General features: G+C 35.4%; 2 protein-coding genes across 2 annotated transcripts; one reads left to right on the top strand and one right to left on the bottom strand.

Moving 5' to 3' along the window:
* Window positions 1-39,677: 39,677 nt before the first annotated feature.
* On the bottom strand, window positions 39,678-119,619 carry LOC150090947 (succinyl-CoA:glutarate CoA-transferase). The gene is made up of 12 exons (XM_090380784.1): window positions 119,513-119,619; window positions 112,590-112,653; window positions 103,629-103,702; window positions 99,955-100,040; window positions 87,437-87,487; window positions 85,364-85,484; window positions 80,749-80,984; window positions 73,556-73,723; window positions 67,607-67,704; window positions 56,410-56,512; window positions 46,006-46,069; window positions 39,678-40,301 (listed from the first exon to the last, which is right to left on the bottom strand). Exons 1-12 carry the CDS (start codon window positions 119,598-119,600, stop codon window positions 40,153-40,155), a joined length of 1,302 nt encoding a protein of 433 aa, XP_090236910.1. The 5' UTR covers window positions 119,601-119,619; the 3' UTR covers window positions 39,678-40,152.
* A 3,902-nt stretch (window positions 119,620-123,521) lies between these two features.
* Sbat (LSMD1 domain-containing protein Sbat) lies at window positions 123,522-124,061 on the top strand. The gene has a single exon (XM_090380776.1). The coding sequence runs from the start codon at window positions 123,605-123,607 to the stop codon at window positions 123,971-123,973; it is 369 nt and encodes a 122-aa protein (XP_090236902.1). The 5' UTR covers window positions 123,522-123,604; the 3' UTR covers window positions 123,974-124,061.
* The last annotated feature ends 14,786 nt before the right edge of the window (window positions 124,062-138,847 follow it).

Below are 138,847 nucleotides of genomic sequence, written 5' to 3'. Positions count from 1 at the left end.
AGCTGCCATAAGCAAAATTTCATTTTGCGAACATACCACTGTCCTTAATGTTTCATCTTCAAGTTCTTAATAAAAAAAGTAAATTGTTATTAAATTTATACTGCCTTTCTTGGAGTCATGCTTTCTTTCAGGATTAAAATTTAGGGCTCCTTTAAATTATAAAACTACACTCACTCTTAAGTTAAGAAGCTTAGCCTCTGATTAGTGGATACTGAACATGAGCAAAGGGGCAGGTACTATGGCACAGAGAAACCAACAAACTTAATTGTTTAGGTTAACTTACCTTTTGTTTAAGTTATTCATAGTAAAACCATACTTTATTGTGTGTACTTAAGGTAGTGATGATTTTATAAACACAAATGAAAAGTACAAATGTTGTGTGATGTATTATTCTGTATTATGCCTAGAGATGCGAATTTCTGTTCTTTGCTATGTTTTAGTTTATTGGGACACTAGGAGAAACAATTAGGATAATACATTTAGTCACTTTATAATTAATTTAATATTCACAGAGTTTACTCATAATTATAAACAGGCCATCCATCATATCAGGAGGTTGATTTGACCAGCTGCTGTGTGGAGCTGACATTATTTGCTAACAGACAAGATAAACACCAATATTTCTACCTCATCACATGACTCAAGTTTACTGTATAATGTCTGTTCTAGAAGCCTTTTTGATTATAACCTTATAGCACATCTTAGACAGTTGGTATATGTGTCATAAGAAGGTCATCAAATTCATCTAACAGTTTAGTGACACCAAAAAAAGTTTTCAATTTGATTAGAGCCAATTATTTCATTTGCACTCAAAAAAGACCCTTCCACAAGTAGCCCAGAATTTCACAGCTACAACAATGTGTTTTAGAACACCTTTCCAATATTGCTTTTTCTCTTCCATATGCTGAACAATAGAATGATCACATTGGTCATATAATGTATTTCAGTCGAAAAAAGAAATTGTGCACTGTGTCACCAGAGGATTTATAATGGCTGCAAACTTGCATTTTTACAGTTGCTAAATCCTTTTGTATTCCAAGATGTGGGAGTGAAATTTCCAACAAGAAATGCAGTGTAGACATCTAGCCACTGGGGAATATAAGAAATATACCAAATCTAAGGAAGTGCATTTAGTTGACATGGGTGGACAGTGCAGTGTTAAATCAGTTTGGTGTGGTATAGGCCTAATGATTCTGATGAATACAACAAACAGCTGTACAGAGAAATGGAGTAGGCCAGTAAATCAGATTGTCTTATAATGAGGGATTTTAACTTCCCACATATTGACTGGAACTTGTAGTTGGTCACTTGCACACTAGCCAAAACTTTTGTGGATTTATTGGATGATAGTTTTCTACAGCAGCATGTTCAAGAGGCAACCAGAGGGAGTAATACTTTTGATCTGATTATCAGCAGTGATTATTCATGCATTAAGAATCTGCAGATAAAGGAGCCACTAGGTAGCAGTGATCACACCTAGTGGTTCCTTTATCTGATGTGGGATTTACTAAAGGGAAGGGTAAAGGGAAAGATATATGTTTTTTTTTCCTTCATGACTACAGTGGTCTGAGGCAGTTTTTAAATTCTATACACTGGAACCGACTGATGTTACCAACAGCAAAATCTAAATTGGCAGCATTTGAGGAATTAAGCTTGGAAAGCTTGGTTTTTCATGCCAACTAAGAAATATTGTTCAAAGTGCATGGGATACATTTAAATTATCAGGAGACATAGAAGCCTATGGTAGATATAAGCTACTCTGTAATCAAGTCACAAAGGAGGTCAGGAAAGCAAAAGCAGATTATGAGAAATCTTTGGCAAAAGATGGAAAGGGAAACAGCAAATTCTTTACTTATGTAAACTCTAGAAGGAAGGGGATGAATCAGATTGGCCCACTTGATACCGATGGTTCGACTGTTGATGCTCCTGCTCAAGTAGCTGGCAAACTGAATGAGTATTTTGCATCTATATTCACACATGAGGGGTTATTAAGGGAGGAGAATGCCAGACTTTTATCAAACAGTAACAGGGAGCTAAAGAATTTTGTAATAACTGAGAGCAAAGTGGAGGAGAAATTGTTTAAATTAAAACGTAAGACAGACACCTGGGGTGGATGGGATCTATCCAGTTATATTAAAGGAGGCAGCAAAGAAAGTAAGCAAACCCTTAGCCATGATTATGAGAGCATCCTTTGTACTCAGGAGAGGTCCCCACAGGCTGGAGATGTGCTAATGTATCCCAAATTCACAAAGGGGAAAACAATTAATTACAGACCTGTTAGTTTAACTTCTTGTCATTGTCCCAACCCACTAACAGTGAAACATATCCTTCTTGAATGTCCACACAATCATGCTGCTTGATTAACAAATTTTAAATCTTTTCTAACCCAAAGTAATTCATTAGAGATGAACCATATTCTCAGTGATGTTGCAAATCTGTTCAGCCTATTCAATTTTTAAAGCAAATTTATTTATATGAACTCATCTGACATCTGACTGGAGAAAAAGGTGTGGGGGGGGAAATGATTTCATTTGCATGCATAACTACTGTGACAGACACAATTTGGCCTTTGTTGCCTTTGTGCCAATAAACCCCAATTTAAACCATCCGACCAGTTTAACTTTTGTTCTGGGGAAAATAATGCCATCACTGGTTAAAGAAGCAGTGTAGAATCATCTAGACAATACTGCAGTTATAGTTCAGCCAGCATGGATTTGTTAAGAGGAAGTCTTGTCTGGCCAGTTTGATTGGATACTACAATATGGTCACAAAGGAACTAGATGCAAAAAATAATTTGATATACTTGGATTTTAGGAAAGACTACTATACAAATTGGAGCAGTATGGCATTAAGGGAAAGTTGCTGCTATAGATAAAGAGATGGTTGGGTGGGAGAAGACAAAGAGTGGTAATCAATGGGCACTACTCTTCGTGGACTAATGTTATTAGTTCGCCAAACCCCAGGGTTCGGTGTTGGACCCATCGTCGTTTTCTGTATTTATCAATGATATTGATGAAGTTATATCAGGCTTAATGTCCAGGTTTGCAGACGATACAAAGGTTGGCAGGGTTGTTAATTACAGTATGCTACTGAAACATGATCTAGAAAAGTTGGGCAGATGGGCTGAGAGGTGGCAACTGAAGTTTAACATTGACAAATGCAAAGTACTGTATATGGGTAGCAGTGACCCCCAGAGTGATGTACCAACTGTGCAGTCAGATATAAAGTTTTCTGAGTAGTGCAGACAGACTGCAAGAGTAACTCATTGGGTCTTGTCAATGATATACAAGAATTTTGCTAGCAGGGATAAGGAGGTGATTATCCCCTTGTATAAGGCAGTGGTCAGGCCACACCTTGAGTACTGTATACAGTTCTGGAGGCCTCATTTTAAGAAGGGTGTAGAGCTGCTGGAACGAGTATAGAGGAGGGCAACAAGATTTGTGAGTGGAACAAAGGGCTTCTCTTACCAAGAAAGTCTTAAGTTCTGCAAATAGCAGTGTCTGGAGACTAGTCACCTGCGAGGTGATCTGATTGAGTTGTATAAGGCCTTGAATGGTTTGAGCAAGCTCAGTGCCAATGGGATTCTTCCTCTTGCTCAGACTGCACACTTGAGGGGGCATAAAAAATTCAAATTGAAGAAAGACGGTTTTAGAATAGCTGTGTCAAAATTTGCCTTTAGCCAGTGGGTGGTTGATTGCTGGAACAAGCTTCCATCTGCTGTGGAATTTGACAGCTTAAATAAATTCAAGGCAGAACTAGACAAACTTTTGGAGTGAATGGGTGGGTGAAATGGGAAGGGGTTTATTTATTTATATATATATATATATTTTTTTTTTTTATTTATTTATTTATTTATTAATATATTTTTTTTTGACTGATACTGTATAAGCTTGCTTCCTTCCATCATATACCTCTACTAATGCTAAAATGTACAAGCAGCCACAAGAACCTGAATGCATGTATCACTCCTTTACAAAAAATTTATAAAATGTTCTGGGCTTTTCTCAAAGTGACCTTTGCATGCAACTTAGTTGACATCAAAATCAAATAGTCATTAACATATCCCAGCACAAGATTCAGGTGGCATATGTAACCATAAGATTACTTAACCTTCTAGATTAGGGGTGTTTTGGCAGTTAGCTATCACACATACATTGATAACTAGGGTTTATTGAAATAAATTATATAATTTATATTTAAATTTCTTCCACGCTGAAAAAAATTTAATAAAATTTTGTCAGACTGGTTTAGTCAACCTAGTGGAAAAAATTGCATTGTATGGACTGTAGCCAATACAGTACAGTAAAACAGGCTTTGTGTCCTTAAAGTATATGGAGCTAGGAGTGAAATATATCCAAGTATCTCAACAGTTTAAAATGATACTTTTTAGTATTTTATAAGTGAAACAAAGACAAATTATTGACTATCTGCTTTCCAGCTTATGGTTTAACCATAAGCTGGAAAGCAGATAGTCAATAGATCAAGATAACTGTAGAACTCTTTTATTTGATATAGAAAAACTCTGAAATTATCTTGATGAGAAATTATTGTTTTGCCCTTCCCTTTATGCATTTCAGGGATTCATTCTGCATTAATTCAGTTTTTTCATTATGTCTTGTGTGGCAGCCATACTGAAGAGCAGATTACAATATGGGAACTATTTTGTGTAGTCATTTTATTAAAGAATTAAATAAAAACTATTTTTGGATTAATGGTAGTAATTTTAAAATACAGTAAAATTGCTTTAAGTAGGTTTAATATTAGAAACGACATCCCATATTTATATTTGTATTATTTTTGAATCTGCAGTTGGAAAAAATGATCACTCCAAAATGTTTTGCATTGTTTTTCTAAGTATAAATTTTTCTATTACTGTATTGTTTTTCTAAGTAGGATAAAGGGACTAATTATATAATTATAATTTAAAATAATTTTATGGCTACCTCTCTAACAGTTTAACATTTTTTGCTTGCTTTTTTTTTTTTTTTTTTTTTTATTGGTATTGAATTAATGGAGAGTAGATATAACTATTGTATAACTTCAGATCATTTTCATACCCCCAAGAATATGAAAAGATATGAATTTCCCAAATAAAACATCTCATATCCAAGGATATGAGACTTCTTATTTGGGAAACTATTTCTCTGCTTATGATGAATGCATACCATAGTCATTTATTAAAGAGCTAAATTTTATTTATATACCATGATGCAAATTAAGTGATTGGCATAAACCAGTACTACAAGTGCTATAAAACATTGTAAGTGGTGGCCAAAGCCATTTGTCATTTGTAGCACATTGAGCAAAATAAATCTATTGCTTAATGCACTGATCTCGTATTGTGACGGGAGGGGGGCACCTTCACCGTGAGTTTCCTTGGTATTGCACTACTCTAAATAAAATGCACTGTTGCAGTGGAAAAAGTATATTGCTGTTTTATTTAAAGTGTTTGCAACTGCCCTGACTCTGTTTGAAATCTCATCAGTGAGCAGGTAGTCAGTGTGAAGACTTGGCAACCTAGTGATGAGAAGTATTCGCAATATACGAGATGCAAGAGAGAGTGCACAAAGATAAAATCAAGTGACTGTCGAAAGCCAGTGCTACAAGTGCTGTAAAACATTATTGTAAGGTCTGATCAAAACTGTTTTCTTATGTAATATTGAGCAAAGTAAGTTTGGTACAATACCAAGGCAACTTGTGGCAAAGGTGCCTTCACAATATGAGCTGCACTAAGCAACAAACTTAGTTTGCTCAACGCTATGAAAGAAAAATGGCTTTTGCCACCACTAATACAATACCATGATATTCAGTAGGTGAAAGAAAGTCTTTCAGTAATGAGCATTAAATAAATTTCCTTGAAGTTGAATAAAAAGATATCCCAATCACTACTGTTATAATTCAGGTGTGTTTGCATTGAAATCAATCCAAAACCATTATTAGTTTTGGCAATTTTAGCGACATCAGTCTTATTGAAATTGATATTTATATAATGTAAAAATTTATTTCTTTTTTTTTCACAATTATACCCAGTCTTTGCTACCTGCAGAAATGGTAGCTTGTCAAACAACTCAGGGGAATTAGTTCATTAAAAATAAATTTACAAAATGATTTTGCCTTAATATCATTTAATGACCTCCTTAATTAACTTGTCATTTCAGTTAACATATCTAATTTTATAATTATTTATAATTATTATAAATATATTTACATTTATTTAATATTATGTATTTTATAATATATTTACATTTATTTGAGTTATTTTAGTCAATAAATCCAAATCACCCAGTGCTTTGTCGAATTCCATCTCTAGTCATAGATTAGTGACAGTGGGATTACTTGCTAGCTGACCACGAACTTATAATGCATTACCATTAGTTTCGATTAGTTCTCATAATCTGTGTTAAACTTCTGTCCTCTGCCCTTGATTATAAGCAGTATTGGATCTCACCATGATGCTTGCTATAACCTCAAAAGTAGACGAGCTAGGACTTATCTGTAGAATCTAAGTGTTGGTTGGTCACTAAAGGCCACCAACCAGCAAAGCAGTGTAGTGTTGTATGTGATGAGAATTGTCTGCCACTTTACATACAATGGATTACACCCTGATAGTCACGTCACCTCCAATATGCCAGGCATTTATAGTACCATGATACCTTTCACATGATGTGGGGAAGAGAGAATATACTCAGTGCTGTTTACAGTCCCATCAATGTGAAGAAGTATAAAGAAGATTTAATTTCCACTGAATGACTAGACTTTACCAAAATTTTGCACACACAATTCATATATATGACCTGAATATCAGCATTTTGAATTCTTTGTGGCAGCCTAATTTGGTATTGCAATGTGCTGAAACCTGTTATCATTCAGAGTATATGTGACCACTTATGGACATTCTTAGAGTGATGATCACTCAAATATCACTGTAAATATTCTGTAGTCATCAGTTTTTATTGTCTAATATTGTCTGTCAGCTTTTGTCCTTGCAGAAGAAAGTGAAATTCTGCATAAAAATTTACATTCTCCTTACATCTCAGAAATTATTTAAACTTGTAGAAAAGCACTCTGTTACCATGGCTAATTAAATGTATGATGTTCATTATTACTTCATTTTATTTAATATACATTCATTTAGATTAATTTAACTTGGAGTTCCCTTATAGCTCTTCTGGTAATAGATGAGGTAGTGAAAATATATTAAAATACTGTTACACCACATCAGTTACAATAGCTGTTATCTTTTCAAACCATCCATCTTCATCCACAGCTTTCTCAGCTCTTCCAGCAATACCATGCAAGAAAAATAGTTGGCATATTTTCAATAAATAATTCTGACAAATAGCATTAGTTGATGAGTGTGAATATTTTGAAACAGCATTCTGTGACTTAGTATATAATTATCAGTGCCTGCCTCTCTCCATGTCACATTATCTAAAAAATGACTAATTTCTCAGCATGTTATGGTCACTTTCATGGTACAGTATTTAATATTCATTATTACTGAGCCACTTTTTTTTTTTTTTTTTTTGTCCATGGCATTCTCTTTACTAATGAAGTGTATTATCAGAACAGCATATTAATTTTAATTTCTACGTTACATGAAACTATTTTATTTTGTATAAATTTAAGATCTATACTAAGTCTTTTGGGAATCACTGGGATGCTTTCCATGCTGTGACATATTATTCATCAAAAATGTTTCAGATTATGCACTTTAGTGCTTAAACCAGTTGAAGATCCCCGAACATTATATGTAATTATATTTGTTAAAAAAATAATAATAATAAATACTCCCATTATTTATGCAAGTTCTTTAGGATCAACCTTACATTTAATTTTTGTAATTCATTGTTAATATACAAAATTTCCCAGTACATGAAGAAAATGCAAGTAAATATCTGTTCCATGATGATGTAATTAGGTATTTTAGTACTGAGGCAGACAATGTATTTTAGCACTAAAGCAAAAAATTTGTAGGAAGGACACAGTCTGTCTTCCACAAACTGTCCTCCCCATACATTTTAGCAGTACTGCTTGAATAATAAAGGTGCTTGCATACATATGCAGGACTATGGTTCAAAATTTTTTACATTGATGCATGGATATAAAATGCCACCTAAGATAATTATGTAACCCCTATAGAAGTGCTGTCTTAGGTTCTTAAGTGCTTCTTTAAATCACAGCATTGCACCTCCTTATCAAAAGCTATGGTTTTATATGGTAAAACCATAGCTGAGTAATTTTATAGTACTGGCAAGTTATCAGTTGGATAGCTGGATACCATTTATTATTTGTGAGTCACTGTGGTATAGACTGCAACTCACAAATACATGTTACATTATGGAAATATTTCCTTTCCCCCGCCCCTCACTCACATTTTTTAATATCATTGCATCAGAAATAATTTGAAATTCACCAGTTTGTTTTTTCAGTACTGTGACCTGTGATTTGTCAAATAAGACTGTAAAATTTTAATCTTTTTAGTGCTGGTAATGCCCATAGATGTCACTAGACAAAGCACTGAACTTTGGCTGCCATGCACATCTGCAAGTGAATAGATTTCATAATACTGACATTTAGCTAATGCACAAAGGATATTATTGGGTTTATTTTTCATGACCCTTGACTATATGCATGTTGAAGTGGGGTTATATGAAAACTAATATATCAATAAAAATTGTGTACTGCTATTTATTACTTTTTTTTTTTAACTGTAGCTAATTTTATTATAAGCTTTTCATGTTTAATTTCTTGAAATCATTAGTAGATTGGCCAGAATCCTTCCATAGGTCATCTCTTATACAGAGTGCAAAATGTATTGTTTTGCTTTTGGTGGAGTTTTTTGCTTCCAGCAGATCAGTAATATAATTTTTCTATGCCTTTTTTTTTTTTTAATTCTGTTTTGTTAACAAAAGATTATGCAAGAATACATCTTATAACTCAGTATTGAAAAGTGCCACACTCATTAAAGGCCCATTTAGATTTTGTTCTATCATAGCATTCATGCAAAGAACTGATGCATTAATTTTTTGATTTTCACCTATGAAATTAAAAATTTTAGGCATGGATCATTCAGCTATTGAACAAAGATCTCCTCTCATTGAGTTATTTTTAGTGAAGAATTTTCAAAATGAACTCAAACTGTAAGCTTGTACCTCATAATGCAATTTTATTATATGAAAATTAGAATAATTCGTATTATCTTTGTTATGTAAACTAAAGTTAACAGAGTTCAATTGCACTACAAAAAAAAAATTACATTAATTCCAGTGGGTTGGTATTCAAACATTCCAACAAAAAATGTTGATAGTATCCAATAGTATAAACCAGAGCTATGATGCTCAATACATTCTATGTTGATTTCGATATTTGTAAAAGAATAAGAGAAGTTTACATCAGTATGATACTCTCCAGAAATTAAAACAAATAAAACATAACACAAAATGATTACAGTAAAAAAAATAAATTGAACACAATTAAAAAATAATTAAAAAACAATTTTCCTTCCTGAAGCTGACAACGCTTTTTGACCATATGTCGTGATCACAGGGATGATCACGACATTTAGATGAAAATTATTGAGTATGTGGGAGCATGAATCTGAAATTAGATATGGCAGATGAACATTAATAGGATTTTCATGTAATTTAATCTCGACAGTTTCTGCAATTAATAGTCTAGTATAATTATGTTGGACACTTAAATATTTCGGCCTCGTTGAATAAAAATGTGTTTTTCGTTAACGGCATGAAATGCTAATTCTGACAATGCTGAACGAGAAGCACGAACTGAGGATGCATGCTGTTTAACCAGAAAATTCAGAGAAAACCGCTTATATCTTGGTAAGATGAGTCACAATCACTACAAGAAATGTTGTATACCAAGTCATTTATTTGTGTTGCGAAAGAGAAAATGACTGAGCAGTTGTTCAGCATAGCTTGTAATTTCCTTATTGGTCTGGCCACAATCTTAAATTCGGTATCTTTATGATACTGATACGATTCGATAGCTGTTTGATAGTTGTTGTAACACAGAAGAGTGAAATTTAGAAATTTAATGACTTAGTATCCGTATTTTCCCTTTCCAATGTAAAATTGAATCTGGGATGAATATTATTAAACAAATGTAAAATGTCTTGGATAGTTGCTACTATCAGTAATAACAAGAACATCGTCTAAATATCTCCCATAGTATGTGATACAGGGTAGAAAAGGCATCAAATGTATACTCTCAATCGTTGAAACATAGACCTCCAATATTAAGCTGCTTAGACTTAATCCCATTGGCAAACCAAAAATTTGGTTGTATACTTTCTCTCGAAAGGTAATATAGTTGGCTTTAACTAAGAGTTTAATCAAGTAAAAAATTTCTTTAATAGGAAGCTTCGTATAGAGTTATTATTTAACATATCCCAAAGAATATCTAACGTGTATTCAATGTTTACATTCGTATATAATGATGTAACATCCAGCGAGAATAAAATGGATCAGAAATAAAATACTTTATTTCGGTCCCATACATGAACAGTGGCACAAACAGCTTAACAATTCTTTAAAGATACTATATTTAAGATTGTGGCCCGACCAATATGGAAATTACATGCTATACTGAACAATTGCTGAGTTCTTTCCTCTTTCGAAACACAAATAAATGACCTGGTATACAACATTTCTTGTGGCAATTGACTCATCTTACCAAGGATATACACTGTTGACTCTGAATTTTCAGGTCAAACAGCATGCATCCTCAGCTCATGGTTCTCGTTCAGCAGCTTCAGAATTAGCATTTCGTGCACTTCAGAATTAGCATTTCGTATTGTGTGTTGTGACACATTATTCCCATCGCCAGCATTCCAATTACCAGCGAGTTGTGCCACAGTCTTCTGTTACCGTGTGCCATCCGGGAGAGCCTTCGCTCACCTTGAGCATCGATGAGCCGTGGTCATCCAACACCTCACAGGCGGTTCATGGGTTTTCCCCTCCTCGAACCACTTTCGGTAGATACTTAACCACGGCTGACTGTGAACATCCCACCAGCCATGCCGTTTTGGATATGCTCTGACCCAGTTGTCTGTCCATTACAATTTGGCCTTTGTCAAACCCGCTTAAGTCCGCTGCCTTTCCCATCTGAAGAACAAGAGTAATGCTCATTAACAGAGCTCAGTATCAGGTGTTTTTTATACTGTGTCCCCGACCCGTGTACATGCCATAGTTAACCTGCAGTTGCTTCAATTTGCATAACGATGCGCTGGTTATAATGTTTTGACTCATCAGTGTATATACAAACACATTCATGAGTCAAATTATGACAACCCCTATCTTCACAAATGGATGCATCCCACAGAATCTAGGAATGATGGCACAGATAGTGCCTAATGGTTCTTCAGTATGATTGCCATGCAATTGGGAAAGGGAAGGACCTGGTGGAGTTTGAATAGAGAATTATTTGCAGTGCTAGGAAGGTGGGTCTAACATCTCATCAGCCTTAGGCATTGTCATCTGTTTGAAAGCCACTGCAGTGGTGGGAATAGTCCAAAGAGGGATATGCAACCACCCAAAGACTACACTGGTTGCCAGTCAAGGCAAACAGCAGTTGTCTGTGCTGTCCGAGACACAGGGCACACAGAGGAACATTTCCAAGACACCATACAACAGACGTTCTTGCAGATAGACCTACAAAGTAGGTCTATCTGCAAGTGACCTGTTCTTGTGCCCATGTTAACAAACCATGATCAACACCTCTGCCTGCAGTAGACATGGGAGCACTGTTCCTGGATATTGGACGACTCAAAAAGGCCTCCTGGCTTGCTGAATCAATGTTCCAGCTCCATCATGCCCATGGACAGGTGCGTGTTTAACATTGAGCAGGTGAACGGCTGCAGCCAGACTGCATGGTTAGACAGTGGTGATGTTGTGGTTTTGAGTGTTTTTATGGACATCATGGTCCCCTCATCCCCCCTGTACACACCCTCACCCCCAAATCCTACCTCAGCATTGTTTCAGACCAAGTTTTGCCCTAAATAGTGAGAGTGTATCCAGATGGCACAGGACTCTTTCAACAAGACAACATCCCTTGTTACAAGGCCTGCATTGTGCAGGAATGGTTCAAGCAAGGATCATGTACAAACATTTCATTTGCTCTCCTGGCTGTCATATTTCGCCAACATCAATCCCATCAAAAATTTCAGGAATGTGGTGGAACACAGTATATGATAAAAGTTTGAGTCAGCAGTTCGGCTTACTAACCTTCAAAGTACTGCAAACTTCGCACACACACACACACAACACATCCCTAAAATCGTTCTGAGCTTACAGACATCCAACTTCATGAGCAATAACAATAGTCAATCGCCTATCATTTTTTTCACTTTCATGACATTTTCTTCATTTCATGAGGTCAAAGGGTGTCCACTGCAAGGTTCATCTTCCAGTGTTTCCTGTCCATTTTTAAACTGATTAAACTACTTGCAAACTGCAGTTTTCTTCAAAGCATCATCTCCATAAACTTTGTAATGCTTGCAGCATCTCCATACCACCTTTCCCAAGTTTAAAGAACTTCATTTTAGCATGCTGTTCAAACTGTGACATTCTGCAATCACTGAGCCATGACATGATTGAATTAGTGAAGCCAGTTCCCACTTGGCATGTGTGTGTGCACCAAGGTCAACAAAACCTTATGGCCATAGCGCAAACCATATAAATACCAGCATGCGATTTCAGGAACTATCTGGATGTACTACATATATATCTTTTCATGTGAGTAGTACAAACACATATATATGATGCTTCTAAAACTTAGTGACAAACACAGGGCCAGTTCCATGTGCCAAAACAAGTAACAGTTCATGTAAACAGGTTTCCAATTCTGAATGACTACAGAGTTATGACAGCTTGAATTTTAAAAAAATAGCTATGTAATTTTGAATAGTCAAAAATGTTCTAGTAGATATGTAGATAAGTAGTAGTAGATAAGTAGATATGTTCTAGTAAAATTTTAACTCATACTATATAGTGTGTGCTGATTCTTATTTATTTTTTACCATTAAAAACTCCATAGCCAATATTTAAAATTCAGGCAGCCATAGTTCTACAACTGCTGAGAATCAGCATGAACTTTTTTATTTGTTTTACTACTCAGAATTCCGTCAGTAATTTAGAAACATGTTTTGAAGGTCCTTTCAATACATTATTAACAAATGACATCTATATTCTTACAGATATCTTGAAACTACAGAAGAATGCTTCCATCCTTCACATTTACAAATAATGGTGTTTGTTTTTATATTTACAATGGTTTCAAAATCACTGTAGAAGAGTGCACTCGTTCAATGAGATTCAAGACAATGAGTGCATAAACTATCTGAAATTGAAGAAATTCTCTAGAATCAGATACAAATATTACTGCAATTAAAACACACACACACACACACACAGTAATGATGTTTTTATTTTATTAATAAAATAAAAGTCAATTTTTGAGATTTTGACTATTTTTTCAATAATTATACTCTGTTTTGCATTAAAATCAGAATATAAAAAAATTATATTTATTTTTTATATTAATAAAAACATTATATACATAATTTTTAAATTTATACAAATTCCTTAAAAAAAAACTCTCTCACTAAAGGCTTCATTAACTTTTTTACTTTCCCTTGCACAACATTCATTTGCCTTATCTAGTGCAATATCATTTGCTCTCTACAGATTAATTTTTAGGCAATTCCATTATATTTCCCAAACCAATTGATTAAATGAACACTGTCTTGAAACATATCACATCCATATATGATACAAAACAAGGTGATGACATGGATAAAACCAATATCTTCATCAGGTGCAGTATGCATCCTCTTTTCCTGTATATGGTTCCATAGATAATTTCCTTATTTTCTCTTCAATTAGGAATTTAGGAATGTGGATAATGGTGGAGGAATGTGTGATATTGAATTTTTTTGCAATGTCCTTTTTATCACCATAATTTATATCTTTTTAGGTCTTCCTTTTCTTGAAAATAAAAATTGTCTGTGTTTCTTCAATCCTCATTGCGGATGATGAATTTTGGCCACCACTGACAAAACTGCCTTAAAGAAAATAACAATATAAACAAATCTACATTTAATAATCCACGTGTTCAGAATCAAAGTAAAACATTCATTGGCCGCTTAGTTTTGCGTTTCATTCTCGCCAATTGATATGTCATTTTATATAATGAACATATACACTCTTAATAATAAAAAAAAAATTTATAATAAGCTGACACATTTTATACTCAGATGGACCTTAAAAAATTTATTGCTAGATTTTTTCTTAATAACCAATTGTGTTAAAAAAAATGCTTTTGCTGCAGCATAAATCTTTGTTAAAATGGTATTTGTTATAACAGGATTTTACTGTAGCACAAGAACTAGTATACTGTGACCGTTGTAGTTAGAGCACCAGGAAGCCTCTTAACTAACCAACCATATGAAATTCTTCACACAGTCAAAGGGAAGATGCCATACTGTTTACATAGTAATGTATAGTTATCACCGTGGAGTTTAGTTTTTGGTCTGTAGCGGTTAGTAGATTTTATAATCAATTTTAGGTGGCCTTATATATTAAATATTTCTGATTAACTGATTACAGGGAGTATTAATTGTTTATATAATTTCAGTAGAACTGCATAGACACAAAAAGGAAAATGCTGACTCATACTTGTTATTTTGAAGAATGAAAAACAATTATATCATGTGCTCAAGCACTGTAGCCAATAAAGAACATAGAAAAGGATAAGGCCGACCGGGCTAGCCGAGTGGGTAAAGTACCTGCCCGGCAACCCAAAGGTCGCGGGTTCGATTCCCGCCTCGGGCTTGGATCAAAGTACTGCAAAAAACCTTGGGAGGTGCAATATGGCCACAGAAGCCGATGCGCCAACAACTACCAAATCAAAAAAAAAAAAAAAAAGAAAAGGATAAGATGATACATAATCTGAATTTCTGCAACCTTTGAGAACTCGCTGTGCTACATCTGTCTCTCTCTCTACCCACCCACCCACATTAAGTATATTGGCACTATTGTTGCGGTAGAATTAGGAGCTCCCAGCATCAGTTCTTTTAATGAATGCAAAAATAAAACCATTTGCACTGCAGGAAAAGAAGAAGAGTGTAAATTGTGGGTAATGTTCAATTTTTTTTTTTTTTTCAATTGCAAGCCTCAGTACAGTTATGGCATTCCTTAACAGCATTTTTTTAGATAATCAAGGGTTACTTGTAAGACCTTGTTCAATTTTCTTTTCTGCTAAACTGCCTTTAATTCTGCTTTATAGAGTAATTTGGTCAGAAAAAATTATATGTGAAAATGATTAAGGCAATTACCTTTTTTCTGGTTTCATCCTCTGTAATGCAACAGTGATGTATACATACAAGTGAGTTATTCTCAGTAGCCTTTTCTTCGTTCTCTAATATTTCTGATATACTATAATTGAGGTTGTATAATTAATGCAAACCTGCTTCCTTCTTTTACATCTAGCTCTACTCTTATGATTTTGTAGATCTGCAGTTTAATTCAAGGTTACTCTATCCATGACTAATATTCTTTCTTAAATATGGTATTTGTCCAAATTTCCTATGTTTTTTATTTGTGGTTGCCGATCACCATTAGGAGATGACACATGGAGAAGAGAAGATTTGTGGTACTATTACTACACAGACAACTCTAATAAGAAATGAAGCTACCAAAGTGACAAAAAATAATTAAACTTTGAATTTTGTTAACTTTTAAAGTGTTATATGCATCTACAGCTAGTAGTTGTTTGCCATTTACTTTTTTTAAAACAGTAATTGTGATTATAAATTGCAGATGATGTGTCCTCTTTTTTTTTTTTTTTTTATTTTATTACACTACATTGAAATTATTTTAATTTCCACAAAAATATTTGGAATACAATTTAAGTTATTCACAGAGATTCTGAATGCTTTCTTATTCTTTCAGTTTTATGTGATATTTATGCTAGTTTTACCTTAAGACCAAATCATTTTTTAGTGACAGTTTCCAGTTATTGTTGCCATTATTATCAGAGATTCTTGTCCTTTGCTACTTCAATGTATTTAATGACCAAAACTTTTTCCCCTTTTTAATGATGTAAATTTCATTTACAGCACTTGACTGAATGAGTTGTCACATTTAACTATTGCAAGTAGCTCAAATACTTAATTATTATGAATCAGCCATAGCATGGCATGTTTGAATTGTTTTGATTCTAGGATAGCTCACTTGGATCAGAAAATTTTCACTTACAGCTGATATTTAAGTGTACTTAAAGAAAATCACTATGAGCTTTTTGAAAATAAATTTTTGTAACTACTTATGAAACTAAACTGCATTTCCTTAAAAAAAAGTTGTAAATTTCAAATTAATGTATTCAGGAGATTTATTATTTTATTTCTTTCTGAGAAGTGCATTGTTTTTATATTTCGAGAGTACCTGTTCATTGGAAGATAATTCTAAATTAATTATATTCATGTTATTGAAAATCTTGATGTAACTTTGCTCATATTGTATATATTTCAAAAAAAAAAAAAAAGAAAAGAAAAAAAAAGGGTGGCCAACATATTAATGCCAGGTCTTTCAATTTCTCTGTGATATATTTTTGTTATTCTAGTTCCTATAAAGAATTTTGTGAAAATGTTATTATTGAAGTTGCATTACTGATGTCAAAGATGTAATTTTATATAGAGAATATATTTTTACAATAAAGTGCCAAATTTCAATATGTCTTTACTTAAAGCATAACATTTTTATTTAAATTAAATATCTGAATCACCTGTCAATGGGAGTTTTTCCGGTAACTTCACTTATAGCTGATATTTAGGTGTACTTAAAGAAAATTGCTATGAGCTTTTTGATTTTTTTTAGGACAGATCTTGTTCATGTGCTTTGGTACTGGTACATGTACCAGTAGCATTACTTGAGACATCCCAGCTACAGTGGAAACTTATATGTATGCAGATGATTTTACTATTTCCTGTCAATCATCAAACCTGGCTACCATTGAAAGACAACTATGGTTAGCAATAACCAAAATTGAAACTTGAACAAATTGTAACAGCTATCAATTAACCAAGGGGAAAGCAGCAGCAGTACACTTCTGTAAATTACGATCACTTCATCTGTAACCTGTATTAAAACTGAAAGGCAGAGAAATACCGATGACAGACTCCATAAGACTATTGGGTTTGATTTTAGACACAAAACTTAATTTTCCTACCTGCAAACTACTTGCCTTCAGAAATTAAACACAATTAGATTAATCGTGTTTAATTCCAGTCACGATTAGATTACAGAGCTATAGTATATGCTTCAGCTAAAAACAGCATCTTACGGTCTCTGAACACCGTCCAACACAGTGCTGTTCGATCCGCACTAGGTGCCTACAGAATCTCGCCAGTACAGAGCTTGTATGTAGAAGCACATGACCCTCTGCGTTATCTTAGAAGACAATGCCTGCGCTGCCAAAATAAGAAGCTTTCCATCTCACCCCTGTTGGGTATACTTCAAGAAAATACTCGATTCAGAAATTCCAGATTCCTTTGTTTTCAGAGTTTATGCAGTAACCAGAATCCACTTGCCCTTCAACAGATCTTAGGTAATTCTGTGAATCTAGATGAACTGTTTAATTTTATTCTACAAATCCAATTTGATAAACAAATCTAAAAAAAATGTTCAATTTACATTAAAAACTTGGAAAGACACATCTTGGCCATTGATGCCCTTGTCTTAAATCCCTTAAACAACAGCATGGACAATCAGCAAAGGGGATAGGAGGAGGTCTTGACTGGTGCAGAAATGCACTTCATGCGCAGAACCGCCAGCTATACCAGATTTGACATGAAAAGAAATCAAGTCATCCTGTCAGAACTGCAGACAACTTCAGTACTGAATTTTATTGACTCATACAGAAAGACATGGATCCACAACTTAAAGAGAATGGAGGACGGATGCAATCTGAAAGGGATTCTAAACTGCAAACCCCAGTGAAGGAGAGACAGAGGCAGACCCCTGCAAAGATGGAGAGAGAGAGAGAGAGACTGTAACAGGCCATTAGGCCTAATATTGGACAGGATGAAGAAGAAGAAGAAGATTATTATTATTATATTATTATTTCATTTTGCAGATATTGAAAAGTGAGTGACTATACACCACAATAGAAGATAGAACTGGTGCTCTTACATGTAACGGGCAAGAGCTAGAAGGAAGCGTGCAAAATATTGCCAAAGCATCCAGATAAAAACAAACCATGCCAATCGATTTGTTAGAACTACTTGATAATTTAAAGACTGGTAGCATATTCGATGAGCCATAGTGGTTGTCCTTGGACAAAAAAAAGGTGATGAAACCTCTGCTGTTATTCTTGACGTGAGTCTCCAAAAATTTTTGAGGACACTTGGCCAGGAAGTCGTTATTAGCTGTCTGCTAAAAGGATTTTGAAATGAAACAAATTCCATCCTTACAAAGTAAGTACAATTGCTTCAGGAATTACATAGTAATAACACTGACAGATGTGTGGAATTCTGAATGGGTGTTACACACCTTACATGTGCACCCCACTTTTCTATCAGACGTTATGTTCAGTGAGGATGCCTGCCTTTACTTGAATGGTTCTGTTAATCGGCATAATCGTTAATATTGGAATGATACCAACCCCAATTGGACGGTCGAAGGCCACTCACAAATTAATCCTAAAGTTGTAGTTTGGTGCACCATCCATGATTGGAAATTGGGTGGGACCTTAGTTTTTTGAGGGAAATATTACAGGTGAAAATTGCAGGCACAGACAATATACGTGTATTGCACTAAACAATCACCAGTCTACAAAAACAGATAAATAATGTACAAGGAACTCATTTTGAGCATCTCATTAATTAATGTGGTTAAAATATATTTTATTTTTGCCTATGAGTATAGACAAAAGTCTATACTCATAGGTAAAGAAATATATATATATACACTGTCCTGCCACTTTATTAGGTACACCCCCCCCCTGCTGTGCACACAAATGGTTTGTCCCACGATGTTGCAAGTCACATGACCACAGTTGTGGATATAAATGCAGCAGAACAACCTTTCTAGTATCAGTTAAGCGTACAAACCATAGCAAGAATGGGGAAAAGGAGTGATCTAATGGATTTTAAATGTGGCATGGTTAGTAGGTGCAAGACGTACTGGACAAAATATCTCTGAAATGGCAGTTCTCCTGAACTTTTCACACACCACAGTTTTAAGGGTGTATTGAGAATGGTGCAACGAACAGAAAACATCCTCTCAACAGCACTCCTGTGGAAGAAAATCGCTTGTTGATGAGAGAGGTCAGAGGAGGATGGCAGGAATTGTGCAAGCAAACAGACGGGCCGCAATGGTGCACATCACATCAGAATACAACCTTGGTGCGCAGAACAAAATATCACAATGGACCACTAGTCACATTTTGTCGTGAATGGGCTGCAACAGCCGACAGCCACATCGTGTACCTTTGTTATCAATGAAGGACAAGAGAGCACACCTCCTGTGGGCACAGCAACACCAGCACTGGTGGACTATCAAGGATTGGAAAACAGTTGCTAGGTCTGACGAGTCAAAGTTCTTGGTGCATCATGTTGATGGATGGCTCAGAATTTGGCGAAAACAACATGAATCCATGGACCCATCATGTGACAACTGTGCAAGGTGGTGGGGGAAGTGTTATGGTGTGAAGAATGTTTTCTTGACACACGTAGAGTCCATTGATACCCATAGATTCACATCTGAATGCCACATTGTTGCTGACCAAGTGCATCCATTCATGTTGACAGTTTATCCTCAGTCAGATGGTTAATTCCAGCAGAATAATGCGCCGGTGCACAAAGCCTGAATCACTTTGGAATGGTTCCAGGAACATGACAATGACTTTTCCTTGCTGCAGTGGCCCACTTAGTCCACGGATCTCAATCCTATTGAACATCTTTGGGATGAGCTGGAAAGGGCTGTTCGCTGCAGGCCTACACCTCCGTCGAATCTCAAGGAACTGCGTAACACACTCATGTCTGCATGGTACTCCATTCCTGCACATTTTCAGCATCTTGTTTAATCCATGCCTAGATAAATTCAGGCTGTTTTGAAGGCTAAAGGAGGCTCAACATGCTACTAGTTGTATCTAATAAAGGGGCAGCACTGTGTGTGTGTGTGTGTGTGTATTTTTATTTATTTATGAAAATCCCAAACACGAAAGGTATCAAAACCTATAGTACTTAGTACCGTGCATGGGTTGAAGGAGAAGTATGGGGAGAGGGGGGTGCCGGAAACTTTGCTCTAGAGACTAAACATGGGTTTCACCACTTCAGGCCTCCAATAAGCAAAGTGGTGGTATTTCACCGGTTGATGAAAGTCATCTACCACCTACGTATATATATTTTATTTTTTTATTTTTTTTTTAACTCATAGATAAAAAAAAATCTATTTTTTTTTTGCGCATGTAAAATCATTTGAGAATATCATTTAACCAATAGAAAACACCAATTCATTGCTAACAAATTATGACAAGTAGTCCAAAGGACCTGCACACTCAATGAAAAGACTTGATTTCTTTGTGTATTGAACTTCCCACATCACCTGTCCATCCCCTCCAATAGTTTGTCTTGTTCTCCCTTGAGGGCTCACATCTGGTGAGTATGGGCTTGGCAAACCCAGGGTCCTGAGCTGGATATCATCATTCTTCTCTTTCTTGGTGATTCCTTTCTCTCTCTCTCTCTCAGGAAGTAACTTGGGAATTTTTTTTTTTTTTTTTGGCTGGTGCAGCATAAGCCTCAGGCTTCCTTGTACCATATGGCCATTAATAATAATAATAATAATAATAATTTATTCAAACTATCCAGTTCCACAACAACAGGTGGAAATTGAGCTTCACGCCTTAATAAGGATTTGGCTGCCATACTCTATTACAGAGAGGACAGTCAGCACAATGTGTACTACATCCATAAATTGTGTATTTTTTGAATGAAAAACTCAAGTTCAGGGACCTTGCTATCCATTGAGACCAACTAATTCAGCTATGGAGTGAAAAAAAAGCCTCTCACATCATTGATGGGATTTGAATGAGTACAGTGATTTTAACCACAGTTCTACATGTGTGGACTGGCCTGTTGGAAAGCTGTGTTATACAGTAACATTGGTCCCTATAGTATGCTAGACAAGTTCACATCTCGTTCTCATGCAGGATGAGAACAAGACCATTAGGTGAGCATTAGCCACAATAGGTTATGGGAGCCCCTGACACAGGACTCTGTGCCTCAACTCGGCGAAAGAACATCAGCACTGGACCTAGGATTACTGGAGACTGGTCTGATGAGTCCTGTTTCAGTTTGAGTTGATGGGAGGGTGCATATCTGGCAAAAACCACACAAAGCTATGCACCTATCATGTCAACAAGGAACTGTTCATGCAGGTAGATGGTTGGTAATGGTCTAGGGCAGGTTCAACCTGCATACGGGACCTTTGATATGTCTAGACGCATCTCTGAATGGTCCAGGTTACATGCCCATCCTTGCAGCCATCTGCATCCCTTGATGGTTATGGTGCACCCACAGGGCAATGGACTCTAGCAGGACAATAATAAATACATTTTCCGTTTATACTCCAGGATGACCACGTGGTCAGAGGAGTCACAAAGTAGAATACAAGAACAGCACCATATTCTGCAGTCAGTGTCACTCAAGTCTTGTGTGCCTGACCACATGCCTCCCCACAAGTGGTGGTGACTAGAACATAGTTTGAAAAGCATTCCGCAGATTTTACCACCATGGAATGACCTCCCCATTTACCATATGTGAACCATCTTTGGGATGCTGTAGATTGCCTTTATCCGGGCGAAAGGTGGGCCTACCCATTACTAGGTAAATATCCCATGATTTCTGTACAGCGTGTAATTAAGGATGAAGGTATGCCGATATGTTGTTAAAGATTGTATCAATGATGTATTTGCTGAACCAGTAAGATTGTCGGGGTGACATTGGAAGAAGTGCTCATAGAACCTGATTTATTGAGTTTTCTTGAGCAGTAGTAAAAGGTATGCAATACACAATATTCTGAATACATCATGGTTCTGTAAGTGGAAAGCCCTGTAATTAAACACGTTAACAATTTTAGCCAAGGAAGTCGTGGGCTTTTTCTGCACTAGCCAAAAAAAAAAAAAAAAAATGTAAGCTACCTATTTCCATCCTCGAGGAGGTAACTTATTCCGGTAATTAACAAACTCATTGGCCAAAAGAAAACATCCCAAAATCTCTTTACCAGCATTTGAATTTGACACCAAGTTTTTAAATTTTCGCCTTGATTCATTCGACTACCTTCCTGTGGTTGTCTTCCATTGGATCCTTTCAAGAAATGTGGGGTTTTGACCTCTAAAAGAAAATGTTTGATAAATCATCCTGGCCGCCTGTACCAGTACAACACCAAGTGTACGACGGACTTTGCATTTTTGATCTTTAAAATATGAAAAGCAGCAGCTATCCTGTAGGGATATGCACCGATGATTAACCATCCCCCACCCCCTCTAGTTTTCACAATGTGCCACCGGGCGCGTGCCCTGGGCCCCGACTTCTGAAGGGCCCACGCAAAACCCCAACAAATTAGTTGAACATATTAGTTCAAAACTTTGTGATTATTATTATGCTATTATTAATTATATTATACATAGATTATATTCAAATTTTATTGGAAATAAAACATTAATAGTACATAATATTTTTTATTTATTTAAAAAAATGGTTAACATGTATTTTTATTATCCCTGTCTCCCTCTTTTTTTTAAGGGGCCCAATATTTTCTTCTGTGCCCGGGGCCCCAATCGACCTTAATCCGCTCCTGGTGCCACTTATCCCTTCGCCAATGTCATTCAGAAAAATAACAGTCCAAGAACCAATCCTTTGGAGGGGGGGGGTGTAGAATTGGTATCTAACTGTTTTTTCTTTTGTTGCCAGACATTGCCTTTAAGTACTGGCAGTACATGAAATTGGAGAATAGCCAAACGAATCCAAATCAATGCCCTCATAATTCATGGTTCGATCCACTTTCTCGCGTTCCTCAAAATTACTGAATTAATACCATAAACTTCGATAACCTCTCTGCTCGAAAGTTTTTCTAATAAACAATGTGCTGTGATATAAATGCTCAATTTTAGTAAAGCACATGCCTTGTGTAAGATGGATGATACATAGCCTGTCGCTTAGCTTTTTTTTTTTTTTTTTTCCTGAAAGTGTTCTCCTTCCACCTGACGTTCGTAACTACAGCCTCTAGTGAAGAGATGTTAAAATTTTCTGCAGTCGGCGAGGTATTGTGCAAACTAAGATGCCACAGAACGCTGTAATAAGTGATGCTGGGCCCACTTCTCAATTTTTTTAAATTACTTTGCCAAAAGGATACGGAGCATGTCAGAGAGAGCAACTATGTTAAAAGGAAGTAACGAGATTATTCTCTGTTGTATCTATATTAATTTTCCTTTAAGAACAATTACATTGATAAAGCATGTATATTATTGTTATAAAGTTTCGTTTTCCCACCGGTGATGTGAGTGCATTCAACGTCTAAACTATGATACTGGAAAAACTGGACCACAGAGTAAAAGTACCAATTTATTTAATGATAATATTTGTTTTCACTCTGAAGGAAAAAGTCCTGCTTCCCATGTTAAACCTTTTTTCTCCGATGGGAAATATTATAAATCCTTTATTTAATTGAAATTAGAGTTGCATGACTATAGCGTTCAAGAAAAGATCATTTTACTATGTATAAAAGGATTACTTTACAGATATTCATCGTTTGGAATTAAATGGAGAAAATTTTTCTTCTCTAATTTGTATCCATGAGAGTAAAAGTAAGAATGTGACATATGATTATAATTTTTACACTCTTCCCATATGTCTTGTGATTTTATTTCAGGAGAAGAGATCCAGCAATTGGTAAGGGTTTAAATTTGGTTGATCATAAAGTACATATAGACAGGCTATGCTGAGAGGAGACTGGCCCGTGTTGCCTTATCAATGATTTATCGAACACTTAGAGATTTGGAATTAATGGTCAGAGGAAACTTTGAAAATGCGGGCTACAGATCCTAGTAAGTAGATGTATATACAATGATTCCTAAGGATTTTCTCAAACCTACCTCATGGCTCTGATAGCCAGTTCCCGTCATTGCCCCAGTAATGTGGAAATGGACAGGCATACTAAAAAATAAATAATTGCATTTAATGCTGTTAGAGTACGCATCACAGCATCACCTGTTACTCAGGTATTAAGTAGGGTATGAAACCGTTTCAAGAAACCGGCAGTGTGCCGGAGCAGGAAAGCAGATAAAATTTCAGAAATCGAGGGAGTGTTTACCTGAAGTGAACAAAATCTATTCATACATACAGCACAGAATGGTTTGCAAGAGATTGAAACTATATGCTTACTTTGTCGGGAACGATAAACTACATTCCTCGACCGTGTTTTTTTTTTTTTTTTTTTTTTTCCTCTCTTTGTAATACCACATGTTTGCTGAGTATTCTAAACCCAGCACACGGCTGGTTTTCCTTCGGTTCTTCTTATGAAGCTTCGATTTAAGGTAAATTTATCAAGTAAGAAACCACCTTGAAAATATTTTCGGTTTGCACCTTTTATATGACAGATAAGGAAATAAATTCTTTAACTTTAAATATATATATTTCGGACTGAGTTCTAGTTTTCGCTAATTATATTTTTATATAGAGATAAATGAATCAACTATTTTTCGTGTATGTTCTGTAGGGCCAGAAGAGTTCACTTGTATCTCCAGTCGCTTACAGGTGACTGGAAGAAACAGATACCATTGCTCTGCTACCCATCTTTGGTAAGGTCCTAGAAAAATTAATTGTTTCTCGTTTTCTAAATTACTATTTAGATATAAATTGAAGTTCCCCACTTTAATTCGGCTTTACCAGTGGAAGGTCATCTGTTGATGCTATTTGTCAGGTTCTGAATACTGTTCAAAATTCCACTTCTAAATTATGTCCTGGGTCTTTTTGTTGACTGCAAAGGCCTGTTTTGAAGGACCCTTCAAAAGGACTATTTGGCCGGGGTCTCTGCTCACATTTACTGCCTCCTTTAGAATTATTTTGATTCTAAAGGAGGCGGTAAATTCTATTTTGATTATTTTGATTCACGCCTTATGCGCTTCTGACGCCGGAATTCTCTGACAACCGCAGCTGGATTGTTGCTATTCTGATAGTACAGCTTCACTAATAGCGCCTTTTCCTGCTGTTTGATTTTGAAGAGACTGTTTTGCTTTTATACAGTACAGTAGAGCTTAGTGGCGCTGTGGCAATAACTTACGTTATTTGCATAATCGTAACTAAGATAGTTACGCGCCATACTGTATCTAATTTTTTTCCGATAAATAGCGAGTGCATTCTTTATTATTATTAGCCTGAGGCTTTTGCTGCACCAGCCAAAAAAATTTCTGACTTACTCTATGTAGAGGGCTCCAGAGCCCTCTACATAGGGATATTTTAACAACCCTGCAGAACTGGTTATTCTCTTGTTCAAAAATATCTTACTCAAGCACAAAGATTTTTTCTTCTCTCTGTGAGTAGAGCTTGTCGAACTGTCTCTACAGTGCTTCCAGTTCCTCAGTCATCGATTTCCAATCCAATATGAAGTAATGTTACACTATCTTTTATATTGTAGAAGAAAAAATGTTCCTGAGATTGTAAATGATTGTACTTATAATACTGACTTACAAGAAAATGTAGACATTAAAAGAATGAGAAATGAATGTTGAGAGCGTGGCAATATACTTGAGTAGGGAGACCTTTAGATTTTTTTTCACAAGGTTGCTGATTATAAGAAAATGGACTGGTTCTATCCTGGCTTATATGTTACGTTTCAATATACCGGTCATGGCAGTCTTAACTCTAAATTGTTCTCATCAGGATTAAGTATCACTCCTCTCTGAAGTTGTGGTGCTCAAGAAACTGTTGAGCACCTCGTCTTTCATTGTCCTCTGTATGGTTCTCACAAATGCATTCAATTGCTCTGAACTGCCAAGATTAGTTACCTGCCCTGAGGTGACTAATCTGCCTTCTCCACCTATGAGGAGAAAATGTTTAAACGGAGTAAAAGAATTCTTATTCCTGCGGTTCAGTAAAATACTAACTTAATGTTAATTGATAGTAAAAGACCGCCGTCTGTCGGTCGGTTGGAAAGACTTTACTTGGTTTACGGCCCTTTCTATTGTTTTGGAAACCAGAAATTGTAACTATTCTTTTGAAGTATAAATATTTTTAACGCTCAGCTGGTTGTTCGGGACTGATCACTTTGGCTTGTTTGTAGACTCTTTTCGTTCTTGGATTCTCTTACTTGATGTATTGATCAGTCTACTGCACTCCGAAGCCCAGTGTTTCTTTTGTATCATTGTTTATAGTTGCTTTAGATTGCACACAATGTATATTGTTACCTTATAGCGCCGGATAGGTAAAACCCTGGAGCCCGCAAAAATTTAATAAAATACTCTACTTTGAACTTGTTTCCTTCCAGTCGAAAACCAGCGTAACGGTTTGTTAACAAATTGGTCGTGTTTTTTTTTTTTTTTTTTTTGTAGTTTGCGAGCTAGATGCGTACTTTATCGACCTGGAAGCCGGCCCCAAGATATAACAACGATTCAGGGTTTTAAGATCTTTCAGTCATGGTGCAAAAACAGTGACAGATTAGTTGAAAATTGTGTTATTTTCAAGCTAAAAACAAAATTTGGTTTTCATCCAGACTTTGAATATCTAAAAATGCCAGAATGATGCAAGGAAGCAAAGCTTATGTGGCATCTTCGATCAAAGTAAATAAAAATGTGATAAATACCTTTCTAGTTAACTTTTTACATATGACCGGTATTTGGCGCATTATAGCCTCAGTTTCTAATGCGCCAATAAAACCCAAACCAAACCTTTCTAGTTGTAGGGATGAGGCTGCAATAACGAGATATCTTCTACATGTTATAAGCACTTCAGTAGATGGTAGCGACTGTTTCTGCTACCATCATTCTGAATCCAAGAGGGTTAAGTAGTGTGAGAACGTTGTAGGCCTTCGATTTTTTTTATTCCTTCAAATGTCGTGTAAATTTTCTCCTAATTTTAAAAATAGTGGCTTTGTTATTGTTAATTAGATTTCAGTCAATAACAACTTTAGGGCCATACTTTCTTAAATAAATACACTTGAGCATTCAACGATGAAATTTTTAATATATTTTACGGGAAGAATATTTTGTGCGATGACTGGGTAGACGCAAATGATGTAGTAATGCCACCCATACTTCCCAAGTTAAAATGTGCATCATGCATGCCATCACTTTAACAAATTTTAAAGATTATAGATTCACAAAACTATTATGTTACACATATATCAGATAGCAAATGAATTTATTTTCATCACTTTTAGCGCTGGCCGATAGAAAATCGTGGTTTCAGCGATAAAGAATAATAAATTTTATGTTTATACTCCGGTATAAACAGAGGAATCCACAAGATCATCATCATCATCAGCCATTTTCAATCCACTGCAGGCCTCTCCAGCAACTTTCCAGTTCCTTCTGTTTTGAGCACTGGCCATCCATTTACTACTCAAAACCTCATGAATTTCATCTATCCATCTCCGCCTTTGTCTTCCAGGTTTTCTTCTAGCTCAATCCACAAGTACTGATATCTTGTATCCATAAGATACAAGACTCAATTCCTAAATACATCATTGTATTTAGGAATTGAGCCATGATAACCTCTGACGCATATATTACTATACCTTTGCGTTTCGAAAAAAGAGATATACAACTTTCGGGGGTGAGGTGGTAGCCAATAGCCACAGAACAATGTGTGACCATCTGCTGAGGGACACTTCCAACGAAAAAAAAAACAGGATTTCGTGGTGAGGAACAACAAGAATTCAGCGACGAATATTAGAAGAAAGATATGGCATTATTCAGCGGATACAAAAACCTAATTTTCTTATCTGCATATTCGAATCATCCTTTTTAATCGGATCTATTTGTTTTATTAACGCCAAAAATATACGGAAATCAATCAGTATTTTAACTTTATTAATTCATTCTCAGCATGTCCTGATTTTCAGTGCAGTATTTTTCTCCTGTTAGATTGCAATTCGTAAAGAGAAAAGCATCGGTTTTAATTTCGGGAAATACGTTTATGATGCTATCCCCTCTACCAACTGAGCAGTTAGCACAGAGAGAAAGAATACATTAGAATTATGGAATATTTTTAAAGCAGTAGTCACAGAAGCCATGAATGCGTGTATAGCACGAGGAGGAGTCCAACATTCATGAAAGCATAGCCGTTCAATTTAATTAGAGGGGAAAGTTGCAGAGCGATGAAGTTTATAACAGATATAAGTTGATCAGTAAAAGTACTGCAGACATGGTTAGGCTAGCAAAGGCACAGTTTTGGCAAATTATTGTCCACGAGAATTCTAGTTGTAACACAACTCAAATATAATTACGATGACTATCAATCAGCTATAGAAAAAATAGGTCACGAATTTAAATCTTCTGCAAAAAAGAAAACTAATGAATTTAAATTTGATCAAGATTGAACTGGATGATTCAAAATTCGCACAACCCGACTATCAGTAATTAAAATACGTTAATTCTTTTACTATGATTGTAATGTTCTAAACATCCACTATATTATCATATCAGATGAATCAAGAATAAACTAGTTAAACATTCTCTGGTGGGAGCAAGGAACTACCCTCTCCCGGGCGGGGGTAGCTCCCATAAGAGAACCTTGAAAGTTCAATACCCCTAAAACGGGGTATTGAAATTTCAAGAAACGCGAAGTGTAGTGGTCTGTACCTGCGTGTGTGTGTTCTACGGTCGATTTTAGGTCTGTGAGGGGAAACCGGAGTACCCGGAGAAAACCTCACTCCACGGCCTGAGATCGACTAACTCAGCACCAAGTAGGCAGGAAAACTTCCTGAATACCTTCTGCTGGATTCGAACCCAGGCCCTTCCACTCGGCGAACAAGAACGCTACAATTGTGCTACCGTGGACCGCACAAACAGGGAGTGAAGTTATATGATTTACAGTTCCCCTGTATTAGTGTGGTCGTTAAAGCTAACCAAAACTCAAATATCAAACTTCTTGAATACATGCACGGAATCTTTTCATCTTATGCAATGATATCTTTTGTATGTGTCACGAAAACGGGTTAATAATCATGAAAATGTTCATTTGTTTGGTTCTAGTGAATTTTGGATTAGTTTTTCTAAGTGTAACCTTGCACTCTCTGCTCTGCATGTGGAGAATAGTGTTGCTAAAGATGTGGTTTTGTACGAATTGCGTATGATGAGGCAAACAGATCATTTACGAATGTCCTGTCCTTCTTACTTTTATATTAATTGTTGCAGGATTGCACACCCGACTTCAAGTACCGTATACAGGCTCAGCTGAAATCTTTACTTATATATTTCCGGGAGAGATGATAATCCTAAAACTGATTATTATAAGTAATTGGAGGGGGGGAGGGAACAGGCGGAACAAAATATCATCAAACCTTTTGTGGGGGTAGGGGATGTATTCCCAATATATGTACTTGTTTAAAAATTGGAAAAGTTAATAAATCGTTATTTCAAAATATTTGTGGTATTAGTAGTGGCAACTGATGCAGAGACAAGCTTACACTCATGAGCCAAAATATTGACTACCGGCCTAAACGTGGTAGTCCAACCTTAGCCGTGATAACCACTTGCAGAAGATGTTCTTGGATCAGCTGGACAGAAGGATGTCCAGAAGTTGGGCAATGGCGAATGCTCCGTTCCACCACATTCCACAAATGTTCGATGGTGAAATTTGGCAGCCAAGAGAGCACGCAAAATGCTTGGACATGATTCTAGAACCATTCCTGTACAATATGGATCTTGTGATACTTTGTGTTGTTTAAAGCGTCCAGTGCCATCTCGATAAACGGTCATCATGCAGGGAAAAACTTGGGCCGACACAATGCGGAGGTAGGATGAGGGGGGTTCAGTGCATCCATGATACCATCCAACTTTGCAGTCTGGTTGCACAGTTTGATGATATTCAAGTATTATTATTAAAGAAAGCTATTGACTACATTTCAGAATAGCCTAACAAGATTCCTGTATGAATATTAACTATGAAATATTTGTAATTCCAAGAGAAAACTTCAGTAAGTTTTCATGCAAGGAACAGTTTACGCTTTATCATCCACTCCGAGAACTACACGTTTAGAAAATTATATATATATATATATATATATATATATGCAGTGACTATTATTAATATAAAATAACACTAATAATACAAGATGTCAGATGAGTCTCATCACCCGGTGCAATACCACCATTTTGCTTATTGGAGGCTTGAAGTGGTGAACCAAAAATTAGTCTCTACTGGAATCCCCCCCCCCTACACATGCACGGTACGACTAGCTGTTGTTATTATTATTTGGTTTTTAGGAGCATTAGCAACTAAGGCCATATTGCTCCGAGAATATGCGGTGGTCATTCCCTGACCTTTCCGCATCTTCCGTATTTGGTGGTGACGGGCTCGAACGTTGGTCTAATCAAGAAGCAATGCTACACACTGCTGCTCCTTCCCACCTGGCTATGGAGGCGCATTGGTACGACTAGTACAGTACTAATACTAGGTGATAGATGACTCATCAATCGGTGCAATACCACCACTTTGTTTATTGGACACAAAAATTTCCGGCATCCCCAACCCATGCACGGTACTAAGTACTATAGGTTTTGATGCCTTTCGTGTTTGGGTTTTTTTCACCAAAAAAAAAAAAAAAGTGCTCGCTGAACTCGGTCCAGAATAGGCTGTAACTAACCCCATCAAAGCTTAGATGGGGTATGTGCCCAACTTCAAATATGGAAGCTATAGCAGGAAGATATGGTCACGTTGCACGCATGTATAAGATGATTCATTTTGAATAATATGTGATGTGAATAATAAGGGCGCGCAACTCTACTGACACAAAATCCTGTGAAATGGCCAGAAATGCAAGCATTCATTTTTTTTCCTAAAGCGTCTAATCCGCACTTCCAACCTAGAGCATAAATATTACGTTAAAACAGGAGGGACTTGATTTAGCACGAAGTAAACTTGTTCTTTTAAACGTTTTCTGGAGCATACATAGTAGAATGTTCAATGGATGGATGGTGGAAGTCATCCTCCACCCTGCCACAAAAACACGTAACAGAATTGAAAAAACGTTTTGCAGTAAAAGATCAGCGTCCTGTAGTTAAATATGATTTGTATAAACTGGTAAGAAATCATTTCCTGTTAGCTTTGAGAGAAGGAAAAGTGACCTCTGAAATAAATCATGCCATTTTGCAAACAATTTTTCAATTTTAGAGTCAGCGATGATATCATCTCAAGTAGTAGTAAAACGGAGAGAGATAAAATTTTTACTTTCCATCTCGAACTTGTATGGGTTTTGCAGTATTTTACTTCGCACTCCTAACGAAGACTTCCCGACCACTACTATACAAAAAATTACAAGATCAATTTTTAAAAAATTGTGATTTTAATGCTAACAAGTGTTAGGTGTCAGGCTTCCGCAATATTGTTCATATTGCTTGAATTTTATGTCCAGAAAGAAAGTTTACTTCTTTGGAAGCAAATGAATGCGCATTGTCTATATTGATTCGTTTCCTCACAGATAATGAAATAAATTTTTACGCAATTCATAAACGTGACGAATGATAAATACGGTCGATCTGCCAACCCGCACTGGACCAGCGTGCCAATTTATGGTCCATTTGACTCCAAATGAATAATTGAGGAAGCGTCCGTCCTGCAGTGGATTGATAATAGTTCCAGTTTACTTTACTTTTTTTTTTTTTTTACCGAATTGATCACAGGGGCAAAGAAACGTTGCAATTACTGAATTATAATGCCATGCTCGCTTAAGTTCAGAAAACTTTACCATTGAGTGATAATGACAACAGCCTCACCACATTATTATTACTAGCCATAGAGTTCAAGGAAGCCTGAGGTTTATGCTGCACTAGCTAAAAAGAAATTTCGACTTACCCTGAGACAGAGAGTCTGAAGTAGAAGGAAATCACCAAGAAAGAGAAGAATGATGATATCCAGCTCAGAATCCCGAGTGTGTCAAGCCCATACTCACCAGATGTGAGCTCATGGATGGAATTATAAAAAAAATTTTAATTTCCAGGTGGCTTTCAATGTGGTTTTTGAATACGATAAAGAAAATCTACTAGTTTGCTTAAACTAATAATTTTATTCAGTACTTTCTTTTTCTAAATGATGTTCAGCATTGGCTTACAAAAATCTATTTTAACAGGCACTACACATGATACAAAGAAGCTATGGTTTTGCTTATTCGTCACACACAGGAAAGCGGTTAACAACATGCTACCCAATGTAAACTTCCTCAGGTCCAATTTTGGTTCTTCTCCTCTCTCCTGAGATGGCTAAACTGCACATGTGACTATTTTTACATATGCTTACCGTAATGCAGTAGTGCTTTGCTACTAATAAACAGTGATGCCTAGGTCAACTCAACTTGATTTTCACATCTGTTTGATGACCATTCCGAAAAATATATATAGTCCATTGCTTTGATTTGATTTTAAATGTGCATGTTCCCCCCCCCCATATCTTATGGGGGGTTAATGAAAACCCCAAACACAAAAGGTATCAAAACCTATGGTAGTTAGTACCGTTGGTCGAAGATGCCGGAAACTTTGCTCTTGTGACTAAAATGGGTTTCACCACTTCAAGTGTCCAATAGGCAACGTGGTGGTATTGCATCGGCTGATGAGAGTCATCTACCACCTAGTATTAGTGCTATTTTATATTAGTATCGTGCATGGGGACTCAGGAAACTCTGCTATAGAGACTAAACATGGGTTTCACCGCTTCAAGCCTCCAATAAGCAAAGTAGTGGTATTGCACCAGTTGATGAGAATCATCAGCCACCTGTTATTAGTATTATTTTATATTAGTAATAGTCATAGCATATATACATAAAATATTCTAAATATGTAGTTCTCGGAGTTGATAAAGCATCAACTGTTCCTTTCAGAAAAACTGGTAAAACTTACTCTCTTGGAATTATAATATTTCATTTAATGCTACAGTATTTATGTCTTTTACTGTTTAAGTTTTCAGGCTTTCACAGTTAATTTAAATACATGAATGTTATTTTTCTAGGCTGGTCTGAAATGTAGGCTTCTTTAATAATACTTGAATATCATCCAGCTGTGCAACCAGACTGCACTGGTGGATGGTATCATGGCCATCACTGAACCCCCTCATCCTACTTCCCCATTGTTGGACCAAGCTTTGCCCTACGTGGTGACCGAGTATCGAGATGACACTGGACGCTTTAAACAAGACAACGTATCACAAGGCCCCGCATTGTGCAGAAATTAATTAATGGTTATAGGATCATGTCCAAGCATTTTGTGTGCTCCCTTGACCGCCAAATTCGCTCAACATCAACCCTACCTCTCGAACATTTGTGGGGCGGTGGAACGCAGCATTCGCCAGTGCCTTGCTCCGTTGCTCTTTTTCGGGACGTCTTTCTTCTGTCCAGCTAGCTGAGAGCACCTTATCACAGCCTAACACTTTTAGGCAGATAGTCATATTTTGTCTCCTGAGTGCAAACTTGCTTCCCTGCATCATTTGCCACTGCTAATACTACCCCGAAAAGGGAAGTAATAACACAAATATTTTTATATTTTAGAAAAATGTTTTGCATTAACGATTCATCCTTTATCCCACAAAATGTGTGATGATATTTTTTTTCCACAATTACTTACAGTATTATTATCTCTCCCCAAAATATTTCAGCTGAACCTGTATATGGTACTCGAAGGCAGGTGATATCACAGATTTCTGCAATCTTGCAGAAATCTGTGATAGTCCAACATTTCAATATAAAAGAAAGTACTAAGGACATTCATTAACTGTTTGATAATCATACGCAATTCACGGAAAACTATTTCTTTGGCAACAGTGTATATCGCCACATGCAGAGCAGTGATTGCAAGGTTACACCAAAACCAGTAGTTCCCAACCTTTTTGACTCGCGAATTACTAAGCCTATATTCTCTGAAATCGTATAATAGATTATCCATGTGATGCAAGGAAGCCAAAAAAAAAAAAAAAAAAAAAAAATTCCCGCGTTACCCTGAGAGAGAAGTAGAAGGGAATCACCAAGAAAGAGAATGATGATACGCAGCTCAGGACCCTGGGTTTGCAAGCCCATACTCACCATATATGAGCCCCCGGGTTATAAAATATTTGCAGTACTACATTTTAAGCGATATAGCGTAATAACATGAAATTAAGTACCTGTACATAACAAGGGTCTTTGAGAATGAAAATTAATATTGAAAACATATTTAACACTATATACTGTAAGATAGTAAACTAATTATAAGAAATTGTGGGAGATGTGGTTTCTTTCGTTGACAATTGTTTACTATTATTATTAATTTTAATAACCCTTTTACCACAGCCCAACGGTGCGATACATATTGGCAATTTTGCTATGTAATATTAAACTGTTTTATAGTTTACAAAAATATACCTGCGTAAATCTGACAAGACGCCATTACGTAATTTTTAGTGCGAACCACCAGTTGGGAACTGCTGATAAGACAAGCTCATCCAAAATAGCATAAATAAAAATGCAAATATCAATATTCATTAGAACAAAAGAAATCAACAATTTCATGATTATTAACCTGTTTTCATGACACACACTAAAGAAAAGAAAAAAAAAAAACAAAAGATATCATCGAATAGATTTTGGGCATGTATTCAAGAAATTTGACATTTTCAGTTCGGTGTTTATTATAAATTTTTATAATTACATAATCTAAAAGTAAAAGAATTAAACACATTTCAATAATGATATTTGAGTTTTGTGATTTTAAATTGCTTGTAGCATTGCATGAAGAATGATTCGCTTACCCATAACGATCCCACTAATACGGGGGAACTATAAAGAATTAACTTCACTTATGCTTGCTGTTCATACGGTCCACCGTAGCACAGTTGCCAAGTGGAAGAGCCTGGGTTTGAATCCAGCAGAAGGTATTCAGGAAGTTTTCCTGCCTTCTTCCACTCGTTGCTGAGTTGGTCGATCTCGGGCCGTGGAGTGAGGTTTCTCCGGGTACCCCTCACAGACCTAAAATCGACCGTAGAACACACACGAGGGTACAGACCACCACACTTTGCGTTTCTTGAAATTTCAATGCCCCGTTTTTGGGGTATTGAACTTTCAAGGTTCTCCTGCGGGAGAGGGTAGTTCCATGCTCTCACCAGAGAATGTTTAACTAGTTTATTTTTGATTCACCTAATATGATAAGATAGTGGATGTTTACATTTATTATCATAGTAAAAGAATTAATGTATTTTAATTACTGATAGTCGGGTTGTGCGAATTTTGAATCATCCAGTTCAACCTTGATCAAATTTAAATTCAGTAGTCTTGTTTTTGCAGGTTTAAATTCGTGACATTTTTTCTATAGCTTATTGATAATTATATTTGAGTTGTGTTACAACTAGAATTCTCATGGAGAATATTTTGCCAAAACTGTTTCTGAGGAGTAAAGATTATTGTCAGTCTCTGCAATATTGACATCTGTTATAATCTTTAATACTTTTCATCACTCTAAATTTCTTCATCCATCTTGGAATCCTCCTGTTATACTTTTCTTAATGGCTTCTGTGACCACTGCTTTAAAAATATTCCATAATTCTAATGTATTCTTTCTTTGTGTGCTAACTGCTCAGTTTAGAGGGCATGTATAGTCATAACCGCCTTTTTGGAAATTAAAACCGCTGCTTTTATTATTAGCCATATGTTGCACCAGCAAAAAAAAAAAAAAAATTCAGAATTACCCTGGGAGAGAGATGATGATGATGTCCAGCTCAGGATCCTGTGTATCTTATAGGATAAAAATATAGTGCCGAAAACAGAACATGCTGAGAATGAATTAAAAAGGGTAAGATTGACAGTAACCTACACGCTGATTGGTTGATCGATTTCTATATATTTTTGGTGTCATTAAGTTATATAAACAAATAGATTCCATTAAAAAGGATGATGCGGATAAGAAAATTAGTTTTTGTATCCATTTAACAATGCCATATCTTTCTTCTAATATTCTTGTTGTTCCTCACCGAGAAATCCTGTTTTGTTGAAAATTTCCTCAGCAGATGGTCACAAAGTGTTCTGTGGCTACCTTTCCTCCTGAAAGTCTGTCACAGTTGATTATTGGCTTTATCAGAAAACAGTAAAGAAGATTTCCTAGCAGAACGGCAGCTTGATGTATTCAAAAAGACTGGATATAAAATTTTATAAAAATCCGGTCATTCAAAGTAGCTTAATTATGCCCATATATCTACAGGGTGTCTCAAAAATATTGGTACAAATGTTTAGGGGAGGTAGGTAACATCTAAAGGAATGTGAATCGCATAGGAACCTATAACCGGAAACGTCATGGGAAAGTAGTAGCAGAGGCACAAGAAGCAGAAATTACACAAGACAGTAATTAGTGGCAAACATTTATTTGACATAATATTAACAATGGAGTACAAGATGGATGCATTTCATGATGTTACAACAGATGCTCGAAGATTGCAGCATGGATTGGCAGACACGGTCGACACGCCTGGAGTTTCTTTGACAGCAGAACAGACGAGTCTCCCCAAAGGCAATTCACACGATAGATTTGAGGCCCCCCCCACAGAAAGAAATCAAGGCTCGATAAATCCAGAGTGAAATAAGCCTCATCCGTGAACGAAACATAGGCTGGAAAATTTGTCTTGTTTAAAGCTATTTGTGCTCTGTCAGTTCATGATTTCCAATCTATAAGAGTTGAAGTTGCCCATAACAAGGCAGTGACACTTGCTTACCAATTCAAGTTACCTGAAGAGATTTTTGTCAGACTCCTCGGAACTATTTTGCCTATAATGTCTCTCCCCCCCAACTATGATCATCTCTTTACTGCAAGTCATCTCACAAATGTCTGTCTAACTTTATATGACTTTGGGAGCAGTGGGCCCAATGTCCAATCAAGGAAATAGAGAATGTTTCAAATATATAAGAAAATACTAACAGTATATGTACTGCTTTTACCTTTAATTCGGCATCACTGATTGTGTCAAAACTTGAGAAACACGGCTACAATTTTGTCAAATAACAAAGTCTGTGCTTGTTTGTTGGTAACATACTCCATGCACTGCTTGACTGGTCCCATGAATTTTATCATTCTATTTTCTTAGGTTCAATTTATCTTTACAAATTTCATAGGAGGATTATGATTTTAGTCAGATTCTATTTTCAAGAGAATATATTACATAAATTTTAGTTTTTGGGAAACATAACCAAAAAGGGCAACTTTCAGTGTTCTTCCTGAATCATCTGAGGGAGAGGAGTGCAGCTCTAATAACGAAGGGAATTTGTTACTCTCAGTGACAAAAAATAGTTTCTATTGTTGCCATTGTAATATTAAAATTAAGAATAATATTTATATGATGCACAGTTTTAAACATTTTCTTGCTTTTCATACAAAATGGTTGTAAGGCATATGATGTGTGATATATGCCCACCTGCATAAAGTTTTTGGATGCGCATGCTTGAAGGCCAAATTTAATGGTTATGCCTAAATGGTTATTAATTAAGATTGATTCTTTTTAGTATCCCCAACTTTTTTTGGACAGTTTATCTTATTGGTTTCTGTGTAATCATTTTATCAGGGCCTTTTTTTGTAAAATATTAACTTCTGGAATGTTCATGAATTCCCCTAGGAAATGGGGGATTCCACAAGCCCCCCCCCCCTCAAGAAAATTTTTACAAAACCATGCATAAAATGCACCAAATTTTAGAATTTGGGTGTTTTTACAATATCTTAAGCAGTTTTGAATGTTCTTTTTTCTTAGATCTCAAGAAAAAGATAATTTTATCATTTTGGCTGCTTGCCCTGCACCCACACTTCTTTGTTGTAGTGTATTTAATAGTCACATTTTCCTTTATACAATACTTCAATAATATCACACTTTCACAATACTCAGTATGTGTTCTCATTCCCCAGTGATGCTTTTAAATAATGGTGTCATAAGCACAATTTTACATGTAAAATTACAGAAGTATAGTTAATAAGACAAAACTGATTAATAAAGCTAATTCAATAAGTATTATTTATTTATTATTCAAAATGTTTTCATAAAGATTTCCACAGTAAAAGCATGTTTTCATCATATTTTTTATTATGATTTCTTTTCAAGCTGTGCATCTAGCTTAACTCTCTGCTGACACACAAAGCACTGACAGCATTAGTAATAATAAATATTTTTTGTTTAAAATATATGATTTTTTATTTGTCTTTTTAACTTCCAGAATGCTGTTCTGGCAGAGAAAAAGCCCTCAATTTTATCTTTCCAAATCTGTGGAAAGTTCAAATGTTTCCCCAGGCAACCTTAATTTAATGTAATCAGTCTTTAATAATTGTCTAAAACTTCTGAAAAGAATTACTTTTATTCCTTATAGATATACAATATGTAAAATATGACACCCCACTCTGGAATCTGCTGTTAAACAGTTTGATCAATATGAACAAATTTTACATACATTACAAATAACTTTGTACAAATTTTTCCCACCCACACACATATCACACTGGTATAAAATTAAGGTTGTGATTCTCACCTGCAATTTATCAAGTAAATACCATCCACATTTGGAATTACTCTGGCTCAAGATTCACTGACATAAATTATAGCAAAGGCAGTTTGGCAGTTGGCACTTCAGTAGAAATTATCTGAAACTAGAATACACCTGTTTCACTTCCACTATTACACTACACATACACACACACACAGCAAAATTCCATTATAATGAATCTCATTTTAATGAAAATACTTCCAGATTTCCAAGTTTTCTAGGCTGTCTGTAGTTCTGGGGTAACATACATTGATGCAAATTCACCCATTATGAGATTGAGTCCATGAACTGTTGTGCTAGTAAATCAGCTATAATCAAAAGTTGCAAAGAAGCTGTAAACTTTTCTGGATTGGTCATTTTAAGTATAAACAGAAATTTATTCATTTTCATTAAAAGAAAAAAACGTAAGAAAGGGGCACATGGGACTATAACAAAAGTGGCCTTTATTGTTTTCCTGATTTAGTCATTCACTATAAATGGTCCACTCATTTAAAGTTAAGATTGGGGGAAAAACACATTAGAAACAGCAATCTTATTGAACTTGAGAGCAATTTTGATATTATACATTTTAGATTGTAAAAATTGAATTTTCATATTAATACATGAAAAATAAAGGTAAATAATATTAAAAACAAAAAACTGATGTATTGACAACCAAAAATTAATAATACATTGTGCTGTAGTTGTAAAATTAGCAGAAGGTATACTCTATGAATGTTGTGAAAGGCAGAGAGTATACTATACATATCAGACTTATCAGTCGAATTCCAGAGGGTATATGGCATATACCCATATACATACACACGGCATATATATTAAAAATAATTAAACTATAAGTATTGCCTAAGAATCAAATTCTAATAAAGTTATTTTTTAATTTTCAGTAAATATTTTAATAATATTTATTTTTTCAAGTCTTAAAAACAAAAGAGAGGGTATAAGGTGTATACCAGAGCATGTCCTCCACTACAGCCCTGGCTGTTCTATAGATAAAGTTAATAATTAAAGTAAAAAAAAATTATAATAAATAAATTACACTACTTCTGCGTGTTATTGCAGCATATCGAAAATTACTGCAGAAGTTATTTGAACTGATAATAGATTTTTTTAAATAGTTTTGTGATGTCATTAAAACCAAATATTCATACAATGAAATTATTCGTGTCCACCTCAAGAAGTTCATTGTAACAGAATTTTACCATATATACAAGTGTGTGTGTATATTTCTCCCTCCCATCAAAGTGTTAAGGCCAATTTAATTCTCCTAGTACAACTATGAAAACTTTTCCATGATAAATTTCAATTAAAAATGGAATTTACAATTCCTTTTCCTGTGATTTAAAGCCCCTGAAAGTAATTTTGTTTTTTCTGTTCTTTCCAAGAAAGCATTTCAAGCTATTACACCCTGGGTTTTAAGTTCCTTTATCTCTGAATCAGATATTCCTAACACATCTGAGAGAATATAGTTGGTATGTTCTCCAAGAACTGGAGGAGGCAGTCTTACTCTGTTGTTACTTGCACTGTAACGGACTGGTGGACCTTGGAGAAATAAAAAAAAAATAATAATAAATAAATTTTTTAAAAAAATGTAAGATTACTTTAGGTTTATAAGTTATGACTTGGAATTTTAATCTGCATTACATCAATCTTAATTTAATTTCATTTAATAACAAGGCTTAATGGATAATTTTACACACCTTTCAATCCATTAACAGCCATGCATACATGTATGTTTAACCCCAAAACTTACAGAAAAGGCTCATTTTGATACTTCCATTATTAGAAGATTGCTAATGACTCTACAGCTCAGTACTCAGAAAGTCTGGACCTTCTTCATTTTTTTTTTTCCAAAACATCTTCACAAACTTGGAGTCTTCACATTCTTTGATCTTCATTCAAAATTTTTGGAACCATCTTAGCGCGCACACACACTTTTCCTCATGCCTAAATTTTCAGTTAAAATTTGTCTAACCATTTCTTTGTCCATATTGAGTTCCGATGCAACCATTCTAATTCTTAAACAAAATTACTTCTAAACTTGGCAGATAATTAGGGAAAGGTTAGTGGTCAACTGCTGTGCCTTTGTTTTTCACTGGTGGCACTTGAAGTTTAGTGGTGGTGTATGCAGTCTGCATATTTAATAGCTATGCCTAGTATATTGGATGGTTTGAATGGGACTCTTATCTGCCATGTTCTGGATGGCTTTGTAGATCTAGTCATGCAATATTTGTTGGCAATTAAAGTTTACTTAGCATCATCTAAAATGGATGATGCCAGCCTTGATGTGTAAGAGTGATTGAACTAGTTGTGGAGCATTCTGCCTAAGGTCCCAAGTATCAGTAATATTTCTAAAGAAGCTGCAAAGGAATGTATCAAACCATTAGGATTAATTGTGAGGTCAACTGTAGACCCAGGAATAATCTCTTCAGAGTGAAGAAGGGTATTGCTAATTAACAAAGCTAAGGATGAATTGACTGGTCAGTCTGACCCCAGTATTACAGAGTTTATGTGTCAAGAATGTATTAAAAGAGCACCTTAAGATGTAAAATAACCTAAATTGTTCACAACACAACTCTGTAAAGGAAAAACCTTGCTTAACAAACCATTTAACCTATAATGACATAGTCATGCAGGAATAGTATGAAAGATACAATTCTGATGATTGCACTTAAATTCTAGCAAAGTTTTTGACAAAATCCACATTAGAGGATGCTTTACAATTAAGAACACATTTGGAAATACGGGCAAGATTGTGAGATGGATGGTTGAAGGATATTAAGCAGAGTGTTGTTGTAAATTATCACTCTTCAAAATGGGCCAAGATTATAAGTAGGTTTTCCTGAGGTTCAGTGCTAGGATCATTTTTGTTTCTAACTTTCTTGAATGATATCAACAAGGAAATAAAGGGTATGATTTTGAAACTTATAGATGATATGAAAGTTTGGAGGATGGCCAGTGATGCAAGTCAAGCCAAGCTCCAGAATGATTTTGACAAATTCACGGGCATTCAGAGAAATGGCAGTTTCATTTTAATTCTAACAAATTTAAGGTTCTGCATTTGGGAAATAATCCAAATACAGGTGAAACCTGTTACAACACAATTCTCGGGATCAAAAGAATTACATCACTTCAGAAAATTCTAACCATTTTTCGGTATTAAACTTCATATGTACTATCAATTTTGCTCATCTCTTTTTTGAGCAATAATTGCCATACTATATCTAAGAAAAATCATGCAAAGAATAATAATAATGGAAATAATATACAGTTGCATTGTTTCAATCTTTTATTGATGCACTATACAATAAAGTATTTAGAAAATCAATATTCATGTCGTTAAATATACATAAACACACATCTTTTGTCATAAAAACAAATCAATACTTGAAAAAACTGCTTTTCCACATTGTTGTATTGACTGTTACGAAATTAAATGTTTTGAAATTAAAAGGTCGAAAATTCAGGCAAAAAAGGAAAACATAATGCATTCCACGTTCTTTCAACTACTAAGCAGACATTAGCGAACAAACTAGTCTTTTTTTTTTTTTTTTTTTTAACAATTTAATAAGGCATTTTAATTGTAAAACTGAAAGGGAATCTACCTTTCTGTTTCAAAAAATTAAAAAAAAAACTTCCTTTAAGTTCAGCTTCTTTAAAAATGAGGTAACAGAATCCTCACTAGTGATTATTCACTATATCAAAGTTTTGCAGACGTTAATTTTAAATGTTGATATAATCCCTTGATCCAGAGGTTGTATCTTTGATGTGGTGTTTTTTGGTAAGTAGCTCACTCAGATTTTACCATCTCTGCTTATTAGGTTATCAGCAAGGTGATGGTTAGGGCAGTTAGTCAGTAGCAAGAGAGTTTTGGTATTCAACCCCTGTTGCTGTGTTTACATACATCAGGTACAAACTGCTTATTGAAAACCAGTTTTCAAAAATACTGGAAGTAATCCATGCATTTTTGCTGAAGTCATAGGCAAATAGCAAAGAGACCATGTTCACATGATGGAAGCACCATGGTGATTTAAACTTTCCTATGCAAAGTGGTTTCGGTTTGTGATTTTCTGTTTGGTTTATAATTAGCAGTGGTCACTGTCTTTCATTTGCTTGAAGCCTTGTGGTTCTTTGAGCATTATTCTTAAAAGCCAGAGTGGAATTGGGTAACGATTTATAACAAAGTCCAGTTTCATCACAGTTATATACTTGTTCTGTGGTATGGCCACCATCTTCAATTATTTTCTAAAGCTGGGCAGGGTAAGAGCATGCAGCTTCATCATCGGCTCAACATATCTCACCTGATATAGCCATTTTGGTTATTCCATGCCACATTTTAAAATGTGTTAGCCATCCATTACTTGCAGTGAATGTTGTGAACTCATTTACATGAAGATTATTGTGGAAGTTTTTAGCTTGGGCTTGTGGATGGGGTCTAGACAGAAGTGTGCCTTCAAATCATTCTTGAACAAACCACTGAAACACAGCTTTATCCAATTGTTTGTCTTGAGGTTGCTGCAACTTCATCACTTGTTTCCATAGACTTAACAGCAGCATCAGCATCATGAAGTTTCTCCTCTTCTTTCTTCCATCCATGCACTGTAGATTCATTCACTCCAAGGTATCTAGCCACTTGAGTTTGCTGGACTTGGTTCTATCAAGAGCAGCAATTTTTTCTTCTATGGTAAACTTCTGTTTTATTTGAAGTTTTAAACATTTCTTTAAATTTATACTGTATTTTAAAAATACAACTTACAATTTGAGAAACAAGAAAATTGATAGTTGGCAATTGAACTTGTGGGAGAGGTGTTTTTCTGCACGAAAACTCTACTTATATCCCTCTTATTTGCATATCTCCACCTAACTAATTTGTACAGACCCAATCACTATGTTATTTCTTAAACCTATTCTCATACGTTACTAACACACAACTTCGTTTGCCCTCACCACAGAACCCTTTAATCTTCTACTGTTAGACCCCTACTGACTATACTACTTTTTAATTACACCAAGCCAATTTTTCCAAAAATGACTAAATGCTGCATCTTACGTGAGAATATGATAGAGGGATTAAATTGATGTTGACTCCCTCCCTGAACACCCTTTAAATTCACAGCTTTCTACTTTATGTAAATCCTTTGCTTTGTCTATTGTTCCAACAGGCCCACTCCCACTAACTGAAATGTTGTTCTTTGTTTGTAAAATTGTTTTATTTTCACATACTATTCTTGTCCAGAGAAATAGGTATTTGTAAGACTTTGTGTATCTTACAAACTTTTTAAACAAATATACTGTATGTTCAAACACTTTGCAGTAAAGTTACAAGTCATTTATTGTTCTTACGGAAATCAAAGGATAATGCATATCGCAGATTCGTGTTAAACTGAAAATATAGCCACATGTTCACAAGGAATCCAAAATGTTGATCTTCAGTGACTAAACACGATTCAACTGATGAAAAATGGGAGCATGCTTGAATTGCATTTTAATGAGTTTCAGCTGTACTTATATACTAGGTGGGGGAGGGGGGAGCTGAAGGACAAAAACAAGTAGCCAAGAATACACATGTTATGGCATCAATGATTCACTGTACTATTGCATCACATTATAAAATGTGAATGGCAAGACTGCATCCATAGAAAGACATGGAGTCTTCTTGAAAACATCTAAACATGGTGGCTTGGCTGGTGAGAACAGTAAAGGGCCTTCCTTAATGGTTCAGGAAATTGCTTCACCATTATAATAAGTAAATAGGAATGAAGAGTCTGAAAATTTATTTGTTTTTTATATGATTGAAGATTTCACTGAAGGGGACCTCATTTCACCATAATACTGTAACATAAAAACCCACAGAATTCCAGTTATTGATATTATCGCAAATGCAATAAGATCGAGTTTACCACCCATTTATAATAGATTGCACTAACAAAAAAGCCCAATAAACCAGAAAGTGCAACTTGTTTTATGGTAGTGACCTCCAGAAAAATATCACAAAGGCGTTTAAAATTGATTCTTATAACAGAACATATGATAACAATGAAAGGGTAGTTCAATTTCCATTATAAAAATGACTTTGAGAGATAAATAGCTTAGTTATATAGCGAAAATTTCAGCTTCCAAGGTCTTGGTGGTTGTTGTTATTTGGTTTTTAGGAGCATTATCAACTAAGGCCATATTGCTCCGGGGATTCTCCGGGATTCCGCATTCTCCGTATTTGGTGGTCACAGGCTCGAACCCTGGTCTAATCAAGAAGCATGTACTACGCACTTCTGCTCCTGGCTACGGAGGCGCCCCAAGGTCTTGGAACGAATTAGCAAAAAAAAAAACAATGTGTTATCGGATTCACATTATAATATTTTCATGATACCCCCATTTATTCCACGATTTTTAAGTTTGCACTGGCCAGCAAAAACTTATGTGAAGTCGAATTTCCGTAAGTTGAGTATTACATTAGCCAGGAAGTGGCTGTATTTACTACAAATTTATAAAACACTACAATATTAATCATATGTCCATAGAACATAAAGAAAATAAAATATTCAAGAATTATACTAATCCTCTGGTTGTGTTTATGAATTTGTCTGTACTGCTTAAATTTAAATTCACATTGATATTGTGATTACATTGCTTTCAGGTAAGTTCTGGTATAAAAATAATTTTATACTGTATTATTCATTTAAGTGCAAATTTGAAATTTTAAAAGTATAATGCCTAGGTTTCTTCTGGGAACTTCATTTTTATTTTTCAAATTGATTTCTTGTTATTTCTTTTGTTTGGAACAATATTTTTCTCATTCAGAGTAATAAAATACAAAAATAATTTGATAAAGAGTCAAAGCATTAGACATTTTTGCATTTGCACAAATTGCAACATCAAGTCTGTGCACAGCCCATTGTTAGCTGTTATGCTGGTAAATTGGCTCCGATAAAACAGTTACAAAAAATTTGTAAACTCCTCTGGCTTCAGCTGTCCCAGTATATATATATGGAAATTTATTAGGAAGTTGGCTTTGGTGGACTGTTGCACACATTTCAAAGATTGAGTCAGCTGCCATTAAAAATGCACTAGCCCAATGTTAGCTGTTGTGTTGGTAAATCAGCTACAACAAAACAGTTACAAAGTTGCAAATTCTTCTTTGCCTTGGTTGTCCAGAGTAATAAATGGAAATTTATTATATTAAAATAGAATTGTACATGAGTATCCACAAATAATCAGCATTATTACAGAAAAAAAAAAAAAAACTTACCTGGGAGAATTACAGAGCCAACTGTGGAATGGTCCATCTTTACAACCATCTTATTGTGATAAACCTGGAGGACAGAAAAGCTGTTTACTACATATTACATAGTATCACTAATCCTTAAGAGATACTGTAGTTAGAAAATTGTCTCCAGAAGAGGTTACATAAAAATAAAAGAATTAATCTGGTAAATTGAGAAAAAAAATTAAATGCAAACTTAAGGGCTGTCTAATTTTGGCATGCATTTCTTAAACCAGACATTTCATTTGATTGTATTTTCATGAAATTTTCAGGATTTTTTCAATGTAGTCTTACAAGTAAAGTAAACAACTGTTTTTCTCAGTGGCACATTCATGCATAGGGTCCACTATTTGGACCTCAAAGCTGAAATTTTTTTAGAAATTTTATTTAATTTATTAAAATTTATTTCTACAGTAAAAAAGTAAAAATAAATTTATATATTATAACATGTTATATTATTTGTAATAATTAAAATGGCATTAAAATCTCAACCAGTTGCAATCTCTTGATGCAATCTTAGTAAAGCCCTTTAGCAGAATGTCACTTTTTTGTAATTGTCTGACTTTTAAAATTTAAATACAGCAGAAGTCCTCTTAACCAACTTCCACTTAGCTGACTCACCAAGTTAACCAATGCTATCTCCTTAAAAATAAAGAGTGGTTTCTATAGCTGATGCATCAACATGTCAGCTTTTGTACTGGTTCTTTTTCAGTAGTATATTGTTTACATTACACTGAAACCAAAACTAGCATGTTGAAGCAAAAGGCACAAAATAGTAAATTCTCAAATGAAACCTGAAATGTTCTTTGAAACGTATAGTTCTAATACATAACTGAAGTGTTTAAAGCTTTAAATGGATCAAGTAAACTAAATGTTCATGGCATCCTTACTCTTTCTCAGATGACACATAAATTGAAAATAAAGGGACATTGAAAAAGAATGGTTGCAGGATAGATATGCAAAAATTTGCTTTCAGCCAAAGCCTGATTGATTATTGGAATAAACTTTCATCTGGTGTTGTGGAAGTAGATAATTTGAATAAATTTAAGGAAGTATCAGACAAATAATTAGAGATGAATAAACAATGTAGTTTTTTTTTTTTGTCTGATACTATATAAGTTTGCTTCTTTGCATCGTTATTTGCCATTACTAATATTAAATTAGAGAAAAAAATTTGGGTGTCACCTTAATTCATACATTATGAAAAAGGGGGAAAAAGGTTAAAATTTTTATGAATTAAGGCAACAGCTGAATCTTTAAATCTAAATTCCAAATTTTTTTAAAGCATTCTTTTTAATTATGCTTTTGCAATTTGTGTATAATTTGGATTTAGGTAAAGCAATAATGGAACCTTAACTGTAATCCAAGAACAAGGACAGTGGCACACATGTGAGAATATCACAATCTTTTGTGGGGTGGATTTTACAGAACAAAGGACATCCATGTCATATTCATAAAATCCATGAGCCTATGAACTTTCCACCATGAACAGCCTACTTTATGTGACTACTACAGAAGTGTGCAAAAGACCATATGTTGTTAAGGTCCTGTGGATGGAAAAAGTGCGCTTTACAAGAAATGAATTCATAACAGCCATCATACACATCAGATACCACCAATGGTTACTCCCATCAACATCTGGGCAAGAATAGCAGGAGACATAATTATCAGTCTGTACATGTTATCAGATTGTCTTTGTAGCAGTGATTTGCATTTACTGCCCCTAGTTCTGGAATTCTTTATAACAGTGAAAATTCCACCTTCATTCATTTTATTAATCCCCCTCAGAGGTGCTTAGTTGGCAAGCTCTGTAACCTACATAATAGGAGTCTTTCCTCATACGGTACTCCTTTTGCTGATCTCAACTTTCAAGTTACCTGTCTTTGAACCATTTAAAAATCATGAAAGAGAACATTAAAGCTAAATGTCCTCTTTCTTTGAGACCAATGTCCTCAATTGGTCTAACAATTGCTTTATACAGTGGGATTATTACATCCATATCTACAGGATAACATTCAATGAATCATTGATAGAATACTATGGGCTTTCCTGGCTGCCTGTTTACACTGTTCAGAAAACTTCACATCTACCCATATCATAACTCCCAGATCCCTTTCTTCCTCCACTGTTTTTAATTCAACCCCAGAAAGTGTATAATTTATTTTGGGGTTGGTATTCCCAAAGTGTAAGACCTTGCAATTTAGCTGCATTAAAACATAGCTGCCACTTCTCTGACCATCTTTGAAGTCTGTTCAAGTCATCCTGAAGGAGCACTGCTTGGCACTGATCATTAACTACTCTGCCAATCTTTACATTGTCTGCAAATTTTGACATCACACCTTCTATCCGATTGTCAATGTCATTTATGAAAATGAGAAGCAACGGTGGTCTAAGAACCTATCCTTGGGGACTCCACTCCTGACACTACACCAATCTGAAGAATATCCATTAATCAGAACACTCTGCCTGCTGCCCTGAAGTCACCAGCAATCCATCTGCTTAGAATCTTTCCATCCGTTTTTTGACAATGAGGGCATAGTGCATATGAATTTATTTGTGACTAGAGGGAGATGCATTACTGCTGCTTACTATATTGAGGTTTTGGGATGTTTGCATAAGAATGTGAAGTGAAGATGACCTCAAAAATGGAAGGATGGCTGGATCCTGCACCATGACAATGCATCTAATCACACAGTGATGACAGTTCAGCAGTTCTTGGGTGCAAAAAAAAAAAAAATCACAGTCAGGCAGCAGCCTATCTATTCCCCTGACCTTGCACCGCCTGACTTCACACTGTTTCCTAAATGAAATGGTGGCTTTGGGGTTCATTTTGCTACAGTGGGTGACATCAAAGAAATGGTGAAGTGATCCTACAAACACTAAAAAAAAACACCATTTTAAAGAATGCTTCAAAGCTTGGAAGATCAGTGGAACAAGTGTATGCGTGTAGAAGGAAGGTACTTCAAAGGTGATTAGGTTAGTAAGACAAACTATTCACTCAATAAACTTTTATAGCAAAATTCCAGGGATTTTTTGAATGTACAGCATATCTTAAATTTGTACATAGACAATCAAATCAGTATTATTCAGATAGGTCTTAAATAATAAATACTGTTAATTCACTTAAAATAAAAATACTTCACTGTTTGTTAGTCACTGATTTTTAACTTAGCCTTTAATCAATAAACAAAATAAATATATATATACATCTCAGAAAAAAACTTTTAAGCTATTTAACACTAGTGTTAAAAACTTCAAATCTGATATATTCACAAACATGTATCAGCATGCATTGGCCAATCATGCACTTGAGATGCATCTCCCATTTGACAGTATCAGCAAATTAGTAGCGAGGAAAGACTGAAAGAAAAGGTCCCCTAAGAAAATAAAGTGTTTTTGTTTAAGTCTGTGAAAAAGTAAATCAGTGCCCCAAGCTCTTCAAAGATTTTCTTTCCTCAATAGCTGCAAAAACTTCAGTAGACTTTCATCAGTATCTGCCTTCGGTTTGTTTCCCCTCCATCAATCTGAAGATTGTTTATTTTTGTTTTGGCTTGATAACAGAATATCAAAGTGGATTCAGAAATATTTATAGATAAACAATTAGTTTAGTATGGTGAATGATCTGCTTGTATGGTTTCCTCAACATTATTATCAATAAACAAATTGCTATTAATGAAATCTGTATTAAAGGACAAAAATAGCACCATTTTGACAGGGCAGTTATGTAGAGAATTTTAATTTCATGAACACTGACCAAAGTTCTATTTAGGATTGCTGCTATAACTGATAAATGATTATGCAGCCTAACGGTTGGTATTAAAAAGGTAACCCTATTACATTTTATTAGCAAATTAAATAGATTAATATAGTTCTTGATTATGTTTAGCATTGGTATCAAGGTGGTAGATGACTTTCATCAACCAGTGAAATACCACCACTTTGCTTATTGGAGGCTTGAAGTGGTGAAACCCAAGTTTAGTCTCTAGAGCAAAGTTTCTGGTATCCCACTTCTCCTTCAACCCATGCACGGTACTAAGTACTATAGATTTTGATACCTTTCGTGTTTGGGGTTTTCATAAAAAAAAAAAAAATTTAACCTAGAATATTTCTACTCAAAACACATTGGTGGTTTTTTTTTTTTTTTTTTTTTAAGAAGCATTAGCAACTAAGGCCATATTGCTCCAGGGATATGCGGTGGTCATTCCCTGACCTTTCCACATCCTCCGTATCTGGTGGTCATGGACTCTACCCTGGTCTAATCAAGAAGCGTGTGCTTCGCACTGCTGCTCCTGCCCACCTGGCTAGGGAGGCACCCTCAAAACACAACACTCTCTGGTACCAGGTTGTCTAAAAGTTTTATTAGGTAGCTAGAATTTTTTGCAGTATTGGTCAAAATGCAGTTTCATTGTACATAAAAAAATTTTGAAATTCACAATTTACCTGATATCTTGTCAAATGTCTGATGCACATTAATTGCTGATCATTATCACAGCAGTTAATCAATAGCAGCCCTACTTTTTCATCTCACAGATCCTATTGGTTGAGGATACTTTAACATATGATCTTAAATTGAAGTCCTATTTTGAACCATTCCCACCAGGTCCAGAGCCTTTTTAACTGTACTGCACATTACCTATGCAGACCGGATAGAAGCTAGTGTATGTCTAACTGCAGTTTAAACTTCATCTAGTAAGTTCTCTAAGGAACTGAGATGTGGAAATTTGTGTGTGGGGGTGGGAAGATAGAGGGAGAGTCTTCAGGCTCCTGAAACTCATCTGCATGACACAGGCAATATGGAAAAACGTTATCCAGCTAGAAATAGTCATTACTTGGTTGAGAGTCATAATGGTGTAATACAGGAAGTCTGCAATAATTTTAAGGAAGCTTTACTTATCCAGACATTCCAAGTCTGATCTAGTTAGCATATCTACTTCAGATTCCCTGTCCTCTGCAGGCATATCTACAGGGGTTCTCAAGAAAGACAATTTATTTAGGATTTAAGTAAAGAAGACATCGTTGAGGATTTATACAATAAAAATCTTAGTGACAATGGATTCTCACTAGAGGAAGTCAGAAAGGAAACTACTTTCAGATTTACGATAAGATTGAGATTTTCATCAAATGTTCATTGGGTAATCAGTTTTACCCCTTGACTTTATAAATGTATCTCAACTATGCACAGAATTTTCTTGGACTGTAGCTCGCATAGACATCAGCCATTTATGATTGTTACCAAGTGTTTTTATGCTTGGGATATGAATATATGGCTCAGTACTGTACCCACACATCTCCATCTTGTGGGCATTGTGCCCAGAGTGGTCATGTCTATGCAGAATGCCCAAATAAAGAGGAATCCCCCTTGTTGTATAAATTGTAAAAGGCATAAAAGAAACTTCCAGCATTCTATTAAAGATCCAAACTGCTGTGAATATAAAAGAGCTTCAGAACTGGCATGACAAAGGATTTCTGATGATTGAGTCTGAAGCTGCGAATACAATGAAAACTGAATTTAAGCCGATTAAAGTTATGTCATTAAGATTAGTTCATAAGGAGGGAGTTTTACTAGAACCAGTATCAAAAGCTTATTTAATAAATAATTCAACGTCAGATTCTTTAGCTATAGTAGGAATTGCTACGGTAGTTCCTAGAAAAGATAATCCATCCATAATCATTTATGATGTTCCCAAAGACTTGAGCCAGGATGAGATACTAGAATCCCTTTCTAAATTATATTGTAAAAATTTAGAAAAGTTTGGTATTACATGGGATGAAGTCAAAAGGGAGATAACCTTCAGCTCTACGACTAAGTACAGAAGCACTATAACAGGGCATGGGTAGTTCTACATTGGATAGAATTTACTTGACTGTTACTTCCAGCAGGTACAGGTTGTTTACAATAGTCTCTAGGTGCTGCCTATGCCTTGGGTATGGACTTATGAAACAATATTGCTCTCAAACCTCCCTATCTTGTGGCCATTTCGCAAGAGATGGTCATGTACTGGCAGAGTGTTCCAATAAGGACAAAGAACCGTATTTTGTGAACTTCACCACTTGATCAGGGATTCTTGTTATCTGGAATATTTAGGGGCTATGGAACTGATACGAATAAGGATGGCCAGTGAATAATTGAAATAATCACCAATCAAATGGAGTTAATAAACTCACAAGAGGATCTGCACATGATTCTGTGGTGGATAGAGTTCTTGTCTTCAGGAATTAAAATCATGCAGATAAACGGCCAACATTCTAGGCTGGTGGCTGATGAAATTATGAAGTCAATGGATTAGAACTTGATTGATATAGTATCCGTACAAGAACTGTTGGGCCAGCATTCAATTGAAGCAAAGCTTTAAGATACTGGGATATCCTCTAAGTGCACGAGTTGTGCAGCCTGTACAAGAAGAGGCCAAATCAGGAATCATGGTAACCAATAGCGATTTAGATGTTGTGGTGATACACGGGTTGTGTAATCAATGTGCCACATGCATGATGAGTGCAACAACAACAACATTGCAATTTTATCTTATTTCATTATATTGTCTTCCATCAATGGATTTTAATAGCTCTTTGGATTACCTGGAACATGCACTATTTATGTTAAAGCCTAATCACATAATAATCACTACTGATGCAAATGCTAAATCAAGTCTATATCATAGTGCTACAACAGATGGGAGAGGTCGTCTGCTTCAAGAATTTATATTTAATCACAATTTATATGTGATGAATACATCCAATCAGCCGGCCACATTCTCTGGACCTATGGGGCAGTCCAACATTGATATAACTACAGTAACGTCTGGCCTACGACACTACATCTATGATTGGTGGGACATTTCTGACTGGACATCTAATGACCATAGAGTTATCTCCTTTTATGTAAAATATGTTATACCTTCAGCTAGTCAATATCGAGTACCAGTGTTGGTTTGGTTCTCATTGAAAACAATTGATTGGTCTGCGTTCGATGCATCAATTCTTATGGACTTCTCTTGCTGTATTTATACAGGATTCAATTATAAGAACAGCATACAAGGCTGGTAAGAAGAAAGTTGCTAGATCAAAATCCTGTCCTTGATGGACTTCAGAGTTAACAGTATTAAGGTGAGCAGTAAACAGGGCTAGAAGACAATATCAACACAACAGACATTGATCCCCTTCTGAGGTTGCAAGGTTGCATGAGGACTATATGTCCTTAAAAAACAATTATAGTAGGAAGATAGCTGATCAAAAATGGGCGACATGGACACTTTTTGTGAAAGAATCGGGAAATTCTAACCCGTGGGGTTTACTATATAAAGTATCATGTGACAAATTCAGGTATGTGGAAGTGTTTAATACTGTAACCACGGATATCAGTGAGACTATTGGTTGGAAGGACTCCGTTGAGATAATTTTAAGTAAGCTATTTCCAACTGATGATCCTCAGGAAGATACTGAATATCAAGCTGGTATAGATAGAGATAATCGGCTCTATGTAGCTAGAGAATATACTGTGGAGTTTACAATGGATGAACTTACAGGAGTTTTGAAGAAGCTTAATCTCACAAAATGTCCTGGAATTGATTTAGTTGAGAATATATTTTTAACAAGGTTCTATAAGTCGTTACCTAATATCCTTTTATTAATGTATAACAAATGTCTAACAGAAGGACTGTTTCCAACACAGTGGAAGATTGGACTACTGAAGTTAGTTAGAAAACCTACCTGGGAAGCCACTGTCTGAACCTAAATCATATCGCCCGATCGCTCTTTGGAAAATCTTGGTAAAATCCTTGAAAAGTTAATGGCATTACGGGTAACCGACCTGCTAGTGCAGTTGGATATGATATTGCCTCAACAATATGGGTTTATTCCTGGGAAATCCTGTGAAGATTGTCTAGTGGTGTTTCAAACGCATATTGAGAATTCTACATTAAAATATAAATTAGCAATCTACATTGATTTCGAAGGGGCATTTGATACAGTTTGGTGGGAGGCAGCGATGGCTCAGTTAAGAAACGCTGATTGTTCCAAGGAATTATATATGCTTATCAACAGTTACTTTTCAAATAGATATGTGCTAGTGAAGTCCAAGCACTTTGAGCTACGAAAATAGGTTGTGAGAGGATGTCCTCAAGGCTCCGGTCTTGGGAGCCTCGAGGAACCTAGGAACTTATTTGGAACCTAGTCTTACAGAATTTGTTGGTTCGCACGTTCCCTAATTGTAAGGTGCTGGCATTTGCAGATGATCTGACAGTTATAATTGCTGGACGATCTCACTCATTTTAGAATTGAGAGCTAGTAGTGTGCTGACAGATTTAAGTTCTTGGGCTCAGAGCTATAAGCTTGCCATTAGTCCTTACAAAACTAAAATAATGTTATTTAAAACAGCTTTGGATATAAATCGACCTCCTCAGATCAAGTTGAATGGTGTACGGTTACCTATGGTCATTGTTACCAAACTGGTAATTATTGTGGACAGTAAGTTATCATTTCACTAGTACTTATATTTAAGCAATAAAATCGGGAAATTTTCTGGTGCTATCATTAGAATTTCAAAGTCTGACTGGGGCCTATCACATAAAATACTGTTTCTGTATTGTAAGGCAGTATTCCTTCCTATAACTATACAGTATACGCTGCAGGAGCCTGGTTCCATAGAGTTAAAATAGCTAGGTTTCAGGCTAAACTAAATTCCATACAGCACATCATGCTTCTTAGTATTCTTCGAGTGTGCAGAACGGTGTCCACTGCCGTGCTGCAAGTGTTGGCTGGAGCGCTACCCTTGGATCTGTATTTGTTGTATTGTGGTTTTGCTACCATATTAAGAGGGGAAATTCCTACAGAATTTTTTAGGTGTGGACGAGTACCCGGAATCATCTGTCCAGGTGGCTGATGCTTCTGGGTAGCCAAGCGGCCAGAAAATTACAACAGAACACACACACACAAACCTACATCATTCACATATCTAGCCCATTTGTAGTAATACTGTTCTTCACAGAGATACGAGGTGAAGTTGAACTGACGTTCTAGGAGCTGCCCCTTACATAAACACATGTCCGCATATCCAGACATTGATCTATAAGCAACAATGGTCTAGTCTACCAGTGAAGCTTTCAATATTTCTATAGCACACAACAGTTATCTGGCTTTACGATGTTTCTCCATATTTGGTCCTGCCTCCTTATAATGCAACTGGAACCAGGATTTGTCAAACTCAAAACCTGTTCTCCATTTCCTTAGCAGGAACTGTTTTCTGCTACATACACACAATAATGGCAGGTGTCAGGTTTTCTGCTGCTGAACCAGACAATTGCTAGCATTAGAATAACTATGGCCATAATCCATAGCTGTAGTGTAATGTTACATGGATCATCCAGACCCATCTATATGCACATATAATAGTGGTAAGCCTCCAGGCTTACCACAGTTATATGTGCTTACCTCAGATGCTCACTTGTAATGACACATTTTGTGCAAGCTGCTTGTTTTCTTAAACATAAGCTACTTTTGGCACGCCTCTTCATATTTTAGTGCATAAACTCAGCACCAGAGCCACTATCATAACACCTGGCTGCAGCACATCTACCATTCTGCATTAAAAGTCAGTTAGGTAACTTTGCTACAAGCAACCTGTGTATACAGCTATATAACTTTACCACACAGCAAGTACACTGAATATTCTAGAAAACTGAGTGATAGTTCAAATAAATTGCTTAATTTGAAACTTCAATCTCACTAATAAGAAAAATCATAGAAAGCCCTTTTATTTTCTTTAAAGTGCTGAAAGATAAACAGTCTAAAGATTGTTGAGACCACAACTGTCCGAAGATTATATAATTAATCAGAAAAATTATCTTATTTGAATATTAGTACACTGAAAGAAAACTATGCTTTGAAGAATTTTATATTTCTTGAGTTCAAATGAGAAACAAAAGAGTTGCCTCAAATATTTAACCTTGTAACTGGCTTGCAAAAAAACAATAACAGTTGTCTTTACTTTAATAATTAATTTTTTTGAGGGAGGGGGGAAAAAAGGCAGGAAAAAGTGTAATAGGGGAAACTTTAAAAATTTACTCTTAATTCTGATATCAGATTATATAATAAGATCAAAAAACATCATTAGAAACAACAGTCTTCTTATCCACAAAAATATTTCCCAACTAACTGCATTGCCAAAACTTTGGGATGTAAACATCCAAAAAAAAAAAAGGAACCAAAATTCTGTGTAACGTTACCACAGCAACAGTGCTTTGATACCCACAATGCCATAAAGAATTTTTTTATGGACTAAAAGCTTTTCCAATTAAAAAATACTGATGGAGGCCGAAAGCAAATATCATACCGGATGTCTACACTGCAAAGTTATGGGGTGTAGACATCCACATTTGAATTATATAAACATACCTGTGGATCACTAAAAACTTCAGCCATGCTATTAATTGGTCCATGAGGGATACCTGACATTTCAAGGATTTGCAACCAATAACCAGTTGGCTCTTCTGAAAACCTAAAATGACACCAATATTAAAACTCATATTTAAAGGGAAGCAAGAAGAAAACTATGTTGAGTAACATAAACATTTCATTATATTTCAGGCATATTCAATTTTTTTCTTAAATTAATTGAATTTATCCATTTTATGTGATTAACAGAAGTGAAGAGTAATTGACTTTTAACCAATTAATTGATTAACAGTTAATATAATATGCACTAATTTTTGTAGTGTGCCTATTTCCTCTTGGATTTCAATTTTTATTGAAATCCAAGAGGAAATACAGCTTTTATTACACAAATCATCTGCGATTAACAGAATAAAGAAAACTAGTAATAATTCATTACTAGTTGTCTTTTTCATTATTTTTATATAGTGAGGATATTTTTATATAGGGCCTCCACAATATGGATCTCATATTGTGGAGGCCCTTCACAAGGAATTTCCTTGAAATTGCATTACTCTAAATAAAAGGCACTGCATAAAGTGTGTGCCATTACTGAGGCTTTGGTTCTGACTCTAAATGGAGTTATAATTGCAGTTATCAACAGATAAGAAGGCACTATAAAAGCTGGTTGATTTTGTGTTTAATGGCATATTGGCAGCTCAGGCCATAGTGTGCAAAGTCAAAGCTGCAAAGGAGTGAACAACCCACTGACTAAGAAGCAAACCTAGTTTGCTTGTTGTTACATACATAAATAGACTATGCCCTACTTGTAAAATAATGTTTTATATCTCTCCGAATATGAGCTGTATGCCTTAAATTTACTTAGTTTTTAATCTATGATCTTGCATCTCACATATTACAGATATATCTCATTATGTGCCTACTGAAGCTCCAAAAGAGCAGCCATACACAGTCTAGATAATAATGCATACTTTAAATAAAAAGCAGTATACTTCCCCATTGGAAGAGTACTTTTATTTAGAGCAGTACTATATATCAAGGCAACTGTGGTGAAGGGCCAACGTAACAGGATCGATTCACTAAGTAGCAAATGTAATTTGCTCATTGCTATGTACATAAATAAGTTATACACTACTTGTCCACTTCTTGAAATATAACATTAACTGAAACATTTGAAAATTGTACACACTTCTGCATTCAGTTTGTCTTGAGGACACTTTGATCCTCTCCTATCACAGAGACCAACTGTTGGTCTTCAAGGCTTGAGCTTATGTTCGCAGAAGACACTATTATTTGAAAGTGACTTAATTGCGTACATCATTTTTAATTTTAATATATATAATATAAGTTTTAATTATATTGCAGATTTACCTTTTCAGCAACACTATTTCTATTAAAACAATATCAGAATTTAAATAGACGAATGGATAATGTAGTCTCTAGTGAGAGACTAAGTCCAAGACTTGAAGGCCAAAAGTCTGTCACCAGAGGGACCAAAGTGTCAGATTAAAACTAATGCATGTAATTTTCAAATTACTTCAATGTCTGCATTGAAATAACCCTTCAACCTTTACTGCTTTAAGTGTAAGTTAAATGAAAATACAACGCTACAAATTGGATTTGCATTTATAAGTAACTTAATGGAAATATTTTGTAGACAAATAAGACCAACAACTTTTCAAATGAAGAACACCTAAAATGGTAATTAAATGAACACTGGGAAAAAGGGGCAATCACAACTGTCTAAAAATCAGTCAAGTTTCATTTAATAACATCAGTAAGCAGATCTGGCAGAATGTGGCAAATCAGAAACAGCAGACATCATTCACTTGTCAATTTATTTAATCTGTAAGCTCCATTCCCAGTGATAAGTTTTCTTTTTGTTTTTTTTTTTTAAACCAAAAACTGGAAGAACAAAAAGAACTGAAATCTTTCAAAAAAGATAAAAGCATACGCATTAGCAATTGAGACAAAGATAGCAATACTGATGGCAAATGATGCAAGAAAGCAAGCTTATATAGCATCAGCAAAAAAAAAAGTTCATCCATCTATACCTCCAAGAATTTTTCAAGTTCTATTTATTCAACCCATCCACTTCCACAACAACAGATAGAAGCTGTCCTAACAATCAACCACCCACTGGCTGAAGGCAAACTTCTACACATCTATCCTGCAAGCATCCTTCTTCAACTTGAATTTATGCCCCCTCATGTGTGGTCTCAGCAAGCAAAAGAATACCATTAACATTCACTCAATCCATTCAAGGCTTTAAGCACCTCAATCCCCCTATATGAATTGGTGCATAGTCTTGAGACATTGCAATTTGAAGAACTGAAGCCTTTCTAGGTAAGAGCACCCTTTTGTTCCCTTCAGCATTCTGATTGCCCTTCTCTGCACTTGTTCCAACAGATCTACATCACCTCTTAACATGATGCCTCTATATCTGTATACAGTACTCAAGATGCAGCCTAACCCTTAGACAAAGGGATAATCACCTCCTTATCCTTGCTAGCAAAGCTTCTGTATATCATTGACAAAACCCCATGAGCTGTCCTGGTAGCATGCTTGCACTGTCCAGAAAATTTCATGTCTCACTGCACAATTACTCTAGGTCTTTTTCATTCTCCACTAAGCTGAATGTAGTACCAGACAGTTTATAAGTTGCACTGGGTTACTGCTACCCATGTTGACTGTCATTAACCACCCTGCCAACCTTTGCGTCATCTGCAAAAATTAGACAATAAACCTGATATACCTTCATTGATATTATTAATAAATATTGAAAACAACAATGGACCCAGCACTGAACCCTGGGGAACTCCACTAATAACATTAGCCCATGAAGATCAATGCCCATTGATAACCCTTCTCTGTCTTCCAATTAACTATCCCTTTATCCATAGCAATAACTTGCCCTTAATGCTATATTGCTTCAGTTTGTACAGCAGTCTTTTATGTGTAATGGTATCAAAAGACTTCCTGAAATCCAAGTACATGATGTCAAAACTATTTTTTTGCATCCTGTTCATTGGTCACTGCATCATAGTAACTTATAAGACAAAACTGCCCTTTGACAAATTCATGTTTTGATTGCAGTATAATTGCATGCCTGTCTAAATGGTCTTGCATTACTTCTTTAGCCAGCGATTCCATTATTTTTCCTGAAACAGACGTTAAGCAAATAGGTCTAATTGCCCATGTTGCCTTTTGATCCCCCTATATGAATTGGGGATATATTTGCACTTCTCCATAGGTACCTTCCCAGAATCCAAGGATGCTCTTGTAATTACAGCAGGCCCTTGTTATAACACAGTTTGCTCTACGCTGATTCGCTATAACGCTGCTCTTATATTATAACCCATATCTCACTCTAATGCTGTCACAACTCCCTATACTCTTTTAACAGATTAAATTTTTGGCATGTTTAACGAAAATGTTTCACCTGATGTAGTTAATAGCTTGAAAATGAATAGAAAAACAGCATTAAAAAGTTTCCCATGCCGCCATGCAAAATTTTCCCATGCTTAATGAAATTTTCTTCCATGCTAATTTGATTGAAGCATGGTGGCTTGTTACATAGTTCCAAGATCAACATTTTAAAAAATGATGAAGTATATCGCTTGTAATATTTGTATTATATGCATTTATCCAAAGTCTAGTCATCACTCAGTATAGTGTTAGGTAATGGACAGTTTACTCGAACATTGTATAATAATTAATGCAATGCAGTTACACTTTCGAAGATGAATAATGGCGGATAAGAATTAAAAAGCAACAACGTCTGGATGTGGTATGAAGCCTACTAAGGTAAGAAAAAGACTGACTTTTAAAATTAAATTATACGTTTTGAAGCGAATCGATTCCGTTCAACGACAAGTAGATGTGTGCAATCATTTAGGACTGGCAGATTCAACTGTAAGAACATTTATAAAAAAATAAAGAATTAATTATAGCGGCAGGAAAGACAGCTGTTCCACTGCAAACAACTAAATTAGTTATGGCTAGGCTGGCTTTTATAATTGAAACGGAGAGACTTCTAAATAATTTTATTGAAGCAATATCTTATATGATGATCTGAAGAAAGCTCACCTAAAAAAAAAAAAATGTGAAACCATTTAAAGCTAGTAAGGGCTGGTTCAATAGATTTAAAATTCAGGGAGAAGCAGCCAAAACTTTAAAAAAAGAACTTCTTAAAATTATTGAAGAGAGGTATTATACTTCTTAACAACTTTTTAACATAGATGAAACGGGACTTTTTTGGAAACAAATGCCTAAAAGAAGTTTCATATCGAGAGAACAAAAAAAAACATGCCAGGCTTCAAAGCAGTGAAGGATCAGTTGACTTTATTGTTGAGTGGTAAAGCTGTGGGGGAATTTAAAGTAAAACCCCTTTTAGTTTACCAGGAAGACAAAGTACAACCAAAAATTGACCAAAGATACGAAAACTCAACAGCCCAGGGCCACTGGATTAATAAATTCATGATTTTAATTGGCATTTTAAGTTTAATATGTAATGTAGAATATTTTATATGTACAGATTTTTAAGCAGGGGTCACCTGTATGGCTAAGGGTTTTCTTACCTCATTTGCTGCCTTCCTTAATACAATTGGATAGATTCCATTTGCCTCAGGTGCCTTTTTTTATGTTCATCCTCAACAATTTCTCCTCCAACTTTCCTTTTAAGTTATTACAAAGTCATTTAGCTCCTCATCAGAGTTTGATAAACTTCTAGCATCTCCTTCCCTAAAGGATTCCGCATGTGTGAATGCAGATGCAAAATACCTATTTAATTTGTCTGCAACCCGAGCAGGGTCACCAACAGTTAACCCATACAGATCAAGTGGCCCAAAGTGGTTCAATCCCTTCCTTCTACTGTGAATATAAGCATAGAAGTCTTTGCTATTTTTCTTTGCATTTTTTGCCAGAGACTTCTCATAATCTCCTTTGTGGCTTGATTACAGACTAATTTATATCTACCATAAGCTTTTGTATCACCTAATAATTTATATACATCCCATGCACTTTTCTTCTCTGCCATATGTTTCACTAGTTCATCTGACATTCATTTATATCTAAGCCTTGAACACTATTTCTTTGTTGGTATGAGAAGCCTAGTAGCTTCTTTGTTTACTTCCAGGGAAGTAATCAAAGAAACCCACACAACACTAAAATAATTTTACCAAAACTGAAACACGAGTTGTCACCTCACAATAATATATATAAAAAAAAAAAATATATATATGTCCAAATTAGATAAGTTATAGTGTAATGTAAGTCCCTCCATAGTTTGAAAATCGATGTAACCACTGGTCAAACCGTACCTCCAGTATACATGAAAAATACATGAAAAATATAAAATATTAGGTTAATTAACATAATAAGCCTTACATGGGAACCCATTTTGCAAGAGATTTTGTCGAGGGCCAAACCCCTACAAAATGACAAACCCATGTTAGACCGAGCCATCGGTTTCTGTTATCATCAGCCTGTATGCCAAATCCAAATATCCATAATAATGGATAATTCATCTAATTTAAAATTAGGTTATAGTATAGATATAAATCAGTATAAATCTAGCCGTCCAAAAAGGGGTATGTCTAACCAAAATTTGTACGAATACAGGCTGGATGATATTTAGCCCGACCGATCGCTGCAACATTATAAGCACAACTGAGAAATTATTAATATTTGCTGAACAATTTGCAGAAAAAAGGGCTAAATTAGCTAACTAAAGGCGAACGGAAAGCAGTGTAGTTAAAGCAATAGTACCTCACTCCCCCTCGAATTACTCTAATAGTTCGTGAGATATGAAAAAATAAGGCAAGAGGATAGATAAAAGTGAAACAGAAAAGGAAAAGCAATTTATCGATATTACATCGGATATAACCGGGAGTGTAACTTCCCGACCCTAATAGTAGGGATCCTGGTTAAGTAGTACGAGCCGGTAAAATATATCAATAGAATGCGAAAAGAAACAGAAAAAAACAGAATGGCTAATTTCTAAGAAAATTTACTATAAATCTAACGTCAAAATATCAAGTAGTGGCGAACTATATGTAAAGCGTTAAAAAACAACAAAGGAGGGAATGTCGTTAAACAACAAAGGAGGGAATACTGTAGAACCAGTATGTTCCCGTCAAAGAATCTACATTACATACATTACCGTAGCCCAAGGCGGGAAAAAACTAAACGCCTGCAGCTAACGCACTAGACGTTTATATCTTCTGCGTATACTGCGCCACCTAAGATTTGTCCGATAATAGCCAAGTTTGTGATGAACCAAAAGTATAATAGCGCCCTCTATAGTAGAGAAAACAAAACCAATAATTCTCAGATGTCGAAGAGAAATCTTAGTAAAATATAAACTAATTAATTCCTACTGTAAAAACACATATAGATACCACTTTTCTAAGGTGTAAGCTATATATAGTGTGTTTATGCAGCAGTACCTAGTATGTACATGTATATACAAAGGCTAATTAGTAAACAACTCGCTCCATAGATACCGATGTATAAAACCGATAATAATTCCTTTAAAACAGAGAAACTATACCAGATAATAATTCCTTTAAAACAGAGAAACTATACCCCGTACGTATAATTCAATATACAGTATGCCTAATAGCTTCCATGGTATCCAACTGGTTTAGATCATCGTGGTATATTTTTAGGGCTATGGACAAAGCAGTACTCATATGTTTCATAATGAAATTATGTGGGAAACTTTTATCTAATAAATTATGCTTAAGATCAATCAGTGCGTCTATAACATCACTTTTATTATTACAGATATATAATCTTCTGATACCTTGTGTCACTATTATGTTTTTAAGAATACGTATTGAGATATTTGTACCCCAACTAGTTAGGTCTATAGTTTTGAAATTGAATTCTTTGCGTTTGTCAAATACCTTGGTAGTTAGGTTATTATTCTTAATATGAATGTCTATATCCAGATATGCAGCTTTACAAGAGTCACTCTTGTTAGTGACCTCTAGAACCAAATCCTGCGGGTAGTGTTTAACTGCTTCTGTATGAAAGTTAGTATAGTTGAACACAATTAAGTCATCTATATATCTGAACATATTGATATCTTTATCGAAGTTGTTTTCAAAATGGTGTAGATATAGATTGGCAATGAGACACGAGTTACTCGCCCCCATAGCTATGCCGGTATGCTGTATGAAAATATTGCTACCATTATAAATATAGCTGTTGGAAATACAAAGGTTAAGTAGGTTATCCCAGTAATTATGTTGGCAGGGTAAAATTTCGCTATATTCTGTGAAATAATTATTTAAAACCAATTTTAAACTATCTTGCGGGATGCTAGTGAATAAGTTTTTGAAATCATATGTATTTATGTGTTTGATGTTATGCTTATTATTCTTTATAAAGGTTAAAATAGGTCTATTATTACTAATAATTCTAGTGAAATCTATAGTATTGAAGATAATCCTAAGCAGTTTAACTAGCTTACCATGCGGGACCTTTGAGTAGCTATGAGTGTTGGACTGAATATATATATATATATATATATATATATATATTCAGTCCAACACTTTGTTGTCAAACTTTACACATACTTCTGGTCAACCTTTCCCTATCTCTTCCATCATGCAGTATGATTGATGACTTTTGAGGTTATGATGAACGTCGTGGCGAGATACAATATTCCTTACATTTCGAGGGTACAGCTCTAAAACGGTGTTCGCAGGCCGGCCGCTAGTTAGTACACCGGACTGAACCTATTGGTAACTCTCTAGGAAGCTTCCAGATCAGCTAGTGTATAATCTTGCTGCCTCTACTCTGCCAGATAGTGACTGGAGGGAGTCCGAGTAGTGTGTATGCGGGGAGCATTGTCGAGGCCACGTTATGTCAAGGATCTGGGTATATTCTTACCACATGTACGCCATATCCAAAAATTTCATTACTTCATACAGCATGTCCCACCTACTTTTTCTTACTATTGAATACACCATGAATTGTCAAACTAATAGAGCTAGCTTATCTGCGAAAAGATCTAAACCTCCCAAGGACTTCCTAATTCATTTCACAAATATACGTGGTCTCAATTCTAATCTGAACGATGTCCATTTCCACTTGCAGTCTGCCAAACCCCATGTACTTTTTCTGACAGAATCTCAGTTATCGGTTGATTCATCTACTGCTCATCTCAGATGCCCAAATTATTCGCTGTATGATTCCTTTCGCCTCAAAGGTGGTACTTGTGCATATGTCCATTCTGATATTCCCTGTCAGAGACTTGGCAATTTGGAATCTCCTCTCTTTGATCTCTCTGGCTTAAAATCTCTCTACCTCATTGTGTCAAATTCATCTGTTGTCTCTACCGTTCTCCCAACTCCACTAATCACTTGGAGCTCTTTGACTTCCTCTCTTTGCAACTTGACTTTCTCCAGTCCAACTTTCCTAACAGTGAAGTAATTTTCCTTGGTGATTTTAATGTTCACAACTCCAGCTGGCTTCCGTTTTCTAGTCACACCGACCCAGCAGGTCGAGATGCTGAGGCTTTTGCAATTACTAATGACCTAGCACAGATTGTTCATTTACCTACAAGAATACCGGACAATCCTAATCATACAGCCAATACGCTTGATCTTTTTCTCACAAACAACCCTTCTAAGTACACGGTCGAAGTGAGAGGTCCTTTAGGCACTTCAGATCACAACTTGGTGATTGTCTCTTCTCCAATGGAACCTTTATCTCATGGCTATTCCCAACCACGTGTTGTTTGGCTTTACAAGAATGCAAAATGGGATGACCTGCGAGACTTCTTTTCTTCTTTTCCTTGGTCGGATTACTGTTTCAAAACTTCTGATGTCAACATTTGCTCAGATTGTGTCAGTGAAATTATTCTTGCAGGAATGGAATCCTTTATCCCACACTCCACTTTAAAATCTTGTCCTTTATCTAAACCTTGGTTTTCCAATAAATGTGCTAAGGCTGTCCAAGAGAAGAATGTTGCATATTGTAATTGGCTTGTTTCTAATTCTTCAGTTTCATTTTCTGCCTACACCAAAGCTCGCAACAGTTGTAAAGCAGTTATTAACCAGTCCAAACTAGAGTTTGAACAGGCTAAGAGTAGAAAACTTGCTTCTTGCCCTAATGGTAGCCGAGCATTCTGGTCTCTTGCCAAAGCTATTGGCCGCAACTTTTGCCCATCTTTGCTCCCACCTCTGTCCAAACCAGATGGTTCTGTTGCCACTTCAGCCAAGGATAAAGCTGACATGCTAGCATCCCATTTTTCTTACAGCTCATGTATTAATGATCTTGGTAAAACACCTCCCACCATTCCCAACACGCTCCATTCAATGCCTCCTGTGGTCTTCCGTCAAAAGGATATCAGAAGGATTTTGATGAATCTTGATGCTAAGAAAGCTCCAGGTCCTGATGGTATTTCTCCACTTGTTCTCAAAACCTGTGCTCCTGAACTTACTCCTATTCTTTGCCGCCTTTTTTCACTTTCTTATTCCAAAGGTGTTTTTCCTTCTGCTTGGAAATTTGCTCATATCCAGCCAGTTCCTAAAAAGGGTGACAAATCCCTCCCATCCAATTATCGTCCCATTGCAATTACTTCTACTCTTTCTGAAGTAATGGAGAAATCAATTAACCGCCAACTCTTAAACTACCTAGAAACCTTCCGTCAGTGTCGATCCACTGGAGATATTCTGGCTTATGTTACCCATTTATGGACTAATTCAATGGAAAGGTTCGGTGAAACACAAGTAGTTGCTCTTGACATCTCAAAGGCTTTTGATCGTGTTTGGCATAAAGGTCTTCTAAACAAGCTTCCATCTTATGGTTTGCCAACTGTTTTTAGTAATTGGTTATCCAGTTTTCTCTCTGATCGCTCACTGAGGGTGATGGTAGATGGCTCTCTGTCTTCTAACTTCTCCACTAATGCCGGTGTCCCCCAAGGTTCAGTTCTTTCCCCCACTCTTTTCCTCTTGTATATCAATGACCTTCTTCCATTGACTGGAAATCCTATCCATAGTTTTGCCGATGATAGCACATTGCATTCAACTTTCCATTTTGAGAAACCTTGTCCTGCTCAATCAACTTCAACTTCTCAAAAATCTGCTACCAATTCCTTAAATGCCGATCTTCAGGTAATTCTCCAGTGGGGCAAAGACAACTTAGTTGATTTCAACCCTTCTAAAACTCAGTCTTGTCTTATATCTCACAAAAAGGATTCTTCTACTCCGACGCTTATCTTTACTGACACTCCGATTTCTAGGCAAAATGATATATCTCTTTTGGGGATTACCCTGACTTCTAATCTCTCTTAGCACAAGCACATTACAAATATTGCTTCCTCTGCATCTAAAAAACTTGATTTTCTCTTTCGCTCTCGGCGTTACTTTTCTTCCAAACAGCTGCTCACTCTGTATAAATCGCAAATTCGCCCTGCCATGGAATATTGTTCCCATATCTGGGGTGGTGCCCCCAAAACCTCTCTCCGGCTTCTTGATTCCATTCGGAAGAGGGCAGTTAGGTTAATTAATGATTCATCTCTAACAGTCTCTCCACTCGCTTTCTCATAGACGCACTGTTTCTGCTGCATGCCTCTTCTACAGATACTTCCATGGGCACTGTTCTTCTGAATTGGCTTCTATAATTCCTGCTCTCTCTTTCAAAACAGTCCGAACACGTGCCGCCAACATCCATTTACTGTCCAACTTCAAGGCGCCTCCGTAGCCAGGTGGGAAGGAGCAGCAGCAGTGCGTTGCACACGCTTCTCGATTAGACCGGAGTTCGAGCCCGTCACCACCAAATACGGAAGATGCGGAAAGGTCAGGGAATGACCACCGCATATCCCGGAGCAATATGGCCTTAGTTGCTAATGCTCCTAAAAACCAAATAACAAACTAACAAACTGTCCAACTTCAAACCCACAGAACCAACTTTTCATCTTCCTCATTTATTCATTCAACTGCCGTTTTCTGGAACAACCTTCCTTCATACGTATTTCCTGAAAATTACAATCTACAGAAGTTCAAGTCCAATGTCAACAAATATCTTCTTTCGTCTTCTTAACCTCAAACCCAAGCACGGTACTAAGTACTATAGGTTCTAATACCTCTCGTGTTTGGGGTTCACATAAAAAAAAAAAAAAAAATCCCTGGAATACTTGGGAATTATGATTTTTGTTTTTAACTTGTTATGGGCCAAGACTTACCTAGCCGCAAGCTGTGGAACCAAAGATACTCTGTTTTCTACTCTTTCCTTATTACTCTGGTAGCGAGGATCATCTAGTAAATGTTCCATCTTGAGAAGCTATATAAAAGTAATAAAGAACTAAACTATCATAGATTTTATAAGAAAACAATGCACAAAAAAATAGTTTAATGCTATGTTATTACAGAATGAAAGTATCGTAGCTGGAAAATATACAAAATTTGGAGGAGAAATTTTAGCTTATTTTTATTTTATGCATAAAGCAGTTTAGAAATGGATGAATGCATGAAGTCTTAGTCTGCAGAAAGCATAAAGCTGTGTTACAAACATTCAACCCTAAAAAAAAATAAAAAAATAATAATAAAAAAAAAAAAAAATATATATATATATATAGTTTGTTGTTTGTTATTTGGTTTTTAGGAGCATTAGCAACTAAGGCCATATTGCTCCGGGGATATGCGGTGGTCATTCCCTGACCTTTCCGCATCCTCCATATTTGGTGGTTACGGGCTTGAACCCCGGTCTTATCAAGAAGCGTGTGCTACGCACTGCTGCTCCTGCCCACCTGGCTATGGAAGCACCTATATATATATATATATATATATATATAAAATAAAATGCTAAATACATTCTAACAGATGAAAGACAGTAACTGTATAATTCTATGAAGTAATAAAAAATCTTAACTGAAACGCTTTTAGGCTTATGCCTCACGCTGTGTGAAGTTTTTAACTGACGTACAAGTTTGTGCACAGCAAACTCTAAAGTAGTTGAGAACGGCATCATTTCAGGTGTACCCATATTGTGAATATCTTCACAACGAGTTGCCATGATATTGCACTACCACGAACAAGTAACGCTTCACCAATGGAGAAGACTATTGTTACTTGTTCTCATGAATACCATCACCCAGGCAGCAACGTTTCAAGGCTATTTGGCCTATCTTTAGTGGACGGGTAGGTACCCTGGTGATGCAAAGATGGTAATTCAGTTAGCATTAGCATTAGTTGAGGCATACGATGCAAAAAAGTAAGCTTATACAGCATCAGCCAAAAAAAACCCAATCCGGTCACTCCAAATGTTTGTCTAGTTCAACCTTAAATTTATTTAAGCTATCAACCTCAGGAAGTCAGTTCCAGCAATCATCTACCCGCTGGCTAAAGGCAAACCTCCGCACAGTTATTCTACAACTGTCTTTCCTCAATTTGAATCTATGTCCCCTCAGGAGAGTAATCTGAGCAAGCGAAAGAATCCCATTAGCATTGAGCCTGCTCAAACCATTCAAGGCCTTATACACCTCAATCAGATCACCATGTAGGTGCCTAGTCTCCAGATGCTGCAACTTGCAGAACTTAAGCCTCTCTTGGTAAGCACACCCCTATGTTCCTCTCACCAATCTTGTTGCCCTTCTCTGTACTCATTCTAGCAACTCTATATCCTTCCTAACATGAGGCCTCCAGACCTGTATGCAGTACTCAAGGTGTGGCCTGACCATTGCCTTATACAAAAGTATAATCACCTCCTTGACTCTGTTAGCAAAATTCCTATATATCATTGTTTGTTTGTTATTTGGTTTTTAGGAGCATTAGCAACTAAGGCCATATTGCTCCGGGAATATGCAGTAGTCATTCCCTTGACCTTTCCGCATCCACCGTATATATCATTGACAAGACTCCATATCCACGTCTTTTTCATTCTCCACTTCCCTGCATGTAGCACCACACAGTTGGTACATTTCTCTTGGGCTACTTCTACCCATATGCAGTACTTTGCATTTGTCAATGTTAAACTTCAGTTGCCACTTCTCAGCCCATCTGCCTAACTTTTCTAGATCCTGTTGCAGTAGCATACTGTCTTTACTGTAACAACCCTGCCAACCTTTGTATCATCTGCAAACTTGGACATTAAGCCTGATATACCTTCATCGATATCACTGATAAATACACAAAACAGAACCCTGGGCGAGTCCATGTAGAGCAGTATCCATTTATTTCCATCTCCCACTCAATCAACACTTTTACCATTGTAGCAACTTGCCCTTAATGCCCTACCACTCCAATTTGTATAGTAGTCTTCCATGTGCAACAGTATCAAAAGCTATCCTGAAATACAAGTATATGATTTCAAAATTATCTTTTGTGCCCAGTTCCTTTGTGACCACATTGTAGTATCCAATCAAGCTGGTCGAACAAGACCTATCTTTAACAAACCCATGTTGTGTCTGAACTATTAATGCAGTCTTGTCTAGATGATCCTGCAATGCTTCATTAACCAGTGACTTCATTATTTTCCCTGGATAAGAAGTTAAACTAACAGGCCTATAATTATTTGTGTCACCCTTATGAATTGGGGATACATTTGCACATCTCCAGTCCATGGGGACCTCCCATGAATCTAATATGCTCTTATAATTATGGCTAAGGGTTTGCTTAGGGATTTTGATTATTTGTCTTCTCATCTTTCAGTAAGTGCTTTGTTCTCCATTTTATATTTCTGGATTTTTTTCCCCTTGCTTCCATAGTTCACATATTTTGGAGAATGGCAGGTGATTACCATTGCAATTTGGGCAATGAGGAGTGCTGATTGTGAAGTCAGACCGAGTGTGCTCCTTTGATCCACAAATCGGACATATTGCTTCACTTTGACATGCAGTTTGGGAGTGTTTCGGGATGTATGTTCAGACACGGCAATGGAAATAGTCTGATTTGACAGACTGGTAAGTTAGGAGAGCTAAAAGTGAGAATTATGCTCCTTGCTGGGACAAGACTACTGTCTTTTCGAGTCATGATTCTCCTTGCTTGGATAACTTTTAGTTCATGTAGCTCCTGGACAAAATCCTCCTCAGCTACAGTTAATAAGTCCTATATTTTTTTATTACTCCCTTTGAAGAGTTTAGGGTGGCATGGAGAGTGATTTTTATTGAGTGTTCGACAAAGGTAGTCAGCTTTAATTGCTTTACATAACGTTGAGATTGAGTGGTCTCTACCAGAAGATTGCCTGACTGGAGTCACCTTACTAATTTTGGTAAACCTGCAGCAGACTCAATGCATTTCTGCACAAGGAAGGGAGATAACTACTCAGAGGCTGGTCTGATAAAGAGTATAAAATTAGGAATGATGGTATCTTCTCTTGAGGGGATGGTTCAACCTCTTGGGTTGAGAAAAGTCATTTTCTGTGACTTGTTTCTAGTCTTGAGCTCAGTGGCTCTGAAGGCGGAAATGTATTGTTATCCATCTTCGCTCCTTTCAGCTGTGAGAGAGTGGATTTCTTCTCCCAGATTTCTAAGCTCTGACAGGGAGGCAGGAGCAGTGCCACTAGAGCGGTCAAGCAGTATAAAAGTTAGTTTAAAGGAAAAAAGAAAGATGGTTTTCCTTCCTGAAATTTGCTTGCAATTCATAAGACTAAGTTTGTGATTAATTAGTAGGAAAGAAAGAAAAACAAACTTGAACAAGAACTGCCTCTTTGAGTAAACGCTCTATAAATCACTCAGAAAAATCATTTGATTACTATAATGCTTGTCACCTGGGGACCAGCACAATGGAATTTTCTGCAAACATTCACAATGAAATAAATATTGCTTCTGCCAATGAAACACAGTCAAAATAAGTTTATTAAAAATAAATTAAGTATCAGCATCCATGTGCATAATTTATTTTTTAATAAACTTTACTTATTTCAACTGTTTTGTTGGTAGAAGCAATATTTATTTTATTTTGGAAGCCTTCTTTTGTGAACATTTTAAGGCAGTCTGTCATGTCTGAATGGATTTCTTAAGTTGATCAAATTGTTTTCCTTTCATAGCATTTTAATTTTGAGAATAGCCAAAAACTCATATGGTGCCAAATCAGACAAACAGATGGGTACAGCATAACAGGAATGTTTTTATCAGTTGAAAATTACGGCAAGTGATGTGCGATATGGCACATTATCAAGGTGAAGAAGCAACCAATTTGCTTTTTTTCAGGTTGTTTATGACAGAGTACATTTCCTAAACATTTTACTCAAAAGTAGGCTGAACAGTGACACCTCATGGAATGAATTTTGATAACACCATACCCTTGCCATCAAAAAATGCAATTAGCAATGACGTTCAGATGTAATTTTGACTGCCTATTTTGGCCTTGATGACGATATTGTTTTCCACTTGGAGCTTTGAATCTTGGTCACTGAGTCATATCCATACTCCCAAGACTCATCACTTGTTATAACTTTTATTAAAATTTCTAAATATGACATGGCTTGCTTGAACAACTCAGATGAAATAAGGACTTAATGCTGTCTTTGATTTCAAGTGATAATACATGAAATATTACATGAGAAACATGAAAAATTACGAGATAATACATGAATCTATTTGGCAATTTTTTTTAATTTGAGTGAGTGATGGTGTGGACTTCATTGATGTTTCATTCATTTTGGAATGTTGATAAGCAACCACATCTTTCTTTGTCTTTGAGCAAAAAAAAGTCCCTTACAAATAAATGTCCCTTTGAAATCGTTTTAAAACTACATTTTTTCATCATAGTATCCTCTCTAGCCTGTAACAAGCATTTCATGCATTTCTGTGGATGGCTTTCCAAGTTTTTGACAAAATTTAATGTAGCAGTAGTTATTAATGGAGGCATGTGATGCAAGAAAGCAAGTGTATGAGCTTATGTAGCATCAGCCAAAAAAAAGCAATTTCACACGTCCATTCCCTCTAAAAGTTTCTCCGGTTCCAACTTGAATTTATTTAAGCTATCAACTTCCACAATGACAGATGGAAAGGCAAATTTCCACACATCTATTCTACAACTGTCTTTCCTCAATTTGAATTTATGCCCCCTCAGGTTCGTAATCTGAGCAAGCGGAAGAATTCCATCAGAATTCATCGTGCTCAACCCATTCAAGGCCTTATACACCTCAATCACATCACCTCACAGGTGCCTAGTCTCCAGCCACTGCAATTTGCAGAACTTAAGCCGTTCTTGGTAAGAAGACCCCTTCATTCCCCTCACCAATTTTGTTGCCCTTTTCTGTACACACTCAAGCAACTACATCCTTCCTAAAATGAGGCCTCCATATCTGTACACAGTACTCAAGATATGGCCTGACCATTGCCTTATACAAAGACTTAATTTTTCCCTACTAGCAAAATTCCTGTATATCACTGACAATACCCCATGACCTGTCTGGCAGCCTGTCTGCATTACTCAGAAACTTCATATCTGACTGCACAATTACTCCCAGATCGTTTTCATTTTATACCACACAGTTCGTATGTTTCTCTGGGGTTTCTCTGGGATAAATGAAGTTTAACATTTATCAATGTTAAACTTCAGTTGCCACATCTCAGCCCATCTGCCCAAAATTTTCTAGCTCCTGTTGCAGTAGCACACTGCCATTACTGTTATTAACAACTCTGCCAACCTTTGTATCATCTGCAAACTTCAACACTAAGCCTAGTATACCTTCATCAATATCATTGATAAATATACAAAACAGTGCACCCAACACCAAACCCTGCAGGACTCCACTAATAACATTAGTCCATGAAGAGCAGCGTCCATTGATTGCCACTCTCTGTCTTCTCCCACTCAACCACCCTTTTATCCACTGTAGCAACTTACCCTTAATACCATACTACACCAATTTGTACAGTAGTCTTCCATGCACAACAGTGTCAAAAGCTTTCCTGAAATCCAAGTATATGATATCAAAATTATTTTTTGTATCCAGTTCCTTTGTAACCACATCATAATATTAAAAATAAAAATTAAATTAATATAATAATAAAGTAATTAAAAATTAATAAATATAAATTTGAACACTGTCTGCACACTGTTCAAAATTTATCATTTTCATTATACCAAGGTTGTAGTGCAACCTTGGTATAATATGGAAAATATGAAAAATGCAATTCAACTCTCAGCTATGATTACATATATTAGTGACATTCTGTGCAACTTACTTTACAAAGTGTACTGAACTGGTCATTAGTTCCTGCTCCAATGGTCAAATAGCCATCAAGAGTTCTAAATGACTGATAAGGAACTATACTCTCATGAGCAGTGCCCCATCTCTTTGCTTCTATTCCACCATTCAGATAATTGGAAGCCACATTAACTAACAGAGAAACCTGAAATATTCAATAGTAGCTTAAAATTATGATTACAATTTATACTATTAACAAAATATCTTATAAAACCCAAAAGTACCATACACAAATTAAATGTAAGAACTTCGAGATAATACCTCAATATTGTAGCAATTTTACTTGAAGATTTAGTAGTACTTGGTTTAAATAATAATTAAAAAAAAAAATGAAAAGAAAACTGGATTAAGTTAACCATGAGGAGGAAATGAAGAATAATAGCCTGAAAATAACAAAACACCATGCATATTTTTTGCAATCAGTTATCAATGTTAGAACTAAAAACTTAAAATTAAAGAATAAAGCAGTATTTTTCAGTCTTTGACTATTTTCTTACATCCAGTAAAAAATTATCATACCCTGATTTGCACCACCAAAGAAAGAGAAAATAGGCTCTATAATGCAATATGTTAGATAGGCACAAGAGGAAGCAATGCTCTTGATCTGATTATCAGCTGCTATTATTCAGACATTAAGAATCTGCAAGTAAAAGATCCTCTGTGTGGCAGTGATCAGTGTGCTGATGTGAGATTTACTTAAAGACAACTATTGTCAAGAATAAAGGGAAGAGACTTTGCACTTTTATAAAGGTAACTATGGTGGTCTCAGACAGTTTATAAACTCTATACAGTGGGACCATCTGATGACATTACCAACAGCAAATTCTAAATGGAAAGCATTCAGGGAAGTAATCATAAAAGCTAACAGGCTTCTCATACTGACTAAGAAATACCGTTGCAGGCTTAGACCTAAATGGATGTCATATAAACTGATGAGACTTGTAGTGGAGAATAAAATGCAAGGGGTGATTAAATTATAATTTACAAAAGACTAAACTAGTCTACAATCAAGTCACAAAGTAGGTTAGGCAAGCTAAGGCAGACTACAAGAAGTCTCTGTCAGAGATTGCCAAGAAAAGCAAAGATTTCATTTATAATAACAATAGAAAGGAGGGTGTTGAATCATATTGGTCCATTTGATGATGATGGTTTAGTTGTTGATAATCTTATTCAGGTTTCTGATAAACTGAATAGGTTTGAGCTTGAATGGTTTCCTCTAAAAATAAATCTTAGTTTTTTTCATTCCACAGAATATCCTGACTACAGAATTTACATACACAAGATATTGACTCTACCAAGCTGTAGTTTTAGATACTAAACAACCAAATAAAACACCAAAGGAAGAACCAAATCACTGAATGCCAAGAACAACTTGGCTAACTGAAAGCATTAAAAATACAAAAGTTCTGCATGGTGATGAGCTTGAAACAAGGACAATTTACAAATAATTATGCTAAAAGTAAAGGGATAAATCACATTGGTATGCTAAATACGAATGGTATAACTGTTGATGAGACTGCTCAGATTGCTGACAAATGGAATAGATATTTTGCATCTATGCTTTACACATGAGAAAATTTTTAGGAATGGGTCTGTCAGAAGTATATCAAATTCTAACAGGAAGCTAAATGATTTTGTGATATCTGAGAAGAAAGTGGAATAGAAACGGTTGAAGTTATATAATTGGATAGATCCCATCTGTCCTGGTGGGACAGATGGGATCTATCCAATTATATTAAAAGAGGCAGAAAAAGAGGTTAGCAAACCTTTAGCCATAATCACAAGAACAACTTTGGATTCACGGGAAGTACCCATGAAGTGGAGATGTGCAAATGTATCCCCAGTTCACAATGGGGTGGGATCAAAGGTTAAAGTGAGTAATTAGACCTGTAAGCCAGACTTCTGTTCCAGGAAAAATAGTCACTGGTTAAAGAAGTAATGCAGGATCATCTAAGCAGCATTACAGCAAGCAAAGCATGGATTTGTTAAGGGATGATCTTGTTTGACCAATATAAAAAGGAATAAAGCTTTTGATACTGTTCCACAAGAAAGACTGCTGTACAAATTGGAGCAGTGTGGCATTAGAAGCAAGTTACCTATGGATAAAGGGATGTATTAGTGGCAGAAAGCAGAGAGAAATATTAATGTGCACTGCTTTCTGCCACTAATGTTATTAGCGGAGTCTTCCAAGATTCAGTGCTGGGCCAATTGTTATTTTAAGGATACTAATGAAGGCATATCAGGCTTAACATCAAAATTTTGCAGATGTTACAAAGTTTTCCAGGGTGGATCACAGTAATCAGGGTATGCTACTGTAAACAAGATTTAGAGAAATTAGGTAGATGGGGCTAGGAAATGGCAAAGTAAAATTTAACATTGATAAAAGCAACATGCTGCCTATGATAGCAGTAATCCCTGACCAACTGTTAGAGATTGCTTCTACAGGGATGGGATACACTTAAATAGAAAGGGTGCAAGAATTTTTGCTGATGCTGTCGAGGCAGTGTTAGGTGGGTCAGAAAACTGCTAGTTGGGGGGGGGGAATACAAGGACTAATAGATTAACAGTAGCCACTGGCAGAGGTGGAAGTGATTCTTGCACTGCTTCTATTGAAATGAGCAGAAGTCTGAAAAACAAGATGCAGGATATTTCAGAGACTGCTGGTAGTCATTGCGGTACAAGTAAACACATGGGTTGTGTTAGGGTAGCTAAGAATAGAAACAGGTGCATGTATACCTGCGTGTACACCAATGCTAGGAGTTTGGTAAATAAATTTGATGAATTTGAGGTATTGCTCAAAACATCAAAGGCAGATATTGTTGGGATATCAGAGACGTGGTGTCACACAGATATAAGTAATGCGGAACTGGAATTTGGGGAATACAATGTGTATAGAAAGGATAGACAGGACAGGAGGGGAGGAGGGGTTATGCTATTAATTAAGAAACACATAAAGTCCAAGGAAGTGAAGCCAGTCGACATCGATGGACAGGGCAGTGTCGAGTCAGTTTGGTGTGACATAAGCATAGGGAAATCAAAATTGAGAGTAGGAGTGTGCTATAGGCCTAATGACTCTGATGAGTATAATAAGATATTGTACAGGGAAATAGAGTGGGCCAGTAAATCAGAGAGTCTTATAATGGGGGATTTTAATTTCCCAGATATTGACTGGAATTTGTGGGTTGGTCACTCGCACACTAGCAAGGCTTTTGTGGATTTATTGGATGATTGTTTTCTACATCAGCATGTTCGTGAGGCAACAAGAGGGAGCAATACTCTTGATCTTATTATCAGTAGTGATTCTTCATGCATTAAGAACCTGCAGATAAATGAACCACTAGGTGGCAGTGATCACAGTGTGTTGAAGTGGGATTTACTCAAGGAGGTAACTACCATCAGAGGTAAAGGGAAGGGTTTTTGTTTTCGTAAAGGAGACTATGATGGTATGAGACAGTATTTAAATTCTGTACAGTGGGACCAACTGATGATGTTACCAACAGCAAACTCAAAATGGGAAGCATTCAAGGAACTAATCTTGGAGGCTACCAGGCTTTACATACCAACTAAGAAATATTGTTCAAGGTTTAGGCCTAAATGGTTGTCAGATGAACTAATGAGACATGTGGCAGAGAAGAAAAATGCATGGGATACATACAAATTAATGGGTGACATGGAAGCCTATGATAGATATAAGTTGGTCTGTAACCAAGTCACAAAGGAGATTAGGCAGGCAAAGGCAGACTACGAAAAATCCTTGGCAAAGGATGCAAAGAAAAACAGAAAAGAGTTCTTTACATACTTGAACTTGAGAAGGAAAGGGATGAATCAGATTGGTCCACTGGATATTGATGGTTCAACAGTTGAGGATCCTGCTCAGGTGGCTAACAATCTAAACGAGTATTTTGCATCTACATTCACGCATGAGGAGTTATTCAGGAAGGAGAATGATGTAGGTAAAGTAAACATTGGCAATGAGCTGGATGATTTTGTAATAACTGAGAGGAAAGTGGAGGAGAGATTGTTGAGGATAAACATAAAAAAGGCACCTGGGGTGGATGGGATCTATCCAGTTATATTAAAGGAGGCAGCAAAGGAAGTATGCAAACCCCTAGCCATAATTATGAGAGCTTCTTTGGACTCAGGGGAGGTACCCATAGACTGGAGATGTGCAAATGTAACCCCAATTCACAAAGGAGGATCAAAGGCTGACACAAGTAATTATAGACCTGTTAGTTTAACTTCTGTTCCAGGTAAATTAATGGAGGCACTGGTTAAAGAAGCACTGCAGGATCATCTAGACAAGAATTCTGTTATAGGTCAGACGCAGCATGGTTTTGTTAAGGGCAGGTCTTGCCTGACCAATTTGATTGGATACTATGAGGTAGTCACAAAAGAACTGGATGCAGGGAATAACTTTGATATTATATATTTGGATCTTAGAAAGGCTTTCGATACTGTTGCACATGGAAGACTGCTGCACAAATTGGAGCAGTGTGGCATTGGAGGCAAATTGCTGCTATGGATAAGGGGATGGTTGAGTGGCAGAAGACAGAGAGTGGTAATCAATGGACACTGCTCAACGTGGACTAATGTTATTAGTGGAGTTCCTCAAGGTTCAGTGTTGGGTCCGTTGTTGTTTTCGGTGTTTATGAATGATATTGATGATGGGATATCAAGTTTAATGTCCAAGTTTGCAGATGATACAAAGGTTGGCAGGGTCGTTAAGGACACTACTGACGCTATGCTGCTGCAACAGGATCTGGAAAGGTTGAACAGATGGGCTGAGAGGTGGCAAATGAAGTTTAACATTGACAAATGTAAAGTACTACATATGGGAAACAGTAACCCCAGAGCAACGTATCAACTCTGCGGTACTACACTGACAGTGGTGGAGAATGAAAAGGACCTGGGGGTTATTGTGCAGGCAGATATGAAGTTCTCTGAGCAGTGCAGACGAGCTGCAAGAGTAGCTCATGGTGTCTTGTCAATGATATACAGGAATTTTTCTAGCAGGGATAAGGAGGTGATTATTCCCTTGTATAAGGCAATGGTTAGGCCACATCTTGAGTACTGTATACAGGTCTGGAGGCCTCATTTCAAGAAGGATGTAGAGCTGCTGGAACGGGTACAGAGAAGGGCAACAAGATTAGTAAATGGAACAAAGGGTTGCTCTTACGAAGAAAGGCTTAAGTTTTGCAAATTGCAGAGTCTGGAGACTAGGCACCGGCGAGGTGATCTGATAGAGGTGTATAAGGCTTTGAATGGTTTGAGCATGCTCAATGCCAATGGGATTCTTCATCTTGGTCAGAATAATCATCTCAGAGGGCATAAATACAAATGGAGGAAGGACGGATGTCGGATAGATGTGCGGAAATTTGCCTTTGGCCAGCGGGTGGTTGGTTGGTGGAACCGACTTCCATCACTTGTTGTTGAAGTTGATAGCCTAAACAAATTTAAAGCTCAACTGGACAGGTATTTCGAACGAACGGAGGGGTGAAATGGGAGTGGGTTTTTTTTTTTTTTTTTGGCTGATGCTGAATAAGCTTGCTTTCTTGCATCATATGCCTCTACTAATGCTAATGCTAATGCTAACTGTGTGCTGTGTTATTCACAGAGTAGTGGAGAACATAAGACCTGGAGGTAATTGTGCAATCATCAGCAATGAAGTTTTCTGAAAAGTGCAAAGGGACTGCCAAGACAGTTCATGGAGTTCTGTCAATGATATACAGGAATTTTTCAAGCAGGGATAAGGAGGTGATTATCTTGTTGTATAAGGAAATGGTGCTATGTCATATCTTGAGTACTGCATACATAAGTCTGAAAGCCTCATTTTGGAAAAGATGTAGCATTGTTAGAACAGGTGTAGAGAAGGGAAACAAAATTAGTGGGACAAAAGGGTACTCTTATCAAGAAAGGCATCAGTTCTGCAAATTGCAGCACCTGGAAACCAGGTATCTGCAAGGAGATCTGATTAAAGTATTTAAGGATCTGAATTGATTGAGGAAGCTAAATGCTGATGGAATCTTTTCTCTTGCCAAGAGAAAATTGAGAAAGAATGCTCGCAGGACAGATGTGTGTAAATTTGCTTTCAGCCAGCAGGCAATTGATTGTTGGAATAGACTTTCATCTAGTGTTGTGAAAGTATATAGTTTGAATAAATTTAAGGGAGAACTAGGCAAATTATTAAGAGGGGGTTGGCCAGGTGATGTGGGAAGGTGTGATTTTTGGATGATAATGTATAAGTTTGCTTTTTTGCATCATCTGCCACTATTAACATTAATAGTAATATTCCGAGTAATATTAAGATAATAATATTAAAAGTAATATTCCTCTCTAAATGAATTTGAACTTGATGTGACGTGTTTGTTTAGAACAAACACCAAGAAAACTAAGGCGATGAAGCATCAGTATATTGTCTATAAATTGCACATTTTCTAAGTGGAATGCAAAAACCAAAGTTTCCATGCAAAGAAGCAGAATTTATACAACAATTACCTGGAAGAGTAACCAAAGCAGAGAGTGTATCCAGTATTTGCAGATGGAAAGATTATTAGTTTTTTTTTTTTTTTGAGATGTGAAAGTCACAAAATTCTGCTTCCTAGCATCATTTATTTATTCTAATATAATGTGTTTCACATTTGTTACTACATTTTACCTATTTTTTGGAAAATTACCAAAGATTTCTCAATTTTTTTTTAATGGGGATACTATAAAAAACAAAACAGTATTCTTGAAAGCAAATTACAAGTTACATCATGATGGATAGAGCAGTTCAGGAGCAAATTGATTAAACAGAGTGATGCCAGATGTGGATTAAAAGCAAATATAAAAATTAATTAAGAATAAAAGCAAATATATTTAAAAAATACTTGAAAGAAAGCTTTCAAATTATGGTTTCATTTTTTGTAAAATTACCAAAGATTTCTCAATTTTTTTTTTAATGGGGATACTATAAAAAACAAAACAGTATTCTTGAAAGCAAATTACAAGTTACATCATGATGGATAGAGCAGTTCAGGAGCAAATTGATTAAACAGAGTGATGCCAGATGTGGATTAAAAGCAAATATAAAAATTAATTAAGAATAAAAGCAAATATATTTAAAAAATACTTGAAAGAAAGCTTTCAAATTATGGTCCTCTAGACATTACTGCCACTCTTATTACATACCTGTGTAGATAACAGGTCACAATCAATTTTCTGACCCTCTCCTGTCTTAGATCGCTGCAGAAGGGCTGCCAATATTGCTCCGTGTGCATATAACCCTGTAGCCAAATCAGTAATGGCAACTCCAACTTTACTAGGCTCACCATCTTCTGGTCCAGTAATATGAACAAGTCCTCCAACAGATGCTGCGATAACATCATATCCTGCTCTACTTTTGTAAGGTCCAGTGGAACCAAATCCTTAAAAAAAAGTCACTATAATTAATTCTCCCTTCATTCTCCATCAATATAGCAACATATCTATAAAAATAAATTGCAAACATTTCAAATGAACTGTAAAAACATATATCAACTGAAAATGCAACCAGTCAACATGGGTGACCAGTGAAATGTTGGTCAGTTTGGTTTTTTAGGAGCATTAGCAACTAAGGCCATATTGCTCCGGTGCAGTGGTCATTCCCTGACATTTCCGCATGCTCCCTATTTGGTGGTGACGGGCTCGAACCCCGGTCTAATCAAGAAGTGTGTGCTACGCGCTGCTGCTCCTTCCCACCTGGCTACGGAGGCGCCAGGGTCAGTTTGGTGTGATATAAGCAGTGGGAAAACAAAATTGAGAGTAGGAGCGTATTACAGGCCTATTATTAACAGTGATGAGTATACTAAACAGCTATATAGAGAAATAAGGTGGGCCAGTAAATCAGAATGTCTTATAATGCATAATTATAACTATCCAAAAAATTGGAATTTGTGGATTGGTCACTCACACACTAGACTTTTGTAGACTCCTTGAATGACTGTTTTCTACAGCAGCAGCATGTTAAGAGAGTCAACAACAAGAAGCAATACTCTTGATCTAGTTACCAGCAGTGATTCCTCATGTATTAAGAATCTGCAGGTAGAAGACCCACTGGGTGGCAGTGAACACAGTGTACTAACGTGGAATTCTTAAAGATATAACTACTGTCAAGGGTAAAGGAAAAGCTTTTGCTTTGATAAGAGTTACTACAGGGGTCTCAGACGGTTTTTAAATTCTATGCAGTGAGACCAACTGATGATGTTATCAAAAGCAAATTCTAAATGGGAAGTAATAAAAGAAGCTATTAGCCTTCTCATATCAACAAAGAAATAGTGTTCAAGGACTAAATGGATGTCAGATGAACTATTCAGACACATGGCAAAGAAGAAAAGTGCATGAAATGCATATAAATTAGTCTGTAATCAAGTCACAAAGGAGTTTAGCATTAGTAGAGGCATATGATGCTAGAAAGAAAGCTTATACAGCATCAGAAAAAAAAATAAAAAAATTCCCCAATTTCACACATCAATTCGCTCTGAAAGTTTGTTCCAGCAATCAACTACCTGCTGGCTAAGGGTAAATTTCCTCACATCTATTCTACAACTGTCTTTCCTCAATTTGATTTTATGCCCCCTCGGGTTCGTAATCTGAGCAAGCTAAGATAGATTATAAGAGGTCTCTGACAATGAATGCAAACAAAAACAGTAGAGACTTCTGTGTTGTGGTGCCTCCGTAGCCAGGTGGGAAGGAGCAGCAGTGCGTAGCACACGCTTCTTGATTAGACCGGGGTTCGAGCCCGTCACCACCAAATACGGAGGATGTGGAAAAGGTCAGGGAATGACCACCGCATATTCCCGGAGCAATATGGCCTTAGTTGCTAATGCTCCAAAAAAAAAACAACAACTTCTGTGTTGATATTAACAGTAGAAGGAAGAGATTGAATCACATTGGGCAACTTGATGTCAGTGGTTTAAATGTTGATGTACCTGCTCAGGTTGCTGAAAAATTGAATAGGTATCCTGAATCTACATTCACACATGAGAATTTCTTTAGGGGAGGGGATGCCAGAAGTTTATCAAACTCTAACATGAAGATAAAAGACTTTGGGACCACTGAAAGGAAAGTGGAAGAGAAATTGTTGAAGTTGAGCATAAAAAAGAGACCTGCAGGTGGATGGAATCTATCCAATTATATTAAGGGAGGTCCCTATGGACTGGAGGCATTCAAATGTATTCCTAATTCATAAAGGATCAAAAGGTGAGAGAGTAATTACACAATTAAATTAACACCTGTTAATTTAATGTCTGTTCTAGAGAAAATAATGGAATCACTGGTTAAAGAAGTAATGCAGGACCATCTTTGCAGGAATGCAATTATACTGCAGTCACAGCATGGATTTGTTAAATAGTGGTCTTACTTAACCAATCTGATAAGCTACTATGATACAATGAGCAGAGAACTGGATTATAATTTTGATATCATATAATTGGATTTCTGGAAGGCTTTTGATACTGTTGCACATTTAAAGACTACTGTACAAACTGGAGCAACATGGCAATAAGGGCAAGTTATTGCTATGGATATAGGGATGGACATTGCATTTCATTTACCCAACCCATTTAATACTTTAAACACTAATAAAATTTTAGGGCATAAAGCCTCAAATTATGACATTGTTTAGTGAAAATGCAACATTACTACATAGCTGAATTTTAAGACAAGCTAAAGCTTGAATATTAGGCACATTATGATAACATCTCATATTGTGAAATCCTTCACAACTAGCTGCCATCCTCTTATGCTTCAAATAAATAACACTTCTTCATTAGAGAAGTCTGCTGTTATGTATTCTCAATTGAGTACCATCACCACCCATGTTACTGACCAGGCTAGCTAGGTGGGTAAAGTGCCTGCCTGGCAACCCAAAGGTCGCGGGTTTGAATCCCACCTCAGGCTTGGATCAGAGTAGTGCAAAAACCTTGGGAGGTGCATTATGGCCACAGAAGCCGATGCGCCAACAACTAACAAAAAAAAAAAAAAAAAAACCACCCATGTCTTGAACACTTTAATTAGAAGATAAAGTTTTTATTTTTCATCTGCAGTTAAATTTATAAATGATGTTGCCAAAGTGATTACAGGCATTACCTCCTAAGCTTGAAGCTAGGGGCAGGGGGATTGAACTCACTTTTAAAATTTACATAATGTACAGTTCTGATTAGTCATGATTAGGTAAATTAATGAGATACATTCTGGAGTTTCATTATTGAACCATCCAATCATATCACAGCAAGAGTTTGGCATTGCCAATCACACTACAAAAACCTACTTGCTTTAGAAGTGTATGATAAACATTTTAATCAACAGCATCTGCTAATCATCATTAGGGCCAATAATGAAAGAAATAAATCATGGAGTTTGATTATTAATGAATCATCTAAGAATATTAAAAATGCAAGTTTGAACGATACTGGCAAACACACTACTTTATTAAATGAAATCCTGTTTGCTGGTATGGTCAACACATACTAAGTAACTTTGCAGTATAAACCGTGTTTTTCTAACAAGATTGAAAGTTGCATTTTAGTGTTTTCCTTTACAGTAAGTTCCTGACAGATGTAAGAGATACATTCCAGGGCTTTTTATGTAAGTCAAGTTTTACATAACTCGGGAATGACTAATAAAATATTGCTACTATACACCAAAATTACAAAAACTACATATTATCCTCAGAAGAATGAAGAAAAATAGTTATATTTTTTTCAATTAATTAGTTATATATTAGCTACATATTTTTAATTAGGTCAATTAAAAACTTTATCTGGGGACAGGGGTGAAGTAGCTGAAGTGGCACATAAGAAAAGAAAACATAAAAGGAAGAAAAAACATATGTTATTGTACTGTAAAAACTGGTATGTATTTCATAGTCTTGGTTATTTATTGGTGCTGCTTCCTTCACCACTTCTCATATTCTGTCTTTGTCCTTTATTATTGGGTTCACTGTTCACACTGACAAATCTAAATTCCATACAATACCTGTTAACGTTTGACCATTTTCATACATCATTATTTTAATTTTCTGATTCAAATCAATCACTTTCCTTTTCTTGGTAGATTTACCAGTACTGCTGTCATTTATTCTCTTAGTCAGCAGCATGATAATAGTAAAAATGAAATTTTCTATAACAAACTTCACAGGGTTAAGGCGGAAACACACTATTATCACCTCACACGAGCTCACATTTTACTAAAGCACATTTCTGGAGGTCACTACCATAAAACAATTTGCAGTTTCCGTTTTATTGGGCTTTTCTGTTAGTGCAATCTATTATAAATGTGTAGTAAGTGCAATCTTATTGCATTCGATAATACCAATAGCTGGAATTCTGTGGGTTTTTACATTATTTTGGTGAAATGCGTGTCCCCTTCACTGAAATCTTTAGTCATATAAAAAACAAATAAATTTTGAATCCTCTCTGCATTCCTATTTTTTAAGCTTCGTAAACTTGTTACTCCATATCTCACTTGTGCATTTTGTAAGTGCTGTGTTTGTCATTATTGATTGCTTATTTTTTTTACTGTTTTAAATTTTACAATCCTAAAAAAAAAAAAAAAAAAAAAATGAAAAAAAATTTACTTAAGTCTGAAGTTACATAACTCAGGGACTTACTCTACTTTGTTTTACATTAACTTTTATCACTGAATTACACAAATAAAATTCTGAAAATGTAAAAAAAAAAAAGAAAACAGCATAAATACAGAAATATTATTACAAAAAAAATCAGAATTTTTTTTGTAATAAACCATATGTCTGAGGTTTATTTACCTGTAATAGAGCAATATATAAGTTGAGGAGCAATTTCTTTCAAATGTTCATATCCAAGTTCTATTTGATCCAACTTTCCAGGGATGAAATTCTCCACTAGAACATCACTCTTTGCTGCTAACTAAAAACACTTGAATTAGTGTTAATAAGTACAATTAAAATAAAATTACATATTTCTTTATCTAAAAAAAAAATATATACACAAAATTCTGAAAAAGTAAGAAAAACATAAATACATGAAGCATAAAATAAATATAAGTACTGCGCATTTATGACTGCTCCAAAACAAAATGTAAGCTCAGTTCCCATCTTTCTTAAAAAGAAGCAGTCACTGATTTTTCTAATTGAATTACAATCTTATTTGCCTGATAGGATTGCAGAGTTGATCCAAAAATTGTAGTTGGTCTGTAGTTTTTTTCCCCAAAATTGTACTAAAGGTTCGTACTGGATATATATAGGAACTGTAACTCCATATTTAGCAAAAAAAAAAAAAAAAAAAATTCATGGATTAAATGCTTCTCTCTGAAAATCATATTACTTAAAGATTTTTAATTTGAGAAATTCTATTTAATGATTAATTATTTACTAATTTAGGATAATTTCACAAAATGAGACATGGCATAGCATGTTTTGTTAAGCAGTAGCAATCATTGCTGTTTTTGTTATTTTAATTCCTATCTAAACTAAAAAGTGGGTGCTAAAACCTCTATTAATTTGTGAAGCTGACCTAACAATTTGTTTGGTAATTATTAGGAAAATGCTGAAAGAAAAATATGGAGAAATGAAAGAACCAAAATATAACAGCCTGGAATCAGAAAAAAGTATGTACCCATTTCTTCCATCCAATTATCAATGATGAAATAAAATATTGAAATGCCAGGTTATATGCTTTTTGATATACCTTGTCAACCAGCACGACAGTGAGGAAAGTGAAAAATGAATATAAAATGATAGGAAGCCACATGGATTTCTGACAAGTAGAATGATTATTATTCTAAGCATGAATCCAAAAAGTATTTTCACATCAATCACACTCAGAGCCAATATTCAGTCGGTACGCACTGGTATGGCGTTCTAGTTATTAAACATTATAAAAAATAATAATTAAATAATTTAATAATATATTAAAATTAATATATCATTAAATAGTATAATAATTTTACTGCTATGATAAGCAGTAAAATTAATTAATAATATAAACTCATATTTCTCTCACAACCAAGCTTCAGTATCACTATTTGTGTACTGATGGTTGAGAGAATGGTTGCATTGCTCATTCTTTAGGGGAATCACCAGATTATCATTAACCTTGAATTAAGTAGTTGCTACTGCTTCTAAATAGTTTAGTTTTTACTTTGGTCATTGTGAGTGCATTTTAAATCTCATGTAAGTAGTAAGTATGACTAATGTGATCCAAAATTGAACTGAGTTAATAAAACATGATCCTTTTATAATCAATTCATATCTATTTTAAATTGAATTCCTATCATGGACCCAGTTTACACCTAAATCTTATATTTTCTGGTCTGTTCTGCTTTGAATAACTAAATATAAATAGATTAATTCGCATTTGCTATCTTCATTTAATATATCATTTTATATTAACATACACAGGTATTGGTTAATATAACAAACTAACTGATCAACTGTACTTACAATAACTTTTTATAAAAATTGAAAAAAGCTTAGAATAACTATGAATTAACAATTAGCAAATGCCATAAGTTTTTGTCAGTTTGGCCATTTGCAGACCTTTCTGTGACTTATAGCAAAGATATTTTGATGGCATAGTCTCTTTCATTCCTGGGTCAATGCTGCATTCAGGACTAACTCTTCTGGCATCTGAAAAGAGTGCTCTATTTGAAGACAACATTCTTTTATTGGTGTTTATTCTTCAGAGGTATAGTGTGTGTGTCCTCAACAAACACACATTATGAAAAAAAAGATTATATGTCATGAAGTGATACACTAGCCACACCCATTGACAGAAATAAAAATCATTAAGAAATATTAGTAGAGCACTGACAAATTACTGAAATTCCAACATTGCTAATAATAAAGAAGTTTCCAAACCTTTCTAATTAACTCACATCCAGATGGATTCTTTAAATCTACAGCAATGCTCTGGAAATGGAAAAAAAAAAGAAATATTACTACCATAAACATAAAACTAAGAGTCTGGAAACAGTTTCTTAAATAAAATCTTACTTAAACATACACACAAACAAAAATAATTTAACTACAATGAGCACAATTATTATTGAAAATGATGAGTGCATTAAATTTACAAATACTGGAAAAAAGCTGTAATAAAAATTGTGAAAATAAATATCATATAGAAGGAACATCTTCACTTTCCTTTTATTTCTGTTTCCATACCACAAAAAAAAAAAAAAAAAAAAAAAAAAAGCAAGATGCTTCAACTTGCAGGAAGGATATTAATTTTGTTGGTAATAATGTGCAAAATAAATGGAAGCAAAAAATATAATAATAATATTAAATATAATTATGTATACTTCATTTATATCTTTAATTTAATTATATTTGTCCAGTATCTCTTAAGCTTTCACAAGACCAGTTGGAATTTTTCCAGTAGTCACTGACTTTTTATTAAAAGAAAATTTCATTGCATTTAGTCAGTAATTATCTTTTCTTAATTCAAATCTCTGCAATGCAGTGATTTAAATTATATGATGCCTCAGTGATTAGTTTAACCTTCTGAAGGCTTTAAATAACTCGATTAGGTCACCACACAGTTGCCTGGTTTCTAAAAATGCAGCTAACAGAACTAGTCTATCTTTTTATGAATACCCCATGTGTCCATAACTTATTTTGTTATCCTTCTCTGTACCCTTTCCAAATGGTCCATATCCTTCCTGAAAGGTGATTTTTAAAAATATGCACAACACTAAAGATGTAAATTGATCAATACTATCTATAAAATAAAATAAAATAAAATAATTGCATTTTTGGGCCCAACTGTAAAGTTCATATCCATCATCAAAAGAAATCAATGTGCACTTCTGATAGCCTGCCTACATTGCTCAAAGAGCTTACTTTATTTTATATTTTTAAGAAAACCCCAAACAAGAGGTATTAGAACCTATAGAACTTAGTACTGTGCATGGGTTGAAGGTTGAGAAGAAGACACTTGATCTTAGACTTGAATTTCTGCAGATTGTAATTTTCAGGAAATACATATGAATGAAGGGTGTTTCAGGAAATACATATGAATGAAGGGTGTTCCAGAAAACAAAAGTTGAATGAATAAATGAGGAAGAAGAAAAGTTGCTTCTGCGAGTTTGAAGTTGGACAGTAAAAGGATGTTGACTGGTTGGTCACATGTTCGGATTGTTTTGGAAGAGAGAGTGGGAACTATTGAAACCAATTCAGAAGAACAGCACCCATGGAAGTATCTATAGAAAAAGCATACAGCAGAAACAGAATCTCCATGAGCCAGAGAGTGGAGAGACTCTGTTAGAGAGTCTCTCCTTTAATATATGATCATTAAAGGGTATAACAATATACCCATTAATAATGCCATAACTTTAATAACCCAGGAATATATTAATTTGCACATATTTTGGAGAATGTCTTTTACCAAACAGATTCTCTCAATTCCCAATTCTGTTTGATCATAACAAATCCAAAAATCCACTTATAACTTTAATAATAAATTGATAGTTAGATACTTTGCAATATAATTCACTGTAAATATGCAGCAAATAACCTTGAATAAAGCACTCCTATATTCTTTATTTACTTCACCAGCAATATTTACAATGTACAATACCTCAATTCCTCTCTGTTTATTCACACTATATTGACAAAAAATCAGTTGCTGCAACACCAGAACTACATGTATATAGTGGAACATACCTAATGGATAATTGTGGAGAATTTTTTTTATTTCAGAGAATATGCTCTACTCATATTGTAATATAAATCTGAAAATATTTTATTTTAATAAACAAAATAAAATTGTATGAGCACCCATTTCAGTATGATATCATTCCTCAAACATCCAATATGCAGCTTTCAAAGTTCCACAGGCATTTCAAAATATTCCTTTCAATTTAATTCCTGTAACTTGCCCCAATTTTCATGAAGTATTAAATTAAATAAACCTTTAAAGTATGACTAACTTAAAGAGCAGCTTTCTTTTTATGTAAACTTTTTTTTCTTCATTAAAAGCACCTATTTCAATCATTTACTCATTTATAAAACAACTGACTACTCATATACTTTTCGAAGTTTTAACTGCCCTACAATTAATTAAATTCACTCATTTCTTTTTTTAAAAAGAATATATATATATATATATATATATATATATATATATATATATTATATGCTGCAGAATACTCTGAAAAAATGTGTAAAAACAATAAAATTTATTTTGATTTTCAATTTATTTCTTCATGAACTAAACAGAAATTATCATTTTGGATATATGTGCAATACTTGACTGAGGTGTATCGAAGGCTATTGAATAGTAGTTATAAAAAAAAAAAAAAAGTAGTATCCAAAAATTACAAGTCCATTTCAGTAATTCTAAAAGACTATTTTTATAACAGAGACCTTTTTTTTTTATTCATTATTACTTTTTATTTATCACAACATTTTATGCACTGACCTGCAGCTTTGAAGGGATTATTGATCTTCATGTCATGTTACATTTATTAGCATTTTTAATAATTGAATGAATAATTATTTTCTTAGTGTTAGCAATTCACTGGTTTGATGGAAGATTCCATAGCAGTTTTGCAAGTAAAAATGTGGCATAAGTTTTGTTCATTAATATGTTTGCACAGCAGTTTCAACTTCCCTTTACAGGCTTTAATATCAAAAAACATGTCAGATGGTAATTTACTCTTTCCTTGAAAGCCTCATTACGATGTACAAAATTAAGCACTCTTAATACTATAAAAATTGCAAATTGCAACAAATAATGCTAAAGAGGAGCTAATTGCTACCTACATACAAACACAAAAAAGCAGGGGACTATTTAATAAAAATAAAAATACCAAAGTTGGCCAACTAGAGCATGCACTCACCCAGAGGTATGGAATTCTGTGATAGCATTAGAACAAATGCTGCTTGAAATTATGCTAAGACCCACCCCATTCCCAACCTGCTGGGTGAACACAGTCAATTACTAAGAAGGAAAAATAAATCAAAAGAGAAAGCTTATTGGAATCACAGTGACCACTTCATCAGGAAGGCACCAGCCATTGTGAAAATTCCCAAACACAGTTCTGTCTTGGCCTGATAATGTCTCTATTCACACTCCTACTCAAAATGTCACTGACATATTTAGATCAAGGTTTAGACCATGGATGTCAGATGAACTGTTGTATGGCAGAGAAGAAAAATTCCTGGAATAATTACAAATTAATTCAAGGGTCACAGAAACTTAAGTACAAAGCGATCTGCAATCAAGTTAATAAAGGGATAGGCAAGCTAAAGCAGATTACAAGAATTCCAGGGAAAATAACAGAGCCAGTGGTTAAAGAAGTAATGCAGGATCATCTAGACAGGAATGCAGTTATATGACAAATTCAGCATGGATTTCTTAAGGGAATCCATGCTGAATTTTCCATATAACTAATAGTTAATAGTTTGCCATATAACAGTAGTTAATCAGATTGCGACCAAGCTTATTAACTATTATGATACAAGTAACAAAGAAACTGGAAGCAAAAAATAATTTTATCATCATATACTCAGATTTCAGTAAAGCTTTTGCCACCATTCCACATGAAAGACTTGTGCAAATTGGAGCAATGTGATATTTATGGTAAGTTCGATAAAGGGATGGTTGAGTGGTAGGAAACAGAGGTTGGTTTTTAATGGGTGCTTCTCTTTTTAGACTAACATTATCAATAGAGTCACTCATAGTTCTATGCTGGGTTCCTTACTGTATTCAGTATTCATATTAAGTATTAAGCTTAAGGTCTAAGTTTGTAGATGATAAAAAGATTGGCAGATTGTTGAATAAAGTAGCTGATCATTTTACATCATGATCAGACATGCTATTAGTGATCCTTGTAATTATCATTTGCTTACCTAAGAAGATGTAAACCCCATTTAAGCTTCCTGCAAGCACACACATAGTGAAATATTCTCTACTGTATTTGTAACTTTTCTGCACAAAGGAAGAATAATCCTAGCCCACAGAAATCATGACTACTCTTAAGTTAATAATGACATTCATTTTGGTAATAACAAAATATTTACCCATTCTCTCAACAGAAATATTGTCAGTGGTTGCAATAACATCACTACTTTCAGTTGATATTTTTTTCATTTTAATAGAAGCCAGTCTCATAAGAAACTTGTCAAAAATCTGATACACAAAAAAAGGCCAAGTCGCTGCTCATTTATTGAGCAGTGACTTGGCCTTTTTTTGAACATATTTCATAATATATCTGAACATATTTCATAGTACTGACTGCGATTTGTTGACACATTATGTTACTATTCTGCAATGTTTACAAAAAATTATTAATAATTTGCTGTCATATTCAATGGAGAGAACAAACAGTGCACATTATACAGTGATGCTTTATCTTATTAATTTTCTTTTTTTTTTTATAGCCCACCTTTGGAAGGCATTTTATGAGATAATAACAGACGAATTTCTAAAGAGGAATGTTACAAGGTTACAAAAAACAAATTTTTAAAAATAATTATATCAATACTATCAAACAGTAATAATACTTGACCATACAGCGAATGAAGGCTCTGGTCTTGTAGGTATCCATATATGCTAAATCAGTTGGCATATATGGATACCATATATGAATGCTTGCCTCTCTAACATGCTGCTGTAGAAAACAATCCAATAAATCCACAAAAGCCTTGCTAGTGTGCGAGTGACCAACCCACAAGTTCCAGTCTATATCTGGGAAGTTAAAATCTCCCATTATAAGACCCTCTGATTTACTGGTCCATTCTATTTCTCTGTATAATTGTTCATTGTACTCATCAGAATCATTAGGCCTATAACAAACTCCTACTCTCATTTTTGCTTTCCCAGTGCTTATGTTACACCAAACTGACTCAACATTGCACTGTCCATCTATGTCATTGCACTGTCCATCTGGATGCACTTCCTTAGATTTTGTGTTTCTTTACTAACAGCATAACCCCTCCTCCCTTCCTATCCTTTCTGTACACATTGTACTCCCCAAATTCCAATTCTGCTTCCCTTATATCTGAGTGACACCACATCTCTGATATCCCAACAATATCTGCCTTGGATGTCTTAACCAGCAATTCAAATTCATCAAATTTATTTACTATACTCTTAGCATTGTACAGGAGCATACTCCTGTTTGCATACTCCTGTATATTTGCATGTACAGGAGCATACTCCTGTACATGCAAATATACATACACCTGTTCTTACTCTCAGTTACTGCAACACAGCTCATGTACAGTCGGACCTCATATAACGAAATTGATCGTTCGCTTGAAAAAATTCGTTACACAGAAATTTCATTATAAAGAAATATGACCTTTTCAACAATAAAAAATACTGTAATTCAATGTTCAAAAATACAGTAAAATATGGGAAATAAATCAAAAATAAGTGGGAATGAATAAATTTTCTAGCATTTTAAAAGAATTAATTAATATCACATATTAAGAAATTACTACTTACACAATGCACACAATATATTAGTATACTTTTAAGAAGTATGTTGTAAAATATTTGGTTATTTTTTGTTGTACACTGGATTTACTGTATATCATTCATAAAAATGTTCGCATTTGTTTAAGCACTCAAATATATTTTCTGGCACATTTCCTTCACACTGAAGGCCTTGACACAAAGTTTCAAATGCTGCCAACATTTCATTTCGCGTTTGAAAGGTTTAATATTGCACTCATTGCCTTCGTTGCCCTCATTTCATTCAACTAATCATCGATATTGTCACTAGTTCTTTGAATAATCTCCAAAATGTTGGAGTCACTCGGATGTTCAGCTACTATGACACCATTATCAACCCCTAAAGATTCTTCAAGAACAATTTCTCCACTGATCAAACCTTTTGCTTGGAGTTCTTCCCAAGATTGCTCAACGTCTTGTAGTAGTTCATCCCTCTCATCGCTGTTAATTGGTGTTTTAGTAAAACCTGCTTTTGTGAAACAATTCTTAATCGTTGTTTCCATTACATCTTAAGTCCACACTTTCGCCAACTCTGATATGAACATCTGCAAATCTATAGGTAGGTTGGTTTCTATTCTTAGGACAATTTTTTTTCAATATGCACCTTTGGTAGTGCATTTTCAAATTCTCGATGATGCCTTAGTCTATTGGCTGCAGTTTAGAAGAGGTATTCGTAGGGAAGAAAACAAGCTTCACACTTGTAAGTTTCGAAATTACTGAGTGAAGGTGGGCAGTTGTCGACAATCAAAGCGATGTTTCTGTTTTCTTTTGTCATCTTTCTATCGAAATTTAAAATTCACTGTTCAAAAATTTCACTTGTCATTCAAACTTTTTTGTTGTAGTCCAACTCTAACAACGTTACTCCTTTGAAATATCAGGGTTGTTTACTTTTGCCTATTACCAAAAGCTTCAGTTTTTCATTACCAGGCATATTTGCACCAACCAAGACTGTAATTCTCTCCTTACTCTTTTTACCACCTACACTTTTCACCTTTAAAAGTCAGTGTCTTGTTCAGCAAACATTTAAAAAATAGATCTGAAAAATATTTCATCAATGTTGAATATGTCTTTGGGCTCATAGTCCTCCATAATTTTTATCAAAACTGTTTCTTTTCAATGGGTAAAGTCTTCTTCAATTACAGCCCCACTTTCACTAGAAATAACTTTTTCGAGTAAGCAATGGCACTTTTTAAATTTGTCCAGCCAACCAGTACTGGCTTGGAATGTTTCATGCCCCAGAAAAGATGCATACTACGTAGCCTTTTCTTTCACCTGATATTGGCATGTTTTGGTCTCGAATCAACTTTACCCACTTAAAAACAGCTTTATACAGACATAATTTTGCATTATTATTATTAACTAAAACAACAAAAATAAAAATAAAAATTCCAGCATTAACCTGAGAGAGAGAGAAAGAGAGAAGTAGAAGGGAATCACCAAGAAAGAAAGAAAGAGAAGAATGATGATGTCCAGCTCAGGACCCTAGGTTTGCCAAGCCCATACTCAACAGGTGTGAGCCTCTGGGGTAAATGCTTCCAACTGGGTCCCGTTTCCTCAAACAATTTGAGAATCAAAACACAGTTTTTCAAAATGGTTGACATTCTGAAAACCGTGTCACTACTGGCAGGGATACCAAATTTTAAAGTGATTTCTTTTTTTTTTTTAATGCCCCAATCTACACTATTAAGCACTTCCACTTTTTCCACTACACTCAAGGACTTCCTCTTAGAGTCTAAGACTTATACATTGTAAGGTTACTTGCACAGCAGTTAAAACAAAACTGATTTAGGGATCACTTGTACCTACCATATAAAGACAAATGAAATTTAGTACAGTGTGGATGACTTATTTCTGAAAAACAACAGATGAATTTCTCGGATAAAGGAAAATCACTCTCCTAATTCTCTAATAGGGTGCTTACAATAGAAAACAAGTTGACCAGAGCCAATGTCTGTGTCAAGAATATGCCTTAATCTTTGCCAATAACTGTGGACAACACATAGATAGTTGACCAGCGGGACTTCTCGGTACAGTAATGGCTTTATGGGCAATACTAAATTGTGGAATGCTCTTAAGAATTAAACCCTTTAGCTATTAAAAGCTAAAGTGATTAATTCTTAATCCTTTTAGCTCTTAATTTGTGCTTTCTACAGAGTCAGCTCTATTGCCTAAAGGCCAGATGTGCAAACAATGTGTACCCAGGTCTCTCGAAATCAGTTGGTTATATGGAAATTTTCTTCGTTATACAAAAATTATTTTCAATGTAATAACCGGGGGAAATCAAAAAAGTTCACTACATAGAAAAATTTCCTATATGGAAGTTCGTTAAAGAGAGGTCTGACTGCATTTATTTGTTTCATGACTCCCAGCAGTTCCTGAAATCCCCAGCAACTTACTTTCTGGGCTGCTGCTCATTCCATTAAGAAAATATAGTATGAGGGAGGAGGATGCTAAGATGGATTGGAAACTACAAAAGTTTAGCAGTGGTGCCCAGAATGAAGAATTCCCTTCTTTTTTTAGCCCCGCCCCATCAAAATGTGGACAGAATTCTGAAATACCACAAGCTAATAATTTAGTGTTGATACTTAGTTATAAATATTATAAGCTAATGTCAATGAAAGCTAATATATTTTTCCAATCTGTGGAAAATTATATTAAGTCACTGTTTTTCCAAACAGTGACTTAATATAATTTTTATATTTTCATCTTAATGAATATTAACCACATACCATCACACCTAAACCATATTTATCTCTATTATATTAGCATTAGTTATCACCAAGATTTCAAACACATTCATTCACCACCCCAGTTCATTTCATTTGTCTCACTTTATTAGTGCATTTCATTTTGTTTCAATTATAAATATATTTTATACTATTGCACTGTTGGCGGGTCAAGAAAAAATTAAGGAAATATATTAAAATGCAGCCAAGTAGCAAGTGTTATGAGAACTATTGTTTAAACTTTTTATTGAAAAAATATTTACTGCAGGCATGTACACGAGGTCCCATTTTCAAAGTGCTATAGTTTTATGGAAAAGTAAAATATCTTCCTAATGGTAATCTCTAAGTACCATTTGCTCTCCTAGCAAATATGACAGCTGAATATCAAGATTATGCAAATAGCGAAACATAGTATCACATAATATTAAATAATAGCACAGGAAAAAATCAATAATATATACTTGTGGTGCATTGTACAAATTAAAGCTACAGTGCTATTAAATCACTAAAAAAAAACCAAACCCCATACTTTCGTTACAATTTTTAATAGCTACTCTAACAACCAGAATAATCTTTTACAGCAGGAACAAAATCCATTCTCATACATCCAAATCACATGCACACTGATGGGCCAAAAGGAACTATTAGATATAATAGATGAAGGCATATCTGGCTTAATGTTTGAGATGATACAAAGGTTGGTATGGTGGCTAATGACAGTAATCAGGGTATTCTACTACAAAATTATCTAGAAAAATTATCTAGAACAGGCTGAGAAGGGGCAGTTGAAGTTTAACATTGACAAATGCAAGGTACTGCAAATAGGTAGCAATAATTCCAGAATAACAAAATCAGGGTAGTGGGAATGAAAAAGATCTGGGGATAATTGTGTAGTCAGATGAAGTTCTTTGAGCAGTGCAGACAGGTACTTGGACACTCATGAGGTTTTGTCAATGATATACAGGAATTTTGCTAGCAGGAATAATGAGGCAATTATCCCATAGTATAAGGCAGTGGTTAGGCCACATCTTGAGTACTAGGGCTTACAATACTGGTCAAAATTTTAATACTGGTATTTTGGCATTTTTAATTTATGAAACCAGGATACCGGTATTCCCAAAATAAACATTTTTCTCAATAAATTTTGATGACAATTAGGTGAAATAAAGTAATGAAAAAAACAAGTACTGTAATTACTTGAATTCATGTTTTAAATAAACTTTATTGCAATAATAAATATTCTGAAAAAAATCATTAAAATACAGTTATTCTAAAAACAAAAAATACATATTGTTACTGCAAAGTTTAGTTATGTTTAAGCATCCACACTACCTGTCAGAATAAAGTGAGCTCTTAAAAAACATAAACAATCAATAGTATGATCGTTTAAAATGAATCCAATTTTGGTACATGATTTGGTACCAGTATTTGATTAGCGGCAGAAAGCACCCTTTCAGATTCTACGATTATCTCAGTACAATAGTACTGAGATAATGGTAGATGATCTCAGTCCATGTTTTCTAGGCTTTGAACTTTTTTAGCAAAAATAGTTTAAGAGTATTTCATTAATTTCTGACTCAAGTTCATCTTTTAAAATCTCATTAGAGTCAAGCAATTTCTTATTTTGGAAAGAATTTGCAGAACACTGATGTTCTGTTCCATGTTGGTCTTCCATGGTTGAATTATGTTCTTCATTTTCTGAAGGAGAAAGATGTTTTATTAAGCAAAGTATAATTTTCACTACAGTATCTTTACTGAGTCTGGGAGAGAGCAAAGAGTGGGAATAAAGAAGACAGCAAAGAATGCAGTTAAGGAATTCTTCACATATATAAATGCAAAGAACAGAAGGACAAATCAGATTGGACCCTTATGTAATGGACGTGGGATAATATTAGATAACACAGCTGAAGTTGCAGACGAACTCAACAGTTACTTTGCATCAATATTTACATAAAAAAACCCTTTGTGTCGATGAGATATTATGGAAGTGAAGTTGAAAAAAATGTAATTAATGATGTTGAAATTTCAAATGATTATTTAATGAGAACTTTTGCACCTACAGGCGAGTAAGGCTCCTGTGGTTGATGGCATATATCCTATAATTTTAAAGGAGGCGACAAGTGGGTGCATTGAACCATAAAGGCAGTTCTAGGAGTGTAACAGGAAATTTCTGACCGGCCAGCCTAACTTCAGTAGTTGGGAAAATCATGGAGGCAATGATCAAGGGTGGAATTCAGGATCATTTAGATGGAAATGGAATTCTGTAGGATACACAGCATGGTTTTGTAAAGGGGAAATCATGTTTAACAAATCTGGTTAGGCATTTTGACAGGTCACTCGTGAGCTGGACTTAGGGAATAATTTCGACATTGTTTATTTGGATTTCAGCAAAGCATTTGACCTAGTCCCACATGAGTGGTTACTTTATAAGTTGGAGCAGGCTAGAATCATAGGGAAAATCCTTTGACGGATAGCACAATGGCTTGAGGGCACCAGGCAGAGGGTTGTGATAAATGGTTATTCCTCAGATTGGGTTAATGTAAGAAGTGGGGTTCCCAGAGGATCAGTATTGGGACCACTGTTTTTGATTATCTTAAATGACATTTATGAAGGGATGGAGGACGTGAGGTCTAAATTTGCAGATGATGTAAAGATCAGTTAATGGTTGCCGCCAAGCAGAGCTTCTTCAGAGTGACCTAGATAGACTTCCGGGATGGTCAGAAAAGTGGCAGCTATGCTTTAATTCAGCAAAATGCAAGGTATTACACCTGGGGAACAGCAACCTAAAAATAACTTATACACTTAGTGGAGTTGAACTAAAGTCAGTAGCGGAGGAACGGGACTTGGGAGTTACTATACGGTCAGACATGAAGTTGTCCGAGAATTGTGGACAGGTTGCAATATTGCATGGTGTCCTATAGATGATTTATCGAACATTTTCTAGTAGAGATAATGATGTTATAATCATATAAAGGTGATTTTATAACCTTTATGTGATTAAATTATAAATAATTATTTTTTTTTAATTAGTACCGAAAAACCAGTATTTTTTGTATAAATACCGGGAAAAAAATTACTGGGATCCCGGTATTGTAAGCCCTATTGAGTACTGCATCAAGTCTGGAAGCCTCATTTTAGGGAGTGTGGATCTGTTGGAACAGGCATGTTCCAAAGAAGAGCAACAAGATTACTGAAAGGAACAAAAGGGTGCTCTTAAAAGGAGCTGCTTCAGTTCTGAAAACTGCAACATCTGGATACTAGGCACCTGTGAGGAGACCTAATTGTAAGTCCATTCAAAGTGCTTTGAATGGATTGAGTAATCTCGCTGATGGAATCTTTCTTGCTCAGACTACACGCATGAGGGGACATAAATTCAAATTGGGGAAGGATGGTTGTAGGACAGATGTGCTAAAGTTTTTCTTCAGATTTACATTTGGTGTTGCAGAATTGGGTAGTTTGAATAAATTTAAGGAAGAACTAGATAAATTATTAGAGGAGATGGACAAGTGATGCGGGAAGTGTTTTTTTTTTTTTTTTTTGCTGATGCTCTATAAGCTTGTGCATCATTTTCCACTACTAACACTAATGTCAGCCATTAGTATACTGCAATCCAATGTGCTTAAACTTGGCAAAGACAATGGAAAACAATCTAGGAGTTGAAAAGGCACTACAAATAAGTCTTTTTTTTTTTTTTTTTTTTTTTTGTCCTTTTTAATCTCAAAGCCTGTAATCTTAAACTTATAATACAATAGAAAACACACATATACACACAAAAAAAATCTTACTTTGACAGTAGGATTTCTTTTTTTACAAAGAAACAAAATTCTTTGAAAGAATTTTATTTTGTGAGAGGGTGTTCTTTTTCTTTATGTATAAATTCATTTTAATATTATAAAATAAACGTAACTAAGATTTTGTTGTTAATTTTAAATACTCTCATTAGCATATAGTGATATGAGAAATTTACTTTATGCCATTAAAGTAGCTTCACTTTTAATTATCTTCTTCTTCTGAAAAATAGCAAAAAACTGACAAGAGTAACTGAATATTTAAGTACAGTATTTAATTTACACACAGTATTTCTTAGAATAAAAAAATTAAGTGTTATTTATTTAATTAATTAATGTTATTTATTATTTATTTAATTAATTTAGTTATTTATTTAATTAATGCCTATTAAAACATACCTTTTTATTGCGATTAACTGAAAAAAAGTAGCAGCTCTCTTCTCCAACAAATGGAGGGCCCCACTTTCTAGTTTCATCCCCTTCATCTGAAAGTAAAAGTACTGATTGGCACACACTGCATGATATTTCACCTAAGAATAAGGTTGATGTAATGAAATTGTTTTACTGTTACAATATGCATTTACGGATAGTGTGATTTACCATTACCATATGCATTTACAGATAGCACCGAGTTTGCTCAAGCCATTCAAAGCTTTAAACACCTCAATCAGATCACCTTGAAGGTGCCTAGTCTCCAGATGCTGTAATTTGCAGAATTAAAGCCTTTCTTGGTAAAAGTTCCCTTTTATTTTCCCTCGCCAATCTTGTTGCCCTTCTCTGTACCATCATTCCAGACAGTTCTGCATCCTTCTTAAAACAAGGCCTCCAGACCTGAATGTAGTACTTAAAATGTGGCCTGACCATTGCCATATCTTGATCACTGCATACAGGTCTGGAGTTAGGTGATTGTAGGAAATGAATTACAACTGAATTTAAAAATTTAATTTTCTTAAACTAGCCAAACCTGTCAGCCTTATATCATTCAGTCACTAGGTGACACAGTAACCAGTGTCACCTAGTGACTCTAGATAACACTCATTACTGTGACACACTACATGTTCTGACCAGTTACATTACATTACAATATAAATAGCTATGTTAGGCTCTCTGCATGAATTATTATTAATGTATTAATGATTTGTATTTAATATACGACTTAAATGAATTGTTTCTGTAATTCATTATGGACAAAAGAAATATTTACTGAGTGAGAAATGAAATGTCACTACATATCATTCACTCATACCTACTTTGCTGCTGAGATCCAAAAAGAGCAGGAATGGAATAATGTTTCAAATCATTGTTATTCAATAATGTTACAAAAAATTCTCTTTTTCATTATTTAACATTAAAATAATGTTATCACTGAATTGTCGTAATGTTACATAACATTATTCCAAACATTTTGATTGGCAGATAAAATGCCTGCTCATGCAAAGTTTTACGTGTCCACTAGAGAGAATAATGTAAGGTACTGCTGTCGTCCAACTTCAAACCACCGAGGGGCTGCATTGTACCTTTTTCCATCTACTCACAGGACAAATTTTAAAAATTTATATGTTTCAAATATACTGATACAAATATCTGTCCTGTAACAATTAGATCTATGAAGTACAAGAATTAGACCCTAAACTGTTCAAACACAATTTATTTAAATTTAATACACTGTAATGTCACATACAAAAATTTGAAAAATTTAAGGAATTTGCCTCTAACAAAAAGTTATTTAGTAGATGTCATGTGAAATCAACTGATACAGATTTATTTATATTTGGTAGGCACTTTTAGTAAACTGTTTTGGCAAGGACCACTGCCTTTGGCAGCCCTAATTAACGTGAAGTGGGGTAGGAGCATTTCCTTGGAAAATAAGCTGCACTAGATGCATTATTTTATTTTTATTTTTTTTCTTGGGCTAAAATTAGGTGATGGTAGCAGGTAAGTACACCTTACCTTCCATATCTGTGCACTCGCTATTTTCGTTTGTGTAAAATATCATTTTAGATATTTTACACAAATGAAAATTTGCTATACAGTTAATTAAACTTCAAAATTATAAAACAGCTAATGCTATTTGGTGTTATTGAAATTATAACAAGTTGGGAGGATTGTCTTGTCCCTTCAACGTGTTTTTGTGGCCAGCAGGAATCAAACTCACTAGCTAATGCAATGGCATTATCATTCGCAGCAGCACAAATTTTGCCCTCACGATGAGTTTTTCTGACATTGCAATACTTTCAAACAAATGGAAACAACTAATGGTTAATTTGCCATTTATTTAAAAGATGAGATGCTGCTACAACAGCTTGTTTCAGGACTTACTGGTCCCTCACCAGATAGCCTATTTTAAATAAATGATGGTTAACCTTTTGCCAATATTATTATTTTTGAAAATAGTGCAATACAAGGCAAAACAAACTGTTCTGCTGCTTGCAATAAGACACCAACTAAGCAGTCCAAATCCTGCTCACCACAAAAATACAGAAAGGACAAAGCAATCCTCCCAACTACATATAGGTGCAACTGCTGGACCAGGATGTTTTGGAATATTTAAAAAGAAAATACTGATGAAAGTTGTAATCATCACTTAAGTACTCCTTACTTCTGTGAACAGAAGTAAAGAGCCAAATGCCTCCAAGGATGACGAGCTGCCACAACCAACTAAAATCTGTCTCAAATTAGACCCATCCCCAACGTTCTGGTGCACTGGAACACCTTAATAACATGTAGGATTCTGCATGTGCAGGAAAATGTCACATCAAAATCTTATAAGTAATCAAAATATCATCATTAATCACAAGCAACTGACAGTGCTTTCCCAAATGATATGTTGATTTGGTGTTTTATAGACCTGGGTTTTCTAGATATGACTAGTCACATCTAGAAAGACACATCTAGAGCCATAACACACCAAGTTCAAGATTACAGCAGCAATATTCTTGTATTTTCTATCTTGTAAACATCTCTGACCAAACGTGGCCATCCTGTAGTATAAACAGATATTTTATTTAAAGATTAAATTGTGATAAGACATGGTATTATGTATAACACAATAACAGGACAGGAAAAAAGAAATCAGTAGCATCATATATGAAATGTATACTATTTCATCAAGGCAACAAAAAATGAAGCGCCTCCGTAGCCAGGTGGGAAGGAGTAGCACATGCTTCTTGATTATACCGGGGTTCGAGCCCGTCACCACCAAATACAGAGGATGCGGAAAGGTCAGGGAAACCACCGCATATCCCGGAGCAATATGGCCTTAGTTGCTAATGCTCCTAAAAACCAAATAACAAACAAACAAACAAAAAATGAAAGTGGTTACTGTTAATCAATCACAAAAATGGTAACAACATTCAATATAGTTTGTAAGGAAGGTAGGTAAGTCAAACAGCTAAAAAAGCAGTAAAAGTGCTACACTGTTCATTGATAAACTATGGGCAAATTAACTAATAAGTGTTCAACCATTAAAATAAAATTACATCATTCATAGAAGCAAAATCTTCAACTCTCAGGAGTATATGTAACATGGTTATGTTGTGATCTAGATAGAGTTTGGCCAAGCCAACCTCTCCAAACAAACTTTATGTAAATTAGATGCCAAGGTGTCATCACAGGTTTAATTTATATAATATCTGTGTCATTGCCTGCCAGAGTAAGAAACATACCTAAAGAATCACATCAGAAATCAGTAAAGATCTACTATGATATATTCAGAGATACTGCTGATTTGGTGACCTGGTCAGGTAACTCATTTCTGTTGATCTCCAAGCAGAATAGAATCCAACTAAAGTGGACATCCATATGCTTTACAAAATGTTTACTAGTTCTGCCTAAAAAAATGTTAACTGTGCAAAAATTGTTTTGCATTAAGTGTAGGATCAGTGTCAGTTTTCTGTGCATATTAGTTTCATCTTACATAAAAATAACATATCCCCTTTCTTCAATGTACAACTGCTGTTGGTTAAGTAACCACCATTTTATATCAATACATTTCACAGTTAGTATGAACTAAAAATAACCATTTATGTTTACTATATTTAATAAATACTATTTTAATAAAACTCATGACATACTTAGCTTTTCTACTTTGATTACTTCTGCACCTAAGTCTCCTAAAATCATCGTACAGAATGGACCAGCTAAAATTCTTTTAAAAAACAATAGAAAAAACACAGTTTATGAATTATTCTGAAACTGTGTAAAGTTAAAATTAAACAGTAAAAAGTGTTAATAAATATTTTAATTTTCCTCTTTTTCTTTTTTACAGCATTATTTGGTACAACACAAAGATTGGAGACTGTTGTACAATGGCTGTAAACGGTATGCTGCTATACTTCCTTTATAACATTAATTATAAGATGTTAAAAGTGATTAATAGTATTTTGTGATGCAAGTTTTTAATTTTTTTTTATTATAAATCCATTGAGGAAGAGTCACAAAGAGGGGTTGGAATATAGTATCTCTAAATTTAAATGTAAAAAATTGAACTTTAATTGTATCCTACTATGTAGTAAACCATTTTAAAATAAACACAGTGAAGTGTTTCCATTTACAAGCTATTTACATCCTGTGTTAAACCATGCCTCTCAATGAACACACAATTACAAAAATGTTAACTGCATACTATGATTTGAGGTATATGTTGATATTTGCTTATTTCATTAAATCACAGAAAAGTCACAAATTTCAATTTTTATTAAAAATCAGGAGGAAATAAGTGAAGTACTGAAAAATACAGAGGCGAATATTACATTGTTGTATAATGATGTGCACTAAAGCAAAAACAGTCGTTTTTATATATTATTATTTAATTCATTGGTTATTTTTCATTTCTAGTAATCACCGAAATGAAAAATTTCAATTAATTTTAGGAATAAAAATTAAATGTGCCTGAAATATAATACACTACATACATTACCTAACTTATTCTACATGCCACCCTACTGAGTCCACTGCTAATAAAGAAAATAAGAATATATTGAAAATTGATGAAAATATTCAATATGATTTATTGCCAGGATGGTTGCAACTATAAATCTTCTAATTATAGCAACACTGAATGTCCTTTCTCACAACCTCAAAGGATCATCCCCCTAAGACTGATCAAGCTAAATTGTTAAACTTCCTTCTATCAAACTACTCACATATGAAGCATTAGAAATTAAGTTTTACACTAATAAATTCCCATTATTATTAAACGTAAACACTCCAGAAGACATCTACCCTATTTGGACATTATCTGATACTTATTTCCCAACCACCAACAAGAGACTGTTGCAACATATGCCAACACAATATTTTTAACATTCCGCTATACTCCATTACATTTCTTTGCCCACCGAGGGTGCAAATATACACAAAAATTAAGAATACAGCTATTGGCTGTAAATTTTATGTTTATGATTTTTGATGTGAAAGATCCTTAGGGCACCTGAACCAAGCAAATCTGATCGATCATGAAAAATGCGACACAGAAGTGACGTCATCTGCGACTTCCGCCAGAGGTGAATTATTGTAACTCGTATTGTTGCAATCATACTTCCTGCAGCTGCCATTTGATTGCAGCCATTCAAATGGGTAATTAAGCTATTGGCTTGGTATTTATTATTGATGTGAAACATCAATAATAAATACCAAAACCATGTGCACATCACAAATCGAAAGAGATTTCGTAAACTTGGAATTTGCCAAGGATGTTTCACATAAAACCATCTAATGCACATGCTTGTTGTGCACACCATTTTTTATTTCCTCCGTTTTTGTTGACAAATTAGGTATTCATTGATGCATCCTCATTTCCTTAATGAGTTGTTTTAGTTTCTTTTAATTTCATGTGTTTTTATCATTTTTCACTGACTTTCTATTACATTGAAATAAATCAAAGGGACTTTGCAAGATACCTATTTTACTAACTTCTAATCTCTGTTGGCATAAACACATCATAAATATTGCCGCTTTGCATCTAGAAAAACTGGGTTTTCTCTTTTGTTTTCAGCTTTACTTTTCTTCTAAACAGCTAAAAGCACTCTGCATAAATCTCAAACCTGCCCTACCATGAAATATTGTTCCCATATCTGGATTAGTGCACCCAAAATTTCTCTTGGGTTTCTAGACCCCATTCATAAGTGGGCAGATATGTTAATTAATAACCCACCTCTTACAAAGTCTCTCCACTCTATGTCTCATAGACATTTTGTTTCTGCTGCATGCCTTTTCTATGGATACTTCCATGGGCACTGTTCTTCTGAATTAACTTCTATAATCCCCCCCTCTTTGAAACCAGTCAGCATCCCTTTACTGTCCTTTTAACAAGGAGTCAACAAGTTTACAGCATCCTTTTAATGCCAATAAGTATCTTCTTTCAACCTTCAACATGGAGATATTTTTATTGTGTGTATGCTGTATCCAAAAATTTCACTAATTTGTATACATGTTCCCCCCACCTCGATTTTTTTTTTTAATTGAATGCATAATGAAATCAAACTAGCTTATCTGCAAAATGATCTAAACATTCCAAAAGCTTCCTCATCCATTTCCATCTGCAATCTAACAAGTTCCACTTTATCAGTTGCTTCAACCACTACTCATCTCAGTTGCCCTAATTATTCACTTCATGATTCCTTCACTTCAAAGGTGATATTTTGTGTATATTGGGACCATGCAATGGTAACCAGGGTCCTCAGGTGCCTGATTGGTTTTGGTCCCCCTTCTCTTGTTATAGCTATATTATAACCATTTAAACAATGTATTGTTCCCCCCCCCCACACTTCTGTATTGCATCCAATGTGCACCCACACTTGCACAGCCCAGGCATATATACCAGATATGATATTCCTTCTTAGAGAAGGCCAATTTCAGAACTGCCTGTGGCTTAAAATCTCTCTATTCCATTCTATCAAATTCATCTTGCCCTCTTTCATTCTCCTAACTCTACTATCACTTGAAACTCTTTCTTCCTCCATTCCTAACAGTGAGGAAACTTTCCTTAGTGATTTTATTGTTCACAACTCCAGCTAGCTTCAGGTTTCTAGTTACATGGAACCAGCTGGTCAAGATGTTGAGGCTTCTGCAATTACTAATGATATTACATAGTTTGTTCATTTACCAATCAGGATACCAGACAATCCCCACCACGCACCACGCATTTGATCTTTTTCTCATCAACTAGCTTTCAAAGTACGCAATCAATATAAGTGGCCCTGAGTTACAATTTGATAATGGCCTCTTCTCGAATGGAACCATGTTCCCATTGCCATTCTCAACTTCACAAGTAATCAACCAGAGAAAACAGCAATTTCTATTCCTCTTTTCTGTGGCTGGATTACTGTTTTAAATCTTATGATGCTGATGTTTGCCTACATTGTGTCAACAAAACTATTTTTGTAGGGATGAAATCCTTTATTCTGCATTCCACCCTAAAATGCGTCCTTTTATCTTAAACCTCAGTTTTCAATAAATGTGCTAAGGCTGTTCAAGATAAGAATACAGCAGCTTGCAACAATTATAAAACAGTTTATTAATAAATCAACACTTGTCTGAACAGTCCAAGAGTAGAAAAATTTGCTTCTTGTTGAAATGGCAGTTAAGAAACAAAACTTACAAACTTTTACTTTACCAGTCTACAAAAAGATGCCACTCTTCTTGATTGTGACTAATAACAATTTCTTCATAAAGAAAACAGCAAAGGGATTCTACAACAGTGTAAAAATATGCATAAGTCCAAATCTCTACATTAGATTTGGCTATACCCATGTCCTACTCACTAAGTCATCTAATTCTTGCAGATTAGAGAAATCTGATGCTTTACTTGAAAAGGCTTCTGAGGTGTAATCTCAATTATCCTGTTCACAAGCTTCATCAACCAATTCTGAAAGCTCTTCTCTGAAAGGTGGATTGGGAACTGGCCAGCTTTCACTGCATGGCAGAAGCAATAGATGGTGGTATGTTGAAATACACTACAGCTTTTTGATTCACAGACTTTTTAAACTTTACTACATCCACCATAGACCTGAATACAATATTCCTATTGTATTCAGGTCTGGTCCTATTTATCACTGCAATCTTCATGATGATTAATAGGCTCTCTCTTTATTGGAAATATAACAAAAGGCATAAACGAATGGCTACAATGAAACCACTCTAATGTTGACCTGCAACTAACACAGCAAACATGAGGTCCACAACTAGTCTTTTTCACCTATTGGCATTCCAAAATAGGCTTCATATGCACTGCAAAATTTAGTATCACCAAGGATGTTATGCCTAGAATGGGCTTATGTGATACATAAGTGCATACCAATACATTTACATTTTGTTAGACAGTGTTATCAAATATAAACATGCCAAATATGAGAACTATAAGTTAATAGGTAACAATACTACAGATTAGATAAGAAAAACAAAACCTGAGTATGAGAAATCACTGGCAAAAAGAGCTAAGAACAGTTAGTTTTCCCCAAATGTGAATTCAAATAAGAAGGCAGTAAAGTACAATAAATCTCCTCCCACATTTGAAATCGCAAAATCATTGACAATCCAACTGAATTGTAGATGAGTTGAACAGGTACTTTGCAATATCATTTTCACACCTAGAGATACACTTAAATGAGAGTTATACAGACAGGCAGAGTCAGATTGTGATATGATTAATGACGTAATGATCTCTAAGAAGCACCTATCAGAAAAACTATCAAGGCTAAAAGAGAGCAGAACTCCTGGTAAGATGGAGTTATAGCACAAAATGCAGCAAGGGAGTGTGCCTCACACACTAAGATCATTGCTATAGTCCAGGATGATTCCTTTCAACTGCAGAAGTACAAATGTCTTGCCTATTCATAAGTGAGGGCTATGTTGTGAGTAAAACAGACCAGTGAGTTTGACTTCTCTAGAGATATTACTATCTCATGTAAAATGATGGAATTGGAGATTAAGGATGCAATACAGAAACATCTTCATAAGATTCCTACCTGACAAACCTGGTTAACTGCCATGACGAAGTCAAAGCATTTATTAAATGCTGGAAACAATTTTGATATACATCTAGATTTTAGTAAAGCTTTTGATCTGTGCGGCATGCTAGAATTACTGGGAAGATCCTCAAGTGGATCAGCATCATGAATGTGGGTCACTCTGAAGAAGTGCTGCTTTACAGTGATCATTAACTACTCTACCGATCTTTACATCATCTGCAAATTTAGAAATCACGGCCTCTATCCCTTCATCAATGTCACTTAAGAAAATCAAAAACAACAGTGGTGCCAATACTTTGTGGAACCCCCACTTCTTACATTAACCACATTTTCAATCTGAAGAATAGCCATTTATCACAACCCTCTGCCTCTTGCCCTGAAGCCATCTGCTATCCGTCTAACGATTTTCCCTGATTCCAACCTGTTCCAACTAATAAAGTAACCTCTCATGTGGGACTGAGTCAAATGCTTTGCTGAAATCCAAATAAATAATGTCAAAATTATTCCCTAAGTTCAGCTCTTGAGTGCCCTGTCAAAATAGCTAACTAGATTAGTTAAACATGATTTTCCCTTTACAAAACCATGCTGAGTGTCCTTCAGAATTCCATTTCTATCTAAAGGATGCTGAATTCCACCCTTGACATTGACTCCATGATTTTCCCCTACTACTGAAGTTAGACTGACCGGTTGGTAATTTCCCACTTGACTCTTAGAACCACCCTTATGTATTGGAGATACACTGGCACTTTTCCAATCCAAAGGAATCACTCCCAAGTCCAGTGATGCTCTCATAATTAGCCTCAATGGTTCAATGTGCTCACTTCCCACCTCCCTTAACATTATAGGGTAAAAAAAGTTAAAAAAGATTATAGGAGCCTTACTGGCCTGTAGACTCAAAAGTTTTTTCATTAAATAAACGTGTGAAATTTCAACATCATTAATTACATTTTTTCAACTCAAGGGGATTTTCTTTTGTAAATATCAATGCAAAGTAACTGTTGAGTTCATCTGCAACTTCAGCTGGGGTATTTAATACTATTGAACGTATATTACATAAGGGTCTGATCTGGTTTGTCCTTCTCTTCTTTGCATTTATATATTTGAAGAATTCCTTATCCCCACTCTGTTTTCTTTGCCAGCAATTTCTCCTAATCTGCCTTTGTCAGCCTAACCTTTTCTGTGGCACTACTACAGATCAATTTGTTGCTGTTATAGGCTTCAGTACTTTTTATTGCTCTGTAACTTTTCCATGCCATCTTTTTCTGCTCAAGTAATCTGGCAACTTTCTTATTCATCCAACTTAGAATCTTCCTCGTGGAGTATTTTTTAATGGCATATAAGCATTCAAAGATTCTGTGATTAATGTTTTAAAGGTATACCATAATTAAATTGTATTTGCTCTCTGTGCGATATCTACCCAGTTAATAGACACCATGTAGCACCTTAAGGCATCGTAATTTCCTATCGTGAAATTATAACTGATTCCTTTGCCTTTAACTACTGCTACCTCTCTCTTCATAGCCTACTGTAAACTCCGTGATCACTTCCTGCTACTAGTTCCCATACTATCAGCTATATTATGTTATCTGGTTCATGGAGGATGATGAGGTCTAGAATATTATTTTCCCTGACATGTTGATACAAATAACAATCATGTAGTTGATTTAAAAATTTTGTTCCCCATGTGGAGTTTCCTATCCATTTGCTCCAATCAATTAGAGGCAAATTAAAATCACTCATAATAAGGCATTGATGCTTACTTGCCCATTCCATTTGCATTTAGAGGCTTTCATCATAATCTTCACAATCACCTGGCCTGTAGATTACTCCAACTCTCATTATACCTTTGCTTCCAATTATCTCACAACATACAGATTCTATACTAGCATGCGAAACGTCTGAAGCCGGGGAAGCTTTCATCATGCACAGGCTGCTTTTGATAAGAGGCATGACCCCCACCACCCCTTCTATCTTCCCTATCCTTCCTAAATACATTATATATACACCATACTGAAACTCATCATTCCCTATCTCTGGGTGGCACCACGTTTCCATAAGCCCTACTATATCAGCATTACTTGTCCTAACCAGCAGTTCGAATTCACTCATTTTATTGATGACACTTCTGGCATTACTGTATAAACAATTGTTTATTATTTGGTTTTTAGGAGCATTAGCAACTAAGGCCATATTGCTCCGGTATATGCGGTGGTCATTCCCTGACCTTTCCGCATCCTCCGTATTTGGTGGTGACAGGCTCGAACCCCGGTCTAATCAAGAAGCATGTGCGCACTGCTGCTCCTTCCCACCTGGCTACAGAGGCACCCATATAAACAATTAAGACTTAGTGTTCTTGTATAGTTAATTACCCTGACTTACCTCTTAAAGTTATTTAAGCTCACTTCCCTGACATTAGCTACCCACTCATTTGAAACGTTTCTGCCCTCAAAACATCTTGCTAATATGTTCTGTTGCAGTAACAAACAAGAACTCTTGAGGTATGAGCAAATGTTACTTTGACCAATATTATCAGATAAATATGTATCTTTATTACCCTTGTGCCCCCAAACTAGCAGTTTCCCAGAAAACTGCTAGTTTGGGGGCACAAGGGAAACTGCTAGTTTAAAAACTCATCTGCTAGTCTTAAAAACTCTTGCACCACCTTTGTTTAAATGTATTCCGTCTCTACAAAATAGATTCTTTCTACCTACAAGTATGGGCCAAGCTGATAGAAATTTCCCCCTAAAAGCCTTGCAGAGTCCTTCAAGTCTTGAGTTAATCCACAAAGCTTTCAGCATATAATCCCTCCTATTGTGCCTGGGCAGAATTGCAGACACATAGATATTGTGACCTAACTCGTGGCATTTCTGCAGCATGGTCCTGTATTTGTCTAACAAATCATCAGATTGTGTATGCTTAATGTTATTAGTCTCCACATGAATAATAATATTCTCTTTACTCCCCTTATAACCTGACAGTCTCTTGGTGACATCATTAATAGTTGTTCCTGGCAGACACAACCTGGTTACAGTCCATCTATCCTTATTACAAAAAATATTTCCTGTTTCCCTGATAATGGAATCTCCTAATAGAACTAAGTCCTTTTGAACCAGGGTAGTTTGCGCTTAGTTATTCTGTTCTGGGAATGCATCATTTGGTAGGTTACTAGAGTCTTGAATCCCTGAAGAGCTCCCAGTTACATTATCCTTGAGGGCAAGCACACCCATTTATTCAGTGACTCAAATTGTTCTAGCAATGCACCAAATTTTAACTTAAGATCGGTACTCCTTACACCGGTGACAAAGAAAAGAATCTCCAGAAAGATTCTTTTCTTGACTCACCCGGAAATCGCCATTGGCTATTTCCATATGAGTCATGGTACCCTCTGACAAAGTGTTCAATGTGGATCTTGTAACAAACATTGTAAAATTTACTAACTATCAATAAAAGAAACTTTCAAAAAATTATATTCATGATATTAAAAAAAATTAACTATTACAGGACAAAAAAAAAAACTTATCAAAAACTTTACAATATACTAAATAACCTCTGAAATCTTGCTCTACTCCACTAATCCTGCTCTAAATCCCCTCTTATCTATACTTCTTTGCTATCACTATGAAGAGCTCCACAAGGCACATCTACTCACCACGAATACCAACAGTTGAATATCAAAATAAAATAATTGTGTACACATATATATATACAGAGTTTTGCAATGGAGATAAAGTACTCATGTATGGCACCACTCTGGCTGTCATACATGAGTACCAGAAATGTGCTGATTTTTCTTCTTCAGAGATGATTTTTTTATCTATTGTTTTCATTCTTAGTATTCATTTTGTTCCAATTTTTATCTCTGAAAATCTGATCAACCTATTGAAGGTGGAATTACATTTCTACTTTTCAGAAATGGGCAAATTGTAACAGATTCAGGGATATTTAGGATGATACAAGATGTTTGCATCCTAACATCATTTGAGCTGATTAATACTACTACTAATAATAACTTTTAATTAGTAATATTGTCTAAACATATGGTGTAAATCCTAAACAAAACATTACCTTGTCAGATCCAAAATCCTGATACCCACCAGGGGACCATCATTCAGACTATAGTCATCAGCACCTGAAATGTAATGTGAAATACTGAATATGTGATATATATGACAGAACTGCAAGGAATTAAGTTTCATATATGTTTGACAGAGGAAAACATCCTAAAAATAGACTGCTCCAATAAATGTCAAAAACAGCCTGCATAACTATTTATTTACAAGATTTCAAAGGACACTGTTATTGGTCAAAAAAATTTAGACTTCATGATTTTATTTTAAAAAAAAAAAAATAAATAAATAAAATAATAAAGTAGCTGAAGTTACAATTAAAGAAGTTCCCTAAACTTATTAATGCTGCCTATTTCTTTTTATTGATTCAAAAAATAAAGCATTGGCTAACATAAAATATCAGGATTCACCAAATATACATAAAATATATGGCATGCCAACAAATTTACATAAATTTGGTTTTTACATAAAGTAAAACTTAATTTTGTGTAAAGATAATGATGTGTTTATTATGTGCTGGTGCTGTTCCTGATAATAATGTAAGTTACAAAGTAAGTGCTTATAGATAGCACAACACTAAATACAATAAGAGGCAAATAAGAATTTCTTTGATACAGTTCTACAGGAAAGAAAATCAAACTTAAAATAAATTAACACAACATAATATGAACTATTTAATGCTGCAACTCCACTTTTTTTTAACAGTCATATATGACAGAACTGCAAGGAATTAAATTTCATATATGTTTGACAGAAGAAATCTTGAAAATAAAATGCTCCAACAAACACTATGAAGAGTAGCTAAAATAGTGATATACAGATTCAGTATAATACATAAAAGATTCAAGTTTCTAGTCAGTTGACGTATAGAAGAATCTAGAAAGGGAGAGAGAAACTATTATGTCTAATAGAGCTTGCTTGCTTGCTTGCTTGCTCGCTCTCTTTCTCTCTCTAGATACAATTTATTTTTGGCTACTTTATAAGTTCCAAGGGGTTTTCACTGTTGGAAGAAGAAACTAGAGAATGCCATGATTTGAGTTTGTTTTTATAAATAAGTTTAATGTACATCCCTTAATATTTTTATATTGCTAATAAAGGCATTCAACCTACACTTGCAGCCAATTAGATTTCTTTCTCCTGAAATTCATGACTTGTGTGATGGATGGGCCTATGAGTGAGAGCACTGGCCATCAGGTACATTTGTCCTTCAGTCTTTTTTTCCTGTGTGGATTTAGAAACTGCCATTAACAGTGCATCTTGAATGTGTTTAGCAAACTGATCAGCAGAGGAGGAAAAAAGGAATCTAAGTAGGAATAACATTATTTAAAGATGAATCAAAATATTCCCAGAGGATGTTTCTTAGAAAATATCTAACAAAGTCCAGTGTGTAAATCCAGTTCACTGAAAAATACTAAACTGAAACAGATGCTGTGGACCATGTTACACTCCCAAGGAGGCACAGGACTGTCGATTGCAATGATTCCCAACCTGAATCTCTCAGCTGAAATTATGCTGTGAGTTAGGTCAGAACGTGTATATGTCTGCAATTCTGCTCAGACATGATAAGAGGAATTATATGCTGAAAGCCTTGTGGATTAACTTGAGAACTGGGAGAATCTGCAAGACACTTGGGGGAGCAAGAATTTTTTTATCAGCGTGGCCTGCACTTATAGGTAGAAGGAATCTATTTTGTAAAGATGGCATTCATTTGAACAAAGGTGGTGCAAGGATTTTTGACAATATCATTATTATTGTTATTTTTTGGTTTTTAGGAGCATTAGCAACTAAGGCCATATTGCTCCGGGATATGCAGTGGTCATTTCCTGACCTTTCCGCATCCTCCGTATTTGGTGGTGACGGGCTCGAACCCCGGTCTAATCAAGAAACATGTGTTACGCACTGCTGCTCCTTCCCACCTGGCTACGGAGGCGCCGACAATATCATGGAGGATACCTTAAAGGTTCAGAGAAACTGCTAGTTGGGGGGTAGGAAAGGTAATACGGATCCACTTTTATCTGATGACATAAGTCAAAGTAATGCTTGAACTCATCTCAAGAATTCTTATTTGTTGCCACAACAGCCGATGTTAGCAAGATGTTCTGAGGGTAGCAACGTTTCAAATGAGTGGGATGAGAAAGATAGGGAAACATGACTAAATGACTTCAAGGGTTGTGTCAGTAGTAAAGTATAGAAGAATACTTAGTCTTAACTGTGTTTACAGTAATGTCAGGAGTGTTGTTAATAAAATGGCTGAATTTGAACTCCTGGTTAGAACATCTAATGCTGACATAATAAGACTAATAGAATGTGGTGCCATCCAGAAATTGGGGATGACAAGTTCCACTATGGCACATATAATGTATTTAGAAAAGATAGGAGGGGTGGTGCTTTCATGTGCTTCTTATGAAAAGCATCCTGAGCATGAAAAGAGCTTTTGCTGATTTGAAGTTATGACTGCCAGCATAGAATCTGTGTGGTTTGAGTTAGTTGGAAGCAAAGGTATAATGAGAGTGGGAGTAATCTACAGACCAGAAGCTTGTGAACAGTATGACAAGAGTCTTTACATGCAAATGCAATGAATGGGTAAGCTGTTGTTGTTGTTATTTGGTTTTTAGGAGCATTAGCAACTAAGGCCATATTGCTCCGGTGCGGTGGTCATTCCCTGACCTTTCCGCATCCTCCGTATTTGGTGGTGACGGGCTCGAACCCCGGTCTAATCAAGAAGCGTGTGCTACGCACTGCTGCTCCTTCCCACCTGGCTACGGAGGCGCCTGAATGAATGGGTAAGCAAGAATGAATGTCTTATTATAGGCAGACTTCAGTCTGCCTGAGAATGATTGGAATTAGTGGGAGGGGAAACTCACCTTGGGAGAATTTTTTTTCTAAATAAACTAGATGATTATTGTTTGTACCAGCATGTCAGAGATAATACTAGGGGAAAGAATATTTTAGACCTCATCATTACTCATGAATAGATGACAACACAGAGCTTAAAATACAATAACCATTGGCAGGTAGTGATATGGCAGTTGTCAGCTTGAAGATGAAGAAATATGTTGCAATAGTTACAGGTAAAGGCATGTGTTTTAATTTAAGAAGAGGGGGCTTTAATAGTTTCAGGGGGCTGTATGGCATCTGTTAATTGAGTGGATTGCAGAGTGAGGATGAATACACTTAAATTATGGAATACCTTTAAAGCAAAAATCACAGAAGCCAAGTATGCATACATACCATTAAAAAATATTGCAGGAGGATGCTGAAGTGAATGAATGCAGAGCTGGTCGATCAAATAGTTTAGCATGGGACAGTTACAGAACAATGAAAAGTACTGAAGCCTATAACAGCTATAAGTTGATTTGTAATAGTACCACACATAAGATTAGAGAGCCCAAGGCTGCACATGAGAAAGCACTGGCTAAGAATGGGGAAAAAGAATTTTTCATATATGTGAATACAAGGAAGAAAAAAGTGAATCAGATCAGACCCTTGTGCACTGGGTGTGGGAAAGTCTTAGATAACTGATGTTGTAAATGAATTGAATAGGTACTTTGCATCTGTCTTTACTAAAGAAAAACCCTTTATGCTGAGAAGAGGTAGTGCAAGTGAGTCTGAGCCATATATAATTAGCGATTTTGAAATTACAGATGACTGGTTTATTAGAAAAACTTTCAAGCATAAAGGCAAGTAAGGCTCCTTGAGTTGATTGCATAAACCCATTTGAGGTAGGCTACCAGGGAGTGTATTGAACAATTGAATTTAGTTATGAGGGCATCTTTGGACTCAAGAGAAAAATTCATTGGATTGGAGAAGTGCCAACATATCACCAATACATAAAGGTGGCTCTAAGACAAGATGGTAACTACAGGCTGGTTAGTCTGATTTCAATGGTATGGAAAATTTTAGAAGCAATGATTAAGAGTGCAACCCAAGGACATTTACATAGATAGCATTCTGAATAACATTCAACATGTTTTAGAAGGAACTGGTGGATTTTATACACTAATAAGTTTTCTGGAGTAGAAAATAGCAAGTAAAAGTTTAAAATGAGAAACTTGAAAATCTTCTTAATTCTGATAGTGTATTGTATAATAAGATTAGAAACATTATTAAAAAGAAGAGTTGTTATTCAAAATAAAATTATTACTAACCTGTAACTGTAGCAGCCAAAAACCAGGAAGTGAATGATTTAAAAAACAAGTAAATTGAAACTCCATGTTGCGTTTCCATGGCAATGGTGCCTTTTGATGGACATGGTACCTATTTTTAAAGCTAAACTTTCCCAATTAAAAACTAATGAGGTCAAACTTGAATATCATACCACAGGATTAGTCAAGTGGACACTGGTATAAGTCTAACTGGCATTTAAAAATTAACCTTTTCTGTTTTTGGTGTTCAGAATACAGTAGAGTAGTAGTAATGGCAAATGATGCATGAAAGCAAGTTTATATAGCATTGGCCAAAAAAATAAAATAAAATAAAAATAAAAGCAGTCGACCCATCCGTACCCCCCAAGAATTTGTCTAGTTCTCCCTTGAATTTATTCATCCCATCCATAATCACAACAACAGATGGAAGCCTGATCCAACAATCAACCACCTGCTGGCTGAAGGCAAACTTCTCACATGTATCCTGCAACCATCCTTACTAAACTTGAATTTATGCCCCCTCATACGCATAGTCTCATCAAGTGGAAGAATAGCCCTTAACGTTCAGCTTACTCAATCCATTCAAGGCTTTAAACATCTCAATCATATCTCCCTCCAGGTGACTGATCTCGAGACACTACAATTTGCAGAACTGAAGCCTTTCAAGGTAAGAGCATCCTTTCGTTTCCCCTCCCCAATCTGGTTGTCCTTCTCTGCACCTGTTCCAGTGGATCTACATCCTAGCTAAAGTGAGGCCTCCACTTTAGCTGGGATGTAGATCCACTGGCTAAATGCATATAGTGCTCAAGATGCTGCCTAACCAATGCCTTACACAAAGGGATAATGTAGTGTGCTGTCATCAGCAAAACTACAGATAAGATTCTGAGTCAATGGAAGAAGGTCATTCAATAAACAAGAGAAAAAGGGTGGGAGAAAGAACTGAACTTTGGGGTACACTAATATCAGCGGCAAAGTTATACGACAGTTCCCCGCAGTGAATGTTTAAGACAAAACTACCCAATTACAAAAAATGGTCAGCAGGACATAAGATGGATGCTTATTTAGAACTACTTTATACCAAAAAAGGTAAAAGGCTTTAGAATTGTCAAAAGAAACTGCTTCGATTTCACCAAATAACATAAGCCAATACATCACCAATAGATTGGAGCGCCTCTGTAGCCAGGTGGGCAGGAGCAGCAGTGTGTAGCACACACTTCTTGATTAGACTAGGGTTTGAGCCCGTGACCACCAAATACGGAGGATGCGGAAAGGTCAGGGAATGACCACCGCATATCCCTGGAGCAATATGGCCTTAGTTCCTAATGCTCCTAAAAAAAAATTGACATTGATGGAATTTATATTGGCAATCATATGTATAAAGACAAAAAGAATTTGATCATATCCATGCCTAATTTATAATGTCACAATTCCAGAAGAGGCCCATCAGAACTATATGAGATTTTGCATGATCATGATACTATGGGTTAATGGCTACAATAAATCCTGTTTTTTGTAATAGAAGAAACTTTTTTCAATATTAATTTAAAAAACACAGCAATATGAAATCTCTGCAATTCTTGATGGAATGGCCCTCATTAACAGCAACTACATTTAAAACAGTATATTTTCTCATTTATATTCAATATTTGACTACAAGAATGGTCTCTAATATGGTTTCAACGTATAATTTTGGGATTTACAATCTTAAATAAAGAGTTGTATATGCCTAATATATTTTAATATGTCTACTAGGTAAATTTTTATACTTTTCGCTAGAAGTTAATTTCGAGCAAAAGGCTAAAGCCCAAAACCATAATCTTTACTGATAAATACAAAAATATTCAGCTATTCCTTTTTCTGATATTCTCTGAAAACACTCCTCTATGATACCTGATTTCTCATAAATATGAATGATTCTTGCTTTATCATTGCTAAATTTTGTGTGAAAGGCATACCTTGGGTAGTACTAATCTTAATAAATTTTGATTTCATAAATCAAAAGAAATTTCACATTTTTGACTAAATTAAACAGTTTACTGCTTTCTGGAAAAACAATTTCCAATCTAACCTGATAAAGATTGTATTTCTTGACAACATTTCAACCTCATTTGTAAATCATCACCTAGTCTTTCTAGACTAAAAACTGTTTTCCTTTATTTCTATAAAGGAAAACAGTTTCTGGTTTTTCCAACTTGTCTTTCTCTTTAAACCAGATAATTTCTTCCAATTAGGAGAAATATCATCAAAAAATAGAGGTTCTGGTGTTAGAATGAAATCTTTTATGCAGTGTATCCAATTTAAGAAACCAGTAAACTATTCAATTTTGCCAAGAACTTGGAATTTTTTTTGGGTTACTTAATTTAAATTTAATAGTTTTCTGATTATTAAAAACAGAACTATAGCATAATATATTTTTGTTAATGACTGTAATGATAAATACGTTTTTATGATATTGCCATATTTGTATTTATGATTAACTTTTATTATATTTAACACACATCAATTTACAAAACGATAAAACATAATAATAAACTTGCTGATTAAGCAGCTCTTATCAAATAGTAAAAAAATTCAAGGCCAGTTGCACTCGCTATCAAAGTAGGGCAGCTTACATGAACATCCCATGCTATATTAGAGACCCATTGAGAGAGGGGAAAAAGTCACTACTCGACTGAGGTCAAAGGTGAAGCATAAAGAAAATAAATGTACGTGATATACTGCTCATTTCTATTTAATACATACATTGCAACTTATATAAATTCTGAATTTCACATACTTGATATAAATCGTCGAGAGCGAAGCACAGAATCAATCTGGCGCTTCAAAAATTTTAAGGCATGATATTTATTTAAAACGCTAACCATTATAAAATTAAAACCTACTACTACTACGCTATAACAAGTGGCATGCACAACACACGCTGTCGACAGCTGGTATAACATAAAGCGCCATCTAGCCAAAAATCCCCAAAGACGTCTGTTTTACTTTTCTTTGTGATACAGTTATTATTATTATAATTTCTTGGCTAAATGCCTAAGAGTATGAAGGAGTTTACTTGTGCAAGGGTATTGCAAACACATAATTTCTACTATCAAGGTAGTTTTAATACATCGTTTCAATCTCATATTGTGAATACGTTAACAATTACCCCCGGGGGCTCACATCTGGTGAGTATGGACTTGGCACACCCAGGGTTCTGAGCTCGAAATGGATGTCATCATTCTTCTCTTTCATGGTGATTCCCTTCTACTTATACTGGGTAATTCAGAATTTTTTTTTTTTTTTTTTTTTTTGCTTGGTGCAGCATAAGCCTCAGGCTTCCTTGTACCATATGGCTAATAATAATAATGAGTTGACACGGTATTGCACTACCTCGAATAAGACTAATGTTACTTATTCTGGAGAACACTAATGTTACTTATTTTCGAAGGATACAGATGCATTACGTACATCATGCGTTGGCGTTTTCTTCCTTCCTAGGTGGTCACTAGCGCAGAAAGCACTTCCAGTTGGTGGGGCTGGATGATTTTGATAGCCAAAAGGGGGAGAGCACCAATTGCTTCACTTTCTTCCTTGGGAGACTGTCTCTGACATTTCGAGCCGACCCCTTGCCCGAACGCAAGTGACTTTATTCTGTGCGACACTCGACGCAGTATGAATATTATTTCTCTTTGAAATCATTCATCTATGGATGAGGTGCTTAGACCTGTTTAGCTTCCGCTTACGTCCAGTGGTAGTTTGGTCTTCGAAGTGACAAGAGGATGGTAGGTCCGCTGGACATTGGGGAAGATAGTAGCGCTATCTGGTGTATCTGCTGCATGCGGTATGTTACTCCGCCCTTGGGGATACGGTATGGTGTATGCCGAATTACCTAGAATTCTGTGAAATCGTGGAGGCTTGAGTCTGCTATATCCACTGCAACTCCACCTCCTTGTGCTGGCATTTCTGCTCTCGGCAGCTCCTTGTGTTGAAATTTCTGCTCTCAGCAGCTCCTGGCGCTGGTATTTCTCTTCTAGGCAGCTCCTAGTGCTGCTGGCTTTCCAACAGACTGTGAACAGATGCAGATCTTTCCAATGAGGTTTGTACTTTGTCTGAAATTTAATTATATGTATATTTTATTTTTTATGTAATTTGATTATTTTTCAATTTGTTCATATCAATCTTTTTTGGTTATGGCAGATTTTTTCCCTCCCTGTACTTGGGCAAACAGGAGAGGGAGTATATAAGCGTACTGTTAAATTATGTGTAACTGACAGCGGGGTTGCCATTAGTTGGCTGGGACCGCTTTATGTAATAATATCAGATAATAATATCAATATCAGTCGACCTTGGGAAAGACAGATCCGCTGGAGAACTTTCGCGATTTTTTTTATTAATTATTTTATTCATGTTTTATTATTATTCTAATTTATTAGTTCTTATTATACCGGTCTACAAGCGTGATAGAGCCGGGTTCGCTTCAGCCAAAGCGGGACTCGAACCAGGGTCATAACCACTGAGCCATCGTGCCCCATTTATTGTTATTATTAATGAGTTAAATTTTTTTAGAAATTTCGCATAAGAAACTAACGCCATGAGGATTTAGTATATCGTACCTATAAGTTATGTGTATTCTTGGCTTGGTTCTGTTGTTGCAATAAACCGATACCTATCCATTTCGCAAAATATTGATCTAGAACGAGTTTCAAGGAGCAGCAAACTGCTTCCACTGACTTCAATGCACAATTACAAATTAAAAATATAACTAATATATACAGTGGCGGATAAAAAAGTGCATCACCTTAAAAAAAAGTAACATTTGCAGTGAAACGTATAAGATTTGATTAGTGATTTTGTTTTTCGCAAAGCAAAGGTATTGCTTCTAGGTATTGCATCAGCCGTTTATATAAATACGGCATTGGAAGAGTATAACACGCTCATTAGTATCCTGTTTTGCAGAGATGTAAGCATAGCTCCATATGTTGTTGACACCAAGAGAAAAAGTGTAGCTGTTGCTTCGTCCCAGGAGGGCCCGTTTATGCGTACTATCGATGATAAAACAGGCCGCCACCAGTCAATAGTATCCCGGGTGCTGAAATTAAAGCGTTAAACTGGTAATGAAGAGAAGACCTGGATCAGGCCGTGAGATTGGCTACGCTTTCCCAAGATCGATATCTGAAACGGCTATGCCTTCATAATCGCCATGCTAGTGCTCGTGATCTAAAACTGGACTTTGAGATGGCCTTTGGTGTTCAAACAAATGCACGAACTATCCAAAGATGACCTTCAGTCTGCAAGTCACTTCACATTTTGGCCAGCTTATTCTTAAACTCTTTAGATAAATGTCCACCAAACGCATCAAGATATAACATACTACGCGGATTACACAGAGCACCCGGCTTCTATTCCAGACGACTTTTAGCTAGTCGTCCATCAACTCAGCCGTCATCCATCCATTTTTTCCCCTCCAATAACGCCTTCGGGGAAGATCTCATTCTTTGTTATCTTTTTGCGGTTTAAAATTATATATGGAGGCAACCTTCGTCCATAGGCAGTTACGCATAGTATCAGAGATACGTTGCTTTTCGTAACCCGTACTACTACTACTAATAATCTTGATTTCTTTATCATTGGCAGTATAATTTCGAGTCACATCAAAGAATTCCGCGGTTTCGTTAACATTTCTTTTGACTAAAATCGTAGTTTCGTTTTTTTCCTCAGTTGAATTACGTGTCGCTGGAAGGTAAGCAGTTGAAAGTCAGCAGAAAGTTTTTTGACAAATCGATATTAACCGCATTAACGATAGTCCTACAAGAAGCAAGAATAGGTCACAGCAGCCTCTTGTTGCTTTGAATTTTTTCCCCATTTATTCGAGGGAAGTGATAATTTCTCCTGCTTTCAGTTACATTGCTTTTCGTGTAATATGTAACCGTTTGTAATATGCAGTTGTATCTTGGGAAGAAAACCTAATAGCTTCACCTATTTGTGGGCCCTTTCTTAAGTCCAGTAAAGCAGTTGATGATTTGCAGTCATATCTCCACCGACGAATATTTGCTCCACTAATATCAATGATGTACGTCCTGCTTCTGTTTTTTCTGCGTACACAATAAGTTTTCGTTACAGTGCGACATCATACTGAAGTGACAAGATAAAAAGATGTGCAGGCACTCCCGCACGCCTGGCGATGTCCGTTCCACCCAACAACTACTTCTTCCGCAAATTTCTTTTGATGGCAATTGTAAGACGCACCCCAAATTCTTAAAATGTGGGTCTTAGAATCGATGAAATCTGTTAACAGACATTTCTCTGAAACAGTATCTTTTTTATATTTTATTTATTTATCACCGATGGAACTTTACTTTCACCCATATAATTGGCAAAAAATCCGTCTACTCAAGGCCATTCCGGACACTGCTTTAGTCAACTGAATTACTCTATTCTAAGATTTGGTTTAGTCAGCATGAAGCCACTGGAAAACTCCGTTGTGCTAATAAATGAAATAGACCAAGGAAATAAGTCCTCCACGTAAAACTTTAGGGAAGTATGATTTCCGTTTATCATAATTTCGCTTTTTGCTTCTTCTTACTTACTACATTAAATCAAGCGAAATTGGGTGAATTTTTGTCTAAATATCAAAAACGTTAGGCTGAGATATATTACCAGTGCAACAAAACTTAAGCAATTAACAAAAAAAAAAAAAATTTTACAGTAAGCATTTGGGTTCAGGCCATATTTTTTATTTTTTGGAGAATACTGAATATAAATTTTTCCATTTTGTAGGTGGCACTAGAGTCATTAAAGTAAACATGGTTGATTTGGAATGTGAAATCGACGGCATTAAATATTGAAACTGTAAGATTATAATTACACTTTCACGTTGGAAGCAGGTATGGGTTTACATATTAGCGACAATGCTAAAATTGATCCTGGAAGTTCAAACGATCACATTATAAACCAGTCCAATACCGAGGAGGCCAAAAGTCCACTCCGTCGTCGTCTCGAAAGTTGGCTGAATAAAAATATGAAAATCGAAATGACAGATGGGCGAATTTTGGTTGGCATTTTTCTTTGTACAGATCGCGACAGAAATGTAATATTAGGATCATGCTCAGAATATCTGAAACCTGAGGAAGATGGCATAGTGGAGGAACCGAGAGTTCTTGGTTTAGCAATGGTTCCGGGCCATCACATTGTATCTATTCATGTGGATGAAGACAAGCAGAGTGGTTCAACAGGATTTTATGAGGACAGCAAATGATAAAAAACTTTCCAGTGCGATTTCTCTTACATTAAATCTTAAATTAGTAATTTAAGCTTTAAGTGGTAAATAAAGTCTTAAATATGTTGATCTTGCTTCTAATTACCAAGCTGGTTTAGAGAATTTAGATGGGTAGCTCTGGCGAAAGTTTTTCCGAAGTCCACCGTTTTTATTTAAAATAAAATAAATAAAAAGTCTGTTTATACTCCACTACGGCCCTAGGGAATTGAGACATTCTCAAATTCACTGTAATTGCTTTGTTGCAAAGCAATTGCAGTTAGATAAAATAGTGCAACAGTGTGCCGTCCATTTTTTTTTTTTTTTTTTTTTTTGTGGTGACTGGAACATCTCAGAATATGCGAAACTGCACTTCTGTAAGTTACACAGTAACACCCACAATACTGGCAAATGAAAAATGGAGAAATTTATATTCAGTATTCTCCAAAAAATAAAAACCCACAATACTGGCAAATGAAATTCTCTTAACTCATTAATTTCATTAATAAGTTTTCAGTTGTATACAGAATCCCAAGTTTACTATTAATGGTCTGAAACCGCAATGCTCATTAATTATCATTAAATACAAAATATCAGATAACAGTATTCATTTGGTACATATTAGTTATCAATTATTTCATCAAAATTGACTCTTTACAAGTTTTTCTTAGTCATTAAGATATGTTGAGAATTCTGCAAGGTCATTGTTTACTTTCCATCAATGGTGGCAAGTAAATCTTTCACAGTTAGCATTAGTTGAGGCTTATGATGCAAGAAAACAAGCTTATACAGCATCAGCCAGTTTGTATCCAGCAGACATAGGACAATTTTTGAGGGGACCTCAACTTTCTTTTTTAAGTTCCGGTATCTCCCACTTATTCACTGGGACCAGCAACTTTATGTAGTGTAAAAAATGGGCTTAAATTCCAGGTGAGTTAGCAAACAGACACAATTTTAAACAATAAAATAGAACAAAATAATAACATAAAGTATAAATAAAACATGCAAGTGTTTAACTTACAAATAATCCAAGCTGGATATCATCATTCTTCTCTTCCTTGGCGATTCCCTTTTATTCCTCTTTCTCGGGGTAGTTCAGAAATTTTTTTGGCTGGTGCAGCATAAGCCTCAGGCTTCCTTGCAACATGGCTAATAATAATAATAAACTGATCATATATGAGGGGTGATTTTTTTTTAAAGAAAGAGCTAGATGCAGAGGAGGTAGAAATCAGCTTAAAGTATTGTACAATTGGAAGCTGATTTTTTTTCTTAATTTCTTTATTTGTATTTTCATGTTATGCGGTGAAAATTTGTATTTTCACCACATAACATGCAAATTAGCCTATGAACACTTGTGTTCATAGGCTAATTTTGTGCCAAAATCCCTAAAACAAGAACAATGGTAATATATACATATCTTTTTATCAACAGTTTTCATTTTTCAAATTTTAAACATTACACAGTAGGGCTTGGGGCCAGGAAATATCTTGGGAGCACAATCTGCCCCTCTAGGCAATACCAATTTTATTGCAAAAATGGAAGATAAGTGGATACCAGGCTAATGATGGAAATATGTACAATAAGTAGAATAAGATCAATATTCCATTCCCTTTATATCTGTTCAAGTTTGCAAAAAAGATCACAGTCATTTTAATTTGGCTTTGGTTATATATGCCAACTTCATCCTTGTTACTCTGATATTGCACAAAAATACACTGCCTGGCCATTTTATTAGGGCCATAATTGCCACTGGCCCAAACTGGTACTCCAGCATATGTAACTTCAGTCAACAAGATAATAAAGAGTGACATGAGGAATATCAGACCACTATGTAACAAAGTTGTCCTGAAATCTGGAGTTGTACAATCTGAGTAATATGCTGATGAACACATACCTTTTCAGTTTAACAGATTCATTGGAATTGAGATGACCGGGATGGATTTAGTATCTTCTCTGTGTTCTTCAAACCATACTTTCACACATTTAGTCTAGGGGCTAAGTGGTATGCCCTAAAAACATGCCTCACACCTTTACACCTCCAGCAGCCTGTACTGGCAAGAAGGTGCAATGTACAGGATAGTTCCAGCAGCTCTTGTGATTTCTTCCAAGGTGCATTTTTCCATCGTTGCTGAAAAGCATAAATTGGGATTTCCAGGCACCAATGTAGCCATATTTTCTGGCTGGTGTCTGAGATCAGTGGCTTCTGTATGGGTCTCATAGTATATGGTTTTGGGTACTAATGCTTTGTATTGTTCCTCCACTAAATGTAGAATTTAATTGTTCTATCACCTGGCAACAACTTAATAATTCATTTCCGATGTCATGGACCATACTCCATAATCTTATATATTCAGCCATAATTGCATCTGTTCACTGCTGTTTTCTGGACATCTTTCCATTTGTTAGACTTGAATGACACTAGTCTTTTGATATTTGACAAGTGCAGCCCTCTTCTCTGCTCCGGTACTTGCTAAATGCACACCAACAATCATACCTCTTTGGAAGTCTATCAGATGCAAGGAAGGCTTTAAATGGGTTGAGTAAACGAGTCCTTACTCTTTCTCAGACACACATAAGTGTGTCTGAGAAAGAGTAAAGTCCCAAGAAAGTGGGGACTAAATTGAAAAAGAATAGTTGTGCAAAAATTTGCTTTCAGCCAGAGAGTAACTGATTGTTGGAAACAAACTTCCATCTGGTATTGTGGAAGTGGATAATTTAAATAAATTTAATGAAGCATTAGACAAATTATTAGAGGGAATGAACAGATGAAGTGGGTAAGGTTTTTTTTGACTGATGCTATAAGCTGTTCCTTGCATCATTTGCCACTACTAATACTAAGCTCTTATCTGTTTCCCATTGCTGGTGAACTGATTTGAGGAGAAGTCTAGTCACACAGCTTCTTAGTGCTTTTCTGAACACATTCACATGATTGATTTAAATATTTTTGCATACACTATTGCATAAAGCCTAAACTTCCATGATCCTAAGAAAGTGGCCAGACACTGTAGAACTTCCCAAAATAAAGTATTTTGCTGTTTAAGAAGTATCTGTTATCAAAGCTATTTCAGTGGAATTGCCATCTCATCAGGTGGGAAGACAACAGATGGTACATATTTTTCATTTTTTTTCACAGATTAAAGGAAAGAAAATAATCCAATTATTCTACTTAGTTCATCACAGTGATTACAGCCTGTTCTGACAGATTACTTGGAAAAAAAGTGATGCTGTACTGGAGCGACTTTTAATTGGCACTATGCTAAAAAATACTTATCTTTTTTGCAGGCTAGAATAGAAATAAAGGGACAGTGTGATGTTGTTCAAAATGAGGGTAGAATGACTGCATTACATTTGAAAAATGTAATTCAAACTGCATTACATTTGAAAACTTCATATAATGCACATGTTTAATTTTTTTTTTTTTAAATACCAAGTCTTTATTGAAGACTAGAAGAGAATTAAAGGTAGAAATAACTCTTTTATTGTACATATTTCCTATATTCCATTCTACATAAGAGGGTGGTTCAAAACACTTGTAGAGTTATCTGAACATACTATGCATAGTATGTCTAGACCAGGGGTGGGCAACAGCCGGCCTGCGGGCCACATCCAGCCCGTGACGATGTTGAATCCGGCCCCCTTGGTAAATGCATAAATATAGAAAATCCATACCTGACTACACTCGCCGTAAACGTTCGTCTTAATTCGGTTCAATCGGGAATCGCGGCCAGTACAACAGTAACCAAGTGATTCTACGCAGCGTCAAAGAGTTATTTCCTAATTATTATTGTAGCATCGATCGAACGAAGTTCCTTTGGGTTTGACTTCTTATTGAAAAAAATAATATAATATTGGTGCGAGATATTTTATGTTTTATGCCTTTTCTAATTATTACAATTTTTAATTTAATATAATTTATAGCCCATAAAATGAGCCAATTAAAAAAAAAAGAAAAATTGATGCCGAATGCCGCATTTTCAATGATAATTGGACATTCAGATATTTTTTTTTAAAATACATTAATAATTTGGTAATTCAAGTAATATAACATTTTTTAGGTTCTGATTTTTTTAATTAAATCGTTCAATCTATTCCGGCCCGCATCATGATGCGAAAATTTCATTCGGCCCGCTGACGAAAAAAGTTGCCCACCCCTGGTCTAGACCATTCTAAAAATGTTCAAAGCACAACCTGGAAAGGCACATCTTTGCCACTCAAAAAATTCCATTCTGAAATTTTATGAAGAGAGTAGGTGCTACCATTCAATAGTGCATCCTTGTGTAATGGTATTATCTACCAACAGATTTTTTTTTGCAGGTTTTACATTTATATTTTTCCGTTTCTGTTTAACATACAAAAATAAAGAATTGTGAACTTTGGTACTGTTGTCAACTATATATAGTTGATTGGCATATCTGGAAAGGAGGTCCATGCTAATATGCTAGCATCACTGGAGGACTCTGATACAATGTATTTCACTGATGCTAGTGATATGCAAATTTATCCACGGAAGAGAGTCATGTGAAGGTGAGTGCCATTACGGTTACTCAACATCTGTTATTTCAGAAATGGTAACAGTATGGAAAGGGTGATAGAAAAGATTGTTACATGATTGTTAAACACAATGCTAAATCCGATGGCATAATCTAAAGGCGGTGCATATATGCTGATCAGATACGTGAAGATGAAAAAGTTTCACAAATGGTAAACAGTGACCAGAAAGCCTCCGGTATTAAGATCTCAGAAAACTTTTAGAGAGATTTAGGCAGAATCCTGGGAATTTTTTACTCTGTTTCATAACTATGAATGATAAGTATAATCTGGAATCAAATCTCCATCACCCAAGAAATTCAATGCTGTCTAGTCAGCATGCAAGGTGACAGCCTCCATTCTTTAGAATGCTTAGGGGTGGTGCTTGTTGATTACGTTGATCATGCAACCACACTCACAGGCTAGCATTACAATTAATAATGAATATTGTATGTAGCCATGGGGTATCCAACTTGTAGGCTGCATGCAACCCATTCCTTCACATTGTGTGACCAATAGCCACATAGGCAGTCCTAAGTGTTATGCATCCACAAAGTTTAAAACTGGCATGTCATAAAATATATCACACTGACCTATGAAATATATTTTTTTAGTAATAAGAGATATTTCTGTATTGTTTTTTGTGAAGTATATCTGCATATCCCCCTTGATATGTAAACAATATTATGATAACCATATAATAAAAATGCTATTAGTGTTATGAAATAATTGTTGGGTTTTGAATTTTATTATTAAATATAAAAAAAATTAAACTGTAAAACTTAGATAACATTTTAATTTGAAAAATGCATAATTAGTGCTAAGAAACTATTCCTCTTGCCTACTGCCCATGTCATTAACTACTGTGCTAACACATTAGATAATGACAGCAAACTTAGGCATCAAACTTGATGCCTTCATATTTATTAATACCTATATTAAAAACAATAAGAGGCTCAACAATAACCCTGTGGTACCCCACTCATCATTCAAGGGGGTGGCCAAAAAGTTCTCAGAATGGAGCATAAAAGACATGAGTACAAAATTATTATTTCATTTTTTTCAGTGTATTCACTCCAAAGTTCAACTCCAAAGTTTGAACTCTGAAGTTCAAATGATAAAGAGCAAACACCAGGCTTCCACAGCAGCTTTTTGTTTGCTCTTTATCATTTTTAAAATGGGTTCTATGAAAATGAAATTTGAGGTTTCTGAACAAGCAATACTTGGGGCCAGATCTGTGCTGTATAGGGAGGGATTTAAATATTCAAATCCACATTTATGAATTTTAGTGTGTGCAATACAGGCTTTGTGCAGAGGTGCATTGTCATGTACAAAACAATGGCCCAATTTTCCATGTCTTTTTTCCCAAATTGCAGCTTTTAACTTTGGCATAAGGCTAGCATAACATTCCTCTGTTACTGTTGTTTTAAGTGCAAGATAATCAATTAACAACAATTCTTTTGTGTCCCAGAAAATTGAGACTAACACTTTTCAAGTTGATGCTCAGTTTTGACCCATAGTAGTAACTTGCTCCCAATGCTTCATTGTACCAATACACACAAATGAGCAATCTTATTTTTTATTTGATTTTATTATTATTATTATTTTTTTTTTTATGGCCAAATTTATTCGATGATTGTTTTCTGCAGCAACATGTTCAAGAGGCAACCAGAGAGGGTAATACTCTTGATCTGGTTATCAGCAGTGATCATTCGTGTATTAAGAATTTGCAGATAAAGGAACCACTAGGTGGCAGTGATCACAGTGTACTGATGTGGGATTTACTTAAAGATATAATTACCATCAGGGGTAAAGGAAAGAGTTTTTGCTTCCATAAAGGTGAGTACAGTGGTCTCAGACAGTTTTTAAATTCTCTACAGTGGGATCAGCTGACGATATTACCAAGAGTAAATTTTAAGTGGGAAGCATTCAAGGAATTAATCGTGGATGCTACTAAAAGTTTCATACCTATTAAGAAATATTGTTCAAGGTTTAAGCCTAAATGGTTATCAAATGAACTAATGAGACTCGTGACTGAGAAGAAAAATGCATGGGATGCATATAAATTATCAAGCGATACAGAAGCCTATGGCAGATATAAGCTAGTCTGTAATCAGGTCACAAAGGAGGTTAGGCAGGCAAAGGCAGATTACGAGAAATCTTTGGCAAAAGATGCTAAGAAAAACAGCAACGATTTCTTTACTTATATAAACTCTAAAAGGAAGAGGATGAATCTGATTGGTCCACTTGATATCGATGGTTCGACCGTTGATGATCCTGCTCAGATAGCAAACAAACTGAATGAGTATTTCGCATCTACAATCACACATGAGTTATTAAGGTTTGAAAATGGCAGAAGGTTATCAAATTGTAGCAGGGTGCTTAATGATTTTGTAATAACTGAAAACAAAGTGGAGGAGAACTTATTGAAGTTAAACATAAGAAAGGCACCTGGGGTGGATGGGATCTATCCAGTTATATTAAAGGAGGCGGCAAAGCAACTAAGGAAATCCTTAGCCATAATTATGAGAGCATCCTTGGACTCAGGGGAGGTTCCCACGGACTGGAGATGTGCAAATGTATCCCCAATTCACAAAGGGGGATCGAAGGGTGACACGAGTAATTACAGACCAGTGGAGTCACTGGTTAAAGATGCATTGCAGGATCATCTACACAAGACTGCAGTAATAATTCAGACACAGCATGGGTTTGTTAAGGGAAAGTCTTGTCTGACAAATTTGATAGGCTATTATGATGTGGTTACAAAGGAACTGGATGCAAAAAATAATTTTGATATATATTTGGATTTCAGGAAAGCTTTTGACACTGTTGCACCTGGAAGACTATTGTACAAATTGGAGCAGAATGGTATTAAGGGTAAGTTGCTACAATGGATAAAAGGGTGGTTGAGTGGGAGAAGATAGAGGGTGGTAATCAATGGGTGCTGCTCTTCATGGACTAATGTTATTAGTGGAGTCCCACAGGGTTCAGTGTTGAGTCCTCTGTTGTTTTGTATATTTATCAATGATATTGATGAAGGTATATCAGGCTTAGTGTGTCGAAGTTTGCAGATAACACAAAGGTTGGCAGGGTTGTTAATGACAGTAATGGCAGTGTGCTACTGCAACAAGATCTAGATAATTTGGGCAGATGGGCTAAGAAGTGGCAACTGAAGTTTAACCTTGACAAATGCAAAGTACTGCATATAGGTAGAAGTAACCCCAGAGAAATGTACCAACTGTGTGGTACTACACTTAAGGTGGTAGAAAATGAAAAAGACCTGGGAGTAATTGTGCAGTCAGATATGAAGTTTTCTGAGCAATGCAGACAGGCTGCCAGGGCAGGGTTTTGTCAATGATATATAGGACTTGCTAGCAGGGAAAAGGAGGTGATTGTCCCTCTGTATAAGGCAATGGTCAGGCCACGCCTTGAGTACTTGCGTACAGGTCTGGAGGCCTCATTTTAGGAAGGATGTAGATTTGCTTGAGCGTGTACAGAGAAGGGCAACAAGACTGGTGAGGGGAATGAAGGGATCCTCTTACCAAGAGAGGATTAAGTTCTGCAAATTGCCGTGGTGCGATGATCTGATTGAGGTGTATAAAGCCTTGAATGGGTTGAGCACGCTGAATTCTGATGGGATCCTTCCATTTGTTCAGATTATGAACCTAAGGGGGCATAAATTCAAATTAAGAAAAGACAGATGTAGAATGGATGTGCAGAAATTTGCCTTTAGCCAGTGGGTGGTTAATTGCTGGAACAAACTTCCATCTGTCGTGGAAGTTGATAGGTTAAATAGATTTAAGGAGGAACTGGACAAGCATTTGGAGGGAATGGTGTGATTTTTTTTTTTTTTTTTTTGGCTGATGCTGCATAAGCTCATACACTTGCTTTCTTGCATCACGTGCTACTACTACTACTATATGCTGAATTTGCCATTTGGTTAAAAATAAAACAATTCTGGATTTGGGAAGTTGAGCTGAACATCACTAAAACATTCACAGATTTTTTGGAAAAGAAAATTAAAATAAACAAACAATAAAAACGGTACAAAATCTGATTAACCTTCAGGTTAGGCCACTGACAGATCAGAATGAAACTTATCAAAAGGTGTATCACATTTTCTATCTTAGAATAACGTAATACTGTACTAAACTTTTTATTTTGCTATGCAAACTGTATAACAGCCAGTTGAAATAATTAAATATACATGGTATCAGTAATACTACATAAAAGAAGCAAGCAAAAAATAAATTATGGGAAAAAAATCACTCCCAATTTACTAAATTTTGACATATGACTCATTCCTCACTAATGCATAGTGCTTATAAATTGAAAGTTAACTGTAATCTGGATTCCTAAAGGTTTACTAGCAGTGGGCTCATGAAAGCAAGCTATCAGAATTTTAAAAGCATGATTTGGATATCGACTCTGACTGCAAACAAATATGGATGTTTGTAGTTTGGAAAGTCCTTAAATATAGCTGGATGTAGAGCTGCTGGAACAAGTACAGAGAAGGGCAACAAGATTATTGAATGGAACAAAGGATTGCTCTTATGAAGAAAGGCTTAAGTTTTGCAAATTACAGTGTCTGGAGACTAGGCACCTTGTGAGGTGTATAAAGCCTTGAATGGTTTGAGCATGCTCAGTGCTGATTGGATTCTTCCCCTTGCTCAGAATAATTACCTGAGAGGGCATAAATTCAAATTGAGGAAAAGCAGTTGTAGGATAGATGTGCTGAGAGGGCATAAATTCAAATTGAGGAAAAGCAGTTGTAGGATAGATGTTTGCCTTTAGCCAGTGGGTAGTTGATTGCTGGAACAAACTTCCATCTGTCGTAGAAGTTGATAGTTTAAACAGTTTCAAGGCAGAACTAGACAAACACTTGAAGCTAGTGGATGGGTGAAATAAGAAGGTTTTTTTTTTTTTTTTTGGCTGATACTATATAACCTTCCTTGCATCATCTGCCTTCACTAATGCTAATGTTCCACAAAAGAAAAATACATGGTCGAGAGGATTGTGATGGTTCAAAATATAAACAGACCATTATCAATTATGTAAAAGGTTGCATTTTTAAAGATTCTTGATAGTGGAACTTCTTTTTTTTTATGATTATTCCAAACACAAAATGTATTTGAACATATAGTATTTAGTGTCATGCATGAGTTAAATGGTGAGAAGACAGAAGGTGTTGACCTTGCTGATATTAAATTTCTGCAGCTTGTAATATCTGGGAAATATATGCAAAATATGGTTGTTCCAAAGAAACATAAGTAGAAGGGGTTGATGAAGAGAAAAAGTTAATTCAAGCTTTTGAACAGATGTTGAATAGTTGAGACACGTTTCTGGACTGGTTTGAAGGAAAGCAGCAGAATTTCAGAACAGTGTCCATTGAGATATCAGTAGAAAAGGCATACAGCAGAAATTGAATGTTCCTGTGATAGGGGTGGGGGGAGAGAGAGAGAGAAGAGATTGTAAGATTTTTAAGTCAGGTTAATTAATGGATCCTTAATTAACCTGACCATGCAGCCACTCATAAATAATTTATGCAGTATTAGAAAACAGAGGTAACTAAGCAATGGCAGATGTACCATGAGCAGCAGACAGAAAAATATACAGACACATGGTCACCCATAAATACAATCAAACTTGGTTATAATGAGCATCAAGGGCCGGACAAAATTTCCTCGTTATAAACGTTACTTGCTATATCAGTGATAGCAGATATGAGGAAGCCCCTGGGACCATTAAACAATGAACACTTTATATCAGTGATGAGTTAAATCTGCCTCCTATTTTTTTTTAAATTCTCAAAAACTTGATAAAAAGATAGATTCAAAAAACAAAAGAAATATTAGAGATATTAAACCATACACTTAATACTAAATACAATTTATTTCTCTGTAATTAAAAAGCATACTATTTAATAATAATAATAAACAATTTCAATTAGTCTTTATTTATGTATCTTAGAAATGATGTTTGTTTTAAAGATTTCACTTTGATATTTCTTAAGTTTCCCCTTAAAATACTCAACGCGTTAGAAGTCTTATCACTTGCCTCAGTTCCTTCAAAAAAATTTACTAATGTGTCCATTGCACCTTGAGCTTGTGAAATTGTCAGAACTGATTTTAATTCACTTTCAGTTGTCATGATATCATCACAATCATCGTCATTATCATCTTTGTTGAGCACAGCATCTACATCACTCTCTGTAGGAAGACCACTAGTTAATAAGTTGTCATTGACTCATACAAATTCATCGATGTTATCTGTATTAAAACTTACAACGTTGTTACATAGCAACCATTCGGATAATGGTAAGCTGTTTTCTTTGTTTCCATCTTCTTCATCTACAATTGAAATTTCATTTGAATTTAATTTCGATTTTTTGAATAGCTCCTTATTCCAATCCTTTATGCATTCCTGAAAAATATCCGGAGTCATCCAAGCTTTCTTGTTTGCCGTGTAAATAGTAGGAAGTTTCCTTACGTTTTTGAAACACTGAGGTGTTAACGATTTACTGATGACAGATTTTTTTTTTTTTTTTTTTATCAGTTCCTGTCATATTTGTGCATATCAACACCGTAAAGTGAGCCTTTGTTTTTTTCCACCAATACATTTTTCCCCTTTGAATTTAAATGTATTGTAATGTGTAAAATTATAAAAAAGTTCTGTTTTGTCAGCATTGTTGTAGTAGTAGTAATAGAGGCATGTGATGCAAGAAAGCAAGTGTATGAGTTTATAATCCCAGGGACTCACATCTGGTGGTACTGGCTTGGCACACCCAGTGTCCTGAGCTGGATATCATCATTCTTCTCTTTCTTGGTGATTCCTTTATTCTTCTGACTCTTGCTCTCTTTCAGGGTAACTCGGGAATTTTTTTTTTGCTGGTGCAGCATAAGCCTCAGGCTTCCTTGCCCCATATGGCTAATAATAATAATAATGTAGCATCAGCCAAAAAAAATAAAAAATTTGACACAACCATTCCCACTTAAAGTTTGTCCAATTCCTCCTTGAATTTATTTAAGCTATCAACTTCCACAATGACAGACGGAAGTTTCTTCCAGCAATTAACCACCCGCTAGCTAAAGGGAAATTTCTGCATCATATCTATAACTGTCTTTCCTCAATTTGAATTTATGCCCCTGTGGGTTCATAATCTGAGCATGCGGAAAAATCCCATCAGAATCCAGTGTGCTCAACCCATCCAAGGCCTTGTACACCTCAATCAGATCATCTCACAGGTGCCTAGTCTCCAGCCACTGCAATTTTCAGAACTTAAGCCTTTTTTTTTCTTAAGAACTTAAGCCTTCTTTGTTGTCCTTCTCTGTACACGCTCAAGCAACTCTACATCCTAAAATGAGACCTCCAGACCTGTACGCAGTACTTAAGGCCTGACCATTGCCTTATACAAAGGGACAAACACCTCCTTTTCTCTGCTTGCCAAATTCCTGTATATCATTGACAATACCCCATGACCTGCTCTGACAGCCTATCTGCATTGCTCAGAAAACTTCATATCTGACTGCACAATTACTCCCAGGTCTTTTTCATTCATTTTCTACCGCCTTATGTGTAGTACCACACAGTTGGTACATTCCTCTGGGGTTACTTCTACCTATATGCAGTACTTTGCATTTATCAATGTTAAACTTCAGTTGCCACTTCTCAGCCCATCTGACCAAATTATCTAGATCCTATTGCAGTAGTACAACTGTTGTAGATGTCTTCATCATTGAAATTTTTCCTGATTTCTGCCCAAACACGGTCGATCCATTTATTTGCCATTATTGGATCTGCAGATCGAGATTCTCCACTAATTTTTGCATAAATGATGTTATGTCAGTTTTTAAATCAATCCAGCTTGTTACACACAAAATCGTCAGGTCTAAACTGTTTAGCAAATTTTTCCATTTAAGCCTTCAAGATCGGACCGTCTATTGAAAATCCAGCACTTCTTTGCGTGGTGAACCATTGAAGCAATACATCATCAATTTTGGTAACCTCGCACTTTCTAATTTTTTTTTTTTTTTGGTTATGTTCTTTTCCTGCCAATATGTAAACATCTTTATTCTTCCACAATGTCAATACACTTGAAGAGAACAAAGAAGCCTTTTTAGACACTTCAAAATTTTTTGCACCAGTTTTAACTCACGAATAATTGACCTTTTCGCGAATCGAGAGACACTACTTTCTTTTGTTAGTAGACATGTTTCTGAAGGAAGGGTTCGTTTCTAACTGATGACTTTAAAATTATAAAGTGATCTGCATACAAAGTTCTTAGAAGTCCCGAAATAGATTTATTGTTCAGTGAATACAAGACAATCTGTAAATAGGGTAATGCGACAAGCAGAACGCCAATGCACTATTGTATAGCCCTCGTCCCCGGAAGGACAAGTCATAAACCGGCCACTGATCTGATGCAGGTGGTCATAAAGCTAAGTCGCCCTTTTAATTTTTGTCTATTCCAAGAATTAGATTTTTTTGACTACCCGAGCAATTAAGAATGTTTACATAGTTACCAAAATTTGTTTGGTATATCCGTAAATTAAAATCATTATGGCTTTTTGCTCATTACAGCCATGATCTCGTTATTTCCATGCTCGTTATAACCAAGTTCAACTGTAGTTTATATTATAAAAAAAAAGACAAAGATTAGTTTCATGATCTATTATCTGTATATGATGACAAAAACTGTAAGCGTAACTGATTGCATTAATTATACAGCCACAAAGTTCTCATTAGAAACTTTCAAATTGTTTTTACACAAAAAATAAAAAATACTTTCTAATTTAGTCAGTTTTTCTATGGCATACAAAAATTGTTATATTTTTCTTTATTTTTGCAAGCAGGTTGGAAAAAGTTTACCATAACTGCTCTAGCAGCTAAAGAGAAGTTTTGGGAGCAGTGCTCCAAATGTGGGAACAATATTCCATGGTAAGGCAGATTTCAGATTTGTACAAAGTCAGCTGTTTTGGGAAAAAAAGTAATGCCAAGAAGAAACGTTTGGAAGCAATATTTGATATGCTTATGGCTGAGATTAGAAAATCAGGGTTCTCTCCAATAAAGATATGCAATCTTGTTTGTGGGTGGTTGATCATTGAAATGAACTTTGATTTGTTGTTATGGAAGTGGGTAGTTTGAATAAATTCAAGAACTAGACAAATTATTAGAGGGGATGGATGGGTGATGTGAGAAGTTTTTGGCTGATGTAAGCTTGTTTTCTTGTATCATGTGCCACTACTAATATTAATTTGAGTTTTTTTGAACATGAGTAGATTTTTTTTTTTTTTTTTGTTGTTGTTGTTGTTGCGAGAAATAAGACAACTGTTTTAGGAACCAGTGAAGTTAACTATGTTTTAATAATATCACTAAAGAATTACTTGGATATGATCAGCATTTAAGGAATTTGTGGGTGAATATGCAAAAGGTTGTAACTGTTTGTACAAGTAGGGTTTTCAAACTGAATGGTAAGAATGCAGCATGCTTTCATCAGTAAATTATAGACAGGATTTCAAATCAGTGGGAGAAGGTCATTAATATACAAGAGGAAGAGAGAAAAACAACAGAACCATCATGAATTCCAACATTAGTTAAGAAATCAGGGAGGAGGAGAGCCATTTGGCATCACTAGAAGTGCATGGTTGGAGAGAAAATTGGCAAAACACAAGCCAAACCATAAAGAGGAAGCATGTTTCGAAGGCCATTATGCCAAATAAAATCACAATAAAAAAGTCATAGAAATATTCATGAGCACAACCGCTTGAATTTCTCCAAACTTTTCCATTCAGTTTTTTTAGATAAGTAATGTAACCATGATATCACTGATAGATTGATACTGATGGAATCCAGATTAGTGATTGAACTGATTGTTGTTGGTTTTTTTTTTTTTTTTGTCAAAAAGGATTTAAATAATGGAAAAAATTTTCTACACTTATTTAGTCAGATGAAAGGTTTAAGGTACTATGAGAGTTGACAGCTGATGAATTTTCCCATTACTTTGTCAAGAGAGGGTCAACAGCAATGGGACAATAACTTAAAAGGGAGGGATTTGTCACTCTTTTTAGGAACTGGGTGAATATGAACAGATGTCCATGTAGCTATAAAAACACCAGTGGAATGAGTTTAAGGTGACATAAAACAGGAGTAAGCCCTGTAGCATGTTTAAAATAAAGTGGAGAAATGCCATGACATGAAGACTTGTTGGCATCAAGGTTATTCAGAATTGTTTTAATGACCTATTGGAAGGCCAAGAGAGGCAATGAATAGAATACATTGCATGGTAGGAGAAGACTTACCGAGATCATCAATACAAAAGTTAGAGGAAAAGTAAGATGTTAATAAAGCTAC

Source organism: Mastigoproctus giganteus, chromosome 1 (genome assembly GCF_048544385.1).
Source record: "Mastigoproctus giganteus isolate SK-2022 chromosome 1, ASM4854438v1, whole genome shotgun sequence".
NCBI lineage: Eukaryota > Metazoa > Arthropoda > Arachnida > Uropygi > Thelyphonidae > Mastigoproctus > Mastigoproctus giganteus.
Note: the sequence above shows the minus strand (reverse complement) of the source record. Positions and strands in the feature narration are given on the sequence as shown.

Excerpts from the sequence above, each read along its gene's own strand:
- LOC150090947 (XM_090380784.1), bottom strand. The coding sequence starts at position 119,600 with ATGGTTAGCGTTTTAAATAAATATCATGCCTTAAAATTTTTGAAGCGC. Across the intron at positions 100,041-103,628 it reads AATCAAAGTAGAAAAGCTAA|ATGAAGGGGATGAAACTAGA; the intron begins GTATGTCATGAG and ends TTTTACTTTCAG. Across the intron at positions 67,705-73,555 it reads AGTTCAGTACACTTTGTAAA|CTTCTCAAGATGGAACATTT; the intron begins GTAAGTTGCACA and ends ACTTTTATATAG.
- Sbat (XM_090380776.1), top strand. The coding sequence starts at position 123,605 with ATGGGTTTACATATTAGCGACAATGCTAAAATTGATCCTGGAAGTTCA.